Source organism: Hemiscyllium ocellatum, chromosome 18 (assembly GCF_020745735.1).
Source record: "Hemiscyllium ocellatum isolate sHemOce1 chromosome 18, sHemOce1.pat.X.cur, whole genome shotgun sequence".
Taxonomy (NCBI): domain Eukaryota; kingdom Metazoa; phylum Chordata; class Chondrichthyes; order Orectolobiformes; family Hemiscylliidae; genus Hemiscyllium; species Hemiscyllium ocellatum.
In genome coordinates, this window is record NC_083418.1 from 32,639,124 (window position 1) to 32,771,159 (window position 132,036).

The following is a 132,036-nucleotide window of genomic DNA, read 5'->3' on the forward strand; positions in this document are numbered from 1 at the left end:
ACATATTTAAAGAAACTCTTGCTGACCTTTATGATATTATTTACCAGTTTACCCTCAAAGTTTATTTCCTCCCTTTTTTTTGGTCATTTTCTCTTAGTTTTTAAAGCTTTCTCAATCCTACGGTTTATCACTAACTTTTGTCACATTGCATATTTTTTCCGATTTGATGTTATTCTTAACATTTTTGGCTGCCTATTATGGGTTTATCTCCTTTTTTAAAATTCAGTTGTGAGACTTGGATGTCACTGGCTGGCCAGCAGTGATAGTCCATCCCTATTTGCCCTTGAGAAGGTGGTAGTGAGCTGCTTTCTTGAATCGCTGCAGTCCACTTGCTGTGGATTCTTAGTTGTGACTTTCTAGCGATTTATATAACGGAGTGACTTGCTCGGCCTTTTTAACAGGGCAGTTGAGAGTCAACCACATTGCTGTGGCTCTGGAGTCATATGTAGGCCAGACCAGGTAAGGATGGTAGATTTCCTTCCCTAAAGGACATTAGTGAACCAGATGGGTTTTTTCCAACAATTGACAATGGTCATCAGTCGACTTTTAATTCCAGTTTTTTTTATTGAATTCAAATTCCATCATCTGCCACAGTGGGATTCAAACTCAGGTCCCCAGAACATTATTCTGGGTTTCTGGTTGAGCGATAATACCACTAGGCCATCACCTCCTCTTAATATCTGGCAGTATCTACTGGACTCGAAACATTAACTCTATATTCACTCCCCACAGATGCTGCCCAGACCTGTTGAATTTCTTGAGTGCTGTGTTTTTTGTGTCATGGCCCAATGTCAATGTAACCATCCATAATAAGTTCAGGGTTTAGTTTTTCCCCAAGTGTACAGTCATACTGGAGGAGGATAGGGAGAGTGATTTTCTGACACAGAATACACAGTGTCAACAATGGGGGGGGTAATCTCGACAGCAGGAAGACCAGCAAGACTAGCTCCCAGCAGGTACATTGGGTGAGGAGGACACAGAAGGTGGGATGGCAGAGTACCCAAGAACAGAGAAGAGTAAGTGGCATGAAAAAAATAGACTCTTGGAAGGGTAAAGAAGTCAACATAAAGAACAAAAGCAGGAATCGATGGATGGGCTTCAGATACAGAGAGGTGAGGGAAGACTTGTCTGGACTAGTTGGGACAAGCGACTGGTTTCTATGCTGTTGAGGCAATACAATTTTGGAATGCTTTTAAACATCTTGTATTGAAGCACTTCCAGTTGAGAACTGTGAAAACAGATTGAGAATCAAAGCTGGGATTGTCAGGTCCTAGATATAGACTGAACCAAACAACAGACTTAAAACTGAGCCAATGAGTAGCAGAATTCAAATTTAATGAAACACAGTCATCCAATTAATGTGGAATAATGATTTATGTACAACCACATATACATAGTAAAAACCGAGAACAGTGTTGATGTGACTACAGTGATCTAAAAGAGCACTGATGTAAAAATGCTCTTTTATTCAGTGTAAAAGTAATAGTCATTTGCTGAAAAAAACAAGCCTGGATTAATTCTGTTTGATACTGTTACTTTAACAAAGAACATCCACAAACTAACTCTAATAACAAAGCTCTTTTGTTTAGACCCTCAAAATTACGGGTCTCGATTTCCTGCGATCGTAATCAATTTATCATGAATTGGTTACCATCAGCAATTTGATGAGAAAACTAGTGCCGTAGTGTGAATACCTGTTAGAATGTTGATGAGCAGATGACCTGATGGTTAAATGCACCACTTGCTGAACTTTCCAGGTCACAATGTCAAAGGTTCAATTCAAAGGCTGTGAGCAGTGAACCAAATATAGGCAGTTTCAGTCTCTGGGACCGCAGCTATGAGAATCAGCCAGATCTCCTACTCCCAGTCACCATTGTCAGATCACCTGCCTGACTGGGTTGACCTGAACAGAATTGGGATTGTCTACATTGCACCTACCATTGAAACAGGTAACTAACCATTCATTAATGAGTCTTCTTTGTGAAGGATGAAGTTCTGGAGGACAAAGCTCTGCCAGGGGCTCAAACACTAAACTCTGCATTAGGAAAGATGAGGAAACTGGTACAGTGAAAGCCTTGACCATTGCAGCCTTCAGTCTGGGACAAACAAATAGGCCTCATTCTAGAGATATATTTGCAAGTAGTTGTGATGGTGAGTGGTTGTGTTTGAGCCACTGTGCAGCAGTATCTCTGAATGTGTACAGGTAATGATTCTTAAACGTGACAGTTGGGTTCTTGTGCAACCCCGTGTTATAGAAAAATCACGCTTTAGCGCTTAAAGTGTTGGCGATGTAATCACGTTACAGCCACATATCTTAAAAGTTCCTGCTTTAAAAACAATGTTCCCAATTCATCAATTGTGTTACAGCAAATTTTCATTAACGAAACACACGTTATAGCAGAATGACCTGTATATGGATCTATAAATATACAGAGATTGTGTATGATCAGTTGTGCATGTATGCATTCCTAATGTGTCTACATTAGAAATTAATTGCAACAGCAAACATCTCTGTTTACATTGTAGTACTGATGCCCAGTGAGCCATGCACCACCTGCTCATATTTCTTCTATGAATCTTTGAATGAATATTAACTAGTTATTTAGCCATAGGGGACTCGTATGTTGAGAAACTGATCCAATCCCTCTCTAGTACAGGCACTTTCCTGAAAGGGTCAGTAGTTAGCAATTATGAATAAGAACCCCGAAGAAGAATTCTCTCCCTTTCTGTCAACAGGAGTACTGGCACCAATTACTCTGCTCCCAGTGTTATCCCCAACGGAACTCGCTGATTCCACTGAGCTAAATATTGAACCTGCAGCTTTCCTGTTCTGTGCAACTCAGTCACTCACTGGTTAGGGTGAAGATTGACTACACAAAATTAACACTGGAGTTAAGTGAGAATTCAAATTTCTAACAATTATCACCCTGGCTTGGAAAAAATAAAGAACACAATCTTCCTTGTAATAACTGTCCTACTGGATACCCCCACTTTCACTTCTCCATATCCTCCACAAACTGGAATGAATGGTCCATGTCATGGATGCTGTTGAACGATGACCCTGAACCACCTTAGTTTAAGATTACTTCTTGCTGTCAATAAACGAGCAGAGGTTCCACAACATTCTCACACCTACCTTGAAATATTGATAAGCTAGCAGACATATAGCATTGAGCCCATTGGTGAATGCAGCAGTCCCTATTATTGGTGGATTCCACCATCAATTATAATACAATACCATTGCGTAGACAGAATGTTACAATCAATCACTGACCACAAAACCAGAAATCATATATAAGCCTAAAGGTTATTGCTGTTCTGTTAGTGGGCAGTGAATTAATATTTGATCATGTTGCTCTGTCCATTTTTAATTGAGGCACTGACTTAAAATAACCAGTACAAGAAAGACATTAGTTTGTTTGAATAATTATCAAGTGATAACTGAAAAGAGAAGTGGCTGCTGCAGAGTGTGGAAACACCTTGCTGCACCTCTGGTATTTTGGATGAAAGGATGCTGCCACTACTGGCTGTATGAATCTTGGAACAAATGCAGTTTGCACCTGCAGCACAAAATGCGAGATGGGAATGTATAATCTTGGCACAGCGGACAGTATATTTCTGACACTGTGGGTGAAGCACACCGCTGGGGCAGAGTGTAGCGGACTTTGCTATCCATCTAATCGTGTCTTAAGTGACCCGACAGAGCTCAGCAGTGACCCTGAGCCGGGATCTTCTCCACTGGCTTCAGGATACTGGTGTCACGGTCAAATGGGGGAGTAATCCCAGGCAGTGATTTTCCCCTTACTGATTGATTAATGACCCAGAAGGGAGGCCTACAGTCAATTAAGGGCTCTTGAAAATGGTGAACCAATTCAGCACTGAAGCAGCAGCAGGCTGGCATTTCAGGTAAGAGAGAGGATGCAAAAGGTGGAGGCACACATTTTAAACATTCAAATGAAAAAAAATGTCCTTGGCAACTAGACCACCATTACAGAGCAGGAGTCCCTCTGTAACAGAAGTCAGTCAGGCAGGCTGGAAAGCATATAACCTGCCTGCCACCTACTCTGCAGTTTGACAGGATGCTGCCATGCTGATACCACCCCCTTTTCCTGTCTGACCTCCAGGATAATGGCCTGGGCAAGGTGGAACTTGTAATTCAACACGCAGGCCAGTAACATAAATTACTAGGCCCAACCCCTTCAGGGTGTAAAAATTAAACACTGGAATGGAAGATGCTCTAGTCTCCAGCACTAGAATCCTTTGCTAAGCACAAAACTAATTCCCAAACTTGTAGCATATTGAATTACATTTGTATTCTAATTGATAATAGCTCAGTTCCTTCAACCATAATCACATCCCACTAGAGTTAATAATATTTTTCCTGTGGTTCCTGGCACAATGTCTACAAAATGGCAGCAGCTCCTTCGGGCACTGGTTTTCCTATCTGCAAGGCAGCAACTGTAAGAGTGTGCGGTTTGTTGCTTGCTGTGACCAATCACTTGTGTAGATAAGCGTCCAACCAGAGCTCCCCAGAGTCTTTCAAGGAGCTGCAATAGAACACAAATGGCAATTTAATCCCAAGTATTCCTTCTCATTGGGCTGCCAGTTAATAATGATCACTTGACAAGAACTTCTTATTCTGTCCTTTACAGGTATGAACATCTTTAACCAGAACGATCATATTGAGCTCTTACATGGAGTAGTTGAACCAAGTTGTTTGGGTGTGTTAATGGGGAAGCTACACAAGTACGGGAGCAAATAATAGAGGGATATGCCCATGAGGCAAGATGAAATAAATAGAGTGGGAGGAGTGATCATAATCAAAGATTGACCTATTTATGTGCTATAAAATTATTTGAAATTACCAGACAACTCCTGGTGATGTAATGGTGGATGAGTGAGAGAGAGCCAGGAGTGATGGATTTAAGATAGATATCAGGGGTAGTTTCTTTACTCAGAGAGTAGTAGGGGTGTGGAACGGCCTGCCTGCAACAGTAGTAGACACACTGATGTTAAGGGCATTTAAATGGGCATTGGACATACATATGGATAATAACGGAACAATGTAGGTTAGATGGGCATCAGATTAATTTCGCAGGTCGGCATAACATCAAGGGCTGAAGGGCCTGTACTGCACTGTAACATTCTATGTTCTAAGCTCCTACAGCTCATTACAGTGCACCACTGCCTGTGATGTTTGACGTCTGATCAGTACATTCCTTGTAGGGAACAGTTCCAAGCACATGGCAGTGAGAGCTATGGGGAACCAGGTCATAGTGACATAAGAGACGTACAGCATGGAAACAGACCCTTTGGTCAAACATCCATGCTGACCAGATATTTTAACCTAATCTAGTCCTATTTGCCAGCACTTGATCCATATCACTCTAAACCCGTCTTATTCATATACCCATTTAGATGCCTTTTAAATGTTGTAATTGCACCAGCCTCCACTATTTCCTCTAGCAGCTCATCTGTACATGCACCACCCACTGCATGAAAACATTGCCCCTTAGGTATCTTTACATTTTTCCCATCTTACCTTAAACCTACGCTCTCTAGTTCTATATTCCCCCACCCCAGGGAAAAGACCTTGTCTATTTACCCAATCCATGCCTCTCATGATTTTATAAACCTCTACAAGGTCACCTCTCAGCCTCTGATGCTCCAGTGAAGCTAGCAAAGTGATTGCTGGGCCCCTTGCTGAGATGTTTGTATCATCGATAGTCACATATGAGGTGTCAGAAGACTGGAGGTTGGCTAATATGGTGCCACTATTTGAGAAAGGTGGTAAGGAAAAGCCAGGTATCTACAGGCCTGTAAGCCTAACATTGGTGGTGGGCAAGTTGTTGGAGGGGATTCTGAAGAGCAGGATTAACAGGCATTTGGAAAGGCAAGGATTGATTAGGGATAGTCAGCATGACTTTGTGAGTGGAAATCATGTCTCCCAAACTTGATTGAGTGTTTTGAAGAAGTAACGAAGAGGATTAATGAGGGCAGAGTGGTAGACATGATCTATATGGATGTCAGTAAAGCGTTCAAAAAGGTTCCTTATGGGAGACTAGTTAGCAAGGTTAGATTTCATGGAATACAGGGAGGACTAGCCATTTGGATACAGAATTGGCTTGAAGGTAGAAGACAGAGGGTGTTGGTGGAGGGTTGCTTTTCAGCTTTGAGGCATGTGACCAGAGGCGTGCCACAAGGATCAGTGCTTGGTCCACTGCTTTTCGTCATTTATTATAAATGATTTGGATGGGAACTTGGTGGTCTAGTTAGTAAGTTTGCAGGTGACATCAAGAAGAAGGTTACCTCAAATTACAACAGGATCTGGACCAGATGGGCCAATGGGCTGGGCAGTGGCAGATGGAGTTTAATTTAGATAAGTGTGAGGTGCTGCATTTTGGGAGAGTAAATCTTAGCAGGACTTATACACTTAATGGTAAGGTACTAGGGAGTGTTGCTGAACAAAGAGACCTTCAATGCTGGTTCATAGTTCCTTGAAAGTGGAGTCTCAGGTAGATAGGATAGTGAAGGTTTTTGTCTGGAAAGAAAAATCCAATTTTATCCCCTTCTTCTCCTTTTCAGTCATGACGGAGCAACATTTTCTGGAATACAGTTTCTTTGGACATTGGCCTCTCTTGTACTTTGCTGAAAATGTGTTGCTGGAAAAGCGCAGCAGGTCAGGCAGCATCCAGGGAGCAGGAGAATCAATGTTTCGGGCATGAGCCCTTCTTCAGGAAAGGGCTGAAGAAGGGCTCATGCCCAAAACATCGATTCTCCTGCTCCTTGGGTGCTGCCTGACCTGCTGCGGTTTTCCAGCAACACATTTTCAGCTCTGATCTCCAGCATCTGCAGTCCTCACTTTCTCTTGTACTCTTGCCATTTTTCTGATTGTGAACAATCTGTCTGACTATATATCGCATTTTTTTTAAACATTGCAGTCCAAACAGCCCTCAGCCCAGGAAACTAAAATTCTAGTTAACATTAATTGAACTAGGACAATCAATGCTCCTTTCCTTTACACAACAACGGTTCATGGAGATAAGCCATTTCGAAAAGTTGTTATCTCATCAGTTCCCATCACTTCCTTTCTCTTAAGAACTCTCAAAATCCTAGACAGGGTCAAATGTCCATGGAGTTATAAATGTCTCCTCCACAATGATCATGGAGTGTCAGAGTTTTCTTTATCTTATCAGACTGTACTATTGCAAGATAATCCCTTTCTCATTCCTATCCATCTTGCAGCTTCCCAATATCACAGAATGTGAAATCATTTCTGAGCGAACTATCTGGACAACACAACAGAAATTCCTCCTCAACCAACAATCAATTCCTCATTCACTTGCAATGCTCAAATCTTTCTGTCTCAGCCATTCTCACTTTTACTAAGGCCATCCGAAATACTCTTCCTCCTCACTGGGACAAAATCAAGGCTTGTGATGGTTTGCTCTAGTCTAATGCATTTTTCTTGGACCTTGAAACTGTCCAACGCTTCATCACCCTCCCTTCTCAGTCATAATCGTCCTCTGTGCTAGTCCCAGACTCCTTCAGGGCTCACCTTCCTTGGCCTTCATCATTTAGGGGTCTCAGAGTCCAACTCCTAACCTCCCTCAATTCTCACCTTCCTTAGTCTTCATTTTCTCCCATTTTGCAATCTGACCAGCACGTAATAGCTGCCTGAATTAACGCATCTTCACTTCTACTCTTTTCATCTCAGGTTACACCCTTGCCAATTGACCTGATCTTTGCAAGAGAAACACATTAATCTGACTAGCAGGGCTAAGGAGGCAGCATTCTTTGATCAATTTACCATTTCTCCAAAAAAAAACAGAACACGCATTGTCATGATTGGGAAACCCAAGTAGCTGACTTAAGTTGCAGAAAATTATAGGAAGCCTGAGGTAGGGCAAGAGGTCACAAAATTCTGGAATCCTAAGAGGGGTAGGATTGGAAACAGTGCATTGAATCTTGGCTTCAACGATACACTGTGCAGGAAAGGGTATTCTTACAGTTTAGAATTGTTGTATTGCTGGTGTTCTGTACTTACTGTACTATGTCTGCAAAGGCAGTGAATAAAGGCTTGGACTGGTATTCTAGGCCATGTTTGGCACACAGTGACTTTACCAATGGTGCCACCTTGTGCAAGTTGTGCCTTGGCATCGTAGGAAACAGGCTGTAAACACAGAGACACGGTTAGATAGCAAAGAGAAATCAGCTACTGCTGGAATAAAATTCAATCTCATTAGGATGCAAAATTAGATGTTAGTGAATCAATTGCCAGTTTTTACACCCCATCAGATTTTTATTTACCTTGAATTCACCGACCCATTTTGTCTTCCCTTTAAGGTTGAATTTTAAACCCTGTTGACTCTAATTACCCCATGAAACTTATTTTATTTTCTGACTCTCACTAGTACCATTTTGGGTGATTGCTATGTATAAGATGTGGTCATTAGCACACCACTTCATTAAAGTTGGTTTACATTTCAACACAACAAGAATTGCGCAGCAGTATCAAGAACTGTAGTGTATGAAGTCAATGCAACCTCTATTCCTCACAATACATTGTTTTCACAGGGAGAACACAGCTCATCTCTGACATTACAACACTTACTACATTTCAAAATTACTTCATTGCCTGTAAATCACTGGGGAAGTCAGGTGATCATGAAGGTGTGATATAGATATAAGGTAAGATAGCTAACCCGGTTAAGTGGACAGCTAGTTGGCAATGCAGATCCACACCAACAGTTTGGGTTAAAGTCCTGCACTGGCTGAGATTACCACCTCATCCTCTCCCACTGTCTGAGGCATGTGACCCTCAGTTTAAGCTACCACCAGTTGTCTCTCCCTAATGAGAGAGCACCGATATGGTCTGGTAAGACTATGGTGACTTTATGTATGAAGGACATAGAAGGGCTTGTAATTAAAGTACTGCCAAGGACCTGGGTTTGATTCCACTCTTGGGTGACTCTCTGTGTGGAGTTTGCACATTCTATCCCTGTCTGCCTGGGTTTCCTCCCACAGAAATATGCAGGTTAGGTGGATTGGCCATGCTAAATTGCTCATAGTATCCAGGGATGTACAGGCTAGGTGGATTAGCCATGGGAAATGCAGGGTTACACTGATAGACTAGGGGGCTGGGTCTGGATGGACTGCTCTTCAGATTGTTGGTGTAGACTTGATGGGGCGAATGGCCTGCTTCTACACTGATGGGATTCTATGATTCACTTGAAATGGATATTCATCCTGACAACTTTAATGACCAATAGATGCAAAGAGAGATATCCTAAATTGATGTTCAAAAGAAAACTATACTCTTCTGCTCAAATGTTCTTAAAATGCTGAAAATTTTAAATGGCTGCTATCGAACTCAGAATGAGTAGGCTGACTGCCTCCAGAACTTTCTAACAATTGCCAGAGGCCAATAAAGTTAGATGTGACACTCCTTGGATTGTATGAACACTCTAGCCATGCCAATACAAAGGGTTAGTCGATATGATGTCTACCTCAGCTGGTGCTGAGCACAGGAGACCATTTAAAGCCAAAACTCAGTTTTAATCACTCTACAGTCATCTCCCCCAAAACCTATCTCCTTAGCTGGCTAACTAAACTTAAAGCCCAGTCACACGATCAAACCTGTCAGTTTGTTTTAAATCATCAGATATTATACAATTTTTGATTTTATCATCAGTCTGCTTGCAATCTGTGCTGCAACTGGAAAGTGAACTGATTCAGAGCTTACAACCACTGTACCTTCATTAACACTCCAATTGTATCTAATGTCCTATGAAAGGGATTTCGGTACACAGCCCACTAAAGTAACCTCAAGTGGACATTGATTTACTAGTCTGTCTAGTTCACGTGAATTAATTCCAAATGGTTTGAAGTAATTTGAAACTTCCCTCTTTTCTTCCTTGAATGCATGTGTGTGATTACATTTCCCGAAGCATTCTACCTTGCTGTGAATAAACCCTATCTTAGTCAAGAGTGTGGTCTTGGAAAAGCACAGCAGCTCAGTCAGCATCCAAGGAGCAGGAGAATCGATGTTTTGGCATAAGCCCTTCATCAGGAATGAGGCTTGTAGGTCGGGGCTGAGAGACAAATGGGAGGGGGAGTGGGTTTAGGGGAAGGTAGCCGGGAAAGTGATAGTTGGATGAAGATGAGGGAAAAGGTGATAGGTCAGAGGGGGGAGTGATGGACGGGTCCGGAGGGTGGTGCTGACTTGGAGACTTGGGATGGGAATAATGTGGGGGGGAGGGGAAACGAGGAAGCTGTTGAAACCACATTTATCCCCTATAGGTATAGGGTCCCAAGGTGGAATACAAGGCATTCCTCCACCAGGTGTCAGATGGTAACGATTTGGCAGTGGAGGAGGCCCTGGACTTGCATGTCCTTGACAGAGTGGGAGGGAGTGTTGAAGTGTTCAGCTACAGGGCAGTGGGGTTGATGGGTGTGGGTGTCCCATGATCTCTGAAATGATGTTGGGACCCTGCAACCACATGGGATAAATGTGGATTTCAACAGCTTCCTCATTTCCCCTCCTCCTCACATTATCCCGGTACCAAGCTTCCAACTCTGCCTCCGTGGCTGAACACTTCAACTCCCCCGCCCACTCTATCAAGGATATGCAGGTCCTGGGTCTCCTCTACTGGCAAACCGTTACCTCCCAACGCCTGGAGGAATAACGCCTCATATTCCACCTTGTGACCCTGCAACCACACGGGATAAATGTGGATTTCAACAGTTTCCTCATTTCCCCTTCCCCCACATTATCCCATTCCCAAGTCTCCAACTCAGCACTGCCCTCCAGACCCGAGCATCCTATCACCTTCTCCCTCACCTTCACCCACCTATTGCTTTCTCAGCTACCTTCTCCCCAGCCCCACTCCCCACCCATTTATCTCTCAGTCCTTGGCTCACAAGCCTCATTCCTGATGAATGGCTTATGCCCGAAATGTCGAGTCTCCTGCTGCTCGGATGCTGCCTGAGCTGCTGTGCTTTTCCAGACCACACTCTTCACTCTGATCTCCAGCATCTGCAGTCCCCACTTTCTCCTAAACCCTATCTTACTTTAACCTTACTGAGTTTTCTGTGGTTAACTTTAATGTTGGATTTCACAAAAGCACATCACACAACTCTAAGGGCAAGAAAGAGAACCCATGTAATGGACAGGAGAAAAGAACAGTAAAAATGATTCAATTCAATTCACCCCTCTCTTTCTATGATACAACCCATCTCCCATAATGGTTTGACCCATGTATAATCGCCAGAATTTATTGTGAATGCAACACCACTCCCCTCTGCATTTTAATAACCATATGGTTCCAGGGTTAACTGTACCCTATTCACAGTCCAACAACACAGGATGGCAGTGCCCATTTGTCCTTTGTACAAAGCAAGTGTACCTCCTGCTGAAGGTTGGTGGTACTCACTGATGTTCAATCTGGAAGTTGAGGTGACCTGTGAACCAGTCATTGAAGACAGACTGATGGACGTTACAAGTAGCATGCAACTACAAGAAAAACAAACATAATCATTACAAATATCACATTCTGAGAATCAGGTCCTAAAATACAGTAAACACCCAGCTGCTGCTAATGCAGTCAGCCACTTCAGTGGTGGCACACCCTACAGCCTAGACTGGCACATTGTTAGTTCTTGTTTCACCAGCTGTACGGATCAATCCATGGTGGGAGGAAAACAACAAAGAGCTATCTGCAGGGCCAAGCCATTTACCTGTGGGAATATAACTGAAAACTAACTCCGGATAATCAAATGGGAGTCTCTTGTTTGTGAGGTACTGAGGAAATAAATAAAATAAAACAAAGAACTGTGGATGCTGAAGATCGAAACTAAGAACAGAAATTGCTAGAGAAACTCAGCAGGTCTGACAGCATCTGTGGGAGTTAACAGTTAGAGCTGGTGATTCTTTGCCAGAGCCAAGGAAACAAATATGGGTCAGGGATAATCACGTTTGTTATGGATATAACAACAGGGCGTTTTGTAATGGATACAACGTGGACTGGAGTCACATTTAGGTCCGATTGAGTACAGGTGACAAGTTCTAGTTATGGAAACTCAGCAGCTTTTATGGTCAGTTTTCTGGGGATAGCTCATGAATCACCAAACAACGGATATCACTGATTCTCCTGAACTCCACATATCCCACTGCACATGCCGTCTTTTCCAAGCATTCCCATTCAGTAATGTTCAAAATGCAGCCTCCTGGCTGTGAAAGCCCTTTAAATCCCAGGAAACCTGGTACAATTTGTGATTCAGGTTTGGACAAGGCTGATTCTAGGGCAATTATCTCATTGGCTGATTAGTCCTATGCCAGAATATCATCAGAACACCAGCAACTTCAGATACATGGACATCAATAGAATCTTGGATTTCTCTGTCACAGGAACTCTGTGATACACATTTATATGGCACCTCATCCACGAAGATGAAAGAAGAGACACCAAGGGGCCGTATACAACTATCTCCAAGCTTATTTTATATTAATTCAGAGATGTGCTCATTACTAGTTCCTCTTGAGGAAGTGGTGGTGAGCTGCTTTCTTAAATCACTGTAGTCCGTCTGTTACAGGCAGACCCACAATTTGGTTATTGTGGGAGTTCCAGGATTTTGATTTGGCCACACTGTAGGAATGGTGATATATCTCTAAGTCAGGGTGCTGAATAGCTTGAAGGGGGACTTGCAGATGTTGTGATATTCCCACGTACCTTCTGCCCTTGTCCTTCAAAATGTTAGTGGTCATGGGAATGCGAGGGGTAATCTAAAAGCAGCCTTTGAATTTCTGCTGTGCATCTTGTAGATGGTAGACGCTGCTACTATTGACTTTGGATGGTGGACAGACTTTTCCAAGGCCGTGGAACCCTTCACCTTTCTCAGCCTTTCCTTTCCTTTCCACCACAATCTTGAATTTTTTAAATTCAAAATTAGATTTCTGATGTACCATGTCATTGGTTTCATCTTTTAGTGTGATTTGATATTGAGGGCTTTTACATGAATGTCCAATGTGCATGAAATGGTGGTGAACAGACAGGAGCCCCTGACCTAGGCCAGTGTCCCAGTGACAGTTAGGCTCTTACCTGCATGGTCAGCCAATCCTCCTTCTGATCATGGTCAATTATCATGGGAATGTGGTTCATCTGAGTCACCCACACAAACCAATTACTTTCCATAAATCTGCAAACAGGAATCGTGAAATTAATGATCTGACTGAAGGAATATACTCCCAACAAAATATAAATAGAATACGACCACTAATTTGGTAATTAAAATGTAAAACAAACCTCACTGGTACGGTAACCTTCTGCTGATGCTGTCACTAAGTACAAAACCAATAAAAGGCTTTCAGCTACTGTTTTAGGTGTGTCTGCCCAGACTAATATTTATTTTCTGTCAACATTCATATTAGCTTCTCTAGCCAAACCAGGTATAACCTGCTGAGATGGTACCTCTGAAGTTAAAACTTTTAAATGAAAATGATATAATGATAGGTATTGCAGTCAATGGCTGTGACTGTTTATTTTGGTAGTTTTTCCTAGTGTGGGATCGTCCTTAGGGGGCAAAGCAAATTGGTCTTATACTGCCTTGGAAACAAATGGTCTTTGTAGTTTGTTGTGGATGATATTAAATATTCTGTCCTTGCCAGAAGGTGCTGGGTTTCTCTCAATTCCTGCTAGTCCATTGCATTTATTTATAGAGTATGGTCAGTCTATGTCCCTCCTCTTCTGCTGTAGTAATTCCTTTACCAAATCATATATCAAAGGCGATCAAGGAGTAACACTGAAATAGTGAGTCACGTTAGTTAAGTGATTATTTTTGATTGGTGTGAAAGTAATGGGCTGAAAGGCCTTTTTCTGTAGATCACTTTGACTCTATGATTTATCCACCTTTTATAACTATTTATTCATCTTTACAACTAATAAAAATCAATCATCAGTCTTGAAAAAGCTCCATTTGGTTCAACAGTTTCTTCAGGGAGATAGTTCCAGATATCCTCTTGATATGCGAAAACATGCGTCTTGATGTCAGTCCTGAATGGTCTCAATAGTCTTTCAAGGTTATCGCACCTTGTTCTACATTCATTACCAGAGACAGTCATCTCTTTGTGCAGAATTGAACATTCCCACTTTTGCAAGCTTGATGCTAGGAAGAGGACATCGAATCAGACAGGAAGATAGCTGTTGGGATCCTGCTATTCTCCTGGCTCCACCTGGATGGAGTCTGTGCTAGGAAGGCCTATGCGTGACCTTCCCAACCCACCACCATTTGAGGCCCCTAAGTGCACAGGCAGTGGATGCTCACCATGCAGCGTTGGTTTCAGTTTAGTGGCAGAGAAGGGGAAGGTGGATCTAATCTCATGATCTTGACACTGATTGATCTGTAAATCATTTCTCTGCTGGAGGATTTTTATCTCATGGCTATCCTTCACAGAAGATGTCATCCTATTAAGCCTGTTACTTGGCCCATTTCTCTATCTGGAGGAAGCTAGTCTCCTGAATTTATTTGCAGAGGAACTTGACCCTGCCAACTCAGATATTTACCCCATAGTATCATCTGGAGGAATTTCATTCTCACAAATGTCTATTATGAAGAAGGCTGCTCTATGGAGACAAGTAATTTAGTTTTTTCCTGGTATCCTGGATTTCTGAGCTGGGTAATTTCTTCTTAACTATGTCCTGAATCTGTGGACGTTGGACTGACATCCATGGAATTTTATGCAGCTCATCTTCATTTTCTGAAAACTCATCTCCATTGTCAATCTGCAGACACGTCTGTGTTAAGCTTTAATTCAACTTGCTGAGGAGGTTGGACATCTTCATTCATCCACTGTAGATGTCTTCGCAGACATTTTCCTAACCTCAGGCAGTTAATGGAGGATTGCTGCTTGCTTATCATCATCTGTCACTGGGACTGATACTTCATCTTTGAAAGACTGAAATGTTGTGTGTCCATTGTACTGTTTTGCTGTTTAAATAATTTCAGTGGAAGATTCATCAATGAGCTCAAGTGAGCTATGCTGCCTTTGTTTTGTTTCCCCTCATCTGCATCAAACTTTGCTGGTTTCTGTCATCTGAAGTTTGATTAGCGATGATGTGTATATTTTGTTCATGTTCTGTTAGATTCAGTATTCTTTATCTTTTAAATTGCATTTTTGTCACATTAAATTGCTCTGTGACATTTCTTATGTTGCAACCTCAGTATAAATTCAATTCTAGGTCCTTGACTTCAATACTGTAGCCGTGCCTTATGTTGTGTGCTCACTGTAGCAGTGATACTCATTGTGAATAACAAGTCTTTGTTTCCTTGACTTCTGTCTTTCCCAACCTAGCTCTTTATTGTCAATTTAAATATCTCCCCTGAGCTGACAGGGATTTTTAACTTTACTTATTCAGCTCCAAAACAGTCACTGTCCAGCTGAACCTCGAATCCAAGCTGACCAGCTGATTCTTCTTCTCTAAGGACTCTGTACCGGCCAAATGTGGCTAACTGTTGAGCTCTTACTTGCTGTCACTGCTTCTCCTGCCAGGTCTGACGTAAAGGTTTTAGCCTGAACTGCTGTTCCTGCCTTGCTGTTCCTATCACAAATTCTGCTGACCGCCTGTTTGTTCAAGCACATGTAACTGCTGACTGACTGGCTCAACATTCTTAAAGGGGTAAAGTATTTAAAACAGTAAAATCACTTGTCATTGAAAAATGGTTTCCTTGGATTATTCCCACTGTTGTTACTTGGTCTTTGAGCTAAGATGTCAACTGTCGATCATAACCACAACCAGCTGAGTGCAGTGCTGCCCCAATCCTCCTTTCTACACATTTTTAATCAATCAGTATTTACATCTCATGACACACCTCCCAGACAGATGAAATTTGAACCTTCTAGCCCAAAGCTAAGGAAACAACACTACCACTGCACCACAAAGCCATTAGCAGTTAATGTAAGCAACTGAAATGAGTTGAATGCAATTGTTATACAATTAACATCCTAAACTTGCAACCCCCATTGCCTGGAAGGGCAAGGACAGCATTCCTTGTTTCCAAGTTTCCCTCTCAATCGTATACTATCACTTTGCCTCATTATTAAGGTGATGAGACTCAATGACTGATGCAAAGTGACTGTCACTGTTTTGGACAAATACTAATGCGTTTTTCCCCAATATAGTCTTTAAGCATTTTGTTTGTCCTCCATTGTGGCATGTTGCTCAATTCAGAGTTGACAAAACAGGTTCTAGCTGTGAAGCTGTCAGGGCACATTATCCGCTCCATTGAAGTTGATTTTGCAAGAGGTTTGTGTGAATTTTTGTGCAACTGTATTTAAGAAGGACCACATGTCTAGATCATAACTGCAAACTCATTTTCACCTTTGTAGCATTGCCCAATTCAACCCCTCCATCAGCTCATTCACTGAAGCCTTATTTATGCTTTTGCTCCCTCTAGACTTTTCAAGTGTCCCCTTGTATACTCCAGGGATTAAGCTAATAGTAAGTCTACTGCCCATGTCCTAAATCACACTGAATCCAATTCAGCCATCACCTGTACTCTCTGACTTCAATTGGCTCTGATTCAGAAGCACATCAATTGGAAAATTCTCATCTTGCTCTCAAATCCTTCCAAGATTTTGCCAGTCCCTATATCTGTAGCCTCATCCAGACCTACAATTCTCCAAATCTCTGGGCTCTTTGACTCTTGCCTCTTGGCCATCCATGATTGCAATTTTCCTCTATTGATGCTTTACATTTAGCGTCCAAGGCCCTAAGCTCTGGAACTCCCTTCCTCAACCTTTTTGCTGTTCTACATCTCCTTTAAGATGCCCCTTAACATCTAACTCATGACTGAGTTTAGTTGACGGTGCAGCTTCTCATTACAAAGAGCAGAAGGAATGAGAAAGAGCAGAAAAACAGGCAGTGAGAAATAAATAAATGTCCTGTGCGTCTAACAAATAAACAAATGTACAAATCAATGCCACAGCTTAGCAAGTAGAAGAAGTGTTGAATAAAGGCTACTGCAACCCAATAGCATCTAGCAAGAAGACTGGATTCTCAGTGGCGGATACAGCAGCTGCTAAAACATTACGTGATCAGGATAAATATATAAATAGTCTGACTGAGGGCAAGAATAAATTTTCATTTATTAGAGACTGTTAATGTCGGAAGCTAGAGGGAGTGGCAAATAAGCAAGCAGACAGAAATAATTAGTGTCAGTGAATGAGGAACCAACAGACAGGCAAAAGCTAAAGAAAAGGTAATGATTGAGAAAGTAAAAGATTGACAGAGAAAAAAACAGAGAAGAGGAGAAATAAAATAAACAATCAAGATCAACACTGCCCAAACCTATTCAAATCTATTAAATCAAACAGGGAGCAAAAAGTCTACAACCAGTTCCCTACAGCTCCAGATATGCTAGGCATTTGTTAATGGATGGTTAATGCAGTTCAGACACAGTACCAATTACTGCAATTGTTCAACAGACAAACACATAATATAGGTAGTATTTCAACATGGGAGCCCCACCTCACTAAAAAGAACATTAGCAGAAAACCTTGAATGCCAAGCAGTGGGATGTAAGTCAAGCTGATACGAATGTAGAAAGACACCATCCAGGCCAAGTCCTATAAAGGGCAAAAAAAATAATTTTATTAGTTGACATATTCTTTTTCTTTCCAGTTTTGTGACTCCTCTCCTGACAGTGATTACTGGTCTCAGGGTTCAGGTCCTTCTATCACTGCACCCCACTGACTGCGCTGCATTTATGAGCTGAGACAGAGGATGTGAGCAGGCTTTTGAAAAACTGGGATAAGGAGTGCGAGTAAAATCATAGCCAATCCTGTGCTAACCCACCCTGTGCCCAGGAGCAAAAGCACTACATGGGTTCCAGCCAGGTCCTACTGAACATCAACAGTCAACTTCTTCCACAAATGAATCGCATGGAAATTGTAGGCTAGAAAACAAATTGTGAAAATATTCAGCAATGCAGTTACAGATTCAGTCAGGTGAGAACACTTTGATCTGTATAACACCAGTATGAGATAGAATGGCCAATGGTTACAGGCTTGTTGCTGGTAATGGGAATAATTTGAATTAAAACAATCCCACATGAACCAAACAGGTACAATATTACAATGATGGATTCTTCTTATAATGTATTAATGTTCATATATTACATAACCTCAACAGCAGTGGTAGTTAAAATGGATAGCTTCTGATTAATCATTTTCCAGTGTAGAACTCTTTCAGGAGCAACTGGGCTGTTCACTACACCAGTTATGGAGTGGGGGAAGGGTTCCCATTGTGTTTGAGCAGAACTCATGAGGAGCTGGCCCTGCAGCCCATGATGTGCTTTGTCTGCATCAAATGAACAATGATGCACTCAGCACTGTTTGAATGGAGACTAATCAGGGAGTTTGCTGAGTTATTTAGGTCTGTCTGTGAATTTGTGTGAGAATTTGTGCTGAGATTTGTATTGGAAATCTGTTTGAAGCATTGCAGGTTTCTGTTGGAATCTGTGTGTGTGGGTTTATGTTGGGATGTGTGCGGGTTTATGTTGGGATGTGTGCACGAGGTTGCATTGGGATGTGTGTGTGAATTGGCACGGGATGTGTCCGAGAGCTGGCACTAGGATCTATGTCAGAACTGGTGCTGGGATATGTGTGACAGTTGGCACTGGGAGTGTGAGAGATTTGGTGCAGGAGGTGTGCGCGTTAGCACTGTGATGTGTGCAAGAGTTGGTGCTGGGATGTCTGAGAACTGGCATGGGAATGTGTGTGAGTTGGTGCTGGGATATGTGGGACAGTGGTACTGGGAGTGTATGTGAGAGTTGACACTGGAATGGTGTGTGTGAGTTGGTGCGGGAGATGTGTGAGTTAGCACTGGGATGTGTGCAAGAATTGGCACTGATGTGTGTAAGAGTTTGTGCTGGGATGTGTCTGAGAACTGGCTCTGGGAGTGTGAGAGAGTTGGTGTTGGGGGTGTGGGAGAGTTGGCGCTGGGAGTGTGTGAGAGTTGGTGTTGGGGTGTGGGAGAGTTGGCGCTGGGAATTTTGGAGAGTTGGCATTGGGAGTGTGCCAGATGTGCTGAGTATTTTGGGGATTTTTCCAAGCTGGCACTAAGCAATTTGCAGTCATGCACATTTCATACAAATCAAATCCCAACAACAATGCAGCCCCTATAATCAATTTTAACACCAGGTCTGAATCCTGGAACAAACTCATAACTGAGGGTTATGTCACCCATAATGGAGAATTCTTCTGAGTTAGTAACAAAAAGGTTCAACTCTTCCAACATCTGACCATTTGGCACTTAAAATAAACACTTCTCCTATGGTAACATTCATTTTAATGTTTAATGTATTCCTAAACAGAATTAATTCTATGTAGTACATTCTGTCCCTACAGGATAAAATGACTCAAATAAAGTGTGGGTGTCCCAAATTCCTAGGAATGCAACAATTCCTTATCCAGTCTCCTCCAATCATTGGCTTGTTACACCATCTGACTGCTGTCAGTCAAAACAAGTCATGCATTTATCGAAGCATTCAGCTGTCCATCATAGAGTGGGTCTGTTAGATGAAGCAGAGATTTGGAGCAACAGAGATGAAGTTGTTAGTGGAGCAAACCGGAGACCAGTGGGAAAACTAGTATCTTTGAGCAATTCCCTCTGCTGGGCTGAGATTGGAGGTTGTGCTGGGTCTGTCTCCAAGGCTGTGTGCATTTAAGTTGAGGTTTGTATCAGGAGTGTGTAGAGGCTGTGTGGGTTTCTGTTAGTCTGTGTGTGGGCTTGTCTAAGTTTGTGTACAGTTTCTGCAGAATCTAACTGTAAGTTTAAGTTAGTGATCATGTTGTTCTTTATCAATGTAATTCCTACCTTCATATCCCAGCTCTAAATCCCTCCCCCTCCATTCAGTTTTCATTGCTGAACAAGCTGATATTTCCTTCCATTAAAAATTGGGAAGACTGAGACCATCGACTTTGTTCGCCAACTCTAACTCCCTTCTCTCACCATCAATTCCATTACTCCCTGTGACAACAGTCTGATGCTAAACCAAGCTGTTTGAAAACTTGGTGTTGTACTTGACCCCAAGATGAGCTTCCATCTACATGCCTGCCTCATTACTACAGCTGTCTATTTCCACCTCTGTAACAGTTTCTGACTCCTGTGTCAGCTTCTGTGCTGCTGAAACCAACAGCTACATCGTTAGTATCTCTAAAGGTGACTAACCTCATGCACTCCCAGCTAGTCTCCTACGGTCTACACTCCGTAACCTACAGCTCAGCTAATAATCTGCTGCTTGTGGAGTCGATTTTCCTGCTCCTTGGATGCTGCCTGAACTACTGTGCTTTTCCAACACCACTCTAATCTAGAATCTTAGCTCAAACCAAACCCTATTCAATGGCTCCTGACTCGGTGCAAGCTGACCTGAGTTAGCTAGTCATTCAGCAGTGCCTCAGTGTTATTTATGTTTTCAACTGTCACTATCTCCATAATTTTCCCAGCCCTGCAACCCATCAAGATGACTATGATACTGTCCTTCTGCTCTCACATGTAGCTCAATTTTAACTGCTGTGCTGTTGGTGGTCTGCCCAAAGCTCTGGAATTCACTCTCTAAAAGCCTCTCCATATCTTCACCTCACTTTCCCCCATAAAGATTACTCTTTAAAACCTAAATAAAAACCAAAAGAACTGTGGATGCTGTAAACCAAAATCAAAAACATGAATTGCTGGAAAAGCTCAGCAGGTCTGGCAGCATCTGTGGAGAGAAATCAGAGTTAATGTTTTGGGTCGACTGACTCCTCCCCCCTGAGGAAGGGCCACTTGACCTGAAACGTTAACTCTGATTTCTCTCCACAGATGCTGCCAGACCTGCTGAGCTTTTCCAGCAATTTGTTTTTGCTCCTTAAAACATACCTCCTCAATGAAGCTTTGTCTGACTTCCTGTCTCAGTATGTGATTCAGCATAATATTTTACATAATAAAGCTTCTTGGGATATTTTCAAATGCTGAAAGATGCTTTATTAATAGTACAGCAGTTGTTTTTGAAGTTGTACTATGTCTTTATGTAGTTTAATGCACTGGGTCTTTGTGTAGTTTACTGGAGTTGGTGTTGGCTTTGTGGCTGTCATATCTGTCTTGAAGGGAATAGCTTTGCCAAAATAGAACCTAAACTGATGTGTTGAAATACAGGCAGATACTATACAATCCAAATTGTCTGTAATTTAGCCAGATAAGGGTTCATTTGATCAACATTTTCAACATAGTCTGGGTTACAGATAGAGTAGATAGAGAGAAACTATTTCTGCTGGCTGAGGAGTCTATGACCAGAAGACTTTGCTGAAAATTTGTGCAAGACTTTTCAGGAATGAAATTAGGAAACAGTTCTACACAAAATGGATAAGCAAAGAGTAGAACGCTCTTCTGCAGTTGATATTAGATTAATTGTTAATTTTAAAACTAAGATTGATTGATGTTCTTACCCAAAGTTATTAAGTGATTTGAAGAAAAGGCAGATGGATGGCATTCAGTTGCCAATCAACCACAGTCTCATTGAAAAGTGGTACAGTCTTGAGATGCAAAACAGCCAACTCCAGTTCCTTTTCAGGGTTTGTGCTGCTCATTCAGGTACAAATTAGAGGAGTTTAATTTGGAGGTGATGTGGTTGTCTAAATGGAATTAGAATGTTTTGCACTGATTGGAGATGGGACAAGAGTTTGTTAGTGGAGGTACTGTGGGACCAACAAGAGTTAATAGAGACCCTCTGAGTTTTCTTCAATAAAGGATAGGCTGATAGTTATTTAGTTATTTAGGTAACAGTGGCAGTTCACCAAATATAGTCAGGAGAGATAACATTGATGTAGTAATGTGACATGGTCTTGGGGGAGTGGGTACAAAGAAGTTTATGAGAATAGCATTTGGAATGAGCGACTTCAGTTACATGGCGAGGTAAAGAAGCTGAGTTGTTCTCCTCGGAGAAGAAAAAGTTAAGATTTAATACACGTTCCAAAATCCTAAAGATTTCAATAGAATAAATGAGAAGAAACTTTTTCCTACAGGGTGACGTCAAGTAACCATGGGACACAGATTAAAGTTAATTGGCAAAAGAACTAGAGGGTCAGGAGGAAACATTTTATTAGATTGATGAAAAAAAAACATTTTTTTTCTCATCTTGTGCTTATCAGCATTAGAAATCCCAATGTAAAGGGGAACAACATCTTTATACTGTAAGGAAATAACATGCTGTTTGATTGGCAAGTGAACTCTGATTAGATAAGGTGTTGCTGTGGAGAATGCAACAGTTGGATGATGATGGACAGTTAATTGTGAGTCATGTATGATCTACCATGCACCATCTGAAAGGGTGGTGGAAGTAGGTTCAATGTTTAGTTTTAATAGGAAATTAGATTCATACTTGTGCGAAGAGAGAGTTGTCAATGGGAAGGTTTTTCAAAGAGCCAGCATCGATACAAATGGCTGTATTGTCTCATCCTTTGCTTTACTATTTACGTTGAACAGTAGTTAGAGACACTATGGATACTGCAGGCATGGGTGATCACTTGTGACAGTGTATGACACAGAAAGAACCTTAAATGTATCTCAGCAGAGATAGCCTCTTCACCTCATTACTGCTGACCAAGTTAATTTTTTAAAATCCTCTTAGTTTGGGCTCATTGCTCATTGATGACATGCAATCCCAACTGCCACAATGAGGCAAAGTTTCAAGAATGGGTGAATATCCAGTAAATCACACCACATCTTGTGACTTTGGAATTGGCTTCTGTCAAGTTGCCCACCATACCCTCATAGGATGGCATATGTTGGCCTAGTCTGGTCCAATCACACTGTCTTCTTAAAAAGAAATCAGACTTCTCATTCACGTAAAATGCTTGTTTTGCATTCATAATTCTATTTTACTACATTTGCTCCACACATTAGTTAATTTTGCTGGACAGCTTACTATTTTTGCCTTGTTCATACTTACCTTTAACATTCATTGTTGCTATCATTTAAGAAAATCAAAAAAGGGAGTAGGGATGGAGATGCACATGAAAGTCAGACAGGGCTAAATGGATTTAAGTAAAGACCATGTCTTCATGGGGATTGGGTGGACAATCAACGCAGGTTCAACACACTGAGGAGGTCTATCTACAGAGGTGCTAATTGACTCCTCCATATATACCTGGAGTCCTTGGAGGAAATCTGCCTTTAATATGATGTTATACCACACAAGGGTTAGAAGCAAAGTTTTATAGCATTGTTTCTAGACCCTGAGAGACTACATTGACTTGGTGACGTCCGCCATTTAAGCATTGCCTTACATTTATTGAAAATTTTCCTGCTTCTTTAAATAGGGCCATTAACGTTACTGCACTTCCTGTAGCAAGATGTCTTTGCTGGCCAGCAAAGTGGAACTTTCTACATGTCCCATTGCGATCAATTAATTCATTTTCTGCCACTGCCTCGCCTTTCGTAGTGAGTGGTAGCCCTCAAAGAGCCACCTCATCACTGAATGTTATACTCTCAACCAAGTGTTCTGAAAGCCACAATCTCTGGGAAAGCTATTCCTGTACGCTAATAGCCTACACAGTAAAACAAAAATAGTTGGGTATACAACTGAACGAACAATATAGCCCCCTTATCCTCTCATGCATTACTGAGTATAGTAGTTATACCTCATTGGGCATTAATGAATAGAACAGTATTCTTGAATATCCAGTCATAATTGCTGGAGGTACTACTGAATAGAGCAGTTATACCATAAGACCATAAGACATAGGAGAAGAAATTAGGCCATTCAGCCTTTCGTGTCTGCTCTGCCATTCAATCATGGCTGATAAGTTTCTCAACCTCATTCTCCTGCTGTCTCCTCATCCTCAAGAACCTATCTCAGTCTTAAATATACTCAATAACCTGGTCTCCACAGCTTTTTGTGGCAATGAATTCCATAGATGCACCACTGTCTGGCTGAAAACGTTTCTCCTTATCTCCATTTTGAAAGGTCTTCCCTTTTCCTCGAAGACTTGTGCCTGGAGGTCCTAATGTCTCCTACCAATGGAAACATCTTCCCAACATCCACTCTGTCCGGGCCATTCAGTATTCTGTATGTTTCAATTAGATACTCTCTCATCCTTCTAACCTTCATCTAGTATAGACGCTGAGCCCTCAAACATTCCTCATACGTTAATCTTTTCATTCTTGGGACCATTCTTGTGAAACTCCTCTGTAGATGCTCCACAGCCAGGACATCCTTCCTGAAATACAGGACCCAAACTTCCAAATGTGTTCTGAACAGAGCCTTATAGAGCCTCAGAGGTACATGCCTACTTTTAATTTCATGTCCTTTCAAAATAAATGCCAACATTGCATTTGTCTTCCTAACTACTGACTCAACCTGCAAGTTTACCTTAAGAGAATCCTGGACTAGAGCTCCCAAGTCTCTTTGCACTTCTGAATTTTCTCCCTGTTTAGAAAATAGTCCATGTCACTAGTCTTCCTATCAAAGTGCATGACCTCATGCTTTCCCACAGTGTACTCCATCTGCCACTTCTTTGTCCACTCTCCTAACCTGTCCAAATCAATCTGCAGTCTCCCTGCCTCCTCAAAGCTACCTGTCCCTCTACCTATCTTTGTATTGTCTGCAAACTTAGCCAGGATGTTCTCGGTTCCTTCATCTAGATCGTTAATGTATAAAGTGAAAAGTTGTGGTCCCAACACTGAGCCTTGCGGAACACCACTTGTCACCAGCTGCCATCCTGAGAAGGACCCTTTTATCTCCACTCTCTGCTTTCTACCAGACAGCCAGGCTTCTATCCATGCTAGCACCTTGCCTATGGCACCATGGGCTCGTAACTAACTCAGTAGCCTCCTGTGCAGCACCTTGTCAAAGGGCTTCTTGAAGTTCAGGTAGATAACATCCAACGGCTCTCCTTGGTCTAACCTGCTCATTACTTAGTCATAGAGTCATAGAGATGTACAACATGAAAACAGATCCTTCGGTCCAACCCATCAATGCCGACCTGATATCCCAACCCAATCTAGTCCTACCTGCCAGCACCCGGCTCATATTCCTCCAAACCCTTCCTAATCACATACCCATCCAAATGCCTCTTAAATGTTGCAATTGTACCAGCCTCTACCACTTCCTCTGGCAGCTCATTCCATACACGTACCACCCTCTGCGTGAAAAAGTTGCCCCTTAGGTCTCTTTTATATCTTTCCCCTCTCACCCTAAACATATGCCCTCTAGTTCTGGACTCCCTGACCCTAGGGAAAAGACTTTTTCTATTTATCCTATCCATGCCCCTCATAATTTTGTAAACCTCTATAAGGTCACCCCTCAGCCTCCGACGATCCAGGAAAACAGCCCCAGCCTGTTCAGCCTTTCCCTATAGCTCAAATCCTCCAACTATGGCAACATCCTTGTAAATCTTTTCTGAACCCTTTCAAGTTTCACAACATCTTTCCAATCGGAAGGAGACCAGAATTGCACGCAATATTCCAACAGTGGCCTAACCAATGTACAGCCACAACATGACCTCCCAACTCTTGTACTCAATACTCTGACCAATAAAGGAAAGCCTTCTTCACTATCCTATCGATCTGCAACTCCATTTTCAAGGAGCTATGAACCTGCACTCCAAGGTCTCTTTGTTCAGCAACACTCCCTAGGACCTTACCATTAAGTGTATAAGTCCTGCTAAGATTTGCTTTCCCAAAATGGAGCACCTCACATTTATCTGAATTAAACTCCATCTGCCACTTCTCAGTTCCTTGGCCCATCTGGTTCTTCCTCAAAGAATTCTAGCAGATTTGTCAGGCATGACCTCCCCTTGATGAAACTGTGCTGGTGTTGCCTTATTTTATCATACATTTCCAAGTATTCAGAAATCTCATCCTTCACAATGGATTCCAGGATTTTACCCACGACTGAGGTTAAGTTAATTGGTCTGTAATTTTCCATCTTTTGCCTTACTACCTTTTTAACAGGTGTCACATTAGCAATTTCCAATCCTCTGGGACCCTCCCTGATTCTAGTGATTGCTGAAAGATCATTACTAATGCCTCCACTATCTCCCTCAGAACTCTGGGGTGTAGTGCATCTGGTCCAGGTGATTTATCCACCTTCAGGCCAATTAGTTTTTCTAGCACCTTCTCCTTGGTGATGGCCACTATACTCAGCTCTGTCCCCCCCTCTCTTGAATTTTTGGGATATTACTTGTGCCTTCCACTGTAAAGTCTGATGCGAAGAATTTGTTCAGTTCCTCAGCCATTTTCTTTGTTCCCCACTACTCTCTCTTTAGTGTCATTTTCCAGTGGCCCAATGTCCTCTTTTGCCCTTTATATATCTAAAGAAACTCTTACAGTCTTCCTTTATATTACTGGCTAGCTTACCTTCATATTTAATCTTCTCCCTCCTTTTATAAGCTTCCCAAACCTCTGGTAACCCACTGCCTTTTGCATATAATATGCTTTCTCTTCTGCTTTTACGCTATCCCTGACTTCCCTGGTCAGCCATGGTTGCCTCATACTCCCTGTACCATGCTTCATTTTCCTCAGGATGAATCTCTGCTGTGTCTCCTGAATTACTCCCAGAAATTCCTGCCATTGCTGTTCCTGCTTTTCCTGCTAGGCTCCTCTCCCAGTCAATTCTAACCAGCTCCTCCCTCATACCTCTGTAGTTGCCATTATTCAGCTGTAAAACTATTACCTCTGATTCTATCTTCTCCCTCACAGATTGTAGAATAAATTCAATCATTTTATTGATGATTGCCTCCTAAGGGTTCCTTCACCTTAAGCTCCCTTATCAAGTCTGTCTCATTGCACAACAATAAATCCAGTATTGCATGTTTGCTAATGGGCTCTACCACAAGCTGCTCCAAAAAGCCAACTTGTAGACATTCCACAAATACCTTTTCTTGCAATCCACTACCAACCTGATTTTCCATTTGCGTATTTAAATCCCCCAAGATCACTGTAACTTTGCATTTCCCACACATCTTTTCTACCTCCCGGTGTATCTTGCACCCCAGCTCCTGACTACTGTTTGGAGGCCTATACATAACTCCAACTGTAGTCTTTTTTGGCTTTTGTGGTTCCTCAATTCTACCTGCACAGATTCTAAACCATCTGACCCTTACTATTGATTTAATTATATTGCCTACTAAAAAAGCAACCCATTTTCCACTGTGGAATACAATAGTTATACCAGTAATATCCAATATCCTAAATACACCAGGAGTGCATTTATTACTCAGGCACAGCTTAATGATGTCAGTGGTTAAGAATATATTAGATTAGCATGGAGAACGGTTAGAACCTGGGAGTCTTTGGTTGAAATGGTTCAATATACTTTAAGTAATGCATTTAGTCAATGGGAAGCTATTTCCACTACTGCAAGTAAAATAGTGGGTAATTTGAAGCTGGGATTGAACAAGTCCCAGGATGCTGTTAGTAGATACTCACCACCCACTGCTTTCGTTGCACAGCGAAGTAAAAGATGTACCATTGGAAGTAGAGGGGGAGTAGTGCTGGAGGTCCAACTGTGACAAGATGACAAAGCAAATTATTTAGAATTACAAAAAAAACTGTAGAGTTTTCTTTATACAACTCAGTGGGCTCCATTCCAGACTCATACTCACATTTGACATGGAGCTGTCCAAGTCTCAATTGTTCCCATTTCTTCTCATTTTATGAGAAAACTGCCAATGAATTCTCTACTACTATCTAGTGCAAGTCTACTTTCTCTGGTCTCCTACAACTCCACATGCTGTTAGATTGGGTATATTGGCAACCTCATAGATAGGGCCAGAGCTGCTTGGTCACCATGCAAGCTTAATGTGGAAATAGAACACACTGAAGCCATCCATCAGGACAATGGCTATTCCAGTCTGACCATTGCTTGCTGATTATCACATAAATTCTTGAATGGGCCTAAGGGTTAGGGTACTGCCAAAGTTAGTCAAGGGGCTCATTCAATTATAATATGAGGAGCTGGCATCCGTCATTCCTGTATGTCAAGTGCAGCCAGACTAGGAATTACAGATTGGTCAGTCAGGCTCAGTTGAGACATCAATCCAGGAAGGTCCAGCAATTTTTCCTGCAGTGAGCTAAAGGGAAGGACTGACTATGATGCAAGTAGTGGAAGAGTTGTCTGTGGTCATGCTTGAACGCTGAGTGATTCGAAAGCAGAGTGTGGTAGGTAGGGTGAGTAGTTTGGGAGATTGAAATGGGTGTGAACACTTGAGTGGGCATGATGTATGCAATACTAAGGATTTTATCCATTAGCCTTAGTGAAATGTGTGCACAGTAGCAAAGTGAGAATGAGTGCTGGCCCTTGGGTGAAAGGTGGCCGAGAAAAGGTGATGGCACTTGCCCTTACAGAGGCCAGAAGATCACTGACCTTCTTGTGGCACTGTTGGGCATCCCTTTTGCTGCAGGACACAGCATTGATCCCTCGTGCATTTTCTGTCCAGGCTGCCTACATTTGTTGATATGACCTTTTTGCTGGTCAGCAAGAAAGAGGACTACTCTCTAAGCAGCCATCATAATCGAAGACTCCTCCCACCCCAGTTATACTCTCTTCCACCCTCTTCTGTCAGGCAGAAGATATAAAAATTTTACAACACGTACAAATAAATAGATTCAAGAACAGCTTTTTCCTTGATGTTATCAGACTTTTGGATGGACCTCTTAAACGTTCATGTTAACCTCTCTCTGCACCTTCTCAGCAGCTGTAACACTGTATACTGATCTCTGTTACCCTGATGCACTTGTATAGTACGATCTGCCTGTAAAGCATGCAAGACAACTCTTTTCACTGTATCTCAATACATATGACAGTAATAAATCAAATCAAAACAAAACAAAACCCTGTCCATCAACATCTATAGAACCCACTGTTCTGGGGAGCTAGCTAGTCTTTCCATTGTTAGTGTTGAGCATTGCAGTGCTAGCTTGCAACATCTGAATGTACACAGCTGGGCTTTAAATGTGGTGCCAAAGGAGTGGAAGGTGGAAGATCTCACAAATAGTGAGCATTTCTGTCTCACTTACCACAGATTCTCTGAAAAATACAGCCAATATCTCAATTACATAGTGAATTTGGTCTTCTAAATGCCACAAAGGTAAGTGCCATTATCTTCTCTCTGCTCCCTCACCATCAAACACCAGGATTCGGTCTAACTCTGCCACTGTACGGACATCTCACCAAGGCTCAGGGACAATAACTCAGAGTATTCTATGCATCAATGTTCACTCAAGGGCTTACACCCTTACCCTCAAGGGCTCATACTCCTAACTGCTCATCCCTCCAGTCCTTTGTACTTCCTAATCGTTAATTATGCCATGTGGGCAGCACGGTGGCTCAGTGGTTAGCACTTCTGTCTCACAGCACCAGGGACACTGGTTCAATTCCAACCGTGAGCAACTGTCTGTGTGGAGTTTGCACATTCTCCCTATGGCTACGTGGGTTTCCTCCAGGTGCTCTGGTTTCCTCCCACAGTCACAAAGATGTGCACATTAGGTGAACTGGCCATGCTAAATTCCCCGCAGTGTTCAGAGAGGTATAGGTTAGGTGTGTTAAGTCAGGGATAAATGTACAGTAACGGGGAATGGGTTTGGGTGGGATACACTTCAGGGGGTTTGTGTAGACTTGTTGGGCCAAAGGTCCTGTTTCCACACTGTTGGGAATCTATTAACTGGAGACCATACATCACACTAACTGCTCTTACATCCACTTCCATCATACTCAATCCCTCCTTTTGTCTCATTGAGGAAAATACAGCGCAGCAGTCTCCCTGATCCATGTCCCAATAGCACCCTGGCTGACCAACCTATTATCTCTGGATTGCACAATAAATGACAGGATAGTGAGAGGGACAGAGAAAGTGAGAGACGCTGGAATCTTTGAAGGTGGCAGAACAGGTAGGTAAAGGTGGTAAAGAAAACATTCTTGTCCATTAAATCTTTACCTTTACTGTATGAGGTATAGAATACAAATGCAAGGATGAAATGCTGGAACTGTTTAAAATTCTGGTTAGTCCGCAGATGGAACATAGAACATAGAACATAGAAGGATACAGCGCAGTACAGGCCCTTCGGCCCTCGATGTTGCGCTGACCGAATCCTACCTAACCTATACTAGCCCAATAACTTCCAAATGCCTATCCAATGCCCGCTTAAATGACCATAAAGAAGGAGAGTTCACCACTGATACGGGCAGGGCATTCCATGAACTCACAACCCGCTGTGTGAAGAATCTACCCCTAACATCTGTCCTATACCTACCACCCCTTAATTTAAAGCTATGTCCCCTAGTAACACCTGACTCCATTAGCGGTAAAAGGTTCTTAGTATCTACCCTATCTAAACCCCTAATCATCTTATACACTTCTATCAGATCTCCCCTAAACCTTCTCTTCTCCAATGAGAACAGCCCCAAGTGCCTCAGCCTTTCCTCATAAGATTTTCCTACCATTCCAGGCAACATCCTGGTAAACCTCCTCTGCACTCGTTCTAAAGCTTCCACATCCTTCCTATAGTATGGCGACCAAAACTGCACACAATACTCCAGATGAGGCCTCACCAGAGTCTTATACAACTGCAACATGACCTCAGGACTCCGGAACTCAATTCCTCTGCCAATAAAGCCCAGTACACCATATGCCTTCCTCACAGCACTATTTACCTGGGTGGCAACTTTCAGAGATCTGTGTACATGGACACCAAGATCCCTCTGCTCATCCACACTACCAAGTAGCCTACCATTAGCCCAGTAATCCATCATCTTGTTATTCCTACCAAAGTGAACAACTTCGCACTTAGCTACATTGAATTCCATTTGCCACATTTCCGCCCAGCTCTGCAACTTATCTATATCCCGCTGTAACCTACCACTTCCTTCCTCACTATCCACAACTCCACCGACTTTTGTGTCATCCGCAAACTTGCTTACCCAGCTTTCAAGCCCTTCCTCTAGATCATTTATAAAGATAACAAAAAGCTGTTGTGTGTACAGTTCTGGTCACCATAGGAAGGACAAAATTGCTTTAGTACAGATGTTGCTAGGCTTGAAAATTTACAGATATGAAGAAAGGTTGATTAGGCTGGGTTCTTTTCCTTAGAACAGAGGAGGGTGAGTGGTGACTTAATTGAGGTGCATAAAATAATGAGAGGCTTGGATAGGGTGGATATGGAAGACCAGTTTCCCCTAGTGGAAGTCACAGATATAAGATGATTTGTAGAAAAACAAGGAAAAGGTTTTTTTCACCCAGATGGTGATGGGTGCCTCAAGTTCACTGGCTGGTTTAGTGATGGAGGAAGCAAGCCTCCAATCATTCAAACATACCTAGATCTGCACTTGCTGTGCTTGGGCCTGGCAAACTATGGATTGAGGATGCCAGAGGGTGGAATTAGGATAGATGGTTATTTTTTTTCCGATTTTACTGCTCCTCGGATGCTGCCCGAACAGCAGTGCTCTTCCAGCACCACTAATCCAGAATCTGGTTTCCAGCATCTGCAGTCATTGTTTTTACCTACTTTTTTCCTCAGTCAGTGCTGACACAATGGGCTAAGTCATTTTTTTCTATGTGCTAACATTTCTACAGTTCTATAGTAATCAGGTATTGTAATTGTTAAAGTCATTGCCAAGCTTAGGGTTATCCTCAGCAAACCCCCCTCCCCAACAAAAAAGAATCGCAGGTTCAAACTGCAGTCTGTGGTGAATTTGTTCAGATACAGGGCAGAAACAATTCACCTCAGGGTGTCTGCTGTAATGAGTGGAGAATCAGACATTTTCCAGCTCCAGTTCAGCATCTAATAACACTTGTATAGTTAGCAATGTTGGGTAAAGACAAGACCATACCCAATTGTGATGCCTTCCATAGCCAAACAGCATGCTGGCAGTTAAAGTCTTGGCTCACACATGTGTAAAAGCACTATGGGCCAGCCAATAACCACAGAACCTAAACTAAGAAAACATGAATGCATTCAGAGACAGGAGAAAGGGAGAGAACTGGAGAAAAAAAGGTCAAATGTTTGCACAAAGAACTTTATTCAATACTAAAAGTTATAAACTCATCAGATTGTAAAGTCAGACTTTTGAGTGTTAACATGCGCAGAGACCAGCGTATAACTTATAAAAAGCTCTTGTCACATTTCTAGTTTCATGTACATGCCCCTGAAATTAGTCAATACACAACAAATGCATGTCTGAGCAAATCTCACATGGTTGACAGGCTCCAGTCTTTGTGAGGTAAACATAGGAAATCCACTCTCTTAACACTAGCTTAATTTACAGGGAAGTCAGGAGAGGAAGCTGGCCAATCAATGAGGAGGGAAAGAAATCTCACCACAGCCAGATACATCAGGAGATCTGAAATAACAGAGACTAAGTGTGAGACTGTCTGGGGCCAGAACTGGAGATGACTAAAGGGCTCCTAAGAGTGATCCTAGCACTAAACAGCAATGGCAGGTCTGGTTTCTCAGGAGCTCTGGATGCTGATTCTTGTTGTTTTAATTTTTAATTACTCACAGACCAAACTCTGCCTAGTTTCAAATGGTTGCACTAAATAAAAAGACTGCTCAGTAAAGGGCTACTGGTACTCCCTTGACCTTAACATTATCAGGACATACTGTTCTAATCTGATCACTAAACACCGACAGTTTATCTGTCCAATGTGTGGAATTTGTCTTCTGCTTAACCAACAGAGAAGTGACATGTAGCTCCTGTGCAGCTAAACAAGGCAAGGATCCCCAGCTGTTAAATCCCCTGTGCCTTTTTATCCAGGTCTCTTCAATTTTATGATAGGGTCTTTTCCTGGTGAAATTACAATGGTTATAATTTGTGCCCTTTCCAATTCATCTATTTACATTGACAATAAAAACAGTGTCTATAGAACATTATTTCCTATGGTGATGTCATGTCCTGTTCTTTTTCACAGGGGGTGATATATGGGGTCTAATTTGATGTGTTAGACCCCTTGCAATAAAGAACAGGACATGACATCACCATAAGAAATGATGTTACCACAGGAAATGACATCAACAACCCATAAACCCAAACATATAAATCGAAAGCAGGAATTCTCAGCAATGCTTCGCCCAGGGGCCCACTGAAGACGTTACCTAGTAGGGTGACGAAATGTCTGGAAATGTACCTTCCAGCTCAGTTAGGAAACCTACATCCAGAACCTCAACCTGAGCTAGAAATCTCAAAACTCGCAGCTAACAGAGTTTCATTTTTAGTTGCCATTCATCATAGTTTCAAAACTTACTCAAAGCTTATAATACAAAGTCCTGCTTTGGGTACACTCAAACCAGCAATGAAAATACACAGTGAAGGGTGTTTCAACCTTTATTTCTAAATGTGCCATGGTTTGCAAATTTGAAAGATGTTAATAAACTTACAGCATTGGTGCATAATTGGCAAATATGAGAGAGAGGGGCTGTAGTTTGGTAGTTTCAACACGGATAACAAGTTTAAATGGGACAAAAGACTTGAAGATTTGGCAGGAGTTGGAAAGGATTACACTAATCAGTACAATAAACAACACAGGTTAATAAATCCATTTAAAGAAAACAAAATCTAGGGGTCACTTTTAGAGGAATACAATTGGAAAACACAGAAGTTATGTTAAACCCATACAAAAATCTTGATTAAAATATAATTAAAACTCGAGTACTGTGAACAGTTGTTATATACATTATGCAAAAAATGAAGACACCCGACCAGATGGGAACAAAACTCCAAGTGTTACACTAAAACTGAGAGGTAATACTTTTAAAGGAAAGGTTGAACAAGGTGAGGCTCCTTTTTCTAGGAAATTTATGACTGAAGATGTGAGCCAAAAGAGGCCTTTAAGATTGTGAAAGGGTTTGATGAGGCAGACATTAGAGACCAGATGGGGCCAAAATAGACAGCCACTAATAAGCCTACCAGAAATTTAAGGATTTTTAAAAAAGAATTGTTACTCAGGGAATGGTTTGTATGTGGAATTCTCGACTATGAGGTAGTTGAAGTGACTTGCATGGACATGCACTGTACTGAAATATACTAGATAATTCTATGCAAATGACTTACTCAGGAAGAAATACTTGTGTTGGTATTGGTATGGCATATACTTCTTCTTCTGTATCCCCACCTGGGTTGAAGGGAAAAAAGAAAAATTTGAGTTATCATTTTGCGCACACACAATAATGAAATCAAAGCTCGTGAATTTATTATGACTTTGGGCTTCCAGTGTTACAGCTTCATATGATGGAAGTGAATGTTGGCTATCCAGGCTTAGAAATCAGTACATGTCACTGTTTGTCATTCAGTTAGTTTTAAAATTCGACGGGCTACACTGATATCCAAGTCTAAGAATATGACATACATCACACTCTGCCAGGAGCATAATTCATAAAATCTATCCCAGTGTTTAAACTGGTTTTCAACCCAGTTCTTTTGTAAACTACATACCACTACTGGCTACAATGGGTGCCCTATACAATCCTTGACTCCACAAAACTGCAACTGGTCATATTTCATATTTTGCTTTATTCAGCCAGGCACTTCCAAATGAATTCATTATTTTTTAAAATCTCTCTCAGAATGTGGGTGTTAATCATTAGTTGAAAATGGTTACAAACCATTGCTGCCATGTAATGAGATAATTCAGTATCACTGCATAGAGAAATCTAGCAGCAGTGAAGCTACCATGAGATATGTCCCACTTAGAATGGCGTGAGAAGGGAGCTTGCATTTGCTACTGTTGTTACTTTGCTTGATCTTCCCGATTATGGAGGTCATTGCTTTGGAAGGTGCTGTTGAAAGAGCCTTTACTCTCAGTTAGTGCTCCTTCATCACCTGGTGTTAAATATACATACAGCGAGCTCATTTGTTTTCATTCACATTATTTAAAGCAAGTCTAGCTTCCCTAGCAGAAATTCTAGGAATTGTTAAATCTGCCTAACTATTCTCTGTCCTAGTTGCAGGAATTACATACTGCATTTCACTATGGCAACTAAGATACAGAGATCATCTATGTAATTTCCTGTACACTGTTCCAGCCTTTCTCTCTGCTAATACAAGGTCTCACATTAAACAGACAAACATAATTTGAAGTAGACCATTTGACCCTTCAAGCTTTTTTCAAACTACTGAGCCAAGATCATAGCCAATCTTCTCCCTCAAACCCTACCTTTCCACCCTATTTCTGTATTCCTTAATTCTTCTGTACTCAAAATTGTACAAGAGGTGAGTGAGACTCTCATCTCAAAACTGATTTTCCCAGGGTTAGGAAAATCAGGTCTAAAATATCAATTCCAAAATTGTAACTCAGAAGCTAAGTGCTGAAATGCAGTTGCTGTAAATGTGGAACCACTTGGAGGATTTGGTAGCCATCACTCATGCTGCTTCTTCCTCTCACCTGGAAACATCCCCCCTCTCCCCTGTACTCACCTCAATCCCACTGACTACCATTCCCCCTTCCCTCACTCTGGGCACTCCTCCTCCCTAGGTACTGCTCATGCTACCCCAACCCCTCCCCATCCTGAGCACCACTTCCCCAACAATTGCTTATTCTCAAGCACCCATCCAGACCAAATTCCCCATTACCTTTCCTTCATTGGACATTGCTTACACTCCACCATGAATATTTGAACCCCTCTCTCCGTCCATAGGCACATACTTCCCTCAAAACCATTTGCAGCCACACTCGATAACCCCAATTCCCAGACACCCCATCTTGCTGTTCATAACAATTAAGTTCCTACGTAATTCTTATAGGTTGTCCCTCATTCTTTCTGCCTGCATCCTACTAACCTCAACAATTTCTAAAAATCCTGCCAGGAAGATGCCAAGCAGCTGACTGAACATCTGTGTTCGACTTACCTCAATTGGGAGCTTCTTTCCCAAGACAAAGAAGATGGGATGCATGTTGATGTCAGGGTCTTTGCGGAAGCAGTTGGGCTTGGCATGATGCTGAAAGTGGAGGTGGTTCCACCAGCTGGCTGGGGCACCCTATCACCAGAGAAAAAGAGACAGAAATGATCAGGCCAACTTAAGACAGTCAAAGCCGAAATCACCCTGAGAATCTCAAATATAATGCACACATCATTCAAGCACACAACCTGAAATAACACAGTCAGTAGCATCAATTCCTTTTGATTCTCCCCCTACCCCCTCAAATCCTAACACTGCTGTCCTAGGGGATTGGCCTCTCTCTACTATGAGTAAAAAATGAGGTCTGCAGATGCTGGAGATCACAGCTGCAAATGTGTTGCTGGTCAAAGCACAGCAGGTTAGGCAGCATCTCAGGAATAGAGAATTCGACGTTTCGAGCATAAGCCCTTCATCAGGAATAAGAGAGAGAGAGCCAAGCCGGCTGAGATAAAAGGTAGGGAGGAGGGACTAGGGGGAGGGGCGATGGAGGTGGGATAGGTGGAAGGAGGTCAAGGTGAGGGCTGTGGTAACGGGTCTGTTTGAGAAGAGCTTCTGTGCAGAGGAGATGACCTGGGGGGTGCAGTGAGGGAGGGACTCACTGAAATCCTTGTAGAGGGAGGAAGAGAGCTTCTTCAAGGAAGGCATCCTTGTAAGAGGATTCGCAGTAGGTTAAAATCTTCGAGTAAAAAATGAGGTCTGCAGATGCTGGAGATCACAGCTGCAAATGTGTTGCTGGTCAAAGCACAGCAGGTTAGGCAGCATCTCAGGAATAGAGAATTCGACGTTTCGAGCATAAGCCCTTCATCAGGAATAAGAGAGAGAGAGCCAAGCCGGCTGAGATAAAAGGTAGGGAGGAGGGACTAGGGGGAGGGGCGATGGAGGTGGGATAGGTGGAAGGAGGTCAAGGTGAGGGCTGTGGTAACGGGTCTGTTTGAGAAGAGCTTCTGTGCAGAGGAGATGACCTGGGGGGTGCAGTGAGGGAGGGACTCACTGAAATCCTTGTAGAGGAAGGAAGAGAGCTTCTTCAAGGAAGGCATCCTTGTAAGAGGATTCGCAGTAGGTTAAAATCTTCGAGTAAAAAATGAGGTCTGCAGATGCTGGAGATCACAGCTGCAAATGTGTTGCTGGTCAAAGCACAGCAGGTTAGGCAGCATCTCAGGAATAGAGAATTCGACGTTTCGAGCATAAGCCCTTCATCAGGAATAAGAGAGAGAGAGATTTGCAGCTCTCTCTACTATGAGAAAGAAAAGGGAATAACAATTTTCTCTTCATGATTTTGGCTCTTCCCAGAATATGATTCTCCAGGCATCAAATGCCCCCCAGCTGTTATCCCATGCAAGCCTCGTTGAAAAGTGTCATCACGCCTCAATCACATCCTGTCCTCACTGAACTAGCTGATGAACTAATGTTCCAGTAGATGTATCTGGAAAGGCACAAGGGATGATTTGATTAGCCTCAGAGTCTCCAGACCAGAGTAACTTCTCTGTTCCCTAGTCCAAAAGGGTCCTGAGGCCAATTGCAATGACCCTACTGTTGAGTCGGCGAAGATCAACAGATCTTCACCTATTAGGGATCAAATCTGGCCTCAACCAATGAAGCTTAGTCAACTGAAACAAGTTAATGAAACACTGTATATTATTTGGTAGTACTTTAAGTCATGGAGTAAACTGGGGTGTACTTTAAGTCCCATAATGTAAACTAGAATGGGACAAGCGTACAGTGTAAACAATTAGCATGGGATCTATGTACGTAGAAAATTACAGGCATTGACATGGAAGTGACTGGATCACCATTCAAGAAAGATGGACAGCAGGAAGAATGGCACACTGAAGACACAGATGCAAATATATGGAAGGCAACATAAAAAAGAACAAACAGCAGCTGATCAGAAACAGACAATGAAGGATAGAATATAAGATGGAAACAGGGAGAGATGAGCAGAAATAAATCAGGAATTTCATTGAGGTTTCATTGCATGATTTTGTCAGATGTTTTATGGCAAAATTTCTTGAAACAAGTTCCCAGCCTTGAATATCAAAAAGACATGTAAGACAGGTGGAAATGTGAGGAGGAAGAGATAAAGAGAAAAGAAAAGAAAGCAATGATGGGCCAGAGATAGCAAACACAGGACAGGAAGTGAGAAGTTAGAGAGACACATACTACTGGAAAGAGATTGTGTTTGATACAGGAGTTAAGGTAGATTAGCAACATGATAGTGCAGTAAACTCCAAATACAGTGTGACTCACTTTCAGGTGACCAATGATAAATTTGTGAACAATATGGTTCCACTTGGATTTGCTAAACACTGATAGGTGCCCAAAGTCATGCTGTAGCCAACCACCCTGTGCCTGCAAACAAAATCATAAGAAAGCACATTACAAATTAATACCAAGAGCACTGCATAGGTCATTGCAACAATACCCATCAACTAGGACATCCATGCTATCTTGGCCAGTCTCAGCCATACCAATTTAAGATTAAAATAAGTCTTACACTAATCACAGAGAGCAGAACATCCCATGTTGGAATATGACCTTTGTCCAGCCAGATCTGAAATCTGCTGGTTGGGGAAATGCTGGCCTAGTGGTACTATCACTCGACTATAAATCCAGAGACCTGGTGATGGTCTGTGAACCCGGATTCAAATCATGCCATGGCAGATGTTGGAATTTGTATTCAATTAATATCTGGAATTAGGAATCTAATTATGACTGTGAAACCATTGTTGCTTATTGGAAAAATCCAATCAGTTCTCTAATGCCATTTAGGGAAGGAAACTGCCATCCTTACCAGGTCTGGGATACATGAGACTCTAGGTCCGTAGCATGTGGATTAACACTTAACTAACACTTAACTGGGATAGGTAATAACTGTTGGCTTGGCTAGTATCACCTTCATCCTGTGAAGAATTTAAGAAAAGAGACAACCAGGCCTGAAGATATTAGGGTAAGTTACCAATTGGGACATGAAGAAATTGCTAATAACATACTGACTCATCAAACATAATTTATGACAGTTCATAAGGTAATTGGTGTCTACTTGATTCACTGGTTATAATGTTAAAAGAATAAATTGTACTATCTCTCTGGACATTGATGTAATATTAAAGGGTTAAACTGCACTATCTTTGAGTGGGGCCAACAGTCATGCGGGAGTGCGAACGACTCCCCACTCCATTTAAACAGTCATTTGCTACTACTCCCCCTACTATTATCAAATTAAACTATCATTCAATCTCTTCCATTCAGAAATGCTTTCTAACCATCCTCCGAAGCTAGGTATGTCACACCTACATTGTCTTAGTGAATCATTGAGTCAGGAAATCATCTGCATAACGATTCCCCAGGATTAGGGCATTTACATTTGCATTATCTCTGAGGATGATCTCATCCTATCATTGTACCTGGGATAACATGTGACTGTGAGGCTGGGAGCTATCTTGAGTGGCATGTGACTGGAGGAGTGGCCTGAGTAACTGTGAGCATGACCAACTGACCTGTATAAAGAGGATGTGTTTTCATTGTTCAGGGCCTCTTTTGATTCGATTTTGCATGCCTGTGAAGTATGCCAAAGGGGGTCACCTGGCTTGTACAGGTTTTAATAAACTTTAATTGCTTGCAGAAGTTGGTGTATGCGAATTGCATCTCGTGTGTAAAATCTCGGGAAGAGAACCTAACATGGTAACTGTAGCTTGTTAAGATTATGTAGCACACATAGTCAGACCGAGTGATACATTTCCCACTTCATGTATTATGTAGTTCCACCTAACATGACAATTAGATTCCTACAGAAGGAATTTACCTAGTTAAGTGCATGATAACTGCAAACCCACCTGCACAATGGCCAGAAGAGCTGTGCTGATCATAAAGGGGACAAAGGAGGCACCAAAATACCATAGAGTGAGCCAGGCCGCAGCATCAAGGAGTAGTAGGTGTGCTAGCATTCCAGCAAAGAACAGCTTGTTCGGCTTGAGGAGGTTCGTCTTTTCCACAAGTGCACGCAGCTCATGGAAATCCTCTGTTATCAGTTTCTGAGACAGTGAAACAGAGAAAGAGACCATGAGTTTAAAAAAAACATGCTGCTTAGCAGTGTGAGTGGAATCTCACTTTGAAGAATCATTGCACAATGAGAAATTAATGCTGCTTTGCATTTTTAATTTATATGGAAAGAAAAATGCCAGCAAAATTCTTGTGAACAATGTCTAAAATAGGAAACAATTATCTGTTTTGGTGTAAACAGGATAGCAATTGTTTATTCAAAACATTGATTCTCCTATTCCTCAGATGTTGCCTGTATGGCTGTGCTTTTCCAGCACCACATTCTTCGACTCTGATCTCCAGCATCTGCAATTTTCTCCTTTGAAATTCATGGTGATAGAAACAACATAAAAGGCAGGAGGACTTGTATTTATACACGGTGTCTTTCAACCCCTCAGAATTATCCAAACCACTTTAAACAATAAAATACTTCTCAAATATCATCACTATTCTATTGTAGGAATGCACACATCATAATTCTCATCCAGTAACAATCAAGCCATTCTCTTTAGAGAAGGCAATCTTGGATTATTCTGCAGAACAGTGACCGCACATGGTACTCACACTTTTCCAAGATTCCAAGCTGGGCTGGTCAGGAGCAAGCTCTCCAATCAACAGCGAGTTCAGATACTTGCTCACCAGCGTCTTATCAATGTGGAAGGCAGTGAAGGGATCCTAAAGGAAGAGATCGGTAGTTAGCTGGAGTAAAGCACTTTATTTGTGGTAAAGTCTGTGCAAGATTTGAAAATGTTCCAACATTCAGAATTTTTTAAACAAAGGGAAACCCACAATGGAAGCTTAAATCCAATCATGCAGGACATCACTCTGCTTAAGAAGAGTAAAGTTGGACATGAGGACAAGTAGTTCACAACCATATTCTCAAGGACAGTTAGGGATGGATGCTAAATACTGGCCTAGTCACAATATCCACATCTCAAATTAATTTTTTAAGAATTCAGCATTCACTGCACTCAGAGAATTAAAATTACAATGGAACACCAAGGCAGCACAGAGAGTTGAAAAAAGACTAGCACCTTCAGAAAGTTAAAAATCACACAACACCAGGTTATAGTCCAACAGGTTTAATTGGAAACACACTAGCTTTCGGAGCGACGCTCCTTCATCACCTGATTAAACCTGTTGGACTATAACCTGGTGTTGTGTGATTTTTAACTTTGTACACCCCAGTCCAACACCAGCATCTCCAAATCATGACCTTCAGAAAGAACAGTGAAATTAATCAATAAGTCCACACACACATTACTGGGTCTCAGATCATACCACTTGATTGTTTGTTGCAATACAGTGAAATAATTGAAGGTGAAGATTTAGCAACCTGTTATTCATAAAGTTAAGTCTGTCACAGGGGTTATAATAAATCTCATATCTCGTGATAAGTGTAGTCAACAACATAAAATAGACAGGGGCACACTGCTTACATCAAGCATACTGCTGTTAAAAAGATTTTAGCATTGGATGGCTAAAGCAGAGAAATATATTATTTGTAGCAAGGCATCACTCTACATAGACAGGAGCTGGGTGAGATATTCAGTTAGAGATAAAGGCATGTCCCATAGTCCGGAGTCCTGCTCAGAATACAAATGTACAAACAAGAAAGGAGAGTAGGCTCTCCATCCTTCTTGCCTGTTCTACCGTTCAATAAAATTGTGGCTGAGCTGATTTTAAACTTAACTCTACATTCCTGCAAGCCTCTGATAATTCTTCACCCTCTTGATAATCAGGAATCTATCTGTAGCTTAAAACTATTTAAAAATTCAGCACCCACTGCTATTTGAGGAAAAGATTGCCAAAGACTCTCAACGTTCAGAGAAAATTTCTTTCCTCATGTCTGTCCTAAATAGAGTATCTCCTTATTTTTAAATTATGACCCCTAGTTTCAGATTCTCCCACTGGTGGGAAAAATTCTTTCCACATTCAACCAATCATGTCCTTGGGGCCATCTGTGTTATAATTAAGTCACTTCTGATGATTCTAAACTTCAAAGGATACAGGCCCTCTCTGATTAGCCTTCTTTTTATGGTAATCTGCTCATTCCACATGCTAATCTAGTAAACCTTCTCTGAACCGTTGTTTGAAGACAAGAGAACTGAAGACCTGCCACACTCCATCTCACACTCTGTCTTCAGTATTGCTCCTTGACAGGTCTGCAGGATCTGGGAGGTTGCCGTATGTTTAAAATGGTTCGACATATTTCATAACCTCAGCATGTGTCAATATCTCCTGCCTTATCAATGCGAGCAAATAAATTGAAGATATTTTAAAAATCATTAAGTCATTGGCAGGCTGCTCCAACAGTGCTGTGAATACCAATCTCAATGGGAACTAACTGTAACCTGTGAAAATCTTGAATGAATTGTTTCTCATTCAATTTTTAAGGACAACAAAATTTAGGGGAGACAATGGCCTAGTAGTATTATTGCTGGACTGTTAAATCAGAGACCCAGATAAATTTGCACATGATCCGTGTTCTAATCCTGCCACAGCAGATGGTGGAATATGAATTCAATAAATATATGAAGTTAAGAATCTAATGATGACCATGAATCAATTATCAATTGTTGGAAAACAAACCCATCTGGTTCAGTAATATCCTTCAGAGAAGGAAACTGCCATCCTTACCTGGTCTGGCCTACATGTGACTCCAGATTCACAACAATGTAGTTGACTCTTAACAATTAGGGATGAGCAATAAATGTTGCTTAGCCAGCAATGCTCTCATCCCGTGAATGCATAAAGAAAAAAAATAAGTTTGACCTGAAAAATTACTGAATGCATGTGCAATTTAAAAACTACTGTCAGATCCTAATAAAATGCTGATGGTTAGTTCAGAAATTCCACTACACAAGGAGCTTCAGTTAATTACATATTAAAACTGATTGATTTATTCACTTCAATAAAAAGGTGATTTGTACAACTGCATTGGGGGAGGGGGAGCTGTATAAACAGGAACTATACAAATATACACCAAACAACTGTCACAATTCTAAATTATCAGAAATTCCATAAAAACAACCCAGAAAAACAAAACACCATATAGTTACAGGAGGACAAGGAGCAGTTATGTTTCTTGGAAAATTAACACAAATTGCTCTTGAAGTTGCAATGCTTAACTTTTCAGTTCACTCTCTTGCTAAGACACACTTGCAAAATCACAAAATTTTCCAGGAACCAGAGCACAATGGTAGAATATAATTACTTTTCACTTTGTGCCAAAACATATTCAGTGACCTATTTGAGTGGCAATCTAGTCCAGATTTAGTGCTGCAGTTGGAAACATGTTTATTAGAAAAAAGAAGCTTTTAAATAAGTGTCCAATCCTCCACTTGTACAGTAACCTCATTTGAGTCCTAATGACGGTCCTGCCTGAAACTTTGACTCTCATGTCCCTTTGATGCTGCTTGATCTGCTGTACTTTTTCCAACTCCACATTTTATCGACTCTGACTTTCCAGCATCTGCAGTCTTCACTATCTTCAAGTAACCTCATTTTAAAAGACTTATAAACAAACTACAGTATTTTGAGCTACTAATCGTAAGAGGGTATCTCAGTGTTTAGTAACAAAATACATTTAGAGTCATAGAGTCATAGAGATGTACAGCATGGAAACAGACCCTTCGATCCAACTTGTCCATGCCGACCAGATATTCCAACCCAATCTAGCCCCACCTGCCAGCACCCGGCCCATATCCCTCCAAATCCTTCCTATTCACATACCCATCCAAGTGCCTCCTAAATGTTGCAATTGTACCCACCTCCACCACTTCCTCTGGCAGCTCATTCCATATCCGTACCGCCCTCTGTGTGAAACAGTTGCCCCTTTGGTCTCTTTTATATCTTTCCCCTCCCACCCTAAACCTATGCCCTCTTGTTCTGGACTCCCCCACCCCAGGGAAAAGACTTTGCCAATTTACTCTATCCACGCCCCTCATAATTTTGTAAAGCTCTATAAGGTCACCCCTCAGCCTCTGACGCTCCAGGGAAAACAGCCCCAGCCTGTTCAGCCTCACCTTATAGCTCAAATCCTTCAACCATCCTTGTAAATCTTTTCTGAATCCTTTCAAGTTTCACAACATCTTTCTGACAAGAAGGAGACCAGAACTGCATGCAATATTCCAACAGTGGCCTAACCAATGTCCTGCACAGCCACAACATGACCTCCCAAGTCCTGTACTCAATACCAATAAAGAAAACATACCAAAAGCCCTCTTCACTATACTATCGACCTGCGACTCCACTTTCAAGGAGCTATGAACCTACATTCTCTTTGTTCAGCAACACTCCCTAGGACCTTATCATTAAGTGTATAACTCCTGCTAAGATTTGCTTTCCCAAAAAGCAGCAAGCACCTCGCATTTATCTGAATTAAACTCCATCTGCCACTTCTCAGCTCATTGGCCCATCTGTTCAAGATCCTGTTGTAATCTGAGGTAACCCTCTTCGCTGTCCACTACACCTCTAATTTTGGTGTCATCTGCAAATTTACTATCTGTACCTCTTATGCTTGCATCCAAACATTTATGTAATTCCTCGAATCCCATGAGCAGCATTTACCGTTTCATATGCTGTCGCATTGTTTTGGAACTTTGTGGAACAATGACCTCTTGCTGGCCCCTCTCCCCCATGAGAACATTCTGCACCCTCTCTGAGACATCTTTGACCCTGGCACCAGGGAAGCAACACACCATTCTGCTTTATCGCTGCTGGCCACAGAAACGTCTGTCTGTACCTTGGACTACAGAATTCCCTAACACAATTGATCTCTTGGAAGCCGACGTATCCCTCGTTGTATTAGAGCCAGTCTCAATACCAGAATTTCTAATGTATTTCATAGTATTCTAGTTGCTAATATTCAAATTTCTAATAGAGAAGCACAATGATTCATAAGGAATCTTAGGGTAGCACATAACCACCAGACAGGTTGTACTGTAAAGGGTTCTAAACTGCTTCACCAAACACCATACATATCAAAAATTAGAATTAGCAAACTGGAAGTGGCATAGATACAGGCAGGTCCCACCTCAGAATGGGGAGAGATATCCTCTGTCATTCTCCATTGTATAACTTGTGGGCGGCACGGTGGCACAGTGCTGGCACACAGCGCCTGAAACCCGGGTTCAATTCCCGACTCAGGCGACTGACTGTGTGGAGTTTGCACGTGGGTTTCCTCCAGGTGCTCTGGCTTCCTCCCACAGTCCAAAGATGTGCGGATTAGGTGAATTGGCCATGCTAAATTGCCCGTAGTGTTAGGTAAGGGGTAAATGTAGGGGTATGGGTGGGTTGCGCTTCAGCGGGTCGGTGTGGACTTGTTGGGCCAATGGGCCTGTTTCCACACTGTAAGTAATCTAAACTACAGAGTATATACTGTTTCATGAAAGCAGGACAAATATGACCAGAACTGAGTTTAGTCTTTCATATTCATAAAACGGTTCCATTCCTTTAAGATCTAAATGCTCCAAGAGAGCTATAAGCAAACAGAAGAAAAAGCTAGTTTGGTATTTACATCTAAACCAGGAAAGAGACACTCCTTTACAGGTAGTTACTCTCCTGGATCATTTCTGAGCTGTAATTACATACTTCCAAACTATTGAGTTCTGGGAACAATTGTTCTTTCAATCGAGCAGTTTTTGAAGGTTAGACAAGTTTCAGATCACATAGCAGTACTTGTAACAAAATTCTTTCTTTTTCAACCTGTATGGAAAATAGCTTCCAAAAGAAGAATACAGCAGCTGTGTTTCCTGACTTGAGAGCATTGAAGTTTTGCAAATATTACTTTGATGAGTTGTTAGTGCTACAGAGATATATGTTTTAAGACAGACAATTCCAGGTAATGTTATTCAATAAGCTGGATATGTTTAAGGTCTAGAAGAATGGACTGCCTTAGAGATCTATAATAACTGTGAATATTTTATAATTTTCATGAAGTTTTCACCTCCAATGCTCTCCAGCACATTCATGCAAGCAGATGTCATCTACTTGGCTTCAAAAGATGACTTTACCCACCTGATGAAAGAGCAGCGCTCTGAAAGCAAGTGCTTCCAAATAAATCTGTTGGAATATAACCTGGTGTTGTGTGATTTTTAACTTTGTACATCCCAGTCCAACACCAGCATCTCCAAATCAAGAGACAGACATTACAAAAAAAATGAACAGAACTGGAATCATAGCATGTACTATTGGAAAACATGTTTGCAAAGACCATATCATCATGCCTCCCCCTTAATAATATCAATGCTTAAGTCAAACTCAAAATTTTGTGGATGGGAAACAGATAGAACTTGACCTACCAGTACGTTTAAAAGTAACTCTATGTCAGACACTTGCCTCCAAAGAAAGCTTTACCAAAGTAGATTTTTAAAAAAGAGCAGAAATTGCTTCTGAAATAAACTTGAGGGTACAACTTGAGGAGCTCATGTGCAAAAATGCACAACTTGTTTTCTATCTCTGCTAATTAATGGAGGAATATTGCACTGCCTCAGTATTTGAATTATTTACACAAAAACTAATGAGGTTAAATCAAACCTTGAAAATAATAATGCTATTGGACATACAAACACCAAACAATTAAAAGTCCTGAAAAATATCTATATTCTTAACATGACATGTCGTATTGCAAAGAATTCCTCAAGGGAAATCAGATATCATAATTACTATTTTTCAACTTGTTTCAATTTTTCAATACTTTTCACCACTGACTCTTTCGAAACAAATCTACATGAGAATGAGTTGCATGCTCAATATGAAACGTTTTCCTCATTACCAGGTCTGATGAGAGATAGGCTGGCTTCAAGCTGTCACCCAATCTCTGGGAATTACTTTAGATGTGGGATCATAGGATGTGTGGCAAAAGGACACTCTTGAGGACTCCAGAAGTTCTTCTGAGTATCCACAGTGCAGTTGAGGATATCACACATCTATTCGATGGCTCCTCAGTTTCAGAGGGTCTACAGGAGAGGTTTATCAGTTTCCACAATGCTGATCCTAAGGCTCTGGATGGCCAAGTCATGTACCAACTAAACATTTGATACTTTCCAAATTTTTATATGTATTGCTTGAATCTTGAATCTTATTCTCAGCCTTAGTGTAATAATTCAGCATTCTCACATGACTTTTTAATTGTTGATAAGTGATCTTCATAATTCAGTACTTTTTAATTATTTCTCTGTGAACGTTCCCGGAACTTTATTTTATACTTTTCTTTGATTGACACTAAGAACATTCTTTAATTGTTGATCATTATCCTGATGTTATCTGCAGCCCTTGTTTTTACCAAGATGAAGGTGGTGGTGGTGGGGGGGGGGGGGGGGGGGGGGAAGTAGAGGAGACCACATCGGGAGCAACAGACACAGTGGATGATGTGTGTAGAGGTGCAGGAAAATCTCTGCTGGATGTGGAAGGATCGTTTGGGGCCTTGGATGGGTGCAGGTTTTACACCTCTTGCGATGGCAAGGGAAGGTGCCGGGAGTGGACAGTGGGTTAGTGGGAGGCATGGACCTAACCTGTCCATCTTCTATCCACTCCACCCCCTGCTCTGACCTATCACCATCACCCCCCACCTTCATCTACCTAAGCATTGCCAGCTACCTTCCCCTATAGCCTCACCTCCCCTCCCATTTATCTCTCAGTCCTCTTGGGCATTACCCCCAACCACCCCCCCCCCCACTCCCCCCCCACTCCTGATTAAGAGCTTACGCTCAAAACGTCGACTCTTCTGCTCCTGGGATGCTGCCTAACCGGCTGTGCTTTTCCAGCACTACCCTTCCATCTCCAGCATCTGCAGTCCTCGCTTTCTCTGGAAAGCAGGGAATGGGCTGGCCATACCATCTGATCTTTAATGAAGGTGATTTCGGGTTTTCTGTTAAGCGTGAACTCGCTAGTCAATGCATATTGCCCATTATGGTTTAGGTCACAGCAAAGCCGGTCTGATAATAAAGCAATTTTCCTGCTTGGAGCCCTACAGAAAGATCCAATATGTGAAGGACACACTGCAAAGACATGTCAATGAGTGATCTGTGTTTTTTTCCTTGTATTACTCATTCTCTCTGATCATGGATCAATAGTAACAAAACAACTCCACTCCATCAGCTTTAAAACAAAGATCCTCGGGAACTTGGCGTGGTACTATTTGAGATTTCATCGGTCTCTGGTTGTCGCTCACTCATGTCGCTTTCCCTAGTGGTGAGTGATTGCTTGGAAAGAGACCTCTCTCTTTCACCCTCATTGCTGTCAATGCTCCAATCTTACCGTAGCGTCCTGCCCAGCGTAGTGCCCGATCACTCGGGCGCCTCCCGGGTGCCTTTTGCTGAATTCCGAGATATCATAGACCTTCCTGTGGATCACCAGCCAGCGGTCGTTGCGGCTACAGTGCTTCTGCACCTCCTCCCAGGTGAAGAACCTGTCCAGACCACACTCCATCACTTTCCTCACTGCCCGGCCGGCACGTATCTCAGTCCAGGAGTGATGCGCTCAAGCCCTGTCTACATCTCCGTCGAGGCCACTCTCTGTACCTGCCTGCCTCCCCAATTTCAGAACCACATTCAGCAACTGGCACTGGGATCCCGCCCCACCGCCACCTATTGGATAGTGTTCACATCAATCACAACTACATTCCAGAGTGGTTGGCTCATGAATCTGTCAATCGCACTTGCAGGTTCCCACGCTGCTATTGGTGGATATCCGAGGCGGTAATCATACTATGTTCATATCCTATTGGCTAAAGGAGGCGCCTATTCCCCATATGCCAAATGCTATTGGAACATCTGGTAACGGGTCTCCCCTCACGCGGTTTTTTCATTGGTCACTGCACGGACAGCAGATTCACCGAGAGGGTGAGTGAAGGAAGGTTCTTTGTCTGCTGCTGGCAACTAATATCAAACAAACATAAAATAATCAAAAAGGGTTCAGTTTGCGAGGAAACTGAGTCCACTAGCTCTTCAGGACGATCAAGTTGCAAAGACTTTAAGGCTACGATCTGCCTTTAACTCCCCCCTCCATCAGCACATAAATATTGAAAAGTCAACTCATTTGTTTTTTAGTCACATTTGCAGAAGACTTCAGTTAATCTCTCCACATTCCTTTGAAACGTGGCAAATTTACATTCAGAATGTAAATTCAACGCACCGGCCAATTTGTCAAAGGAAAATTCCAAAAAAAAACCCGGCTTTACAGGTATCAGAAACCAGTGACAAAAGTCACCATCGAACAAAACTGATGACAAAAGGACTTTTATGGTCACAAGGTTTTGTGGTTGAAAAACGTGTTTAAACGTTGGAAATTGATATCAAAATGAAATGCTTTACATCAAAAACAGAAAAGTACATTTTAATGTTTAAGGTGGATAACCCTTCAACAAAGACAGGCATTGAGTAATGTTGGGGAAAAAAGTATGCACTTTGGAGATGTGGGGGTGGGGAAGGGAGAACTAATGCACAAATTGCATGGAAGGCGTTGATGGGTTGGATGACTGATAGCGCAACGGTGGGGGGACAAAATGGACAAATAAGGTGAGCAATCACCCGGAGACAAAATACAGGATTAGATCCATGCTTAAGGGATAATCAGCAGTAATAAGTGACAAATGTACAAGTGAAAAGCCAAAATAAACGAAACGCATTTTCCTGTGGTGTGATGTTTTAAAAGGCTCATACGGCCAATGGTAGTCGCCCTTTATGCCTCTAAAAATTGAGGCAGATTCGGCTCACATTGCAAGACAGTGCAGGACGTAGTTAAGGCATGAAGTTACTAATGTCACTTTTCTGAGTTTAAAATGGCAATGTTCTCCCTGCATTCCTTTTTTTAACAAGGTGCTGGTGATTACTAAAATAAAGAAAATGCCGTGATTCTCTTGTTCCTGCTTTCCAAATATTACTTACAAGGCGCCTCATTTGAATTCTCTTGTTTCCCTCTGTTCAGCATTTCTCCCTTACTATCAGTCAACTTAATTCTGAAAGTCATCACAATCAAATCGAATGATCATTTTCTGAAATTATGACGAGATAATTATCAAGATTAAGATCGCTCCTCCTTAACTCAGGGATGCTAAAAACTGAGCCACATTGTTTCAGTTAAGTGATGTTAGCATGAACCTCGGATCAGGGGCTTTCTAGTTTATGTGGCTGAGATATACTTGAGGTTACCAACCATGTAATTGCCCATGAAGTTAATTGCATAGTGCTTCCATAATTTCTATATTCCTCCCTAATTTCTCTTTCAGACAGACAATTTAAGTATAAATTTGTATAGTTTTGTGTCAGGTCATATTTAAGCCTGACTTTAATTGGCAACGTGACCATATCAAATTGTCAAAACATGAATATTATAGTCTGAAACTTTACCTTATTGGCCTTCTTGAAATCTGAAAATTATTGAAAACTCATGTTCCTTCCTGACTCCAACCTGGGTTGGTCCCATGTCTATGATGGTAACGCATTTAATTAGTGCTATTATTAGACTGGCCATGTATCATGACTGACCTCTATTAAATCAAACTTATAATTCAGGAAAAGAGTGAGAAGCAAATGAAGAGAGAATTGGATGACTGTTTGGTAAATGGAGTGAATGAAAGAGAAAAAAAGACATTCTATTGGTGTAGAATAACTGGATAGGAATTCTTAGCCTCAAGACATATACACAGAAGGACAAACTCAGTTTTATTTTATTAGTATATCAATAATTAATTTCTGACTGAATTTTACTGATGGTGATATCAGCACATAGATGTTAAGCACAACTCTGTATTTTGTCTATGTTTAATGATTGTTATATTAACAAATGCTATTTAAAAGCTTTAAATATTCATTTTCTAAAATTATCAATGTTTTCTAGAATTATGTAGATAAAACATGTTGAGTAGGACAAAACTACCACCAAAGCAAAAATAAGGTGTTTAGTTTTCAGGGATCAAGTTCTTTTCCTGTATCCATCTCATGACCATCCCAGAACATTGTCTGTATCACACTACTCATCCCCAAGCTCCAGTGTCTCACTTATTTAACATTGAATCTGAGGTTGCCATTTAGACTTACGTACCTTGTCCATGTACCCAATGCTTGTTGTGCTTCTTCATCTTATTTCTCATCAAGGGACATGGTAGCTGAAGATGAAAATAGGCATGTGTCGCCTTGTGCAATGGCAGACCAATTAGACCATTCTATTCCTCAAATAACATGCAGCCTACAATCACCCTTGTTCCTTTCAAGTCTTTTTTTTTGTCACCCAGCAGGTTATTCTCTGCCAGTGGTATAAGTTTACTGAAGTGTTTTAATGAGGTTTCTTTTTCAGTGGACCTTCACCAGGTGACTGCTGGTCTTGCTGCCCTAATGGCTCTTCTGTTTTGCTTGTTGATAGCAGCCCCAGTTTCTCCTGGTGTACATTAGACCCATCTGAGCACATCTACATTTTCAACCAGGCAAATCTGCTAGTAAATGTAAAAGAGCACAATGTATAACTGAATTGGTAATGTTTCTATTACAAAATTATCAACTGCTTGGTTTCCCGTGGCTTTGACTTCAGAGATTAAAAAAGTTATATTTTAACTTTATGTATAAATTCTCATTTTTTAAGCCCCTTTCATTTTATAAGACAGACTATAAACTATAAACAATGTTTCTGTTTTGAGTTACATGGTGTGATCCATGTCAAGAGAAACTTTCTAATGTAATAAATTACTGATTATTTCTGGAATTATACAAAGCTGCATATCCTTAAAACATAAGCCATCTTGTTATAAAAATTATAAATGATGTTTGTTTTGCTTGTTGTCTGTATAGGGTCTTATAAGTTCATTAGCTGCTGTTTAAGTGTGTTGGTGGGTTTGTGGGCTACCATGACGCCAAGAGGTCTGAGTAGTCTGGCAGTCTTTTCCGAGATGCCTTTGATGTAGGGTAAAGTGGCTAGGGTTTCTGGGCACGTTTTGTCTGCTTGTTTACGTTTGTTGCTGAGAAATTGGTGGACTGTGTTTATTGGGTACGCATTCTTTTTGAACATGCCATATAGGTAATTTTCTTCTGCTCTTCATAGTTCCTTGATGTTGCAGTGTGTGGTGGCTCATTGAAATAATGTCCTAATGTGGCTTCGTTTGTTGATGTTGGGATAATTGTTGAGTATTTGGTCCAAATGTGTTGTTTTTCTGTAGATGCTGGTTTCATTGATGACCATGTCTCCATGCAGCAAGACCTGGATAACAATCATGAATAGTTGGCATATGTTTTTGCCTTTAGTTTATTTCTCCTAGGTATAGTTAGGTATGACAGGGCATCTCAGAGCTCAAGGATGTACATCCTGTTTTATGTGGAATCTCCAAAACACTGCAATGTCCTGAAAAATGTCACATGCAGGGAGTGCTGTCAACTGAAGCAGTTCACGCTTAGGAATTTGGACCTTGATTAGCAGCTAGAACCATTGTGATGCATTTGTGAGGTAAACCCCTACTTGGATAACATGATTCAGGGCTGAAAATGTGTTGCTGGAAAATCGCAGCAGGTCAGGCAGCATCCAAGGAACAGGAAATTCGTCGTTTCGGGCATAAGCCCTTCAGACAGTAAGTACCAAATCTTCCTAGCCATATTAGAAATTAAAGACAGTAAGTACCAAATCTTCCTAGCCATATCAGAAATTAAAGACAGTAAGTACCAAAAACTTTCAATGTGTCGCTACCTACATTCCCTGCAATTAGACCTACCCCAGCTCAGGACAACACTCTCACAAACTTGCAAAGGACCTCTACTGTTCTTCATCCACAGAAGAATCCATACACTAAACAAACAGTTCTTCCTAGCCATATCAGAAATTAAAGACAGTAAGTACCAAAAACTTTCATGTACTTACCCCCACAGGCTTATGCCCGCAACGTCGAGTTTCCTGTTCCTTGGATGCTGCCTGACCTGCTGCGCTTTTCCAGCAACACATTTTCAGCTCTGATACTCCAGCATCTGCAGACCTCACTTTCTCCTCTAACATGATTCAGGCACTGATTACCTCCTAGCTAAGAGTGTGTAGGTGAAGGGGGAATGGATGACTTCCAGACAAAGAAGAAGGACCATGCAGGTTGTCCAGCAGTACCCTGAGTGGGTCTCATGGTCCAATCAGTATCTCATTCTGAATATTGATTAGGGAGATATCCAGAATCAAGTCCACGACATCATAGTTGTACAGCTGTAAAGGAGCAGCAAGAACAAAAATCAAGAACACATCAGTATTCAATAGTCAGAAGTGCAGGCAGATCTGTACAACCACAGGTGACACTGCCTGCTTGACACTAGGGTCTAGCTCTAGACTCCTCCACCCCAGGGAAAAGACTTTGTCTACTTATCCTATCCATGCCCCTCATGATTTTATAAACCTCTAGAAGGTCACCCCTCAGCCTCTGGTGGTCCAGGGAAACAGCCCTAGCCTATTCAACCTCTCCCTATAGCTCAAATCCTCCAACCCTGGCAACATCCTTGTAAATCTTTTGTGAAGCCTTTCGAGTTTCACAACATCTTTCCGATAGGAAAGAGACCAGAATTGCATGCAATATTCCAACAGTGGCCTAACCAATGTTCTGTACAGCCGCAATATGACCTGCTTTGGGCTGTGGGACGAAACTGGAGCACCCAGAGGAAACCCATGCAGACACAAGGAGAATGTGCAAACTCCATACAGACAGTTACCTGAGGCTAAAATCAAACCCAGGGCCCTCGTACTGTGAGGGAGCAGTGCTAATCACTCAGCCACCGTCCTGCCTCAGAAATACCTGGATAATCTGGACAGGTGCACCTTGAGATCTAGGGTCAGTGGCCTATAGAAAATGTTTACTAGTGCTGAAGAAGGGGATGTAAATTAAGTTAGCAGAGATATAGACAGTAGGATGTCATACTAAAAAGGAGATGAAGGTATATAAAAAGCATCAGAATGAACATATAGCATTCGAATTAGAAGTTATACAATATTATTTTGAAAAGATCAAAAAGAATTTGTATTGATACCTTAGCACATGACAATCCAAGCTTATACACTATTGTCCCCACAAAGAAATTATCCACAAAACCAGGAGCATCCCTTTTTAAGTGTGCACTGACAGAACATGAAAACTGGTCTATCTAATTTCAATAGACCAAACAGAGGTACACAGCCATAGAGAAGGAAGCATCAGTGATTATATGGAGAATGAATGATCTAGAGAGACTGAAATTTCAAATAGTGAAGGATGACAAGTCTTTGATGATATTATTGGTATTGAAATAAATCTCCAAAATGCCTCTACACATTCAAAGATTCAGACTTAGGCTTTTCCAATCTGACTTCCAGAAGGTTAAATTAAGTTACCTCATAAAAGGTTAAGTCATAATATAAGAACCAATTGTGTTGTGGTGGTATTTTGCATGGATCAAGTTGGCTGATGGGCAGAAAACAGTGTGTGAGAATAAGGGGCTCTTTTTCAGGTTGGCAAACTGTAACCAGTGGTGTTTCACAGGGATTAGTGCTCAAACGGCAACTGTTTACAGTTGACTTGAAGAAATGAAGTGAATGCACTGTGGCCAAATTTGCAAATGACACAAAATTAGGTGGAAAGGCAAGTTGAGAGGAGATAAAAACAGTCTACAGAAAGATATTGAAAGGTTAGGTGTTGGGCAAAAAAGGTGGCAAATAAATTATAATGTGGAAAAATGTGAAGTTATTCATTTTTGATGGAAGAACAAAAGAATAGTAAAACTGCAGAAAGCTGAAACACAGAGGGGTGGGAGGAGTGTTGTGGGGGTGGGTGGGGAGGGGGTGGAGGTGGTCCTTGTCCATGAAACAGAAAGATGACAACAGGTGCAACAGGTAATCAGGAAGACTAATGGAATGTTGGCTGGCTAGTGTTTGAAAAGATTTTTGAAAAGGTCATGGTGATTTCAGTGCTGGGAAATTGCTCAGTTGTCCAAAAAATAAATGGAATGTTTTTCATTATTTCAATGGAGTTGGAATATAAGTGTAGTGAAATCTTACTGCAATTGCTAAAGGTGTTGGTGAGACCACAGCTGGAGAACTGTAAGCAATTTTGGTCCCTTATTTAAGGAAAGTATTATTTCATTGGAGGCAGTTGAGAGAAGAGTCACTAGGATGACCTCTGGTACGCAGGGACTGTCATGTGAGCAAAGGTAAAACAAATTTGAGACTGCACTCACTGGAGTTCAGAAGAATGAGAGATCATCTCAATGAAACATATTCTTAAGGGGCTTGACATGGTTAATGCTGAAAGGAAGCTTCCCCTTATAGAAGAGTCTAGATCCAGAGGACATAGTCTCAGAATAAAGGGGCACCAATTTAAGGCTGAGACAAGAAGAATTTATTCTCTGAGGGCTATGAGCCTTTGGAACTCCTTGTCATTGAGATCTATGGAATAAGTCTTTGTATATATTTAAGAATAAGATACAGAGATTCTTGATCAGTTGAGGAATCAAGGGCTATGGGAAAAAGCAGGAAAGTGAATGTGAGGACTGCCACTTCAGCCACAATCCTATTGAATAGCAGAGCAAGCCAAAGGATCCAAACACGGTAGTCCTGTTCCTGCTTCTTATGATCAAAGATATAAGTCCAGGCTAAAAATACAATAAAGTATAAAATTGGGCTGTAATACAGATATCACAGAGATAAAACAAGTGAGAATCACATTAAACTTAAAAATGTTCAAAGAGGAAGTGAAATGGGAAATTGGAAGGGCAAAGAGAAAGTAGAAAAAAGACTGATTAACCAACACAAGAAGTAAACCAAATATATCTAATAGGAATATAAATAACAAAAGTGGTAAGAGGAGGTACCAAAAGAAAGTGTTATGTTGTATATGTGCAGAGGACAAGGCTGAGAGCTGTAGTTGTGGTGTTTGCAAAGGACTCAGTGAGACTCAGGTAATTCATAAAACTTTGAGGATTGAGTCCTGATTGATAGAGATTATTGGTGGAGAAGTGAAGAGTGTGTGGTTAATTAAACAGCAGGATCAGGCCCTGAAATAGAATATGCCATTTGAACATGAACTCACTTATCTTTACAACTTGCGTTGGATCCTTAATTTCTTTTCTGCACTGCAGCCTTGTCTTTGAAGTAATAGTTGAGGCATTGGTCTCTGCACCTTGTTGTTCAAATGTCTCCTGAACATCTACCTGGAGTGCCTCCTGTCTCCTGCAGATGCAAGATGTCCCTCCTTCCCTCCACCTCTTCCACCAATGCAGTGCATGTTGTCTCACAAGTTCCTCAAAGTATAACAGCACAGATTCAGTTTCTAAATAACTTGTGCCAATGCTTGAAGCTACAATTTCCTTAAGGAGGTGTAGGCTCACTATAAGTAGTGCAGCTACTCATTATATCAGGCCCCGTGCAGATTCCTGTAACCAATGGATAGCATTGTTTAATGTTGGCTACAATTGTAAAAAACTACGGGCAGCATATTTTTTTAAACGCTGATTGCAATGACAAGGAAACAGACATAAGTTAATCAAGCATCATGATCCCTATGCCCTTTCTCTGTGAGTGCCTAGTTCACCCTTCCCATGAAAATTTGTCATAATGTGCTGAACTGAGTTATTGCCAAATTCTCTATTCTAAAGCCAGCCATGCATATGAAAGAACCTCACTACACTGAAAGCGTACAACCATAATCTCATTATGTCTCAATTTTTATGTTGTGATGTCACCAAACAGTGCATACTATCATCACCCAATAGCTTGTTTAATATAATAGCTTGCATTCACTTCAAAAAACAATTCTCTGCTCCCTTGCAGTGTTTCAGTCTTACAAACTACTCCTATGGTTTTTGTTGGACTTTCCTCACTTTTTACTCTTTGGTTCAGACTTATTGTATCAGAAGCACTACATATATATTTCAGCATTTATTTCTGACTTCCAGTGACCAGCAAAGCAACAACATGGATAATAAGCAGCATTGGAAAATTCCTCTATCAGACAATCTACTAATCAGAACACAGTGATTATCTCAGCCATGTGAACCATGGTTTTCTTCTTCAGTGGAGGATTGATCCATTGTACTGTTTATGTGCTGACTTGCTCCAGCTATATTCTTTCTTATTATTACCATTGTGACAGATATGGCTGACTGCAACTCCCCTTCTCGAGATTTGCACTAGACAATGATCCTTGTCTGAGGACATTGTCATAGAATCCCTACAGTGTGAAAACAGGCCATTTGGCCCAACAAGTCCCCACTGACCCTCTGAAGAGTATCCCACCCAGATCCATTCCCTCCACTATTACTTTACATTTCTCTTGACTAATGCATCCAACCTACACATCCCTGGACATGATGGGCAATTTAGCATTGCCAATTCACCTAACCTGCAAACTTTTCAACTGTGGGAGGAAACCAGAGCACCTGGAGAAAACCCACACAGACACAGGGAGAGCCTGAAGCTGGAATCGAACCCAGGTCCCTGGGACTGTGAGGAGCAGTGCTAACCATTGAGCCACTGTGCCTTTTAATAAATTGACACATACAATTGCCTACCAAAAAACAAGAACTCCCTATCACCTGTACCGTGTTTCCATCTCTGATAATCTGAAATATCTGTAGCATATTTCATTCTTAGCAGTTTTGCCAAATTTCCAAGCTGGGGGATTTGTCTTGATTAGCTAACACTATGTGCCCCTGCTATGTCAAATCCACGCAATAGATTTATTACTTTGATTGAATCAGAGAATGAATCAATTGTTCAAACACTGACTCTCAACTTTGGTCAGTCGTTGAAGATTCTGCTACTGAAGGATTATGGCACAATTCGTGATCAAATGTTGAGAATGGATCTTGCAACAAAGTAACAAATCCTGAGTAGTATCTCTGTAAGAAATGTCATTAAATCACTACATCTAGGTTGAAGAAATCCCTACTGTTACCCTATCATCCCTTTGCAAGCAGTTCCATTATCATCCTTAATTACCCTCAATCCCTTCTCACCACACCCTCCCTTTACTCCCTTCATCATACTCACTCCCTCAACCCATTCTCTGCTCCATCTTCATGAACACCCACCCCCACACCCCTGACATTTCTGTGCCTCTTTCCTCTGTATCTGTCTGACACATTGATCAATCTATATCACAATTTCACTGTCACTGATACAAGAAAAAGTGAAGCACTCCACGTGCTGGAAGATGGAAAACACTAGAAATACTCAACTGATCTGGTGGGATGCCTGGAGAAAGAAACATTGTTAATGTTTCAAATAAATGACCTTTTGTCAGAACTGGAAAAGTTTAGAGATGTAACAGGTTTCATACGAGTAGGAGGATGAAGATAAAAACTGTCAGTAGGACAGCCAGCATGCAGTCCTTAGCACTATGGAACAGGCAGCTCTCTGAAGGGGGAAGAAGGATTCAAAACATATGGCAATAGACATGTTTTCAATAATTAGGGAAAGATTGTGTTCAGCAAATAGGAAGTTTCACAGAAGTGGGACATTCTGAACTGGAAGGAAAGGATATTTGAGAAGTATTTTTGATCCATGTTGGGGTCTGTACTATAGGGAGTGTAGGCATGGGGTCCTGTTTGGAAAGTGCTGGGAAATAGGCTCTAAAATGGAGAACAGGTTGATCATTTGTTAGCTTTGAAAAGCATCAAGAATATAGAGAAAAAGCAGGAAGGTGGCCCTGAAAAATAGGATCAGCTATTTTCATATTGAATGGCAGAGCAAGGTTGAAGGTCCAAATGTCCTACTTACTCCTGCTCCAAGGAAGGGTTATAATCTCTGGATTATTATCCTAGTCACACACAAATTCATACAAGGACAAATGATTACAGAGATGGGTGAAGGAGTGATATGAGAAAGAGGGGTCCCTGACACTGTTACTGGGGAAAGAAGGGGTTTTAGCATTGGGATGACATCCACCCAGTTAGCTGGTACCATGTCTGATTGGACAAGATAAATAAATTGGTCATAAAAATTTAAAATAGTAAATGGTGAATTGCTTAGATGAAAAGGTATAGTTAGTAAGTTTGCAGATGACTCCAAAATTGAAGGCATAGTGGATACCAAAGAAAGTTATCTCAGATTACCACAAAACCTAGATCAGATGGGTCAATGGGCTGAGGAGCGGTAGATGGAGTTTAATCCAGATAAAGGCGAGGTGCTGCATTTTGGGAAAGCAAATCTTAGCAGGACTTATACACTTAATGGGAAGGGCCTTGGGAATGTTACTGAACATAGAGACCTTGGAGTGCAGGTTCATAGCTCCTTGGAAGTGCAGTCACAGGTAGATAGGATAGTGAAGAAGGCATTTAGTATGCTTTGCTTTATTGGTCAGAGTATTGAGTACAGGAGTTGGGAGGTCATGTTGTGGCTGTGCAGGACATTGGTTAGGACGCTGTTGGAATTTTGTGTGCAATTCTGGTCTCCTTCCTAACGCAAGGATGTTGTGAAGCTTGAAAGGTTTCAGAAAAGATTTGGATGTTGCCAGGGTTGGAGGATTTGAGCTATGGGGAAAGGTTAAATATGCTGGGGCTGGTTTTCCTGGCTAACAGATTAGCAATATCTCTTTCTTAAATAGTACTTTGAAAACAAAAGAAATTGGAAAGGGTAACATTGGAAAATTGTGCTTTAGACATTAAAGGTAAAGAGAAAAACTAAACAATGATAATGAATAAAGTAGGGAAGAAGAATACAACAGATAAGGGAAAAGCATCTGGGCAGAAGAACAGATTAGGGTGGGTAGCTCAAATAAGACAAATGTGGCCTCAGTTCAGTCAGTGACAATCTTTTTAAATAGTGGGGCAGGTTCGAGAAACCAAATAGTCAATGTCTGTGCTCCTGGAACAATTTCCAAGGAGTGGAATGTAGTAAACATAATTCGAATTTTTAAGAAAGCAAATGGGGACATACAAACCAGTTACCTTAACAGAAGTAGTTAACAAAATCCATGTTAAGATGTGATAATGGTACACTTAGAAAATAATAATATGATCAATTGGAGTGAACATCTATTTAGGGAAACTATGTTTGACAGATCCATTACAAATTTTTTTTTGAGAGTGTAGCTGGTAAGATGGATGGGGCAATTATGCATTTGTATTTTCTAAAAGTATTTAATAAGGTGCCACATAAGACATTATTAAGCAAAATTAGGACTCAAAACTGGGACCAATATATTAGAATAGGTTGAGGAGTAGTTAATAGAAAACACGGTAGGGATACAAGGGAAATGTTCAATTTTGCGGGTTGTGATCAACAAGCACTACTGGATCATACAAGTCCTTCAAATATTTACAATCTATTTTAATAACTTGTGAGGTTACTGAGTGTTGTGTATCCAGATTTTACTAATACAAAGTTAATTAGGAAAGTGTGTGGTGTGGGAAATACATCGAGAGAGTAGAGAAATGTAGACAGGTTGGTTTGTGTGGGAAAGAACATATCCAGTGACATGTAAAGTGGCAAAGTGTGACATTTTTTGGGTTTTCTTTTAAAACAAAGAGCTTTTGATTAGTAAGAGAGTGGGAAATATTTGTATTCAGAAAGACCAGGGTGTGCATTACATGCAGGTATAGCCTTATAGTCTTAGCATTTTGTAGTATAACGTTTTCCTTTCCACTCCTTATAAACGGAGCCATTGTATATTAATAATCAATGAATGGAGTTGCTTCACTGAACTAATGTCTGCTCCATTTGCTTATTCATCAGTTGAATGATGACCTTCTAGGTTGCACTGTCAATACTGTACAGAGATAGAGCTGCATCTTTAAAGAGTAGAGTCTTGTGGATGAGACATTAAACAATGTTGTAACAGTGGTACACTTGAAAGTGGAGCAGGAAACAAGTGCCAACACTTTGCACTGAGCATCAAAAACAATCTTTGTTTTTCTTTTGTGGAATGTTGCTTGTGAATCTTCATAAAACAACCATTGTTTTTGAAAGTAACGCATCAGATGTGGAATGTAGGGAGATAAGGTGCTATATTTCAATCCACTAGCCATACTGATAAGTATCGCTCTTCAAATCTGATCAAGTCATAGAATCCCTACAGTGTGGAAGCAGGCCATTTGGCCCATCAACTCCACACTGATTGTCTCAAGAGCATCCCAAAATTAGAGTGGTGCTGGAAAAGCACAGCAGGTCAGGCAGCATCGGAGGATCAGGAAAATTGGCGTTTCGGGCAAAAGCCTTTCATAAGAATTCCTGATGAAGGACTTTTGCCTGAAACTTCGATTTTCCTGCTCCTCGGACGCTGCCTGTCCTGCTGTGCTTTTCCAGCACCACTCTAATCTCCGGCAGCTGCAGTACCCACTTCTGCCTTGAACAGCATCCCACCCAATCCTTATACCCCTGCATTTCCCATGGCTAATCCACCTAGCCTGCACACCCTGGATTGTGGGAGGAAACCCACACAAACACGGGAAGAATTTGTAAACTCCACGCAGACAATCGCCCGAAGATGGAATCGAACCAGGGTCCCCAGCGCTTGAGGGAGCAGAGCGAACCAGTGAGCCACCGAAAGGAGAAAAGAAGCCAATATATTTAAAAGCGCCGAAAGAAATACCCATGCTGTAAATCAGAAACGAAAACAGAAGTTGCTGGATAAGCTCAGCAGGTCTGATAGCATTTGTACAGTGATACAGTTCTGAGCAAGTGCCACCGTTTCTGAAACGATAACTCTGATTTCTCTGCACAGATGCTGCCGGACCTGCTGAGTTTTTCCAGCAACTTCTGTTTATGTTTAAAATCGCAGTCCCTCGTCAAAATATTAGCAAGTTCAAAACAACTTGAACGAGCAACCTTCTCTGATTTTTTTTTCAGAGTCTTGTGCTGCATTAAGCTGACCAGGAGGTGATCGGGAGCCCCCGAGGGAGCAGGGTTTACAATCCGGGAGTAGAGAGGATGGTGCAGGCGGGCAGGAGTTTCCGAGTCCTGTTTGGTGCGGGAACGATGGATTAGAATAGGCGGCAAAGCAGCTGGGTGCCAGCGAGCTGGAGGAATTATCGGTGAGATTCTGAATTCAGTGCCGCGAGTCTAACAGAGCGCGAAGGGACTGGCTCACAGAAGTTGGCAATGAGTCCATTTCGGGAATCAAACTCCCAGGCGTTTTGGCCGCAGCCCCATCGGACTGAGGTTGTCATGAACGCTTTTATGAAAGGATCAGCCCCCATACCGTTCGAAAGATCCGGATTGAACCAATGCTTGCCGTCGAGGGCAGCGGCAGAGCTACTTGATTGGTGCAAAAACTCTGCTGATCTCCTAGGATACAGCATCGTATTAATGGTTAATTCTTGTAGGATCTTGCTGGGCGGGCTGGAAATATAAGATGAACTGCTAAAGCCAAGAGGGCAGGTAGAGGGAGAGAAGAACGTGAAGGAAGGAGAGATGGGGAAAGGAGGAGAGAAGGGGGAGGAAGAAGGGGGCTGTGAGAAAATGTTAACGCATTACACTTGGGAAGAGATTCAGAAGCACAATAGCAAGACGGACAAGTGGCTTGTGATTGATAGGAAAGTGTATAACGTGACTAACTGGGCCCTAAAGCACCCCGGAGGGAAACGGGTTATCAGTCACTTTGCCGGAGAGGACGCCACGGTAAGGAAATCACCTTTAAACAACAATTCAACCCAACAGCTCGATTGCCCGCTTGCATTCGCTCAGAGAGCGCAGGCTGTATGTGAAGTCAGAATGCACTCATGTACGGATGCATTTCCCGTGCTCTGTTGCTGTTCTTTGTGATCTGTTATCTATAGATGTGAGCTTTGGAATACTCCTCGCTATTGCTATTCACCATTCACAGGGCATCTCCAAGACCCGTATCTTCCCCGGCGCAAATGGTCTTGCGCGAATTTTTTTTTGGTGGAAAATCTTGATCTTTAAGGTGCGGAAGCAACCCCTGGTTTCTTGGCAGAAGACCGAGGTTACTCGAGTTCAGGGATCGGGAGTTACTTGCGGTCAGATGAATATGGGCCATCACTCTTGATGGAAATGCAATCCTCCCAGCCCGGGAACTGCCCATAGTCACACTCTTGGCGAGATCTAGATTAGAATTATAAAATTGCTAAATAATAAAAAAAGGATACTGGTGAGAACTGGATAAGTATAATTCAGACTGAGCCAGAGATCGTCGAGTTTTTTTGTAGAAAACGAAGACTAAGCACAATTAGATGGGTCACTGATCAGTTTTCAGAAAGAGTGCTTGAACTAATGAATTACAATTTCCAAAATACCGATACTTCACGATGAATCCAGGTATACAGTTTAAAAAAAATGATTTTCTCAATCATCATTAAGCAGCAACATCATTAATACATACAATCCAATCCAATCTCCAAAACACTCCTGAAGATCCTAGAACCTCAATAAAAACAAAACCTGACTAATTTGGACATAGTAAATGTATTGATGTTGATGAGTACAATACAAATGATTTGGTCTTCAATTCAAATTTGTGTTTTCATGCTAAAATATATTTGCATAATTAAATCTTCCAAGGGTTACTGTATTAATAATCAATATTCATTCAGAATCAATTGCAAATAACCAAGACACACTTTCCAACTCCAACCAATTTCCGTAATTATTGTCTCTCCTCCCTTGAAAGAACTATTCTTTTGCAGGTTACAGTGGTGCTTGTCAGGCGGCCATCTTCACATAACTGAGGGACTATGTGTGTCAGTGAGCTGTTTGGTTGTGGGGAACAGTACATTGTAGCCAACGTGAACTAAGGTAGTCTGTACATGCCTGCAGCAAGACCTTGATAACGTTCAGTTTCAGCCGAGTGCCAGGCAATCATCATCTCCAACAAGGAAAGTCTCATCACCTTGCATTGATATACAATGGTACATGCAGTTGCTGGATACTCCATCATCAACATCCTAAGGGTTATTATTGACCAGTGAATAAACTGGACCAACCCTTAAGCAATGTGGCTACAGGAGAAAATCAGAGCCTTGAACTTGTGCAGAGAGTAACTCACCTCCTGACTCCCAAAGACATTTCACTATCTACAGGGCCCAAATGAGGAGTATGGATTATTCATTTGCTTGGATTAGTGAAAATTTAACAGCACCCCAGGGCTCAACACCAGGAGCTCAGTTGATAAGATCCCTAGCTGCTATTTTAAATGTCCATTTTCTATACCACTGTGCATAGCATTTGCAAAGTATGCCATTATTAGCAATGCTCACATTCTGTTAATGAATAAAATAAAGAATGGACTCTCTAGTCTGGAACTGGACATTTATCAGAATTTAGAATTCTTTGATGTTAATTTTGAGCTCAAAATTTTGGTACAATATTGCATCTGGTAACTAACAATGTTTGGTTGAATAATCCTATGATGCAATGCGCTTAAGGGTGAGGGAGTTCAAATATCAACTAAAACTAATCCAAATACGATGCACAATTTCAAAGAACTGAGAGATTCCCATTCTACCCTTAGTGTGTACTGAATAATTTCATCTCCGCAGTTGATCTCAGTGCACTAAACTAAGGAAGAGCATAAAATAAGAAGGAATTCCTGATACATCTGTTCACTATTCAGAGACATGTTTTAGAAAGTGTGTATGCATGCAATGGATCGACTCTTGTGGTGCAGTAGTACTGCCCCTACCTCTGAGTCAGGTAGCCTGGGTTCAAGTCCCACCAATTGCAATAACATCTTTGATTAGGTTGATTTGAAAAATCTATGAATGAAGGGTGAGAACAGGATTGTGTTTGCTTCAGTACTCTCCTGAGGTTGAATTGCATTCTAAATGGGATCATATGGGAAGAATAGAGACTTGGCTGAGGTTCTGGTGGGAATCATCTATGGAACTGTACAAGAGCATGAAACAACCCACTTGAGGGAAAATAGGATATAATATTGGCAACAATTCAGTAGGTAAAGTACACATACTGGATGTTGATTTTCTAGTAGTTGAGTTAAATCCATTTGACTTTCCTTGATTTGCTACGAGTGGACCAGCAATGGGTCCCTCACCATCAACATTGCAGTGGTAGTAACTTGACTAAATTATATTGTAACAATCTCTCTAGTCTTAATGAATGGTTTTTATTTCTAAGCTCTTCTCAATAGATTTGGTAAATGGTAAACTCAGCATGGCTGTTAAGAAAATCTGAGCCGAAAATGTGCTGCTGGAAAAGCGCAGCAGGCCAGGCAGCATCCAAGGAGCAGGAGAATCAATGTTTCGGGTGTGAGCCCTTCTTCAGGAATGAGGAAAGTGTGCCAAGCAGGCTAAGATAAAAGGTAGGGAGGAGGGACTTGGGGGACGGGCGTTGGAAATGCGATAGGTGGAAGGAGGTTAAGGTGAGGGTGATAAGTTGAGGGTGATAGGCCGGAGTGTGGATGGGGGCAGAGAGGTCAAGAAGAAGATTGCAAGTTAGGAAGGTGGTGCTGAGTTTGAGGGTTGGGACTGAGACAAGTGGAGGGAGGGGAAATGAGGAAACTGGAGAAATCTGAGTTCATCCCTTGTGGTTGGAGGGTTCCTAGGCGGATGGTGAGGTTCCCTTGTGGTTGGAGGGTTCCGAATCCTGTTAAGAAAATCTGCCCTGTGTTGAGATAGCTCATTGCAATGGAAGCAGCAAAAGGGATGATTCAGCTCACAGAACCAGAAAATCTTACTGCAGAAGGCCATTTGGCCTGTTGTGCCTTTTCTGACTCTGAAGGACCAGTTCAGTTTGTCCTATTTCCAAACCTTTTCTCCACAATGCTGTAAACTAGTCTGCTACAAATAGATGTCAAAATACATTTTGACTAGTAACTAAGGAGTCTGATTCCACCACAATTTAAGGTAATATGTTGCATATCTTAGCAATCTTCTCTTCAGAGATTTCTTCTCATATACCTCTAATTCTTTTTGCCAATTATTTTCAATTTGTAGTTTATGGATGCTGGTCCACTTGCTAGATGATTTTCACTCCTTTTTGCTGTACCAAAACTTCTGCTTGTAATTTTAACATATCTAATCCTCCCATTAACCTTCTCAATCTGTGCACATAGCTGAACGCACTCAGTTTGCAGTGTGGCAGAGTCGAGACAATAGTTTTTAAAAACCAAAAGCACGGCGGATGCTGGAAATCAGAAACAAAAACAGAAGTTGCTGGAAAAGCTCAGCTTGTCAGGTAGCATCTGTAGAGAGAAATTAGAGTTATGTTTCAGGTTGAGTCATCTTTCCTCAGGAGACAGTTTGCTGGATTAGAAGTCAAAGCAGAAAAATAATATTTCAGTAATATTTTGGCCATGTCCCATGTGGAGTACTGAAGTCAGTTTTGGGGACAGAACTTCAAGAAAAATAAATTTGACTTTAGAAGGAGTACAGTGCAGAGTCACCAGAATTATATAAGTTGGATAAATTATGAAGCAAGTTTCATATAATTGACTTGCATTCCTTTCCATTTAGAAAGGTAAAGGTTGATTTAATCAACATGTTTAAAATGTTAAATATCTATCTGGTGGGGCATCCAAAGCAAGAGTGTATAATCTTAAAATTCAAGTTAGGCCGAACAGATGAAATTGGGAACCATTTTTCACACATGACATTGTGGAACACAGTCTTCCAAAAGGTCTTGGATACCGGTGAATTGAAATTTTTAATACTGAGATTGATAGTTCTTTTAAAATGATGAAATAAAGGCATGTGAGAGATCAGCTGTAATCTGATTGGCCAATTGAATAGATTTGAAAGCCTAAAGAGCCTACTTCACGTCCTGTCTTCCTGTAGTGATTGAGAGAGACTCTTAGCTGATTTTTCTTTTCTCTCTCCGTAGTGTATCCAGTTAAGTTGGTAGTTCAGGGAAAGGCAATAAAGTGAACCCGGACATTTTCCTGGTCTGTATAAATCAACTACAGGAAGCTTTTATCAGCTGAGCATTCTTGGAGAGGTGTTTTCACTTTGAGCAATGGTATTGTTGGCCAAGGAGGAAAACAGGAATTAAACCTATAATTAAGAGATTGATTTGAGAAAAGTAACCAGTTATTTTGTGCATTGAGCATTACCACATGCTACATGGCATATTGATATAAAGTTTGCACACACTGAATCCTTTGGGCACACAAATGAGTTCTAAGTGAGCAGAGTTTATGCTCTGGTAGCAGAGCCATAGTAACAGAACGTGAGCAGAGGAAGGAAGTGGAGGAGACTCTAGAGGATTAGATATTTTCTGGTCAGAGAAATGCAGTGTTCACATAATAACATTGTTTGTACTTTAAATCAACAGCTCTAATTAATCACCCAGACTCACCTAATTTCATAATTGCTAATCAAGACAGACAAACTTACATTGCTTATTGCCAATGGTTCGGTCTGCTATGACCTGGTTTAAACAATGCTGAAGAACAGAACATTTTGTCAAAGCTTTTTGCCTTGCATTCATCAGAACAATTTACAAGAAAACCATGCATTGACCTGATGAATGCAAGTCAAGAAGCTTCAACCAATTGCATTTTTGTTTGTTTTGACAATACTCAAGTTCTCTACCGCCAAATATTAATTGGTTTAAAAAAATCCTGCACTGCAAATTACAATTTTTAAGGGATGATTGGGAAGGGGAGAATATTGGCCTCATAATTAAGTAAAATAAACCTCCTGTGATGTTTTGCATGTTAAGTTAAAGGACACGTTGTTTCATTTAAGGATAAGCATGTTACATAATGCATTATGATTTCTGGTCAGTCTGTATCTCTTAGACCACAATGTATCATGAAGTAAACAGCTGTTCAGACCAATTGGCTCGTAGTTGCTTGGTAAAGAAAGATGCTTAAATTGGAAAAGGGTTCAATTTCACTCTCTTAAGTCAGAAGCACCTGGCATCTAGTTACTGGCTTTTTGTTTCTATTGTTTCTGTTAGAGTGTGATATCTGGACTGTCATGAACAAACCGTGAAGCAGATGTTGTATATTAGACGTTGAAATGTTCAAGCCACTAAACAGAATTTCATCAGTCAACATTTTGATATCCATATTTTGGGACATAATAATTGATTATCTGTCTAAAACCTAATATATCAATCTATAATGTGGACTTAAAATGTTGACTTAGGTGGGTTTTAGTGAATGTGGTTTAAAATCTGGTTTAACTGCACATGTTTGTACAATGATAAAATCACACTGTATTAGCAAAGGATTAGTTGATAAACTAGAAATCCAATCAGATAAAAAAGTTCATTCATATGTTGAGAAATCAATATTATAATGCTTTCATGTGTGATAAATGTTAGCTGTATTAATAAATATCTTACATGCATTAAACACTCATAGTCAGCAATGCATGGATCCTATACTGTAAGGAAGCTTTCACTAAAGTAATACAGTCCATCCTCATCATCTCTTTGTTTATAATGTAGTATCATTAAGTTCCATACTGTTTTTGCGAATGGGTTTCATTGTTTGCCATTACTTAAGCAGTAAATAATGTGTGAATTTATTAAAATATTCGTGAATTTGCCTGAAATTACATCAAACTTTAAAGAAAAATAACTATAAAGGGGGGAAACTTTAGACAAATTACTAGATGAATCTATATATTATACACAAATAAATGTGAGAAAGCGAGAACCAGTAGCCCATCAAGTCTTATTCATATTAATGATGCATGAATAATCATGACCAGATACTTGCTACCTTCTCCTCATCCCCAGCAGCCACAGAATGTCCTGGAGAGAATATAAGAAAGAACAAATAGAATGGAATCAAAGTGGAGAAAAATATATATGTCTGATCACTCCCCGCACCTCCAACATCAAGAAATGAAAATCATCCAGGCGACCACATTGATCACTTGTACATTAATTGTTAGATCACTTCCCTTCTATGTGAGGTCCGCTCCAAGCAAGAACTGACTCAGTTACCTCTTAAAGGCTCACCTACTGCATGAGCCAACAACAAATTTCAGAACTGAACTGTTCTCTGTGAAAAGAAGAATGGCATGGATTAAATGCATGACCTGGGCCAATACAATCTGATCAGTGAAATAATATCTCAAAAGGTTCATGGTCTACCCTTTTTATAAATATCTACCTCTGTCAGCTTGCCTCTATGATTGTAGTTGAAAATGTGTTGCTGGTTAAAGTACAGCAGGTCAGGCAGCATCCAAGGAATAGGAAATTCGACGTTTCGGGCACAAGCCCTTCATCAGGAATGAGGAGAGGGTGGCAGGCAGGTTAAGATAAAAGGTAGGGAGGAGGGACTTGGGGGAGGGGCGATGGAGATGTGATAGGTGGAAGGAGGTCAAGGTGAGGGTGATAGGCCGGAGTGGGGTGGGGGCGGAGAGGTTAGGAAGAAGATTGCAGGTTAGGAGGACGGTGCTGAGTTGAGGGAACCGACTGAGACAAGGTGGGGGGAGGGGAAATGAGGAAACTGGAGAAATCCGAGTTCATCCCTTGTGGTTGGAGGGTTCCCAGGCGGAAGATGAGGCGCTCTTCCTCCGACCGTCGTGTTGTTATGTTTTGCCGGTGGAGGAGTCCAAGGACCTGCATGTCCTCGGTGGAGTGGGAGGGAGAGTTAAAGTGTTGAGCCACGGGGTGGTTGGGTTGGTTGGTCCGGGCGTCCCTGAGGTGTTGTCTGAAGCGTTCTGCAAGTAAGCGGCCCGTCTCCCCAATGTAGAGGAGGCCACATCGGGTGCAGCGGATGCAGTAGATGATGTGTGTGGAGGTACAGGTGAACTTGTGGCGGATTTGGAAGGATCCCTTGGGGCCTTGGAGGGATGTGAGGGAGGAGGTGTGGGCTCAAGTTTTACATTTCCTGCGGTTGCAGGGGAAGGTGCCGGGAGTGGAGGTTGGGTTGGTGGGGGGTGTGGACCTGACGAGGGAGTCACGAAGGGAGTGGTCTTTGTGGAACGCTGATAGGGGAGGGGAGGGAAATATATCCCTGGTGGTGGGGTCCGTTTGGAGGTGGCGGAAATGACGGCGGATGATACGCTGTATACGGAGGTTGGTGAGGTGGTAGGTGAGAACCAGTGGGGTTCTGTCTTGGTGGCGGTTGGAGGGGCGGGGCTCAAGGGCGGAGGAGCGGGAAGTGAAGGAGATGCGGTGGAGGGCATCGTCGACCACGTTTGGGGGGAATCTGCGGTCCTTGAAGAAGGAGGCCATCTGGGCTGTGCGGTGTTGGAACTGGTCCTCCTGGGAGCAGATGCGGCGGAGACGAAGGAATTGGGAATATGGGATGGAGTTTTTACAGGGGGCAGGGTGGGAGGAGGTGTAGTCCAGATAGCTGTGGGAGTCAGTCAGTTTATAGTAGATGTCTGTGTTGAGTCGGTCGCCTGAGATAGAAATGGAAAGGTCTAGGAAGGGGAGGGAGGAGTCTGAGACAGTCCAGGTGAATTTGAGGTCGGGATGGAAGGTGTTAGTAAAGTTGATGAACTGTTCAACCTCCTCGTGGGAGCACGAGGCAGCGCCGATACAGTCATCGATGTAGCGGAGGAAAAGGTGGGGGGTGGTGCCAGTGTAGTTGCAGAAGATGGACTGTTCCACATATCCTACGAAGAGACAGGCATAGCTGGGGCCCATGCGGGTGCCCATGGCAACTCCTTTAGTTTGGAGGAAGTGGGAGGATTGAAAAGAGAAGTTATTCAGGGTGAGGACCAGTTCAGTCAGTCGAAGGAGGGTGTCAGTGGAAGGGTACTGGTTGGTGCGGCGGGAAAGGAAGAAGCGGAGGGCTTTGAGTCCTTCGTGATGGGGGATGCCTTTAGTTTGGAGGAAGTGGGAGGATTGAAACCTTTAGTTTGGAGGAAGTGGGAGGATTGAAACCTTTAGTTTGGAGGAAGCTATGATTGTACTTCACTTTAACACAATGATGTTGTGTTTTCATTGTACCTTTGTTTATGGGCATATTAATGATAGAAAAAGTTGCATGTAAACCTGTCATGTTGTATTGGCATAATTTGGCCTCTTAATGGCTCTGAGCATTCTTTCTATTCATGACCAGAGCCTCCATTTAAAATGTTGTATCTTCTCCAGAAAAAAAAACTTACTGCTTAGAAATCTCTGTTATGCTTCTTTATTCAAAATTTCTAATTCTTCGTGTTGCCCTGTCTCTTTTTTTTCTCTATAATCCAACAAATCTTTCATTCCCTTACCTGCTTCTTTCTGCTGTCCATCACAGTCCCACACTGAACACCACCCCTCCAAACTCATTCTTCGAAAGCCCTAACACCCATGCTTTTGTCAGCATCACCCCAGCTCGCATGCCAAGAATCTCCTTTCTCAATGTTCTCATACTCAGTCAGTGCCAAAGCTCTATCCATGGCCCCAGGATTACTCAATCAATATTAACAACTCATTCCCTATTTCTGGAAATTGGCACAGACAGCTCCTACATCCTGCTTTCCAGGAACATTTTGCCACAGGACCACCCTCTTAAAAAAAGTGAGAAAAAAATTAATTACATAATTAAACATACATATGCAAATGATTACTGACTCGTTACTAATCCAGTTTTATATGAACATGCATGGAATAATGGAATTTGAGCTTGACAATATTAACACATCAGTTCTTTATTAAAATCAAAACTTGACTTATTTCAATTATCATTAAACCAGTTGCGATGATAAATTACAAGAACTATAGATACATGACTCATATTAAGCAGCAGAATAAGAGATAAATCTTACCTATTATGTTTAACTCAAATGATTATCGTGTAACTGAACATGGAGAGAAAACAGTAGGAAGAAATTTGTCTTTAATTGAAGTAGCAGTGCAGCCAAGGAGATGTGATGAAGGACATAAAGTGCAAATGTGACTTATTTATTGTTTCTTGTGGATGTTAACAGCACATGTAAAGTTTCCATTGCTCAAAAAATTCTGTATTGTTCCTGGAAAAATTGATTATATCAAGAATGTGTTATCCATTTTTAGAGACTCTTAATTGCTTTACAAATGTTTTCATTGGCTGCTAGTATCTCTCTTGCACTCCAGCACTTCCATTAGCTCAGTGTATCCTGTGACTCAGTGTGAGCATTACCATAAAGCTACCATATCACTGTCAGCTATGTTGGCAAAACCCATTGCCTGGACTGCAGCACTGACCTCACTGCGGGAAATTAGATGAAGTGGTGTAAAATGGCACTAATTCAATTTTTATAGCCTTGATACATTTGTGAATTAGGGATTGAGAGATACCACACAGGTGCCCAGTTGATGTTTGGAAGCAACCATTGCATTAGTCCAGCTGTCTTGATGACCACTGGGATAGGATGGCCATTCACCCTCCAAGTTCCAGGTCCTGCTGCAGCAGATGGCTAAGCTCTGTGGTGACATCCTGTGACATCCGCAGTCTGTGGTGTGCTGCACTTTGCTCACCTGGAGGAAATAGCATTGAGGATGATTGACTCTGTGACTCGGGTACTCCCTGTGCACTATTAGGGGATCTTCAGCTGTGATGTCTTCATGCAGAGGATGTTTGGCAGCGACTGAAGGTTGCTGCTGGTCCTGGGCTTGCTGCTGCATTTCTCTGTGCCTTCGTGGTACCGTGACCACAGAGACAATGACCCCTGACTGAGGCTGGATCCATTGGTCACAGTTCCAATGAACCTGAATATCAGAAACAAAGCAACTCCTTAGTAATGTGAGCAATCAACATTCATATCACAAATGGTTTATTCTTGACCTGCATGCAGTGGCACATGAGGACTCCAAAAGGAGGGCTATGGAATGCCTTTACATGGACCTTTGATGTAGAGACGTTGTTCCAATGACTACAGCAGAAATCATGTCAAGTAAATACGTTAGGCGCTGAATGATTTCTGACATCTTGTCATCCCATCCACATTCCATTTTCACAGAACAAAGGCATACATTATATAAAGCATGTTGGCGAATACTTACAGTTTAAGATGAGAGGAAATCAGCACTGTTCCCTCATTCAGCCTTTGAGGTCTTGAGTTGTTCTTGTGAATTCTGGCCTGCAGGCCTTTAGTGTTGTCAGTGAGTACTTCTCCTTCACAGAGATGACTGTGATTAACCAGTGGCATAGGGAAGATTACTTATGAGTAAGATTTGGATCCCACATGGTTGGACACTGCATACATTTTGCATATGGGTTACTGACTTCAATTTGAACTGTGAATGTACCTGATTAGTCCAATTACCACATTGTGGGCTCACACGGAAATAAGCATTCTGCCCACTCGGTATGTGGTGGCAGCCATTTCCATTTTCACTCCACAATTAAGAATCACATGAGCGTGGAAAACAATGCAGGTTGTGATTGGCTTAGAAAGCCACCTGGTTAGCCTGGTGATCAAAGCCACCCCACTCCCGCCAAGTTCCTTTCTTCCTTACATGCCCTGTCAAACCATCAGTTCTGAACTTCCACACATTCCCACAAAGATGTATGAATCATGACTTCATCTCCAACATTACACTTTGAACCCCCTTTACAGCTGAGTCGCATGAACTAGCCAGACCTACAGGATTGACTGTGGCTCACTCTCTGGACTGTAGACACCTGGGTCCCCTGACCCTGACATTCCCAAATGGCCAACTGACTATGTCCAACTGCTGAACTGATTTTGGAGGCTGTCCTTGACTTACTGTGCTGTGGTTACCTGACTGAAGGATGTCTCTCTTGATTGAGAACTATTACACTCAGACTTTGAAACATGGCTGCTTGAATGAAGCACATACAGTATGTTTGCCATATAAGCTTCTGTCACATGGTGCAAATGTAACTTTGAAGCAAGGTGATGTAAACAACACGTTCATCCCCTGAATTGATCACTGCTGACAATCACGCAAAACTGTTTAGCTTTGTGTCAGTGCTAAAAGGCAAGACAAGACAGAAATGCTATGAGCCTTTAATGCCTTGGAGAATCGGAATTTTACTTATTGATGTCAAAAATCTCCTTTCTGTTGATCTCACTATACTTATCCAATTGACTCACCATTATGCACAGCGTTCAATTTGTTCTTTAATAAATCAGAAAGGCAGACAAAATAGCTTCAAATTGATTTCAGAAGTCAAGTTGAGAAATAAACTGATCTAACCTTTAATTAATATGAATGAAGCAAGGAAACTCTAACCTTTAAAATTATGCATTAAACTGCAGATAGCTACATTTCACTAGCTAAAGTTTTAAGAATTTGTTGGTCCATCCTTAGTTGCCTTTGAAGTTTATACTAAGCTGCCGAGAGCCACAGGCAAACCCACAATGCTGTTTGAAATAGCATTTCAGGATTTTGATCCAGCGACAGTAAAGGAACAGCACTATGTTTCCAAGTCAGGATGGTGAGTGGCTTGCAGAGGAATTTTCAGGTGGAGGTGTTCCCTTGTAACTGCTATCCTTTTTCTAGATGGCAGTGGTCCTGGGTTTGGAAAGTGTTGTCAAAGAAGCCTTGATGAATTTCTACAGTGCATCTTGTAGATGGTACACATTGTCGCTCCTGAATGTTGGTGATGGAAAGAGTGAATGTTTAAGGATGTGATGCCAATCAAATGGGCTCCTGGATAATGTCATGCTCCTTGAGTGGTAATGGAGCTGCGCTCACCCAGGCAAGTGGTGAGTATTTCATCACATTCCTGACTTGTGCCATGTAGATAGTGGACAGGCTTTGGAGAATCAGGAGGCATAATTCCTGGCCACTGACATGTTTTTGTAACAACAGTATTGAAATGCCTAGTCCAGTTCAGTTACTGGTCAGTGGTAATCCCCACGATGTTGATAGTGGGAGGTTCACCTGTGGTAATGTGGCTGAATGTCAAAGAAGATGTTTCAATTCTGACTTGTTGGAGATGATCATTCCCTGGCACTTGTGTGATGCAAATGGCACTTGCCACTTATCAGCCCAAGCCTGATTCTTATCCAGGTCGTGCTGTGTATAGACATGGATTGCTTCAACAGCTAAGGAGTCACGAATGGTCCTGTGCATTGTGCAAACATTGGCAAACATCCCACTCCTGACCTTATGGTGAAGCAGCTGAGGATGGTCGGGCCTTGGACACCTCTCTGAGGAATGCATTGCAGCGGTATCCTGGGACTGAGATAATCTCCAACAACTACAACTATCTTCTTTTGTGCATGGTATGACTTCAACCTAGGACATGGTGCTCTGTAATGCTCCAATCCTTTATAAAACTAGAACCATGAGCAGTGTTTTGACAAATCATGTCTTGAAAATTTAAAAAGTTTTCCTATGCCTGAGCCACTTCATGCTTTACACTTGGTTCTCCAGTGATGCCTTTTAGTGTTAACTTTAGCGGGAACATATAAATTAAATAATGAGCATTCGTCTTCCATGATCATGATGTACAGTACAATGTAATCTGTCCCTAGTTGTGTCCGTTGATGGTGATGAGTTCTTTGTGGTTTAAAATGATAGGTCAAATACACCAGTTCAGTAACAGTAGAACCATACATTGTGTGCAACATTTCCTTTGTACTAAAACACTTTATCCTTCAGCTTGAAATGAGCAACACCACTGGAGATCGGCATGCATCTGTAAAGGTTTTTGAAATTGCTGCAATTCAAAACAATGTCTTTTCTGGATGCGTGAGATGGCGAGAGAAACCAGGGATTTACAATTACCTACCAATCAGTGTAGAAACAGCATCTCTTTCACCTCAGAGTGTTCTTAAAATAATTAGACTGTAATGTAAGCTCAGAATGCCCCTAAATTCAACAATTAAACATTGTGGCAGTGGAATAGGTGTTTACATGGTTTACCTGAGTTACTCATCTGAATACCATATTGCAGGAGATCAGCTAATATTCAAAGAGTAAATAGGTACTCCCTATTTAAAGCAGAAAGCAGTCAAGTTGTGTAAGTGAGAAAGATCAGCATTTATTTTTTGTTCATTCAAGGGATGTGGGCATCGTTAACTAGACCAGCATTTATTGCCCATCCCTAATTGCCCAGACACATTAAGAGTCAACCATGTATCCAAGGGTCTGGAGTCACAAGTAGGCCAGACCAGGTAAGGATGGCTGTTTCCTTCGCTCTGGGTTTTTTCTGAAATCAATACTATTGACCAGTAAGCCTGACATCAGTGATGAGCAAGTTGTTGGAGGGGATCCTGAGGAAGAGGATTTACATGTATTCAGAAAGGCAATGACTGCTCAGGGATAGTCAATATGGCTTTGTGCATGGGAAATTGTGTCTCATTAACTTGATTGAGTTTCTTGAACAAATAACAAAAGAGTATATGTGAGGCCAGGGTGGTGGATATAATCTGAATGGACTTAATTCAGGCATTCGACATGTTTCTTCATAGTAGACTGGTTAGCAAGGTTAGATCACACAGAACACAGACAGAACTAGCTGTTTGGATACAGAACTGAATCAAAGTTAGAAGACAGAGGGTGGTAGTGGAGGGTTGCTTTTCAGACTGAAGGCCTATGACCAGCAGTGTGCCACAAGGATCGGTGCCAAGTCCACTGCTTTTCATCATTTATATAAATGATTTGGATTTGACATAGGGGGTATGGTTATTAAGTCTACAGATGACACCAAAATTGAAGGTAATGGACAGTGAAGAAGGTTACCTCAGATACAATGAGATCTTGATCAGCTGGGCCAATGGGCCAGAAGAGGCAAATGGAGTTTAATTTAGATAATGCTGTATTTTGGAAAGGCAAATCAGGGCAGGACTTATGCAGTTAATGGTAAGGTCCCAGGGCCGGTTGCTGAATAAAGAGACCTCAAAGTGCAGGTTCATAATTCCTTGAAAGTGGAGTTGCAGGTAGACAGGATAGTGAAGACACCGTTTGGTATGCTTGCCTTTATTGGTCAGTGTATAGGAGTTGGGAGGTCATATTGCGGCTGTATAGGTCACTGGTTAGGCCACCTTTGGATTACTGCATGCAATTCCAGTCTCCTTGCTAGAGAAAGGACGTGGTGAAACTTGAAAGGATTCAGAAAACATTTACAAGGATGTTGCCAGGGCTGGAGAATTTAACCTATGGGGGAGGCTGAATAGGCTGGCACTATTTTCCCTGGAGTATTGGAGGCTGAGGGGTGACCTTACAGAGATTTATAAAATCATGAGGGGCACCGATAGGGTAAATAGCAAAGGTCGTTTGCCCAGGACAGGGGAGTCCAAAACTAGAGATTTAAGGTGAGAGGGGAAAGATTTAAAAGGTACCTAAGGCTCAACGTTTTAACGCAGAGGGTGATGTGTGAACGGAATGAGCTGCCAGAGGAAGTGATGGAGGCTGGTACAATTACAACATTTAAAATGCATCTGAATGGGTATATGAAGAGGAGGAGTTTAGAGGGATATGGGTCAATTTATTTAGGATATCTGGCCAGCATGGACAAGTTGAACTAAGGGGTCTGTTTCTGTGCTGTACATCTCTATGACTGTTTCATAATCATTTTTAGACTTTTAATTCCAGATTTTTATTGAATTCAAATTCCCTCATCTGCCATGGCAGGATTTCAACCCAGGTCCCAGAACATTAGCTGGGTATCTGGATTAATAGTCTTATAATAATACCACCAGGCCATTGCTTCCCCTGATTTGTTCTTTGCCTGTGCCCATTTGGCCTCAGGAGGAGAAAATCAATCAGGATTCCTCCTTTAACCATTATCCAGTGACTCCCTCTATAAATCCCAGAGTGGTATCTTGTGGGATCTTGCTCAATCTGTGCAATAATCTTTTAAGATGTTGAGTCTGCAGATGCAAACTAAGTATTTGGCATGAATTCGCTGCTGGTGTGTTGTGCAGACTAGCATCTCTAATTAGTTAATGCAGAAAATAAAACTCAGGCAGAGTGGAGACATGTTTTAAATATCCCATTGCAATTATTCAGAAATCAAGTAGTGAATTGATCTAAACACAAAGGAGTAGAAATGCCTAATTCACTGTCAAAGCAAGGGAGACAAATAGAGATTATTAAAATTCAGGTATCACAGAAAAACATGCACATTCCAGCCACTTGGCTGCTGACTGTAGGTCACTGGGCTACAGCAACAAGAGGCTGATTGTATTTGACATGGGAATATAGGATTATGCCAAGACCATGTGATCAGCTGCTATTCAGACAGATTCTTCCAGGTTTGAGAGGCGAGGGAAGCTGGTGAAAAAGAAATTGTCAGCTCCTTTTGCTTCATTTTGATTGTTAAGGGGAAAGATACATGGTAAAGGGTACCACAGAGGTGAGAAAGAGGAATGCAGATAAGGGAGATGAACAAGAGTTGCTGCCAAACTTGGATTTTAAAAGCCAGTGGATCATGAGGGCTAAGGAAGACTGAAAGAGGCAAGGAGTTAGTTAGCCTTAAAACAGCAAAATACTCTAGGGTCAACTGGCATTTGTAGAGGGGGCAAATGTGCTCAGATCTTGGGTGTAACACCTTTTCCAAACTCAAGCTGTAGTGAAGGAACCTTCCTACTGCATCAGTGCGATTGATTCCCACACCAGCCATCTTCATGGTGACTCCTAATGAAACTCAATTCACTCCCAAATCATGTCAGTGACACAATGGATCGATGGTGCAAAAATAATGATGTCAGGTTGAATAATATTCAGGATTTCAAAATATAATATTACATACCTGTACAGGGTGTGGTTAATAGACTGAAACAATTATCATGATAAGACAATCATTCTCACATTGGCTAATGTAAGGGAGTTGAATGTGTCTTTAAATGTGATGAATGCTCACCTTCATACAGTTTCTAAAGAAAAATGCAAATAGAGGAAATTTGATTTTTTAAAAATTAGCTGAAATTTCCTCAAGGCTGCTTTTATCCCATTGCAGCCACTCTGTAGCATGTAAAAATGATTTTACAGAGGAACACGGGTCTTGGGAGTGGGGTAAGCGATTTGATCCTTCAAACACACCCCTGTTGTCAGAGAAATCCTAGCACAGAACTGGAACAACTCCTGGGAGGAAATTCTCAGCCGTGGAACATGCTGAAAAGAATGCATCTTGAAAAGAATGACTCGGATTGACTGGGAGATAGTGTGAGTTAGCACTCTGACCATTCACTTCTGGGATTTGAGTTAAAATCCAGCCCATGGGGAGAGGACACGGAATTAGATTTGGACTGTGGGATTCAATCACCCTTACTGATGCTCAGTAACAACTCTCCTCTGAAACAAAATTGGAAAGCCTCGATCTATTAGTTTTCCTGCTGGCCTACACAGAGACATAGTTAACATTCCAAGTCAAATTTAACACTCTTTCTCCCCACAGATTCTACCAGATCTGCTGGTACCTCTAGCACTTTCTGTTTTTATTTCAGCTTTCCAACATCTGCAATATTGTACTGTTAGGAAGGTAAGAGGTGCCTTGGATCCAATTTAAGCACCACTTGGCTGGTCGGAATGTTATGTTAAATAAAATTACAGAATTTTGCAGCATAGAACTAGGCCAATCAATTTCCATCTCAATGGTAATTGCCAAGTTTAAACACAACAGAACCAGTTAGATGACAAAGCCTCTTAAGTGGTTTTTTTAATTGTTCCCTCAGGTTTGCAATTTATATACTGCTTAACTACATGAAAATGTTATGGCAGAACACCAACTCCTTGTTTCTAAGCCATGCTTCAGGTTCTACTTATTTTGCAATAAGGTGCGGTTCTTAGTTTTATATTACCTCAGTATTCTTGCCGTGTTACTGCTGAAAGAGTAAAACAGCTACTTTCAGTCAATTACAGTTTCAGGGAAAAATGATTAAGCAGACTTAGGAATTGTGTGCTCACCTGAGCTCATAGGGAATGCTAAACTGAAGACCTATAGAATTAAAAATCAAATTAGATCAACCACTGTGACCAAAAGTGCTGGTGACCTATTTAGATCAGGTCATAGATTTAGATATACCAGCAGTGACTGCTTTTTTTGCCCAAGTGCTGTACCCACGTAATAACTGTGAAGAAAAAGGCTGCTAAAGAACTGGAAGAGTACATGTCAGGATGACATTACAACCCGAGGACTGATCTTGTGCATGACAACAACTTGTACTTCCATATCCTAGGTGTTTCCTAGTGGTCAAACCTGTGGAAGAAGCAGATGCTAAGCAGCTGTCAGCAGAAAATTAAGAAAAAAGGACCAAAGAAATAGCCAAAGAGAATGTTTTCAAATGTGGGGAGAATGGAAATGTGACATTGTTTAAGACAGACTCATGGTAGCTGAAAGCTCATTAAAGTATTGAAAATATTTTTGTGAGTATCAATAAATGGAATGCTGCTTTACGGGGAAGACTAGGGTAGTCCAAAAGTACTTTATATCAGTTTGCTGAACAGTTCCTTTGTCTTTTGTATGAGGATTATGTATGATGAGAGTGGACAGTTTCATTGCTATTTGCAGTGTTCAAAGCTTGACTTTATTTTGGCATTTGGTGACAGAGATTTGTCATTTTCAGAGTATGATGCAGAGGTCGGAGATGCTATGCCGTTGTGGCTGGCCTTCAGCTGTGGTTTCGCTGGCTTATTTATTGAAGTAGGATTGAGAGAATTTTATAACCTGGGATTACGTGGTGCTAATGCAGAGGAACAACCGCCAAATTGTTCCCTGGCTTAGCTTGAACTAAGCTTGCTTTGACTGACACAAATTCACCATGTTAAATGTATTGTCTTTCAGGATGCATTCCAGGCTTTTCACCCAGACCTCACCTTTGTCCGTAAGTTTATGAAGCCTCTTCTGATTGGTGAGTTAGCTCCAGGAGAACCCAGCCAGGACCGACAGAAAAAGGTGAGCTGTTGTTTCCTTTCATGTCATTGCTTGTTTTGAACAAGGTTACCACAATTTCCTTGTGAATTCTTCGTAGCACTTTTTAAAAAATTATTTGAAACATTAGTATTCTCCTGGATACTCTTTTGTAATGACCCTTCTGATGTGTTTCTTGTACATAATTTGTCCATTCACAAGATTTTGAACATAATTAAAAACACATGAGTGTAAGGGAATTTTGTTTCCACTTCCTGTACATTTTGATATTTTGGGATAACTTTCACCACAGTTGAGAGTGCAGGGAGTTGGAATCAGAGCTGTGGGCATCAAGACAAAACATATTGGGTATTGATGAGACTGTGAAATTGAGCTGGATTACTTTACAATACTGAACCAGGACAGCTGCTTCCTCACATAAATGAAAGATATTTTCTCCCAGGACTGGTTCTGAGAATGTGTTTCTATTGCTTTGGAGGTGATTTCCTATTTTGTGCTACTCAAACTTCTTATCAATTCAGCAACACTTCTTTGCTGCCAGCTTTACCACTTGTATCAGAGCAGCTTATGCACCGCTTGAACCTCTCATGAGGAAAAGAGCAGCAATACCAACAACATCAAGAACAACAGCAGCTAATGAACACAGCTCCCTTAGCAATCAGCTGCTCCATAGAACACCGAGGTGTCGGCAACTTCAACTCTGACCCTGAATACAGACAATGGTTTGGCTTTCTGGACAAGCTGAATGGCTGTGCATCAGGCAGCTCAAATGTACTTGACAGATGGTTGCTGATCTCCACATGCCCCTGGAACAAACCCTCCTTCCAAATGGACTAAGTAAGCATGCATTGCTGATGGTCTTCATGGCCAGGGCTCATACTGCTACAGTTCAGTGAACCCAAATAGTTCAACTTGAAGCATTCTACACACAGTGTTCCTTCCCATTTTGATAGCACCAGTTATTCATGTTCTATGCTGTTACTCAGAGACAGTAACGAAGATAAATGAACAATGAAGTCATGTTACAGTGATATTCTTGTAAATATCTGAGTATCTCTTGTAAAACTACGAAACTTTTTCGCTCTTTCCAGTGCTGCTTTTTGGTGCTACCTCTGTGGTTTCAGCAGTATTTCAGTAGCTTTCTCATTTCCCAGTTTTGGCAACTGTGATGTTCATGGTCAGTGTCTTCTAGGTTTTGGAGCTCAGGAGGTCATAGTCAAAGAGTGTCCCACCTGCACCTATCCACAAGCAGGCTTGACCATCTGGATAGGAGGGACTCCGAATGAGGAGTGGTCGGAAATGGAGTGAGAGTATGAATACTTTGAGCAGAGTCCCTACTTCCATGTGCTGTTTGACCATCTTCCTGCTTGTGACCCATCCACAATTCCCTAACAACCAAGATCTGGAGGTCACTTTGCAACACTTCTGTGCAACATTGAGCTAAGGTGAAGTCTTTCAAGTTCAGATGACAGAAGGCCCAGCATGCACTCAGTTGCCTGACACATCCATGCAACTGGCCAATCTTTCTGTGGAGATGAGCATTAGCAAATAACTGGAGCACCATGGAGCTTAAAATAGAGATAGACTCCTCCAGTCTCTCAGACTGGAGTCACTCTGCTGACAGGAGGTCACACATTTTTTGCTGTTTCTCTAGAAGAGGCATCTTCATTGATGACACTATAAGTTCAGTATCTGCACTCATTTGAAGAGTCTTGTTCCCTCCATTAACCTCCATGTCACTGTCTCTGTTTCCAATTAATCACATATCCTACTCATTTAGGATGTGTGATTAATTGTGTGACCACATGTCTTGGAAGCCTCAAGAATGGGTTTATCTGAGCCAGTTGAGGGCTATACATCAATCCCGTTAAGACGGTGTCCCAAAATGCATGATGTCCTTTGAGAACACCTCACCCTTCTCTCATGCCAACTCCTACATCACTCTGTTGAAAGAAGCATGAGAGATTGAAGCCATAAACATAACAAACAAAGGGAGAGGCTTCAAAGTGATAATTGAGCAGATGATCATATTTTAAAATCACACAACAGGTTTATTTGGAAGTCCAAGCTTTCAGAGTGCTGCTCCTTGGTCATATGTTAGTTAGTGGTGACATCAATTCAAGATGTGTAAGTGTTGCCTGCCATGTGCACAGTAATAGCAAATTCAGTAGCCAGGTATCTGGGAGCCTCCCATCTCTCCAACCTCATTGGCCATGCATTCTGCCATTTCGTTGATCTCCCTCACCTCCTCTAGTGATTAGAGTGTCTCTTGTTGGAGGCTCACACCCAGTTCTCTACTTCTAACTGAGATTCTGCATTGCCTTCTTCTAAAGACAGCAAGCAGTGAATTATGAGTATGAAGATTGAATTAATAACATTGATGCAGGGTGAGTATGAGTTGGCAGTGTGATGAAGGTGAATATTTAGACAGGGGTGTGAGAGAGTAATGGTGGAGCTTCAACGTGTTTGTCCTGAGGAATGGTGTATAGGAGAATGCTCATGAAGTCAGAGTGTGAGGTGGGATATATTAATGTGGGATGCTGATCACTATTCCTGCTCTGGTTAGATCATCTGAACCTACTTTCACATTACATCCATGGATAAGGTAGCAAACACCTGAAATAACTGCACTGTAAGAACGAGAGTAAATCAAGAAACAATGTTAGTTTGTATGAAAAATAGTGCAATGTTTGTGAGTGATTTTAATCTTCTGGATTGGGAAAGATAACCTGAGGACCATTTCAACATGCATTCTGAACTTTTGAAGCTAGCAAAAGATGGCTTAAATAAATACAGGTAGAAATTTGCATGAGAGTAAACTTGCAAGAAATAAAAAAGAGGCAATGAAAGTTTCTACAAATACATGAAAAAGGAGGAAAGTGGCTAAAGTAAACATGGGTCTCTTGGAAGGTGAGCATTTGCAATTAATAATAGATAACAGGAATATTTCAAATTGAACAAAGACTTGTCTTCAGAGTAGAAGGTACTAAAAGCATCATAAGAATGGTCAAAATTTAGGGGGTAAAAGGGAGGGAGAAATATAAAACAACCACTACCAATAGAGGAAAACTATTTTTTTAAAAAACTGAAGGACCTAAAGATGAGCAAATCCTTGATTGCCTACATCTTGGGGTTTTAAAAGAAATCGCTGTGAGATAGGAGATGTATTTGTTGTAACCTTCCAAAATTTCTTAATTCCAGGAAGGTTCCAGCAGATTGGAACCCACAAACGAAAATGCTTTCCATGATATTAGTATGGTAAAGAATGAACTAATTTATGGCAAACCAATCTTGAAAAAAGAGACTGTGGACAGCTGCCTCCCTTGTCAGTACAATAGCTAATTATTGATTATTTTTATTAACAATATTGGTTTGAGACCTACCTTGGCCACATGCTTCCAGGTGCTATTCATATGTAGCACAGTAAACAGTAACTGTTAGCTGTGTGATTGCAGTGTCACCATTCTCCTAGCTGCATTGTAAACTGACACCATATTAAAGGGATTGAAGTCACTCTACTCATCATCTTAAATAATTGAATGACCAGTGAGATAATGGTAGTGGATATTCTGTGATGTGATATTAGAGGCTTTCATATCACAAGAGGAGACATTAAATGTATTAATCAGAAACTACAAGTAGTGTCTCTCTTAATTTTTCATTTCTACCAGTATCTAGAGGTCCAGCTTAGTCTGGATACATAGTGGAAAAACAGCTTTTCTTCAATCTCAGCAAAGCTACAGTGTGGATCAGAATTGCTAAATATACAATGAGAGGGATCTACTTTGATCTCCAGTTTATTCAGTGCAGCTGCTCCTCTTTCCAACAGATGGCTGGCTGAGTTGTGCGCATTCAGTGCAGTGAGGTTCATGTCCCCTGCTGCCCAGAGCAGTGCAGAGGAATCCAGTGCTGACAATCCATTTGGTCTGTGCCACCATCAAAATAATGTGGTGCAATCACCAAGTTTGTCCAGCAGAACTTGTGGGGTCAGGTCATAACTAGAAACTCCTGTGGTCAAAAATAAATCACTGCTGAATTTCTAGCTCTTGCTAGACACTTCTACAAAGCAGGGGAGAAACAGCAGCTTGGAACCCTATGAAATACAAGTCTACTTTGTCTTATCTAGGCTCAGATCATCCACTGAGCTCCAAGTACATGAATCTTACCAATTCCTCAAAGTGAAACTATGTAAGCACAGCCAATTAGGTCGCATTAATATAGCAATGCCATTTTAAAAAAAAACTTGTATCTAGGCTGTTTCAAGAATCAGTTATTTATTTGATGGTTGAGCATTTGTCACAGAAATATTGGGATAGTTTTCGCTCCTTCCAACATCTCTTCCCTCCTCACTCCCTGTCTTCTTCCCTCCACCATGCCCAGTAAACTAGGGAGATGATTCCCTTTTATGATATAAGGTACCTGTATTTGCTGCACACTTTCACGTCAACGTATGCCCAGTCAATGTGGGGCATAGAATCACATCCAAATGTTATATTTGGAGCAATACTGTTTCACAAAACAGGTTTTTTTTAATCCACACTTTTTAAAATAGAATCTTGGTAAATTTTAATGAAGTGTTTTTAGTTTCTGGGAATGAGAACAGAAAATCAATATTCTTCTCTTTCAAGTGAAATGAGTAGCACCTGTATAAGAAGCTCTGAGCCATTGAACAGCCCATAAATAAGAATCAAGCATGAATTGAGGCTCCAGTTACCTGTGATATAGAGATTCCATTATTGCACTCTATAAGGCTTGTATCTGCTTATCAATGCTGAATAGCATTGGTAACTCTGCACTGGTTGCTATTTCACCTGGAAAGGATTTTGTACAATAACAGACCTAAAAAGAATTTGATCTTCCTTTGTGCTGTCATGCAGTCTGTACTCGTGTGGATAGGAATAGCATCTCAGCCCCATTGTAACCTTAGCAGTTTTCAGAATATAGTTTTATATCATGCACATTGAAGTCAGAATGTCAGTACTAGCATTTGGTAATATTTCCATTTTTGGTTTCAATCCTGTGAAAATCATGTGCTCATGAATTAGATTGATATAAATCTCTCTCTATACTATTATATCGCAGATCATTTTGGTTAAATACAGAGCTAAATGTTCTCCCCCTCAAACATAATGTATTCATGGAGGGAAAAACTTTTTTCAGTTGAACCAAACAGATGCTTTGATAAACACCTATGTTTCAAACAAGATCCTTTGAAACAGCATAGAGAAGAGACATTTTCTCTCTTTGATCCATGTTGGTTTTAAACTAACCCTTTTACCTCCTTATGTCAATCCTATCCTTCATTTTGTCTTGCTCCATACTGTGTTAGTCACACATGGACTGACTGGATGCACTAGCTATTTCTGATGTATGGTTTTAATTATGTTTCCTCCACTTCAAAAAGCTGCCCACACAGTGAATAGAATGATTGTGGTTTGAAATGCCTCGACAAATAGTAAAGGTTATAACTGAGCATAAGGAAGTAGAACTGAAAGCAAAGTTGAGAAAGAGATGGAAATGTTTGCAGGGGGAGATTTAGTGGCAAGACCATAGTAGCTGAAGGTGCAGTGGCTATGGTGGAATAGTGAGCAGAGAATGAGGACTAAAATGATGAGTGGGATAGGGAGGTTCATGCAGGAAGCAGGTTGGGGAAGGTAATTGAGGAAGATGACCCATTTTGCTTAATTTATGTTATTAATAGAGCATAGAAATTTATAACAAAAGGTGAAAAGTGAAGATCAGTTGCATGGCTTTCAGTTGGGGGCTGAATTAGACCTGCAAACATTAGACCAATAAACTCATCCCTTTAACCCTTTGCACCTGAGAACTGTACCTTTTAAAAGGAATCCATGGGAGGTAGGTTACCTTAGCTAGGGCAGTTAAGAATTAAGCACATTGCTGTGAACCTGGAGTCATATGTAGGTCAGACCAGGTAAGAGTGGCAGACTTCCTTCCCTAAAAGATATGTGAACTAAATTCGGTTTTACAACAATCAATTAGCTTTTTGAACCAAATTTTTAATTGAATTCAAGTTTTGTCATCTGTCATGGTAGGATTCAAACTCATGAATATTACCATAACTATTACTAATGACATTACTATTACACTATCTCCTTTGATTCACCTTGTATAAAGACACTTAATGGTCAATTGGTTTTAGCACAGAAATAGAGTGAGTTTGAATTCTACTTTTTATCTAGTGTCTCCAAGGTACCACACCTAATTTTGATCCATATTGAGAAAACCTGGCTGAAAACCCACCCTGTGAGTGGGTATTACAATAAAATGGATAGGTATGCTGGAGGTTACCAGTACAAAACTGTCTTTAGTTTGTAACAAATTCATGTGTTCTGGGAAGCAGCGCCATTATTGATAGTTGTAATGATAAAGGAGCTTTTCTGAAGTTTGTCTAAGGAACTCTCTGTTCGATTTCAGAGTGAGTTGGTTGAAGATTTTCGGGCCTTGCGGAAGACAGCAGAGGACATGAAACTATTTAAAACAGACATGGTGTTTTTCTCCCTCTACCTTGTCCATCTGTTTGTCTTGGAGTTTCTGGCCTGGCTAACACTGTCATATTTTGGAACCGGCTGGATTCCAACTCTCCTTACTGCCTTAATCCTGGCAACTTCACAGGTAAGAACCAATCAGAACCACATAATGGGATTGATGAAGAACATGATCCCAGGCAAAATGTGGGATGCCTAACCAGGACCTGGTAATGCACTGTGTTAGATGCTTTTCTCCAGTGTGTGAGCTCAACTTAAGAATGACCTCTTCAGCTACATTTTAGTTAATGTTCCTGGAGAAATGGAGGTTGGCTAATCCCAATCTGGGATCAAATGGACACTAAGTTTCACTGTTCATATTTCAAGATTTTAAATTTTTCAGTTTCATTCAACTTATTCATTCTTTCCTCGCCTTACTCTTGACATAAAGTGACTAAGTGGTCATGATATGAGATGAAAAAGTGCTCTCTAAGGAAGTCTGGGATTAAATAAGGATTGCCAGTTCCGGATTTCAAAAGAAGTTTGATTGTGACAAAGTTTTTTGAGGAAATTTAAGGCCCAGTCTTTGTCTGGGACAAGGAAACCTGACCTGCACACTCAACCCATGTGTGACTTTATATTTTTTTTGATTTTTCACACAGTGATCAGGTACATAATGCGTTTTGCAATGAGGAGTGTGGCTGCAGAGACAGACTGGTTAGAAGGCCCACCTCAATTCTCTTAACACAGGAGGCAAGTTCCAAATATTGCTTGAAGCTCCCCAAAATGTCACCTTTCACCCCTCACTCTCACCCACCCATATCCCCATGCCCTCTCAAATCATTTATACCACTTCATAACCCCACTATACCTCTATTTATCCACCAATATCGTCCAGTATGCGCAGTGTACTTACCCTAAGGGTCATGCAATAGCAGTGGGAATATTTTAAAATTATGAAAAACGTTGAACTTGTATCAACTAAAAGCAAAGACATTAGCATGGAAAAACTAAGTGAAAAATCTTTTAATCTTTAAGTGTCTATTGGGCTAGCAAAGAAGCAACAATCCATATTAAAGGTGCGTTTTTATTATAAGCTAGTAAAAGTTTCAATACATCTGAGAGCACCTTCTGAGCTGTAGCATTTGAAACCAAGATTTGGCAAGATTAGTCTTTGAGTGGGAGCTGCAGGCTGTGGAGGAGGAAGGATTAGAATTGTGTAGGGATGCAGTGGCATCTGCAAGGAAGTGATATGGTAAAGCATGGATTGGAAGGAGTAATGCAGAAGGGAAGTTCATCCACATTCAGGAGTATCATGGCTTCTAGGTGGTCAGTATATGATCACACCTGGCATGGTCATCTCACATGCCAGGGCTGGTGGGGGAAAGCTGGGCAGGTGCAGACTCGTGTAAATGGTTTGGGTGGGGACCCAGAGAGCTGCAAAGTCTGTGGGGTTAAGGGGGTGGGTTACTGGAAAGGGGACTTGGATATTCAGGGACTCCTGGACACTTTCAGGCATCGCCATCATTTGCTCACCATCATTTTCCATCATGCCGGAAAACAAAACTGCATAATGGAGAAGAAAATGGCTCTGTCCAATGTTCCCTCTAAGTCAGTGTGCCATCTGTGTCGCTCACAGATCTTGGAGTTCCATACACCAGCAAAGAGAATGAGATGGAATGCTGGCTGTGCCCACACTCAGAGTGGGCAGGGTAAGTGATTCAATCTGTGAGGGAGGAGACTTGAACACCCACTCGATATTAGGGCTTTTAAAGAAAAAGAACAGTACACAGAGACCACTTCCTGGGTAACCATTACAAATTTCAGAGCAGCCCACCCTGCCAGACTGAAACTGAGGAATGCAGGAAGCCATTTTTAAACTCCATATCCATGGAGCCAGGAATTCTCTCACTCTTGTGCACGCAACCTGGAAACAATCGTTGGAGCCGCGGGTCTGTTTCCGAAGAACTTCCAAAATCCTGCACTGCCAGATTGACATAGTATGTGGGAAGAAATCCATTTTTCATCCTCCATTTAAGATGTGGAACTTAACCTCAGCAGGACAAATGGGTGTTCATAAACTGTAAAAAAGAAACACCAAGGGAAATGAGTCCTGCGTGGGAATGTGGAGGAATCTGACGGGCTGGATTTTATGTTTTGCGGCAGGTGAGGGAGGTGCAATGGTACCTGAAGGAACCACTCATAGCCCTACCACAGTCTGTACACTTCCAATCAAGAATTGAACAGCCAATCAGAGGCTCCTAATCATACACCTTAAACCCTTCTCCTTTTGAATTTTGTATTTATTGTCAATTGAAAGTTGATAAACCCCCAGAACCTGATGGTCTGAATCTCATTGTGTTAAATGATATAGAGATAATAGCGATAATCCATGCACTGGATTATCCTCAAAGATTCTGTAGATTCTGAAATGATTTCTGCAGATTGGAAGATATCATCCCATAATTTGAGAAAGAAACGAAAGACCTTTTAGTCATACAGTAGGGAAAATACTATAATCTATTTGAAAAGATAGGATTAATAGACAATTGGATGATAATGATCTGACTTGGCACAGTCAGCATAGATTGTCAAACTTGTCAGAGCATTTTGAAGATGATAAAGAAGACCCAATGGACATGGTATACGTAGATTTTGAGAAAGGTTTTGATAATGACTCCCACAGGAGGCTAGTTGGAAAGATTGAAGCATATCAGATAGGATCTAATGTACTGGTATGGATTAATGATTGGATAAAAGACAGAGGAGGATAAGAATAAATGTGTCATTCTCTCATCAGTAGACTATCTCTAGTGGGGTATTGCAAGAATCAGTACTTGGGCCCCTGCCGATCACAATATATAACAATGGGAGGTGGGGATCACAGAATCATTTTACAATACAGAAAGAGGCCACTCGACCCATTGTGTCTGTACCAGCTCTCGAAAGAGCTACCCAGCTAGTCTTACTCTCCAGCCTTATCTCCATAGCCCTCTAAAATCATCACTTTTAAATATCTATCAAGCTCTGTTTTGAAATCACAGATGCAATATTTTCAAGTTTGTGGCTGATAGTGAACTAGGTAGGAATGTGTATTGTGAAGAAGATGTAAAGCAGCCTCAGGAGAATTTGGACAGGCTAAGTGAATGAGAATGTCATGGATTATAATATGAAAAAGTTGAAGTCATCTACTTTGGTAGGAGGACAAATGTGCAGGTAAAAGGTTGGAAAATATAAATAAACTAAGGGACCTAAATGTCCTTGTCAATAAGTCACTCGATGCTAATATGCATGTGCAGCAAGCAATTGGGAAGGCTAATGGAATTGAATACAGGAATAGTGAAGTCTTGCTTCATTTGTATGGGAGCTTGGTCAGACTTCAACTGGAGTTTTATGTGCATTTTTAATCTCCTTGTCTCAGGAAATATATATTGCCATCGAAGAGTATAATGAAGGCTCACCAGGCTTGGTAGCAAAGTGGCAGGATTGACTTATGAAGAGAGATTGGGAAAACCAGGCCTGAATTCTCTGGAATATTGAAGAATGAAAGGTCATGTCAGTAAAACCTACAAAATGTTTGAAAGGGATAGACATGGTAGATAGGGTGAAGATGTTTCCCCTTTTGAGAACTAAGGTGCACAATTTAAAAATTGTGGGGATTCAACTTAGGTGCAAGATTAGGGGAAAGGTTTGTAATCAGGTTTGTGAAAGCTTTGGACTTCTATACCATAGAGAGTTCTGGAGGCTCAGTTTTTGAGTATGTTTAAGGTAGAAATTAGTAGATTTCAGATTCCCAGTGGTGTAGAGGATTATGGGGATAGGGTATTTACAAGGCTTTAGCGGGTAGGATTAAGGAAAACCCTAAGGCATTCTGTACTTATGTGAGGAACAAGAAGATGGCCAGAATGAGGGTAGGGCTCATCAGGGCTAGTGGAGGGAACTTGTGCCTGGAGTCAGAAGAAGTAGGGGAGGTATTTAATGAATACTTTGCTTCACTATTCACCACCGGGAAGGACCTTGATGTTTGTGAGAACAGCATGAAACACGCTGATATGCTCGAACACATTGATGGTAAGAAGGTGGTGTGTTGAAAACTTTGAATAACATAAGCATAAGTACGTTCTCTGAGCCAGACGGGAAGCAAGGGAAGAGATTGCTATGCCTTTGACGATGACCTTTGCATCCTCACTGCCCACTTGGAGTAGTACCAGATGACTGGAAGGTGGTAAATGTTATTCCTTTGTTCAAGAAAGAGAATAGGGATAATCCTGGGAATTACAGACCAGTCAGCCTTACGTCTGTGGTGGGCATATTATTGGAGAGGATTCTGAGAGACAGGATTTGTGATTACTTGGAAAACCATAGATTGATTAGAGATAGTCAGCTTTGTGAGGGGCAAGTCATGCTTCACAAGCTTTATTGAATTCTTTGAGGATGTGACAAAACATATTGATGAATGTAGAGTAGTGGATTTGGTGTACATGGATTTTAGCAAGGCGTTTGATGAGGTTCCCCACAGTAGGCTCATTCAGAAAGTAAGGAGACATGGGATAGAGGGAAATTTGACTGTCTGGATACAATATTGGCTGGCCCATAGGAGACAGCGGGTGTAGCAGAAGGAACGTATTCAGCCTGGAGCACGATGACCAGTGGTGTTCCACGTGGATCAGTTCTGGGACCTCTGCTGTTTGTAATTTTTATAAATTACTTGGATGAGGAAGTGGAAGGGTGGGTTAGTAAGTTTGCCGATGACACGAAGGTTGGTGGAGTGGTGAATAGTGTGGAGGGCTGTTTAAGGTTGTAACGGGACATTGACAAGATGCAGAACTGGGCTGATAAGTGACAGATGGACTTCAACCTGGAAAAGTGTGAATTGATTCACTTAGGAATGTCGAATTTGAATACAGAATAAAGAGTTAAATGCATGATTCTTGGCTGTGTGGAGGAACAGAGGGATCTTGGGGTCCATGTCCATAGATCCCTCAAAGTTGCCACCCAAGTTGATAGAGTTGTTCAGAAAGCAAACAGTGTGTTGGCTTTTATTAGTGGTGGATTGTGTTTCAGAGCCACGAGGTTATGTTGCAGCTCTGAAGAGTCCTGGTTAAATCACACTAGGAATATTGTGTTCAGTTCTGATCACCTCATTATAGGAGGGATGTGAAAGCTTTAGAGAGGATTGAGAGAGATTTACCAGGATGCTGCCTGGACTGGAGGGCATGTCTTATGAAGAAAGGTTGAGGGAGCTGGAGCTTTTCTCATTGGAGCAAAGAGAGATGAGCGATGACCTGATAGAGATGTCTAAGATGTTGAGAGGCATTGATTGAGTAAATAGAGACTATTTTCCCATGGCAGAAATGGCCATCACAAGGGACCATAATTTTAAGGTGATTGGAGGAAGGTGTAGGGGAGATGTCAGAGGTGGGCCCTTTACTCAGAGAGTAGTGGGTGCATGAAATGATTGCCAGTAGTGGCAGTAGAGTCAGATACTTTAGGGACATTTAAGTGACTCTTGGATTGGCACATGGAAGGTAGTAAGATGAAGGGTATATAGATTAGTTTGATCTTAGAGTAGGATAAAAGGCCAGGACAACATCAAGGGCTGAAGGGCCTATATTGTGCTGCTATGTTATATGTTCTAAAGCATTGAAGTATTCAATCAGCCATGAATGCACTGCATATGGTCATATGTGCTTGTCTTTCCCAAGTCTCGCTTTAGGCTCATAAAATTCAACTTTTGTAATTTGGAGCTACTATAAAAAAAAGTTTAATATTTATAGTCAAATATGAATCACGCCTTGTTGGGAAAACATAACTTCTGTTTTCTGATGAGCTGTGATGCACAATGGGGCTCCAAGCCCAAATGACACTGCTGGACAGCCTATGTCAGAGGAGTAAATGTTGCAATGACAGCTAGACTTGTAAAGAATTGCTGTTCCTAAAATCATTGCTTATTATTCATTGAGGCACAGAAATTATTTTTTAAAAATCCATTAAAATAACATGCAGACCATTCCCAGCCCAGTCTGCTGCAACATTTAATCATGATACCTGCGGCAGATAATTTTTACTGTCTTTGGACTACCTCATTCTCGCTGACAGAAAAGACTCCCAAAACTCTTTATGTGCAATAGCTGGAAAGAATGCAATGGACAATGGAAACACCTGACAATTGGGCTTAACAAATTTCATAGTTTGTTAACAAATGACAGCAAAATAGCAAATGGCAGAGATTTAGGTGTCCACACGTCATCTGTATTATTGGAGATGAGCAAGAATGAATCATCAGATCAAAAATTTCAGTAGCTTTGGAGGGTGGGATGAGGTTGGGGCAACGTACCCCAGTTGACAAGGCAAACTCCAGCTCAAAATGATGCCATTTGCACACCACCATGTGTCTCTGTCGCCAAACAAAAATTTGATCCATAGCTTGCATTTGTAAAAGAAACTGAAAAGCTGCATTTTGTCTTGCTGGTTACCCCTGGGCAGGTCATCAAAATTGAGCATGTTATTTTACCTCTCATACCCCAATCCTTTCCAATATTAAATGCAGGATTTTGCAAGTCAATTATCCAACTGCCTAAAGCAGCCAGAGTCACTTCTAAGCATAACATTTAAGGTTCTATTAAGTCAGTAAAAGGGGAGTCTAATAAAACAAAGAAAATTCCTATTTCCACTGGTCACCAAGTCAGTTGCTAGAAGTCATGATATTTTGGCAAAGAAATAGAGAAGAAGGTTAGGAGAATTTTGAGAAAAATACGTCACAGAGTGTTGCTACTGGAATGATATAATACAAACTGAAATAGAAGCAGTTATCAATAATGGCTTAAAGAAGACTGGATAAATGCTTAATCAAAAAGAATTATGAAAACTATAAATGCAAGGAAATAGAAGTAAGTAACTGGCTCTTTTTGGAAACTGGTATGGTGCAATGTGCTAACATAGAGCTCTCTATACTTTACTATTTTGTAAATTGTGGTGAATCTAAATATGATACTTACAAATCAGGGCTATACACTGGGCAGTGTAATTTTGGGAATTTTGATGACTATCTCAGAGATTTATAACAATAGACAATAGGTGCAGGAGTAGGCCATTCTGCCCTTCGAGCCAGCAACACCATTCATTATGATCATGGCTAATCATTTTCAATCATTATTCAGTTCCTGCCTTATCCCCACAACCCTTGATTCCACTATCCTTAAGAGCTCTATCCAACTTTTTCTTGAAAGTATCCAGAGACTTGGCCTCCACAGCCTTCTGGGGCAGAGCATTCCATACACCCACCACTCTCTGGGTGAAGAAATTTCTCCTCAACTCTGTTCTAAGTGGCCTACCCCTTAATTTTAAACTGTGTTCTCTGGTTCGGGACTCACCCATCAGCAGAAACATGCTTCCTGCCTCCAGAGTGTCCAATCCTTTAATAATCTTATACGTCTCAATCAGATCCCCTCTCAGCCTTCTAAACTCAAGCATGTACAAGCCCAGTCACTCCAATCTTTCAGCATAAGATAGTCCCGCCATTCCAGGAATTGACCTCGTGAACCTAAGCTGTACTCCCTCAATAGCCAGAATGTCTTTCCTCAAATTTGGAGAGCAAAACTACGCACAATATTCCAGGTGCGATCTCACCAGGGCCCTGTACAGCTGCAGAAGGACCTCTTTGCTTCTCTCCTCAATTCCTCTTGTTATGAAGGCCAGCATGCTATTAGCTTTCTTCACTGCCTGCTGTACCTGCATGCTTGCTTTCATTGACTGATGTACAAGAACACCTAGATCTCGTTGTATTACCCCTTTACCTAATTTGACTTCATTTAGGTAGTAATCAGCCTTCCTGTTCTTGCCACCAAAGTGAATAACCACACATTAAACTGCATCTGCCATGCATCTGTCCACTCACCTAGCTTGTCCAGGTCACCCTGTATTCTCCTAACATCCTCCTCACATTTCACTCTGCCACCCAGATTTGTGTCATCAGCAAATTGGCTAATTATAATTTTAATACCTTCATCTATATCATAATTTTTTGAGCAGGAAGAGCTTTTAGTAGCTTTGAAATATCTCCCGTGTATAGTTATTGATCAATTTTCCTTTTGTAAATAGTGCATCAATCTGATATCAAATGAAAAGGCAGCTTCAGTATGTTCACAGATATTGCAAGCTTCAGTTGTAGACCACCTAATGTCTCAATAGAAAATAGTCCTCACGAAATATTGCTGGGTTTTCTTATTGGTCAGCAATTGAGTTGAAAGGTCCGTGAGAACCACTGAACTGTGCTTCTGGGTAGGAACATTGTTTGTATTTCTCTCAGTAAGAATATAAAGAGAATATAATTAACTTTGCTAATTAAGATAAAATACTAAGATAAAAGATGTTCATTTTTGTTGGATTACAGGCTCAGTCAGGCTGGCTTCAACATGACTTTGGACATTTGTCTGTCTTTCGGAGTTCAAAATGGAATCACCTGTTACACAAGTTCCTGATTGGTCACATGAAGGTAATCATTGAGCTGGGGATTGGGATGATAAGAACTGCTGGGATTTGAGACATGATCTTCTTAAACAAAAGAGCTGATTTTAATAAAAACATGGGAATAACTGCTGGATCTCCTCTAGTCTATTCAAATAGACTCTCAGCAAATTGGCATGGCTTACAATTTTACTTGAAATAAGTTCTGTTTTACTGTTGATTCTAGAGAAATTTCAGTTTTACTGCACTCAGCCTTGTTGTTTGTCCATAACACGAGGTTGCCTCCATAATTTGCATTAATGAAAAATAACGCCATAAGTCTTTGAAATTCTTAGTAAGTGAGATAGCTTTGTTGTAGAGTGTAGACATGGTGACATTTCAGGCATGCAAACCCTATATTGTAATTTTCGGATGTCTGGACACCCGTTCATGTCCCAGGATGGAGCAGGTTGGTATTTGGTTGGAGGATCACAATGATGGTGATGTTGGAGCAATAAAACTACCTCCAAGATCCAGTGTTGCAACATTTCTGCTTCACACCCATTAGTGTAAACTTACTTCACATAGGCCCCTAGACCATTTTGTAGTTTCCCAGTTTTTTATTTAACTTACTTTTCTGTTCAACCTGTTCAGAGATGTTATTACACACCTCTGGAGTAGGTGGTACTCAAACCTAGCCTTCCCAGTCCAGGTATAGGGGCGCTAGCACTATGCTACAAGACAGCCCTTTTCCAGTTTATCAGTTCATGCTTCCCTTTCCATCTGTCTTTCCCCATTCCTTAGGTTATTCAGAAAAATGTCTGTGTCTTCTCATTTTCACTTCATAATGTTCTGCTCTTCCAGATCTCCTTTTCTGTTAATTTCCATCACTTTCCCATAGTTACTTTTAACAGCTTATCCTGCCTTGTCTGTTCTCTTCTTTGATGCTGATTAATCTGGTGTATATTTCCAGAAATGTTTGTTTCTGTTTCAGATTTCCAGCATTTTTAATGTTTTGCTTTACCTCATTATGTCCCGTTACAAAATAGTTTTGATTTCATACTGCAGTAAACTGCTGTGTAACTTGTGAGACAGTTTCCTTGGCACTCTTTGATCATACACATGGCAGCAAATTTTAAAATGTAGGCAAAGCCGTGGTTTAAAAAGATTGACTAGATTGCTCATGCTTTCATTATTTCTGCTCTTAAAGGAAACCAAAAAAGGGCAGTCACTAACCTTAACATTGGAGATAGGATTTTTAGAGTTTGCTAAATAAGTATGCACAGAGTTTCTTTTTCCTCTTGAAGTTGGCAAATTGTGCCTACCAAACCTAGCCTGTTTTTTGTGATTCAGTATTTGTGGCACAGCCCCAAGTAAAAGTGGGAAGGAATGGGCTACAATTTTGACAGCTGCCTAGAGATGATCCTGACAATGCGCAATCACTGAGAGCAAATGCCTACAATTATGAGACTCTGAGACTAGTGGGAATTGAGTGAGATATTTTGGCTTGTGTGGTTAACTGAAAGAGAATTTGAAGCTCACACAAGAACTAGATTTAATTTCAAGACATTTGAAGACAAAATTACAAACAGTGTGAGTAAGTTGCGTATTGCTTTTAGTATATTGTGTGATACGGTATCTCTGTTTCAAGGGGGCCTCTGGAAACTGGTGGAATCACCGACACTTCCAGCACCATGCCAAACCCAACATCTTTAAGAAGGACCCTGATGTGAATATGCTGAAGGTATTTGTACTGGGAGACACCCAACCTGTGGAGGTAATTACTTTTTTGTTGTGAAACCAAGGTGAAACGACCTGACAAATCTAAGGTCAGAAGGAGAATGTGAGGTATATTTGGAACAATGTTGTTAGACTATAGATTGATGTAGGGAAGGTAGTTCAGGGAAGGCAAGACATTCCATAGTTTAATGACCTGGGTAAAGAAGTGCGTTAGAGTAGAAGGAGTACAATGCATCCCAGTTTCATTAAAGTAAGAATTCAGGGAAGAGAGAGCAAGTTGTGTAGACAGAGATATTTTGCTCAAAGCCAAAAACAATTCAACATTAGTGTACACCAGGAAATACATTTTATCATTGCAATGGCCTTCTTATTATAGCAATAAAGGAAAATAAATGTATAAAAGAATACTATATATCTAAAAGGACTGAGTAATGGCCTGAAATCTAACCGAGGGATGCAGGTAATTAATGTCGAAGAACAGCGATGGTGAGTTGTGGATGCGGACTTTCACTGGAGAAATGGTAGGTCAGGGATCAACTTGCCTGCTGCCGAGATGTTCTTTGTAAAAGCACAGTTCTCAGGTGATCACAGGTTGGAAAATGACTGAAAGTGACATTAGAAGCCTTTTGTCAGACACGTCATTTGATGATGACAGCACTAACCTGCTCATTGCATATGAATAATAAGTAGATTTTGAAAATTCCTCGGGTGCTTCAATTGAATGGCCATTATGAATGAAAGGAAAAAGCATGAGGCATACTGTAAGGCAGATACAACAGACTTATTTAACTAATATAAATATCAGGATGGTTGTTCATTCTCATTCCTAATGTTTTCAATTGCTCGTGAACTAACTGAAGCATCTGAATAATTGTATATAGAACGGTGAGTTCACAGGCTGAATCCAGTTGAAAGTGTGGATGATGCATTTGCATGTAATATATATTTGATATTTTGTGACTTTATATTTCTGGCAATTAATTCTGTTCATAGGCAGCATGGGTTGAAGAACCAGGGAGAAATGTTGTAACTCTATTGTTTCCGCTAGTGTAGTACCCTCCTAGGAGTGTCAGACTGCAAAACTACCTCAGTAGAATAATAGATACAGGGAAGGGAGTTGTGTGCTGAAGTCTAACTGAAGTTCTTAAATAATTTTATACTGAAGGCCCTGAGTAGCTACTAATCTGATTCCACCTAATTCCTCTTTCATTGCTGTAGTTTGGAAAACGGAAGATCAAGTATTTGCCTTACAACTATCAGCACGAGTACTTTTTCCTCAGTAAGTATTGCTTCCTGGATCAGTTGGTGAGATGTTGTCAGTTATAACTGTTGTTTACTGATGTAGTATCACTTCCTTGCTCTCTCTTTTTAGTTGGTCCACCCCTGTTAATCCCGGTGTATTTCTACATTCAGATAATGATGACCATGATTACTCGTCGAGATTGGGTGGTAAGTGCATCAGAATGTTTAACATGAGGTCTTGCTTCCTACTGTATCCCACTTTGAATTTCATGCTTCCTTCCCTCCAGACACCAGAGCAAATGACGCTTTTTGCTTTAATTATATAATAGCAATAACACCCTAAACCTTTAACACGTTTCAATTAGAGTGGTGCTGGAAAAGCACAGCAGGTCAGGCAGCATCCAAGGAGCAGGAAAATCGAAGTTTCAGGCAAAAGCCCTTCATCAGGAATCCTGATTCCTGATGAAGGGCTTTTGCCTGAAACATCGATTTTCCTGCTCCTCAATGCTGCCTGACCTGCTGTGCTTTTCCAGCACCACTCTAATCTAAATTCTGGTTTCCAGCATCTGCGGTCCTCACTTTTGCCCCTTTAACACGTTTCGTCTACTCCTTTCCATCCTGCAGGATCTTGCCTGGGCAACAACATACTACATCCGCTACTTCAACACCTATGTACCCTTTTATGGATTTTTTGGTTCCATACTATTTGTCATCTTTGTCAGGTATGTTAAGTTCAAAAGAATTATTACTGTTGTTTCAGTCACAGCCACCAATATTAAGTTTTGGATTATAAACTGAAGTGATACCATGTTTAAAAAGTTGGACAGCGCATAAAGGCTGATGTAGCATTTTGGAGCAAGGCAGAGGAGATGTGACTAATGCAAAAAAATGTATAAAGGACACGTTTACTCTCCTTTTCTCTTATCTCCATAGGCTATGCCTATGATTTAACTAGTTCATTATCAGGCAGTCCAATTGCATGTCCAACTATCCAACCTGCTGTAAATTCTTGATGTAATTGGTAAAGCCGAGTTCAAATGGGCTTGTGCAAACTGCTAGCAATTTGAAGGGGTTCTGTAAAATAACATGGAAACTGAAGTCACATTTTAGCCCCTCTGCCATTCTGTGAGATCATGGCAGATTACAAAGTTTTAACTACCATTATCTCATCCTTTTGATCAATAAAACTCCAACTATCTCAGTTTTATGATTAACAATCGACTTCTGTTTGTGGAGAGAGTTTTAAGCTCCACCCACAACCAAAGAATTGTTCCTTAAGTTCACTCCTGAATGGCCCAGCTGTAAGCTTTAAACAATATCCCCAAAGCTGAGCCTCCCTAACCAGAGGAAATAGATTTTCTCTATCTACCTATGCCCTCCCACATTACTGTCAGTCTGGGTTTGATGCTGAAGTCTTTGAAGTGGGACTTGAAGCCACAGCCTTCTGACTTTCAGTGCTACCAGCTGAATCACAGCTGACACCGATGGCTAGAAAGCTGCTTCAATTGGTCTTCATTTCTGTCAGCTCAAAGGGAGAGAGAGAGAAAGAAACAAAGAGCTTCCTCTTCATGATTGCGATTGATTAATCCGTCTAAGACATATTTCTATGTGGTCATTTGCTGAGGGCAGGTTCTTGCTCTGTGATGCCTTTTGAAGCTTGCAGTGTCTGAACTCTAGCAGAGCGATGACCATTGGGAGTCTATCGGTTCCTATGAAATGAGGGTAGATGCCTTGAGGAGAATGAGATTGAAAGGCAGGGAGCTGAAGGGAAAATGATGTCTGGTCCTGAACGATGTCTGTTTGAAGCAAAAACTGCACCTGAAAGTGGTTTCCAAAACTGTTTAACAAGTACAGACTCTTGTGCTATGGTGGTAGTGTTCTTATCTCTGAGCCAGTGGCCTGGGTTCAAATCCTACCTGTTCCAGAAATGCGTCGTAACATTTCTGAATAGGTTGATTTTAAACACAAAAATAGGAAATAAAAACAGGTACTGGCTGTATTGGTATAGAAGCATCAGCACCAGAAAAATTTTGATAGTCGTTCAATGCTTGACCATAGTGCTGATTCTCTCTGCAGGTTCATAGAGAGCCACTGGTTTGTGTGGGTGACCCAGATGAACCATATTCCTATGACCATTGATGATGAAAAGCACAAGGACTGGCTCACTATGCAGGTAACTCACAGTTAGCTTTGGAACATCCTTGTGGCAGTTTGTGACACTTTGCATCATAAAAACCCCCAAAGCATCTGAGTTTTTGTCCTGGGCTCAACACCCTTGGTCAGAGGTAATTCAGTGCCCTTACGCCCCTGCTGTAATTTTTAATGAGCTAGCAATGTTAGTAACCAGGCTGGCTGCCTAGATAAGGGTGGGAGGGTGAGTTCTTCAGGTTGGAGGGCTTTTAAAAGATCAGCAGCGCCACCATCGGAAGTGGTCAGCGCTGACTTAGGTGGCCTCAAAATGGAGGCACCTACTAAAGAGATTTTATAAGGTGCTACATTTTAAAAGGACCAAGCTACTAGATCATCGTTGTGAAGGGGAAACTCCTTCTCCTGTGGCTGCAGCTGTGAACCATAGCAACACTGGGGGTGGGAGAGAGGGGCAACTTCACTGCCACTGTGGGACCCCAACCTGTATCTCAGAACAGCGCAACTAAACTGTCTTGGCACTAGAGCCAGGACCATGATGGGAGACCAGATGGTTGTGTGCAATTGTAGACCCATTCATTTCCAATTCTGTATCCTTGGGTGAATGAAAGTTCTGCTCTAAATGTTTGTAGACACTGCCAGATTAGAATTTTGTATTCTTGTTAAAACTGCTCCCACTAAATTGTAGCAAGTACAGGCAAGGCAGATAAGGAGGATAACTTGCAAAAATGACCATTTCATTGCAGCTTTTCCAAGTGTCCGAAATTGCTGTCACCATTAAAATGACGATCTGCATTATAGAGTGCAAACGTGATTGATTAATTGTCATCATAAAACTTGCTTGCTGCATCAGTGAAAGTTTGATAAGAAAATCTACATTGTTCCTTTGAAAGTATATAATATGAGAGACTGGGGAAGGATAGGGCTATGCAGAGTCAATTCAGAATAGGATTGGCTTTGACCATAATGTCTCTCTGCTGATATATCATTGTCTAGTCTCAAATGGAGGCTGACAATGTGAAAAGGTCCTGGAAGATGGTTTGTTGCCTATAGGACATCAGCAAAAGTTCATTATTTTCAGCAGAAACATGAGGAAACAAAGAGAAAAGAGACAAAACAGGAACTTTAATCAGCAGGATTCTTCCATAGGGTATTTCGTTTCTGTGAGTTTATTGTCACTTTGAGAAGTGGTACATTAGATCCTCATTAATCTGCAGAGAAGCAATTTCAATTATTAATGGAGACTAGCCTTTGTTCTGAGAAACAGATTGAATTATACGCCTGCTGCTCTTATCAATTTCAGCTTCAAATTGCACTTACTTTGTTCTTCAGAATATTAAGAATACAGAAAGGAGCTCATTAAAATATTCATGTAACATAATTAGAATGATTATGGTTGATTATAGTTTCATAATGATACAGAAGCGAGAAGACATGATCACATGGATCCATGTCAACTATTGTCAGGGAGAATTTGACAATTACATAGGGCAGTGCTTCTCAAACTATTTTCCAATATAGCCCTATTTTAGCACTTGAAAATTAGCGTGACCCCTGACCTAGGAAAAACAACACAACATAGTTGCATTCAGTAACACATATAATCATTAATGTTCACAGGTTACAGACCAATATATTAATAGGTCAGTTAAATATGGAAATACTTAATGCACTTTATTTACTCATAAAAGTTTCAGCCATGCTATCCATATTCCCTTGTGGTGGAAGATTCAGTGACCACTCTCTCTCCTTTCCCCCACATGCACTTTGCAAACAGCTTCGAAGGGTAAGGGGTGTTTGTGGGCTCACTGTCCGCCTCTTGCTGTTTAGTTAGTGGATATTCATTGAGCCCGTGATTGTTCTGACAGAATCTCCTTGCTACAGTCACTATTTCTGTCACAGAGGACTGGGAGCTTGTCATCCCCAAATATAACCTCTGCAACCCCATCAGTATTCATGACCCAAAACCTGGGAATTCATAGAAGTAAAGGATCACAAATTGAAGGGATACTGCCATATGGCAAAACACAAGAAATCTTGATATATAACTAAACAAAACAATGTAATTGGTGATCGATTTCATATCATTATCATCAGATTTGCTGCTCATCAGATTTTGAATAACTCAGTGTTGAAGATACCAAATTCAGCATTAGTCATCCCAGTGGAAGCTAAGGATCACATTGGCTCAGTGTTACTGTGACAATTTGACATCGTTGTCCCAAAGATTCCACCAGATCAAGCTAAGGGTTTTACATTCTTGTTTAGCAGATATCTTTGTATCCTCTTTGGTCAGAGGTGAGGTCCCCAAAGACTGGAGAATAGCCAATGTTGTCCCGTTGTTTAAAAAGGGTAGCAGGAAGGATCCAGGAAATTACAAGCCTCTGAGCCTCACGTCAATGGTAGGGAAATTATTGGAAAAGATTCTCAGGGACAAGATCTATAAACATTTAAAAGCAAATGGACTTATTAACGATAGACAGCATTTTTTTTTGTGGGGCAAGTTGTGCCTCACTAACTTCACCAAGGTTTTTGAGGAGGTGATGAAGATGATTGAGGGAAAAGCAGTTGATGTTGTCTACATTAACGTCATTAAAGTCTTTGGGAAGGTCCCTCGGCAGACTGGTTCAAAAGGTGATATCACATGGTAATCACGGGTGAGCTGGCAAGATGGATACAGGACTGACTTAGTCATAGGAGACAGAGGGTTGCTGTGGAAGGATGCTTTTCAGAATGGAAGTTGTGGCTAGTGGTGTTCTATCACAGGGATCAGTTCTGGGGCCTCTGCTCTTCATGGTCTGTATAAATGATGTGAAGGAAAACATGGCTAATCTAATTAGTAAGTTTGCAGATGACTCAAAGTTTAGTGGAGTTGCGGATAGTCAGCGGATACAGCAAGATATAGATCAGTTGAAGGCATAGGAAGAAAAATGACAGATGGAGTTTAATCCAGATAAATGTGAGGTGATGCATTTTGGAAGGTCAAGTACAGGTGTAAATTACACAGTGAATAGCAGAACTCTGAGGAGTATTGATATGCAGAGGGATCTGGGTGTGCAGATCCACAGATCACTGAAGGTGGCAGCACAGGTAGATAAGGCAATAATATGGCATGGTTGTCTCCATTAAAAGGGGCATTGAGTATAAAGATAGGCAAGTTAATCTGCTGCTTTCCAGAACTTCAGTTAGACCATGTTTGGAATATTGTGTACACTTCTGGTTACCACACTACCAGAAGGATGTGGATGCTTTGGAGAGGCTACCGAAAAGGTACCAGGATGTCACCTGGTATGGGGGATTTTAACTGGTGAAGAAAATTTGGATAAACTGGGCTTGTTTTCACTGGAATGGAGGAGGTTGAGGGTTGACCTAATATAAGTTTACCAGATTGTGAACGGCATGGTTACAGCAGAAAGTAAAAATCTTCTTCCCAGGATGAGGGGGCCAATTGCTATGGTACACGGGCTCAAGGTGCAGGGGTGGGGAGAAGTTTAAAAGAGATGTGTGAGGCAGGTTTTTCACACAAAGAGTGGTGAGTGCCTGGAAGATGCTACCAGAAGAGATGAAGGAAGCAGACACAATAGCAGCATTCATTAAGGGAATGGAGGGATATGGATCCTGTAAGTGAAGACAGTTTTAGTATGGATGGGCAAAACACAGGCTTGGAGAGCCAAAGGGCCTGTTCCTGGAATGTATTGTTCTTTGTTCTTATATAACTATATAAGAACAAAGTAGTACAGATGAAGGAAATCTAAAACAAATAGAAAATGTTGGAAAAGCTTAGCAGATCAAACAGCAGATGTGGAGAGAGAAACAGATGTTTTGAGTTCCATATGACTTTTCTTCGGACCTTCTGAGCTCTCTTTCTCGCTCCACAGATGTTGCCAGGCCTGCTGAGTTTCTCAACATTTTCTGTGTTTGGTACAACATAATGTCAGCCAATGTCGGCCATGCCTGGACTAGTGCGAATAGAAGGTATTCAATATCAGGAAGGCAATGATATTTCAGGTTAGTCACCATTAGGAACAACAGAACATAGAACAATACAGCATAGAACAGGTCCTTCAGTCCTCGATGCTGTGCCGACCTGTGAACTAATCTAAGCCCATCCTCCTACACTATCCCATCATCATCCTTATGCTTATCCAAGGTCTGTTTAAATGCCCCTAATTGGGGCTGAGTTAACTACATTGGCAGGCAGGGCATTCCATGCCCTTACTACTCTTCGAGTGAAGAACCTGCCTCTGATATCTGTCTTAAATCTATCACCCCTCAATTTGCAGCTATGCCCCCTCGTACAAGCCGACATCATCATCCTAGGAAAAAGACTTTTACTGTCGACCCTATCTAATCCTGTGATCATCTGGTTTGTCTCTATTAAATCCTCTCTTAGCCTTCTTCTCTCCAATGAGAACAAACCCAAATCCCTCAGCCTTTCCTCATAAGATCTTCCCTCCAGACCAGGCAACATCCTGGTACATCTCCTCTGCACCATTTTCAATGCTTCCACATCTTTCCTGTAATGGGGCAACCAGAACTGTACACAATATTCCAAGTGAGGCCGCACCAGCATTTTGTATAGTTGCAGCGTGACATCATGGCTCCAGAACTCAATACCTCTACCAATGAAACCTAACACACCGTATGCCTTCTTAATAGCACTATCACCCTGGGTCAACTTTCAGGGATCTATGTACGTGGACACCAAGATCACTCTGCACATCCACACTACCAAGAATCTTTCCATTGACCCAATACCCTGCCTTCCTGTTATTCTTCCCAAAGTGAATCACCTCACATTTAGCTGCATTGAACTCCATTTGCCCCTCTCAGTCCAATTCTGCAGTTTATCCAAGTTCCCCTGCAACCTGCAGCATTCTTCCACACTGTCCACCACTCCACTGACTTTAGTGTCATCTGCAAACCTCCTACCCCATCCACCTATGCCTGTTGTCCAAGTCATTTATATAAATGACATACAACTGTGGTCCCAAATCAGATCCTTGTCACATACCACTAGTAACCAGACTCCAGATTGAATATTTTCCATCAACCATCACTCGCTGCCTTCTTACAGAAAGCCAATTTTTAATCCAAACTGCTAAATCACCCTCAATCCTGTGCCTCCGCATTTGTCCAAAAGCCTACCATGTGGAACTTTATCAAAGACTCAGTGAAGTCCATGTACACCAAGTCAACTGCCTTACCCTCATCCACATGCTTGGTCACCTTCTCAAAAATCTCAGTGAGGTTTGTGAGACACAACCTTCCCTTGATGAATTCATGTTGACTATCTCCAATCAAATTGTCATTTTTTAGATGATTATAAATCCTATCTCTTATAATCCTTTCCAAAACCTTTCCCACAACAGACGAAAGGCTCACTGGTCTTTAATTGCCTAGGTCATCTCTGCTGCCCTTCTTGAACAAGGGCACAACAGTTGCAATCTCCAGTCCTCTGATACTAAACCTGTAGACATTGACAACTCAAGGATCAAGGCCAAAGGCTCCACCATCTCCTCCCTAGCTTCCCAGAGAATTCTCAGATAAATCCCATCCAGCCCAGGGGACGTATCTACCTTCACACCTTCTAGAATTGATAACCCCTCCTCCTTAATAATCTCAATCCTTTCTAGTCTAATAGCCCATATCTCATTCTTCTACAGAAGAAACACAGGAACAAAGTGCTGAAATCTGAAATCAGGATTGGAAATACTATGCTAACTCTGCAGATTTGGTATAGAGGGAAATGAGAGTTAATGTATCTTGTCTGTAACCTTTCATTAGAGCTTGAAAGAAAGATAAGAATAAGAGAAGAGTACACTGCAGTGGTCTATATCACTCAGGCCTGTATTCTGGCAGCATTGTGATGTTACATTTGATTAATGTTCATGTGTAAGACGCTGTGAACTGCTCAGATGAGTTTTTGCTTATGATCCTCCAGGTTGTGAATTCCTTATCTTCAGTAAAAGTTCAGAAGTTCAAAACAAGCCAGTCATTGTTCCTACAGTGTTTGATGATTTACCTGTTTTGCCAGGAAGATAAGTGTAGGTTTTAGGGGTCAAATGTTGATGCTAGTGTCCTAGGGAAAGAGGAATGATAACATATATTGCTTGAATTAATCACTTCATTTTGGGAGGACAAGTGAAATATTCTGCTGCTAGAACCATTAGATCATTATGAAACATCTTGATAGCTTACTTATAGACGTTTCAGTAAATAACATAGAGACTGCTTGCACTATTTAATTTGCACTGATATGACATGGTTTGGGATCTGATCTGTAATTAATGTCTGAAGAGGCTGGAGGTTATTTTGAACCTATGAAACTAGTCATTTGACCCAATGCATCAGTTTCTTTTCATGCCATTTAGTCTGAAACAACTTTTCAAAAGGGAGCTGGATGCATTCCTATGAATATGGATGATTAAGTGAGACTAACAGTTGTGATGACAATGACCTCCTCAAATTTGTTTGATTGACTTTGGAAAGGATTCCCATTGTTATCCCTGAATTGTCCTGGAGTTTTTTTTTCCCACTTTTTTGCCACTTCCAGGAAATTTCTGACAGGGATTATGTGTAAATGATGAATAGGGAATCTACCAGGTCAGGGTGGGGAAGACATGCTAGACCAGTTAACTCTTTCCTGACCTTTTTGCGTGGCTTTTCTCCACATATCCATTATGCTCCAGCATTCCTCTTCTTCGAACAGAGACTAGGCTGCAGATGTCAGGCCAACTTCAGGCAGATATAACACCAATAAAGGAGCATACAGCTAGTGAAACAGAAAAGAGTAGGACATTCAATTCTTTGAGTTGGCTCCATCATTCAGTTAGATGGCGTTTCATCTGTATCTAAATTCCATCCACCCATCTTGGGTCCATAATACTTAATACTCGTGCTGAAGAAAAATCTATCAGTCCTGGTCTTCAAATTGTGGATATGCCTAGACTCAGCAGCTTGCTCAGGAGATAACACCAGTTTTCCACTACCCTTCGTGTGAAGAAATAATTCTGACATCATTCCTCATCAACTTAACTCTAATTTTAAGGTCCTTGTTCAATGTTTCCCAGCAGCGGAAGTAATTTCTCTCTCCACTTTGTTAAATCTAAAACACTTTAACCAATTTAATTAGATCACTCCTCAAGGTTCAGTAATCAAGAGGATATAAACATAGTTAAGGGAATTTGTCCTGATAATTTTACTCATTTAGCTCTGATATCATTCTTGTAAATCCAAATTACACTCTCACCAAAGCAACTGTATCCTTCCTGATGTGTAGTGGCTGAATAAATGCAGTATTCCAGGTGGAGTCTAATCAGAACAAAGGGTGGTTTAGCCCGTAATTTAGAAACTTGCAGAGTAACACTGGTGTATCGGTCACATGTCACTATACAAGTACAAAGTCACATCCCATGAATGAATGGAAAGAAGTACCTGAATACAGCAACCCAACTCAAGAATTTGGTAATGATGTTGAACTTATTTCCAAAACAAACACGGTTGATTGTTCAATTGTCACTGTCTCCTGAACCACAAGTTGGGATTTCACAGATCAACAGTCAGAGAAGCACATAATGTGATTCAGCTGAACTCAACAAACCTGCTATGTATTTTTCCTCACTCTTGTCAACAAAACAAATATAGTGAGAGTAGCTTTATAAGAAAGACAGCTCAATTGTCTGACATTGAACCAAGCAGAGCTCTAATATATTTCGTCAATGAGCTGTAGCATTGAAACGTAGAGGACATCTTTAGCAGTTCATAGCATCATAAAATCCCTACAACGTAGAAACAGGCCATTCAGCTCATCAAGTTAACACTAACCCTCTGAAGAGCATCCCACCCAAACCTATAATTGTCTGGAGGAAACCCATGCAAATGTGGGGAGAAAATGCGAACACCACACAGACAGCTGCCCAATGCTATATTTAAAGTTAGGACAACAGGTTTCATCATTGTCTTTCAGGATGGCTAATAATCTATATTCTATTTTTGACTCTCCAGTTGGACTCCACATGTAATATTGAACAATCTTCCTTCAATGACTGGTTTAGTGGCCATCTCAACTTCCAGATTGAGCACCAGTAAGTGAATAGGAAACATTTGTAAGATGGGTTGGGTTTTGTTGGTGGGGTGATGGTGGCAATGGTGGTGTGAGGGTGTGCTGCGGGGGAACGTTTGCAGCTACCTCTTGAAGATCAAGGTCAGAATCTAAACCCGATTGATTGGATTTTCTCAAAGACTTCTAAATAAAGTATACTTTCTGTGCCACAATTCTATGCAAAGTTGTGTTGTATTGAGAAACTTGCTTTACCTTAATAAATGAAGCAATGACTCAACTAATTGATACATACATATGAAAATTATTTCCTGTTTTACTTTCCGAAATCTCTGAAACATGCTGTTTCATTGATGATTCTGATTTTAATTACCTATTTCATCAATATTGTAGAATCACCTGAACAGAGTTATTAACTCATAAATTCCATGTTTCATATTGTGAAGCTTATACTGACATTCATATTTTGTCAGATAGTTTACATATAAGATACACATTGAGTAACAGTTGACTGTCTTCTTTACCTGATCATGTCCCTATTTGGCATTTAGAGGCACTGTGAAAATGCCATTAGAAAATGCCAATGTCAAGCCATAGAATCATAGACTCCCTACAGTGTGGAGGCAGGCCATTTGGCCCATCGGGTCTATACTGACCTTCCAAAGAGCCTCCCACCCAGACACACCCCAATCCTATCCCCTGAACCTTGCAATTCTCCTTGCTAATCTACCTAGCCTGTACATCTTAAGGACACAATGGGCAATTTAGCTTGGCCAGTTCACCATCTTTGGTCTGTGGGTAGAATCCGGAGCACCTGGAATAAATCCATGCAGGCACAGGGAGAATGTGCAAACTACATACAGACAGTGACGTAAGGGTGGAATCAAACCCAGGACCCTGACACTATGAAGCAACAATACTAACTACTGAGCCTACATGCCACCCTGAAGTGGTGCAGGTGCTGGAGAAACTGATGTTCGTTCCAGAAAAATTGGCACAATAGTTATCTAAACAGATTCTGATTATGTGGATCTATAGCATGTATGATACTTGCTTTGGTGCTTTCAAGCTGCCTTGGTGGTTAAAGGGATGCATCCAGTGTCATGGAGCAGGTATCTTACCACTCTTTCTTCTAAATGCCAATGAAAATAGGCTCAACATGCTGAATCTAGTCTTATAAAATAACTCCTTCATCAAGCAAACCTTCTCTAAACTGTTCCTTTTGCAAATATATTCCTTCTTAAGTAAGAAAACTACAACTATACACTAGACTTCACACATGGGCTCAATAAATTCTTGTTTTGCAAGCAGAATCTCCCTACTTTTACAATTGGTTCATCATTCAATAGAAGTAAATATTCACTTGACCTTCCTAATCACTTGCTGTATCTGCATACCAACATTACACCATGTACCAGGACATCCAAAGTAGTCTCCTTGGTCTGAATTTTCCACTGGCCAGATAGTGGCAACACCAATGTAGTCAGGACCCCATGGAATCCCCATCATAGCAGAGTCTGAAGGAATTGCCCAGAAAATGTAATTGTCCACTGAGATATTTCTCTAAACTTTAAATGTCTCCATTTGAATCAGAGACTTTAGATGTTTCTGATGAAATTACGTAACATAGTTACTGAGGAAAAGTTAGACTATTGAATATATAGTGTAATTGCTGAGTAACCATTGGCAGATTCTATTCTTAACACACATCCACAACGACACCTCTCCCAGACCATCTGAACCACACAGACTCTGACCCAGATGGGAATGGACACCCCTTACCCCCACCCCAAACTACCACCCACTAAAATTCCTTTACTAAGGGATCATTAATGAATCCTGTCTGATTGTGCATTGGCAAATCTAAAGTAGTCTGCTCCATAGTTGGCTCTGAAGTGTACTGCTGTAAGAAATTGTCCCAAATACACTCAATCAGCTCATTTTCCAGGTTATTGTTCTAAAATGATTTATTAAATCTCTATGAAAATTAAAATCACCCATGATGGTTGCAATGTCCATCTTACATGGGTGATTAATTACACAAAGCTTTGTAATAATCCACATTGCCACATGGACTGCAGTGATTCAACAAGGCACCACCGTCTCACAAGCAACCAGAGCTGATTAATATTGCCAGTCTCAACCAGTGACACCCCCATCCTGTGAATGAAGAAAAAGCATGGCTTGTTGCCAAGAGCTCAGATGTTCCTGTCTGAGGAATATTTTATGAGGCGAAGGCTTTAAATGCTGATGGTGTAAGCTGTAGAGAACTTGCTAATGATTTGAAGGCTGCATTTTATCTCCACAGTTTGGGACTTAGCATATACTTTAACAATAGTTTTAGTTTACTTGCTTTCTTTGTAACAAAATAATGAGATTTGTTCATGATTAAAGTATGAGTACTGCTTTCTTCAACTGAGACTGATTTGGATGTTGAGAAAGTTATGGACCTTGAAGATATCTGTAACATATTCGAACTGGGGGATGGGAGAACTGTCAGGCAGCTGGCCAGTGCCATTGGATAGTTTGGCACATTCCCAAGGCTAGGCTCTTCATTAACATGCTGTTTGCGAGCTGCAGGCCAAACCTAGGCTTCCTACTGCTGCTCGCTGGCTTTGGGACTGCAGAAAGGCTGGCAGGAAAACAGTCCAGGGAGGCAAAGGCCCACCTTCTTTTGTAGAACTTGTATACTCTCTGGATCCACAAAATAAATTTTTCACATGACTTTTTTTTGGATGTCTTGATACAACGGAACGTTACATCTGGCACAATTTATGGTATATGAGCCCGATTGCTGAGAGAAATGAAGTCTCAGCCTGATGCTGGTAAATGTCTAGGTCCTGCCCCAGAAGGCCCTGATAACATAGAGTGCTGAGCAGAATCAGTGCAGTAAGTTTATCAAATAAATTGATTCTACTGATTCTGCTAGATGAGTTTCAACTCATCATGTGGTCTTAAGCAGCACCAAAGAAAGAAAGAACCTGAGGCTGGAATGGGGTTCAAGGAAAGGGGACCAATACTTCTTGGCTCCAGTTGAAATATTAGCCAAACACCTGCCTCCTTTATAAATGACAGCTTTTAATTGTATTTTCTGTAATCCATTCTTTTCCAGTCTTTTCCCAACAATGCCACGTCACAATTACTACAAAATTGCCCCTTTGGTGAAATCACTGTGTAACAAGCATGGCTTGAACTACCAAGTGAAGCCTTTATTGCAAGCCTTCAAGGATATTGTAGGGTAAGTAATGTTCCCACCATTATCACCATGACATTTGATGTCAAATGCCCAGTTTTCATAGGTTGACATTTTAGCTCTCAATTGTTGGGAAATTAAAGATGGACCCTAATTTCCTTAAATAGTTTTAATACACACACATGCACGCAACCTCAAAGTTATCAGGGTAAAGATGTTCAACCGTCTTCCTATAATACAGTTAAAAACTGGCATGAAAATTATTCTGTTTCAAAATAATGTGTTCTTATGATCTACTTGGGTAATTAGCTGAAGCCAGAGAGAATCTTAAGAGAATTAACTAATCATTCATGTAGATTGTCACAAGTCTGCTGGCAACCATTAATGTTTAAGAGGAATCCAAACATCCAACAATTTACAACACGAAAATATTTCATATGTTTCAATAAAAATGTGTACAAAAAGAAATTAAACAGCACTAACAACTTAACACTATAACTCATAAAGTCCTATACTGTAAATTCAGTTCTATTTGTTACTTCCTTCAAGACTTCAATTTTCTTATAAAATCTTGAAAGTTCATTCCCTTCTTTAGGGATCAACCCAAAGGTATGCCTTTGAAATTTACTTTCATTCTCCTCAGTATTCCAGGTTTCTCCAAGGTACAAGATTTTTGAGGATCAATCCATTCACGTTTAACTAAGTAACATTCCAACATTTCCTTAAAGACCTAAGGTGCTTTGCTGGCTGCCAGAAGATAACCGATTTCCCCCTCTCAGTCCTTCTCACTTTGCTGACTGATATCTGCCACAAGGCTCTGTGAGGACCACTGGAGACCACTTTCTCCAGCTTTCAACTAGGCAAAACTTCCAGCTTCTTTTCCTGACATAAAATCTAACTGAGCTTGAGTCCTGATCCACATTCCATGTGGCGAGGAATAAAGTTAGGATCATTATGCGTATGCCTGCCTAACATTTGTCTCCTTTAACTGTGCTAAGTCAATGAGCTCCTGTTTATAGAGTCATAGAAATGTACAGCATGGAAACAGACCCTTCGGTCCTACCCGTCCATGCCGACCAGATATCCCAACCCAATCTAGTTCCACCTGCCAGCACCCGGCCCATATCCTTCCAAACCCTTCCTATTCATATACCCGTCCAAATGCCTTTTAAATGTTGCAATTGTACCAGCCTCCACCACATCCTCTGGCAGCTCATTCCATACATGTACCATTCTCTGCATGAAAAAATTGCCCTTTAGGTCTCTTTTATATCTTTCCCCTCTCACCCTAAACCCATGCCCTCTAGTTCTGAACTCCCTCACCCCAGGGAAAATACTTTGTCTATTTATCTTATCCATGCTCTTTGTACTAAGCCAAACCACAGCTTCCTTTGTGAGGAAAAACAGCATAACCATCTAAGTCCCTGCGCTTATCTCCATGACAGTGTGGTATATTTGGAATGAGACAGAACATAAAAACAAACTAATTAGCTTTACCTTCAACACAACTGTTTAGTTCTGTAACCCATGTGAATAAATTATCAGTAATGGAGTTTCATCACACCCCTCTCCTGGAAAACGTTGGCCCAGGTAACAAACCTTCACATTTACACGGCTTTCAGCTTTATTTTCACCTAGAGAATACATGAACAGTTTAATATTCTGGTTTAAATCAAGGGTAGACCTACTGGCTTCATTAAGCTCAGAGAAGACCCTGATAGTTTATTTGCCCACACTACAATCTCTGGTTTTGTAAGATTAATATGAGTTACCTTTTAACTTTTTGCCTTTACTTTAGGGGTCTTCATAATATTTCTTCCCAGGGTTTTCTGTTATATTACATTTAACTTGCAACCATGAAAATAAATAATTCTGACGAATGTAAAAAAAAACTTGCTGAGATTTTCCAGCAATTTCTGTTTTTGTTTATGACAAAATATAGTTGGTAACGTAAAGTGTTGGCTGGAAGGAATTAATCATGCCTGTGCATACATGCCAACTGTGCTTTGTATCTGTCTCACTTTACTACTGCCTATTTGATATCCGCTCCCAGTTAAATCCAGGCTAAAGGTTATGTTATCTCGTCTAAGAACCCTACCTTAGGCATACAGAATATGATGAAAAGCTTAAATCCTAATACTAATTCTTGGAGATACCATCCATGGTGACAATAAGTCCAAGAAGACTTCTTTTTATCCCTTCTTTCGTACATCTTTTGTTAACTGAATTAAGCATGCCTAACCAACTTGTTTATAGGCCAACAGGTTTAATTGGAAGCACACTAGCTTTCAGAGCAAGGCTCTGAAGTGTGCTTCCAATTAAACCTGTTGGCCTATAACCTGGTGTTGTGTGATTTTTAACTTTGTACACCCCAGTCCAACACCGGCATCTCCAAATCCTAACCAACTTGGATTTTGATTCACATATGCCAACTGTTCATAAGCAGACAGTCAAATATAAGTGGTCCTATTTAAATTTCCTTAATATTTTGTGAATTGAGCTTAATTGAATGTGCCAATGATTTGTCTGATATGCCACTTTTCTCCTCCCAGGTCCCTGAAGAAATCTGGTGATCTGTGGTTGGATGCATACCTCAACAAATGAGGCTACTCAATGAATCCTCACTCCTCTCTCACCCTGTCCCTGTCTGAATTCCAGTACTGCGTTGGAGTTCCTGTTTCTCTGAGTTTGTGTCCATCTCAAGTGGTTTTCTGCAGTATTAGAGGATGCTGCCACTGGCTTTCTGCATGACCTGACAATTGACTTGATTCTCAATTGATGGCTGGTGAAGAACACCTTGAATTAAATTGTTCTGTTCCCCCTGCTCCTCTGCCCTTCCCTGTTCAAGCGTTGGCAGGTATCCACTGCCAATGGAGCAGACTATGTTTTAATTAGATGAGACAAATGTAGGACAATGGGCTTGATTTTATTTTAATTTATTGTGTTTACTGACACTAAGCAAGAAAGTTTGTTGTGTTGTGACACCTCTAGTGTACTTTGTGGAGTAGAACAAGAAGTTATTACTGCATCAGCTGTGTAAGTATTTAACCTTCAGTTAAATGTGCATCTGACATGCTCCACTGTAACCATGACCATTTACTAGGGTCATGCAGTCATACAGAACAGAAACAGATCCTTTCGTCCAATTTGTCCACATCAACCAAGTTTCTAAACTAAGGTGTCAAAGAGGGATTATGTTGCATGATGCCAGTTCATCTTTTCCATCTAACTCTGGCAGGCCATTGTTTACATAAATTGGTCTTTTGAAGATGTTGTTGATATTAATGCTGACACCTTAGTCACAGGCAAAGGTTGAGAATCTGCATTCCTTCTCTTTCGCAAACATTCCAAATAGTAGCAGGTTACTGTGACAGTACTGTTTCCAGAGTGGCCCTTATGGAGGAGGTTGGGCAGATGGGATGCGACCAGCCTGACTACCAGCTGTAGTTACAGCATTGCCAAGTGTGATTCAGACTCTTACAAAGCAGGACAACCTGGGGTTCATGTGTCCAGTGCACACTGATCTCAGTTAAAGTGTCAATCTGATGATGTCTGTACATCTGTACTGGCACATGTTTCAGTGGGGTTTGTAGCATAATCAAACACCAAACTGCGGACTGATTTAGGCTGCCACATTTAATATTAATAGACCGGATCGAAGGAAACAATTGTTGATTCTTGCCCGTGAATTCCCTGCTGCCAAATGCTTTTGTATTGATCTAGTTGAGGACATGATTGGATGCTCCTTTACGTCCATTGGAGTCACAGAGTTTGCCTTCATTAAATATCAAGACGGACGCCTGGGACAGGATACCAAAGGGCATCTATGCCCATTGCACCTATACCTCAGCACAAAGTGCTGCCTCATGAACAGGGTATAAATTGGGGACAGAGGGTTAAATGGCTGCTACCTCTTGTTCAACACACATTCACAGAGAAACAGGATGGAAGTAACATATTACCCATACATTAGGTGGTACACAAAGTAGATAAAATCAAGCCCTGCAATCCATTTACAAAAGAAAATATTAAAGTTTCTACAAATGACCTGAGGAATGAATGGTTCTGTGGCAGTTTGGAGTGAGTTTCAATGATCTATGTCAGTTTGAAGTATGACATTTGGAAAGTGTCAGTTCAAGCCGCCATTGACTCATTCTCACTAAACTCTATTCCTTCCCTGCTTTCTGCAACCATGATCACTAGGTTCCCAACTTCTGTATTTGTCATGTGTGTCTACACATGATTTCTTATCCTAACAGGCAAAAGTCTCTTTCAGTCATGTCTGTCCATAATTTATAGTAATGAGGAGGACAATGGTATAGGTAATTTTTTAAAATAAAATTACTAATCCTGTTTCTGGCATAATTCAGTATTGAAATAATTGTTGATTCTTTTTAATCTTCCCCATTCATTGTTGAACATTTTTAACAAAGAATGCATTCTTTAACTAATATTAACAGCAGCATTACATACTCACCCTACTGAGTACACATATACTATGCTGAATCCAGTTTCTGTCTGAGTTGCTTTGACAATAAACACCCCCTCACTATGCTTTATCAATATAGAAGCTAGGTTCTACACTAAGAGTCTACAGCTGCTCTCAGTGGCACAGACAAGATAAAGACAATAATGTCTCTGAGATATGAAGTGGCCACTAACTAAACGTGGTTGAATGTCTTTGCGTTATTGAACTGAGCTATGGCACATGGAAAGGAGAGGCTGTCTCTGAATACGAGACTGACATAGGGATAGTGATATCTGATGTGTGTGGACCCCTTGGAATTCTTTCAACATTCTCCCTCGCTGTCACATACAGACAGCGCTCTCTGGTAAGGCTTATAAACAGCTATCTTTGTTTTGGGAATAACACAGAGCATGATTTGCTGAATTTAAAACAAATGGAAGAGGAAAAGCCTGAAATATTGGTAATTTTAAGCTTCAAAACTGTTGATTTCCAAGAATACGATTCCAAAAGTGACCTGATCATTATAGAAAATGAAAAACAGGTATTCATTCGTATGTTTTAAAAGAACAACCCAACCCAATACTGACTGGCCTAAAGCTTGCCCATCATAGCTTGGGTAACAACAGAATGTGGCCTGACCATAGTGATTCCCACAATCAAGCTCAGATTCTGATGAGAGATAATTGCCATTTGGACAAGTAACTCACGATTTGATGCAGGCACTATGCTATATCCCAGAAACAATCTTCTGCACTCCTTACTAAATCTCCAGAAGCAGCAGCATTGTGTATGCTAAAAATAAGTTGTCATCATGATGAAACTGCAAATTCATGCTAAAACAGATGATGTGACATTTTGTTGTGAACAGTTCTTAGACATCCCAACTCCCCTTGATATCCCATGGCATTGTCACTGCTGAGTCTCTACCATCAGGATAAGCCATGTACATATTACTCTTGTAGGTTAGAGGCTTGGAAATATGTACCAAGGGTCTTGCTTCCTGTTTCCTCAAAGCCTATCCAGCATCTACACAGCATAAACCAGCTCTGTGCTGGAATACTCCACATTTGACCTGGACGGGTTCAGATGCAACGCCACCACATGAAACTTGACACAATCTGAGGCAAAACAATTACTTGATCAGCAGCCCATCCACAGCCATAATTGTTACTTCCTGCAACTACTGTGTGTATCAAGGCTGCAATAAATATCATCCAAATGGGTGATGATATTGGATGAAAAGGATATGCAATTTTCTTCCACATGTATATTCCAAAATGCATTTGGAAGGAAAAGAGTAACGACTATGTGGGAGTGCCATCATCACCAACTTCCCATATGTTATCCTGTTCATTGTTGCTGATCACACTCTCAACTTAACAGCATTGTGGGATACCTTCACCACACGAACTGCACTATGACCAAGTACCTTCACCCACAGAAATGCAATGCTTTTCTCAAGGGCAACCAGGGATGTGCACTACATGCTGGCTTTGCCGGTGAGGACTACATTCTGATAATGAATAATTTAAAATAAGCCTGACAGGAGATGAGAGAATATCTGGTGGGGAATAGGTACTAGATTCTTCAATTTAATATCTCAGGACACTGTTCTCAAACATATGGAACATATTGCAGTCAGCCATAATATGATTTTTATAGTCTGTAAACATTTAACTAAATTTTCTTCAATGTTTTCTGCCCTTGAACCACATTTTTTTGGGTGTGTGCAAAATTGGCAGATTATCTATTGGTGTTCCACCTTAATTTTAACAGAGGGGAGATGGAGAGTTCTGGTGCACCCTCCCTATGTTGATAATTCTGCCTGTTACACATACCTGGGCTCAGGGGAAGCATGAATGGTTCCAAGCAAGGGATCAATCTCTCAAAAGGTAACTGGTCAAATACAGGCCTTGACTTCCACACCAAAATTGTACAATGTCTCTTCAGTTTTTTATAGGACTCTGCCTCATCCAATTTCTTCTCATCTAACTTGCATTCATATTTTTGACATTTATATCCCTCTTGGATTCTGCTCCAATTGTCCTGCAGATAAGCCACATCTATTTCACCTCCACAGTTATCAAATAACATATATGACTGGGTTAGCACAGCACTCTCCTAAACAATTCAACTGTAGTGCTGATAGTAGAACAGGAAACCACAACATTTGGGCCCTGGCTCTTTATGGCAGTGATCCAATCTATTTAATCATGACCCAGTGTCAGCACAGTCTGAACTGAGTTTTGAAAGAAATTGTTCATGGGATGTTGGCATTGCTGGCTGGGCCAGCATTCATTGTTCATCTCTCGTTCCCCTTGAGAAAGTTGGGGTGTGCAGTCTTGTTGAAGTGCTGAAATCCAAATGGTGTAAGTACATCCACAAATGGCCTTCAGGAGGAAGCTTCAGGATGACCTACTGACAGAACACCAGTATATTTCCAAATCAGAATGGTAAGTGGCTTGGAGGTGACCTTGCAGGTAGTGGTGTTCCCTTGCAACTGCTTTCGCTGTTCTAGATGTTAGCGGTCATAGGTTTGGAAGGTGCTGACGAAGCAGCTTTGGTGAAGTTCTGTCATGCATCTTGTAGATGGTACTCATTGCTGCTACTGAGTGCCAGTGGTGGGGGGAGCGGATATTTGTGGATGTGATGCTAATCATCTTCCTGGCTGGTGCCTTGGAGATGATGGACAAGCTTTGGGAAATTAGGAGGTAAGTTCCTTGCTGCAGGATTCCTAGCCTCTGATCCACTCTTGTGGGCACGAAATGTTATTCTTGTCTGGTTCACGATATTGATAGTGGGGAATTTAGCAATTGTGATGTAGAGGGGAAAAAGCACTGGTAAAATTATGTTTTTCTGCCAAGTGTGGAGGATAGGAAGCATGGGATAAAACAACCACCAAGGCAATATCAGAGGGATAGCTGGCCTCTTGTGGCACAGTGATAGTGCTCCTATCTCTAAACTAGAAAGTCTAGGTTCAAGTTGCACTATTCCAGAGGTGTGTTTGAACTGGTTGTTTCAGTAGGACAGTGTCTAAGTGAATATGGGATAATAAAACAAGTTATCCATCAATATGGTTAGAATCAAAAGCCTAATAAACCCATTGTTTTTTCAAAGATGAACCCCCACCTTTCTGCTTTCCACTATACTATAAAACTCTCTCATCTGGCAACATCTACAATCGTCTCTTCTATCCCTTTAGGTTGCTCATTTCAGTGACTTCAGTCAGTAACATCTCGACAAGTTGATTTCTTTTAGAATACAAGTTTCCATCTCACTCATCTCTTACTACGATGTTTACTTTGTATCTCCTGTTTTTTGAATAGCAACAATTATATCAATTCCCTTCAGTAATCATGGATTTTTTTTCCAAAATTAAACAATCCTAAAGCCCTTCCTTTCCTGGTATTTTGAAATTATCTTCTCAGTTGATATCCATGGAGGGAGGATGTAAAATTCAGTCTCCTTCCACGTAACAGCAGTGTGTGCAATTGATAGATGATGCATTTTTCATGTTGCTGAGTACTCTAGCAGGTACTTGTCATTTATAGTTGGGTATTGTTACGTTAACAGTGCATGTTATTTATCCTTTGTAAGATCCACTGTGATATATTCATACATTTATTTAAAGTTGTAAATCCAAAGGTGCTTCACAAGGTAGCAATCAGACAAACATACACACTAAAAGGATGATGAGTGACTAAAAGACTGGTCAAAGAAGTAAGATTTAGCAGATATTTTAATGGAGGGAGAGGAGTTGAAAAGGTGAGAGGGAACTTTTGAGCTTAAAGTCTAGGCTGAAGGCACACTCGTAAATGGGTCAAAGGAAATGGAGGATACACTAGAGACCCTAATTAGAGGAAAATTGATTTCTTGAGAGTTGTGGGGCTGGCGAAGGTTACAGAGGGAAAAAAGGTTGGTTGCATGCAAAGATATGAACATTATAATGAAAATTTAAAATTTTCATTTATATATAGATACTGGTAGACTGGGAGTCAATGTAAGTCAATGAGCATAGAGGTGACGAATGAGTGTGATGGTGCATGTTACCCTATGGGCCACAGGATTGTGGATATGCACAAATATCTGAAAGTTCGAAGATTGAATCAGAGAATGTTGACGTGGTCAAATCTAGAAATAAAAGCAATATGGATGAAAATCCCGGCAGCAAATTATCTGACCTATAAGTGTCATAGAGTCCTACAGTTCGGATATAGGCCCTTTGGCCCAAACTGATCCATGCCGATCAGTGATAATATGATGCAGAGGTTGTAAACAGTCTTTCAGCTGTCTGGGGCTGAAGGTTTTTTTTTCCCTTTCCAGTGGAGGAAATTATGGTTCATCCAAACCTGAATGTCAGACAATGGAGGAGTTAAGAAAGTTTGTGGTGAAGTAAAGTTGGGTGTGGTCAGAGTATAATTGGAACCTGTGCCATGTCTTCAGATGATGTACCAAGGAACAATGTGTTGGGAAATAAAAGGGAATAAGGATACATGCATGTGGGACATCATAGGATGTAATGGGAAGAGCAGGCATTTCAGTAGATGTTTTAAAGTGTGACTGGACAGGTAAAGGTGGAACCAGATCAGGAAGGCTCTCTTAACTGGACAATGAAGGGGAGAGATTGCAGGAGAATAGTGTGGCTGGCTATGTTAAAGATTGTAGAAAAGATATGAAATTTAAAGCAGAGTAGTGTACCAGAGTGGCAGTCACATTGAGTGCGATAGTGAATGTGTTTAGGGCCGTGTCAACTTCGTAACATGGGTGAAAACCTGATCGGAGAAATTCAAAATGGACTTGTAGGAAATGTTGATATGGATTTGGAAGGACATAAGAGGCGACAATACAATCAAGAACTGTTCAAGAAATGAAATAATTTCCATAGCTTCAAGTTTAAAAAGCAAAGGACAACTTAACATGATTAAAGCAATCATCAATCAATAATTTCTCATCAAGTAGATTATTGTCGGAATGAGTATTTTGTGTCAGTGTTTACTATGGAAAAAGATATGGAAGGTATAGAATATAAGGAAATAGATGGTGACGTCTTGAAAAATGTGCTCGATGTCCTGAAACACATACAAGTGGATAAATCCCCAGGGCCTGATCAGGTGTACCCTAGAATTCTGTGGGAAGCTAGGGAAGCTGGGCCTCTTGCTGAGATATTTACATCATTGACAGTCAAAGGTGAGCTGCTGGAAGGCTGGAGGTTGGCTAACATGGTACCTCTATTTAAGAAAGGCAGTAAGGACAAGCCAGGGAACTATAGACCAGTGAGCCTGACATCGGTGGTGGGCACATTATTGGAGGGACTACTGAGAGACAAGATGTACATGTATTTGGAAAGACAAGGACTAATTAGGGATAGTTAACATGGCTTTGTGCATGGGAAATCATGTCTCACAAACTTGATTGAGTTTTTTGAATAAATAACAAAGAGGATTGATGAGGGCAGAGCAGTAGACGTGATCTACATGACTTCAGTAAGGCGTTCGACAAGGTTCCACATGGTAGACTGGTTAGTAAAGTTGGATCACATGGAATACAGGGAGAACTAGCCATTTGGATACAGAACAGGCTCAAAGGTAGAAGACAGAGGATGGTTATGGAAGGTTGGTTTTCAGACTGGAGGCCTGTGACCAGTGGAGTGCCACAAGGATCAGTGCTGGGTCCACTACTTTTCATCATTTATATAAATGATTTGGATATGAGCATAAGAGGTATAAATAGTAAGTTTGCAGATGACACCAAAATTGGAGGTGTACTGGACAGTGAAGACGGTTACATCGAATTAAAACAGGATCTTGATCAAATAGGCTGAGAGTGGCAGATGGAGTTTAATTTAGATAAATGCAAGGTGCTACATTTTGGGAAAGCAAATCTTAGCAGGACTTATACACTTAATGGTAAGGTTCTAGGGAGTGTTGCTGAACAAAGAGACCTTGGAGTGCAGCTTCTTAGCTCCTTGAAAGTAGAGTCACAGATAGATAGGATAGAGAAGAAGGCATTTGATATGCTTTCCTTTATTGGTCAGAGTATTGAGTACAGGAGTTGGGAGGTCATGTTGCAGCTGTACAGGACATTGATTAGGCCACTTTTGGAATATTGCATGCAATTCTGGTCTCCTTTCTGTCGGAAGAATGTTGTGAACCTTGAAAGGGTTCAGAAAAGATTTACAAGGATGTTGCCAGGGTTGGAGGATTTGAGCTATAAGAAGAGGTTGAATAGGCTGGGGCTGTTTTCCCTGGAGCGTCGGAGGCTGAGGGGTGACCTTATAGAGGTTTATAAAATAATGAGGGGATGGAAAGGGTAAATAGATGAGGTCTTTTCCCTGGGGTGGGGGAATCCAAAACTAGAGGGCATAGGATTAGGTTGAGAGGGGAATGATATAAAAGAGACCTAACAGGCAACATTTTCACGCAGAGGATGGTGTGTTTGTAGAATGGGCTGCCAGAGGAAGTGGTAGAGGCTGGTATGATTGCAACATTTAAAAAGTATCGGGATGGGTATATGAATAGGAAGGGATATGGGCCAGGTGCTGGCAGGTGGGACTAGATTGGATTGAGACATCTAGTCAGCATGGACAAGTTAGACCGAAGGGTCTGTTTCTGTGCTGTATATCTCTATGACACTATACACTAACAAGGTTATAATTAGCAACACATCCCATTGATTCAGATCCAACATACAATCTGGGTATCAACAATTCTGCACTTTTAATTGCATTCCAATCACTTACATATCCCTTATTATTCATTTACACATGAACCTTGAGATCCACAATTAGACCCCAGGCATAGAAGTTAATTTTGTGGTATGGATAGATAATCTAATTTATCTGTACAGATTTCTAAACCATTCAGTACATGTCATAATTAATAGATTAGTTTTGAATCGAGTCTCAGTAACAAGAAGTTGTGATATTGAGCACAGACATTTACTCGTGGAAGAGGAATGTTAGTGGGGTAAGCTGTATGGGGTCAGCAACTCTTTAACCTGCCATTCCTGCACATACAGCATTAACTTCCTGCAGCAGTGCAGACTTTATAAAACATGCATAGGCCTGTAAATGTTACATTGTTGGCAATCCCATTAACAGATTTATGGTGGAATGTGTATCGTCAGAGACAACCTGTATTTTATCATTCAAGGTAGACCACTTGCACATACCACCATTTCAAAGCTACATTTTTCCAGCTTCCTGTTACATATCTCGAGAATTTATTCTGTGTTCTGATGTCTACTGTCTTTTCCTAGCTTGTTTGTGTCAAATTTCACACAGGTTGCTTACATTTGGTGATATGGATTCCAGGAAGATGAAATATTTATAAATCCCTTCTATTCTAAATTTTCCATGAAATTCAGACTTGTATGAATTAAAACAACACAAACAGTGCAGATTAAGGGTCTGAAAAACAATGTTTGCTTTTGAACATGTTGAAGCAGAATAAATTGTTAATGTCTAGATAATCACATTATGAAGTTTGTTAATGTTTTTAAGGTCTTTATTTAAGGTTAAGCAGAAACAGGAGGTTACTATTAATTGTCTGAGTGCACACGCGCACAAACACATACACACCCATACGCGTGCGCACACACACACACAGACAACACCTGTCGCATTGGGTAAGACTGAGGAAGTCAATAAACTGTACACAAAAGAAAATATATATGTATCTTATTTCAATTTCTCCAGCTGATTTAGAATGTATTCATGTACTCTATGCCATAGGTATGGTAGAATCTTTCTAATTTAAACCATTATTGTATTGCAGTTTTTGAGCAAAGTACAATGTAACTCTGCAAGTACAAATTCACCCCACAAACATATGTGTGCAAGTGGGTTTGTGTGTGTGTCCGAGGTGGGGTTTGTGAGTGTCTGTGAGAGAGTGTGTATGTGTCTGTGAGTGTAAAGGGGTCTAAGTCTGTGAGAGGGTGCATGTGTGTGTGTGTGTGTGTGTGTGTGTCTGTGTCTGTGGGAGTGTGTGTGAGTGTCTGTGTGCGTGTCTGTGTATAGTGTGTGTGAGAGTGTGTGTAGGAGTGTCTGTGTGTATATAGTGCAATGGTGGTCACCTGTAATGTGACATGAACCCAAGGTCCTGGTTGAGGCCCTCCCTATGGGTACTGAACTTAGCTATCAGTCTCTGCTCATCCATTTTTCGCTGCTACCTGCCCCAAAGTCCGCCTGGGAGAATGGTCACCCAAAAGTCCGAGGTCGAATGTCTTGGACCACTGAAGTATTCTCCAACTGGCAGGGAACACTCCTGTCTGTTGATTGATGTGCGGTGCCCATTCATCCGTTACTGTAGCCCCTGCTCGGTGTCACCAATGTACCATGCCTCAGGCATCCTTGCCTGCAACATATGAGATCGACAATGTTGGCTGAGTCACATGAGTACCTGCCACATACATGGTGGGAGATGTTCCCACACATAATGGTGGTATTCATGTCCACACTCTGACACGTATTGCATGCAGCGCCTACCGTGACAGGGTTGTATGGAGTTGTCTCACATATACACAAAGGCACTCCTACACGCACATACACATACACACACACACACACACACACACACTCTCACACACAGATTCCTACAGACACACACACTGACACATGCACTCTCTCACAGACTTAGACCCCTTTACATTCACATACATACGTATACAGTCTCTCACAGACACTCACAACCCCCTACCCCAGACACACGCACATACATACCCACATGCATACACAAACACTTATGTTAGTGGGGTGAATTTGTCCTTGCAAATTTACATTGTACTTTGCTCAAAAACTGCATGAATCCATGTAAGACTCTGTTAACTCATGTTTTAGATTAGAATCAGTCTAAACATTGTGGCACAGACAACAGCACACAGGGGGCTAACACCTTCAACACATTATCTGGGCTGACACCAATTGTTAAAGTTAACTTGAGAGCGTAACTTTTAAAACAAGTTTTGTGATTTACATATGAAAGAAGTGAAACTAACGTGGTCATTCTAACAGATGAGAGACTTTAACAATCAATCAAGGTATTTTTCAATGTGTAATTTCAATTACATCACACTGTAAACTTTTGCTATAAGTTCTGTGTCTTAGAATTGTGTACTCCACAACCACCTGATGAAGGAGCAGCACTCCGAAAGCTAGTGCTTCCAATTAAACCTTTTGGACTACAACCTGGTGTTGTGTGATTTTTAACTTTGTACACCCCAGTCCAACACCGGCATCTCCAAATCATGTCTATAATCTCTGCTGCATCAAGGGAATTTGGTGCTGGATGAAAAACAGTGTGCGAATGGTAGAAGAAGGAATCTACCCTGAAGAAGAAACCTTGAGAAGGATGATTCAGAATTTCTTGAAAATTGTTGAAATGGCTACATCATTACTAGAAATACAATGCATACATGCACATTTATGTGGCCCAGATCTAATGTGGGTCCAGCAATGATTTCAGACCACCAATTTGAGTGTTTAAAACCTGCATGTAATAAGACCTGCTATGTTCTCCAGTATTTTCCATTTTTAATTTTAGGTCTTCAGCATCTGCAGTATTGTGCTTATGAACTAGTTGTTGTAATCATTTTATAAAATAAAGCAATCTAATGTGGCAGCAGAAAAACAATATTGTTCAGAGACTATCAAGAGATCTCAACGTCAAAATGACAGTTTACAATGGCCTGTTGTTAGACATGGACGAAATGGCCATGAGTTTCAATATGCCCCGAAATTTTAATCCATTTTGAATTACCTAGATAAACTCTTTGCATTGGAGGATAATGGACAACTTGATTTTAAAATGCTTTGATTGTCATTAAAGGTATCTTAGTGCAATAAATTAATTCAATAAACCATGCCACAGATAGTTAACATAAATTACCAGTGGTGTGCTTTTATCACGTGTAAAATGGTGACAACTGCAGAGATTCACATTACACAGTGGCATGTAAGTTGAACCTTGTATATGGATAGATTTTTGCAAGCTTTACAGGTTGACTTGTATGCCGTGATTTATAGTTACTTGAAGTCACCATTGGAACTGATGAAAGAATCTATAAAGCACCTCTCACAAACTCATCTGTTTAAAACTAACTGTACTGCTGCCAGTTTTACCAGGGCAATCTTCAGTCTGTCACAGGTTGAAGGCTTTTCTCACATGTTCAATGCTTCATTACGACTGGCAAACACTAAACAAAGCCATAGCCAAGACCTTATTTATTTCCTAAATCAATTATATCAAAGATTGAGGTTTCAAACTAGGAAAACACAGTTAGTTACTTATTTAATGAAAACAGCTACTATCTATTTTGATTTGCATTCTATTTAATCTACTGGGGTATAACATTTTAAGTCTTGGTATTTGTAAACAGTATCTCAGTTAAACAATTAATAAAATTCAGTTTAATGATGTTGGAGTATTTCATTTCTTAATTCTTATCATGTCTGGAATTCTTTAAAATAAGCAAAGTATAAAAATACATTTAACTTTTCTGATGGAAATCTATCCTTTAAACTAACTCTGATGCCATTCTGATGGTATATCATGAATACTGTTAAAGTTCCTCCAATTTCCTTATGTCCACTAGTAATGAGGTTTCTATTAAACAACTAGATATTGTAAACATTGAACGTTGCTATGTATTACATAAGTTTTGAAGTTTTTTAAAAATCAAAGTTCAATTTAATGCTTGGCAAAACGTCAACCTCGTTACCTGTACAATGTTTCCATTCCAAACCCAGTCTTCAATAAGATCTGTACAGTCAGATTGCAGATGACATGAAAACTGGTAATGTGATAAATAGCAAGGAGAAAAATCTTAGACTACAATATAAACAGATTGGTCAGATGGGCTGAACAATAGCAAATCGAATTTAATCATGAAAAGTCTCAGGTGGTGCATTTTGGAAAGACAAACAAAGGAAAAGAGGACACATTGAGTGGTAGGACCCTAAGAAGTAATAAAGGATCAGAGGGGCCTTGGTGTGCCTTTCCATAGTTCCTTGAAGACAGGAAGATGGGTAGATAAGGCAATTGAGAAGGCATATGGGATATTGACCTTCATTAGTTTAAACATTGAATACAGTAGTAAGCAGGTTGGAACTACATATATAATGTTAATTGGGCCATAGCTGCAGTGCTGTGTACAGTTATGAGCAGCAACAGACTATAAGAAGGATATGATTACACTCGAGAGGGTGCAAAGGAGATTCACCAGAATGTTGCCTGGGCTGTAGTGATTCAGATATGGTGAAAGAGTGGATAGGCCGAGGTTGTTTTCCTTCGAGCAGAGAAAGCTGAGGGAGGATCTCATTGAGATAGGCAAAGTTGTGAGAGGTGCGGGTGGATAAATAGCAAGACGTTTCTCTCATTAATCAAGGGGCCAATTACCGGGAGGTGCAATGTTAAGGATCAGGAGCTTTAGCAGGGGTTTGAGAAAACAAAAATTCACTCAGAGGGTAGTATGTATCTGAAATTCACTGCCGAAATGGAAGGCAGGGGCAGGAACCCCCAAGACATTGAAGAAGTATTCAGATGAGCACTTGAAATGGCACGGCATACAAAGCTACAGAGGAAGTACTGCAAAACAGGATTAAAGTAGATCAATGTTTGATGACATCATGGACACGATGCACTGAAGGGCCTTTTATTTTCTGTTAAGGAGGAGAGTCCTTGCACACACACACACACACACACACACACTGATCCAGCTCCCTCAGAGTCAGCTCACAGAGTGAACAGGATGTTTGACACCCCTGTTTTTTTTCCCCCCTCACACTACCGCCTAACTGCGGTAGTGCTTATTTTTTCCTCAGCACCCATGGTGTGTGTGTACAGGAGTGAGACACAGTGAGAGACACAAGGTGTATGAATCTTTATTCAATTTCCACCACCAGGAAGAAAGAAAACACCCGAGTGGCCAGTGACAAGCAGTGCCCTTCACATCAAAGGGCAATGCTGTGCGATCAAACAGTGAAGGGGAGGGCAGGGACTAAATCAAAATAGAGTTGGAGGGGGAAATAATGCACTCCACTCCCTGCGGCACCCACCTCTCCCTGAACAACTCCAGGGTGTTGGTGGACACCGCGTGCTCCTTCTCCAAGGACACTCGGGCTCTAATGTAACTGCGGAAGAGGAGCAGGCAGTCGGCCCTAATGACCCCCTCCATGGCCCGCTGCCTGGACCTGTTTATGGCCAGTTTGGCCAGGCCCAGGAGTAGACCCACAAGGAGGTCCCCTCCCTCCTCCGTGCCAGGTGCCCGAAGATCAGGAGCGTGGGACTGAAGTGCAACCAAAAGCAGAGGAGGAGGTTTTTAAGAAAATCAAAAAGGGAGTGCAAAGGCCCACACACAATATACACATGGTCCATGGACTCCACAGCGCCACAGAACAAGGAGTCCATGAACTACCGCAATCTGCGGTTGCAGGGGACCGCTGCATGCAGCACCCTCCACCCCAGATCCCAGAGAGAAAGGGGGAGGACACCCGCGTAGAGGGCCCTCCACTGGGGATCCCCACCGTCCGGTGGCAAATGGGTACGCCTAGGCGTGTCCGGACAGTGGATGAGGGAGATGAGGTGGACGGTGTGCAGCAGCAGTCGATACAGGGCCCGCCTTTTTACTTCCTTAAAAGGAACAAAACTAAAATTCCGGAGGCGCCTCAGGTTGTGGGGCACAGGCTCCCGCGGGAAGTATGGGACCTTGGGGCCAGTGTGAAATTCCATCCGGGCAGGGGTGAGCACGAATGGGATCCCACCGCACACCTGAGCATCCTCCAACTGGTGTACTAAGTCGGGTCTGAGCACTGCCGACTTAGTGTTGGATGGCGGTGGCCACGTACTGGACGTTTACCGCTGCCCTGCTCACTATGGCAGCGTCCAGCCCAGGCCCCCGGCACCCAGCACATCTCCGATCCTGGTCACCCTCACCGCCACGGCCCTTCCCTCTGATAGCCACTCGAACCCGCGAGTACGAAGGTGCGGATTCCTGAGCAACGGCTCCTTGACGACAGCCGCTACTCCTGCCAGAGGGTAGGCGCGACGCGATTCGACCATGTTCCAGACAGTGATCAGGTCCTGGTAAAAGACAGGCAGCACCTTGAGGGCGACCTCCAAACCGGCACGGTTGACGAACAGGAGCTGCGAGTCGTAGTTGAGGTTACAAACCTGGCAGAAAAAATACGTCGCCAGGGCACACCACCTATGGGGAGGCTCGACGTAAAGGTATCGCTGCAAGGTCTGAAGGCAGAATGTCGCGACCTGGGTGCGGACGCACACCAGCGACTGACCGCCCTCCTCAATAGGGAGACCTGAAGGGCCTTTGAGAGTGCTGCAAAAAACATATGTGTACATGTCTCCAATCACTGCTTATTATGTCCTGCCTGCTGTCCATCTTGGATTTATAGAACATAGAACATTACAGTGCAGTACAGGCCCTTTGGCCCGCGATATTGTACTGACCTGTGAAATCAATCTAAAGCCATTGAACCTACACTATTCCTTTATCATCCATATGTTTATCCAATAACCATTTAAATGCCCTTAAATTTCTTGAGTCTACTATTGTTGCAGGCAAGGCATTCCACGCCCTTACTATTTGCTGAGTAAAGAATCTACCTCTGATATCTGTCCTAAATATATTATCCATCAACTTAAAGCTATGTTCCCTCATGCTAGCCATCACTATCTGAGGAAAAAGGCTCTCACTGTTGATGCTATCTAATCCTTTGGTCATCTTGCATGCCTCTATTAAGTCATCTCTTAACCTTCTTCTCTCTAATGAAAGCAGCCCCAATCCCTCAGCATTTCCTCACAAGACCTTCCCTCCATACCAGGCAACATCCTGGTGAATCTCCTCTTCACCCTTTCCAATGCTTCCACATCCTTCCTATAATGCAGCAACCAGAACAGGACATAATACTCCAAGTACAGCTACACTAGTTTTGTGCAGATGCAGCATGACCTCATGGCTCTGAAACTCAATCCCTCTATCAATAAAAGCTAACACACCATACACCTTCTTAACAACCCTATCAACCTGGGTGGCAACTTTCAGAGATTTATGCCTTGGACACTGAGATCTCTCTGCTCATTCACACTATCAAGAATCTTACCATTAGCTCAGTACTCTGCATTCCTGTTACTCCTTCCAAAGTGAATCACCTCACACTTTTCCATATTAAACTCCATTTGCCACTTCTCAGCCCAGCTCTGCATTTATGTCCCTCTGTAACCTGCAACATCTTTCTGCACTGTCCACAACTCCACTAACCTTAATGTCATCCACAAATTTACTAATCTATCCTTCTACACCCTCATCCAGTTTATTTATAAAACTGACGAACAGCAGTGGCCCCAAAACAGATCCTCGCAGTACACCACTAGTAACTGAACTCTGGAATGAATATTTCCCATCAACCACCACCCTCTGTCTTCTTAAGGTTAGCCAATTTCTGATCTAAATCACTAAAACAGCCTGAGTCCCATGCCTCCATATTTTCTGCAATAGCCTACCATAAGGAACTTTATCAAAACACTTTACTGAAATCCATATACACCACATCATCCACCTGTTTGGTCACCTTCTCAAAGAACTCAATAAGGTTTAAGGCATGACCTACCCTTCACAAAACCATGTTGATTATCCCTAGTCAAATTATTTCTTTCCAAATGATTATAAATCCTGTCTCTAATAATCCTTTCCAAAACGTTGCCCATAACAAAAGTAAGGTTCACTGATCTATAATTACCAGGATGGTCTCTACTCGTCTTCTTGAATAAGGGGACAACATTTGCTATCCTCCAGTCTTCTAGCAGTCTTCCTGTAGATAACGACAACATAAAGATCAAAGCCAAAGGCTCTGCGATCTCCTCCCTAGTTTCCCAGAGAATTCTAGGATAAATCTCATCGGGCCCAGGGGACTTACCCATTTTCACACTTTCCAGAATTGCTAACACCTCCTCCTTATGAACTTTAATCATGTCTGGTCTAATATTCTGTATCTCAGTATTCTCCTCGACAACAATGTCTTCTTCCTGTGTGAATACTGATGACAAATATTCATTTAGTGCCTCTCCTATCTCTTCAGACTCCATGTACAACTTCCCACTACTGTGCATGACTGACCCTAACCTTATTCTAGCCATTCTTTTATTCCTGACATACCCATAGAAGGCTTTAAGGTTATTCTTGATCCTACCTGCTAAAGACTTCTCATGTACCCTCTTGGCTCTTCTTAGCTCTCTCTTTAGGTCCTTCCTGGCTAACTTGTACTCTCAAGTGCCTTAACTAAGCCTTCATGTCTTATCTTTACACAGGCCTCTTTCTTTCTCTTGACAAGAGATTCAACGTCTTTAGTAAACCACAGTTCCCTTGCTTAACCACTTCCTGCCTGCCTGACAGGTACACACTTATCAAGGATATGCAGTACTGTTCCTTGAATAAGCTCCACATTTCAATTGTGCCCATCCCCTGTAGTTTCCTTCCCTATCCCATACCTCCTAAATCTTGTCCACCTGCATCATAATTGCCTTTCCCCCAGCTATAACTCTTGCCCTGTGGTATGTACCTATCTCTTTCCATTGCTAAAGGAAATGTAACTGAATTGTGGTCACTATCACCAAAGTGCTCACCTACCTCCAAATCTAACACCTGGGCTGGTTCATTACCCAGTACCAAATCCAATGTGGTCTTGCCTCTTGTTGACCTCTCTACATACTGAGTCAGGAA

General features: G+C 41.2%; 2 protein-coding genes across 2 annotated transcripts; one reads left to right on the forward strand and one right to left on the reverse strand.

Annotated features, from left to right (window-relative positions):
* Positions 1 to 1,412: 1,412 nt before the first annotated feature.
* LOC132824406 (acyl-CoA (8-3)-desaturase-like) lies at positions 1,413 to 48,496 on the reverse strand. Its single transcript, XM_060838839.1, has 12 exons — positions 48,226 to 48,496; positions 40,528 to 40,638; positions 39,759 to 39,956; positions 38,173 to 38,274; positions 35,875 to 36,003; positions 34,081 to 34,141; positions 27,465 to 27,541; positions 17,526 to 17,623; positions 13,101 to 13,197; positions 11,436 to 11,515; positions 8,048 to 8,173; positions 1,413 to 4,547 (listed from the first exon to the last, which is right to left on the reverse strand). The coding sequence occupies exons 1-12, from the start codon at positions 48,394 to 48,396 to the stop codon at positions 4,496 to 4,498; spliced, it is 1,302 nt and encodes a 433-aa protein (XP_060694822.1). The 5' UTR covers positions 48,397 to 48,496; the 3' UTR covers positions 1,413 to 4,495.
* Positions 48,497 to 62,246: 13,750 nt separating this feature from the next.
* Positions 62,247 to 116,204, forward strand: LOC132824407 (acyl-CoA 6-desaturase-like). The gene is made up of 12 exons (XM_060838840.1): positions 62,247 to 62,508; positions 80,441 to 80,551; positions 86,963 to 87,160; positions 95,405 to 95,506; positions 97,109 to 97,234; positions 98,416 to 98,476; positions 98,570 to 98,646; positions 99,064 to 99,161; positions 100,516 to 100,612; positions 108,592 to 108,671; positions 111,759 to 111,884; positions 114,392 to 116,204. The coding sequence occupies exons 1-12, from the start codon at positions 62,302 to 62,304 to the stop codon at positions 114,441 to 114,443; spliced, it is 1,335 nt and encodes a 444-aa protein (XP_060694823.1). The 5' UTR covers positions 62,247 to 62,301; the 3' UTR covers positions 114,444 to 116,204.
* Positions 116,205 to 132,036: the final 15,832 nt, after the last annotated feature.

Coding starts and splice junctions, on each gene's coding strand:
- LOC132824406 (XM_060838839.1), bottom strand. CDS start 48,396: ATGGAGTGTGGTCTGGACAGGTTCTTCACCTGGGAGGAGGTGCAGAAG. Junction 39,957..40,527: donor GCTTGGAATCTTGGAAAAGT/GTGAGTACCATG, acceptor TCACTGTCTCAG/AAACTGATAACAGAGGATTT. Junction 34,142..35,874: donor GAAAGAAGCTCCCAATTGAG/GTAAGTCGAACA, acceptor CCTTCAACCCAG/GTGGGGATACAGAAGAAGAA.
- LOC132824407 (XM_060838840.1), top strand. CDS start 62,302: ATGGGGAAAGGAGGAGAGAAGGGGGAGGAAGAAGGGGGCTGTGAGAAA. Junction 87,161..95,404: donor TAATCCTGGCAACTTCACAG/GTAAGAACCAAT, acceptor GTTGGATTACAG/GCTCAGTCAGGCTGGCTTCA. Junction 95,507..97,108: donor TCCTGATTGGTCACATGAAG/GTAATCATTGAG, acceptor CTCTGTTTCAAG/GGGGCCTCTGGAAACTGGTG.